The 142,021-nt window shown below is 38.1% G+C and overlaps 2 protein-coding genes across 2 annotated transcripts; one reads left to right on the forward strand and one right to left on the reverse strand.

The window, feature by feature from the left end:
- Positions 1-7,735: 7,735 nt before the first annotated feature.
- Positions 7,736-84,677, reverse strand: LOC140229265 (uncharacterized). The gene is made up of 4 exons (XM_072309575.1): positions 84,425-84,677; positions 76,349-76,444; positions 63,867-63,973; positions 7,736-7,934 (listed from the first exon to the last, which is right to left on the reverse strand). The coding sequence occupies exons 1-4, from the start codon at positions 84,551-84,553 to the stop codon at positions 7,736-7,738; spliced, it is 531 nt and encodes a 176-aa protein (XP_072165676.1). The 5' UTR covers positions 84,554-84,677.
- Positions 84,678-109,745: 25,068 nt separating this feature from the next.
- On the forward strand, positions 109,746-135,146 carry LOC140229279 (REST corepressor 1-like). The gene is made up of 12 exons (XM_072309557.1): positions 109,746-110,014; positions 110,121-110,177; positions 120,182-120,265; positions 123,343-123,557; positions 125,531-125,661; positions 127,139-127,208; positions 128,815-128,921; positions 130,731-130,932; positions 131,474-131,606; positions 133,008-133,174; positions 133,620-133,789; positions 134,978-135,146. The coding sequence occupies exons 1-12, from the start codon at positions 109,882-109,884 to the stop codon at positions 135,144-135,146; spliced, it is 1,638 nt and encodes a 545-aa protein (XP_072165658.1). The 5' UTR covers positions 109,746-109,881.
- The last annotated feature ends 6,875 nt before the right edge of the window (positions 135,147-142,021 follow it).

Here is a 142,021-nt window from a genome sequence, read left to right on the forward strand (position 1 = left end):
CTCGTAAGGGCGACTACTGGAGCGCGAAATTCTCGCGGCAGGCAGATGATTGGTGCAGCTGTTTTTACTGTTGTCCATACCTTCAACCATCCCTCCCCCATCCCCTCCCCTGCCATCAAAGTCTCTTTTCCCCTATTTTCTGCTCAAGATGTTTGACTATGTCACAGAAGAGAGTTCACAAGTTGCTACAAAACATTGTTTTTCTTGCAACATGAGAGAACACATGGAATTATATTGAGCATGTACGTTTATGTGTTCCACGAGCCACAATCCCACACACATGAAACATAAGACCAATTAAATGTGTACATATCATCCTACCATTTAAACACACTGTCATGTAACTCAAATATCTGTGCATTCTATGAAATCCCCCCCCCCCCATTTAATGTGCCCATCTTTAAAGAATAAATGTCACAACAGAACATTTTGTAATTGCACTCAAGGTAGTACCAGGGGGCTTTCAAAGGCGGAGAGCCAACACAAGTATTTAAATGGCTCAAATGTATGTCACTAGTCATGCTATAAAAAAAAAAAAATAAGAGCATTTACAAAAGTTTCATTTGGTTTTGTTTCATTATCTAAACTTTGGGATATGTCTTCTGTTATCAAATGCTTCCACAAACCTACCTGGCAACTTATTTGTAGCCACAGATTTACAGTTGGAAATGCCATTTCACTTTTTCATAATCCTTGGTGAAAATGTACTGAGGCTTTACAGATTTCATTTAGTTCTACCGGAATGCAGTCTTTTCATCACTTCCATTTGCAGGAGGAAATGGAGGAAGGAAAGATGATAGATGACACAAATTTTACACAGCTTGTTGAGTTCATGCACACTCATTTGTGTGTGTGTGTGAGTGTGTGTGTTATTTGTTTTATACACCCTGAACCTCCGACTCTTACTTCGCACACAATCACTACGATTTCCTTTAAGCCTCATCCCCGCCGCATCATTGATTGATGCTGCCTAAGTCTTGCCGCACCGGTTTTCCTCCAGTCACTGCTAAACCCGCCTTTGCATCATCAAGCTCTCCTCTGATGAAATCAGAAAGTGATACAACTGAACCCGACTGCAAATCAAGAGAACCAAAATCCTCCTCCAACCCATCCCATTCCCATCCCATGCCATCCCATCCACCCATCCCCTTTCAATGAGGCAGTGAAAATCCGGACTGGAGGACCCCCTAGCTAGAAGAATCCCATCCCCCTCTCCTTCTAAAGCCTGCATGTTGCAACCTGCCAGCCACATCAATGTTTTATTGCGGAGGAACGACTTAAATCCATGCAGAAAAGAAACAGCTCCACCAGTGCTATAACTAAGAAACTCGGGGTGCACAAGACAAACTCCCCTCGCCTACACCAAATTGGCACCGTGTCTTCAATTTCGCTAGCTGGAGTGTACGTCTCCCTCAAAATAATTCCTTCCATCCCCACCCCCCCCCCCCACCCCAGTCTCCCTAGCTTTTAAAAGTAAATCTCTGGCAATCAATTTGTAGGGTTCCACACCAATAAAATGGCAAATAGATGTGTTCGGCTGGTGTTCCACATGATAAATTGCCTTCAAATAAGAACGGAATTCGTTGTGGCATGTTAGATGCCGAGGATGGGGGAAAGATATATCAAAGGATTCCTATTTTAGAACATCCTGCATTGATATCGACCTTGGTGCACATTCATAAGGGTTATTCCTGAGATCAAATTCATGTGCCTACTTGGAGTGTGAGTCACTGAATTGATGCATCATAAAGAATTCCGGAGATGAGATCCTGCCCAGTGTTTCAAATGGTCTTATTGATATCATGTACACTGTATAATGCAGCAACTCTTGAAAACCAACACAAGATGCGAACATGATTCTGCAAAGAAACAATCAACATTTTACCTCTTTCTTCTTTTTTTTTTTTTTTTGCCCAAGATACGATGAAGCCTTTTCAAATTACTTAGTAAAGCTCTAGCTGAAAGAAATGTTCTAAAGTATCTCCACTTTTTCTAACAATTCCTAATACACATGTTCCTGTGAATTCACTAGTATTGACTCTAGATACAATGAGTCTACTCACAAAACAAGTGAACTCTAGTCTTGTTAATATGAAATAAATATGAGATGAAAGCTGCTAAAAACATGGAAAATATAAAGAAAATATGGGATGTTTTTACTCATAACTTCAAAAATATTCCTTGTTATGTAACTTGAGGGGTATTACTGGACAGGTTTTATTTTGATCTATCTGATGATGGAATAACTTTACAATTCAAATTCATGAAAGTCTTCCGTCGAGTTATCTCTATTGCAACTGATTGACAAATTGCCCTTCATCAATGCAAATAAGCACTGAATTGATCAGTGTTGTAGTGGTGGCCATGACAAAAGAAATCAAAACTTGACAGAAAAATTTCATGAATTTTGAATAATTACGCAGTACCCGCTGCAATAAGGGTAAGAACCATCACTGGTTGTCGGACACAAGCATGCTATAAGGGTTAAAACCGACACAGGCTGTCGGGCGCAAGTACGGTGGTGTAGTGGATAAGACACCTGTCCAGAGATAAGGAGGTCATAGGTTTGAATCCTGCTCGAGTTATGTATGCCCATGATTTCCTTTGTCCTGGCTACTGCTAAAACACTGATCAATTCAAAGCTTATTTATGGCAATGTAGGGGAATTCGTCAGTCAGTTTGTCAATGTTTAAAAATGGTACTTAACACCTTTTGCCATCAAACTATTCATATTTTGTTTGTTGCATATTGTTATAGTAGTCTTCTCTTTAGAGGATCTCTCACAATCCTCTCCTGTCTTTTTTACACATAAGCGCGCGCACACACACACACACACACGCACGCACACACACACAGTCCAAATACATGTACCAAGAAATACGCATGCAAATATCACTGTGTCACTCTGTCTAGCCTTTATCTCGCAGCTGCTTGCATATTTCCCCATGTGTAATTGTGCTGTTGCCAACTACATGTATGTACATGTATGCTTTATAATGCACATCTCCTACATTGACTTCAACTAGCCAGACAGATGCACACCAAGGCACAGAAAGAAATAAATGTTAGATGTAAGCGATGTTATGTGCAAATCTGCCTCCAATTCACAGGTCTGTATTTTTTTTCCCTTCTCTATTTCTTTGAAGAGGATTATGAAGGCAGCATGCTCTCAATGGCAAAACACACATGTACTATATGTAAGAAGAATAGATATGGATCAAACTCAACACATTTCTCATTGAGTCAATAGTGAGGTCAAGCTTTGACAAAGGTACATAGTTATGGTAACTTGGTAAGATTGTATCACTTGCCAGTTGCAACTACATTGCACAAGATGGCCGACACCATCTTAAACTTGTGGCCTTGATGGTGTTAACATGTGAGATAATAACAACTGCTGGTGCTTTTAGCATGACAGGAAACTGAACCTAAAACCCAAACCCAAAGGAACATTTCAGCGTCACATGGCTGGAAAAGAGGGAAGACTTTGGGTGAAAAACTCGACATTGCAGCTTGTTGTCAGCTGCCATGAAACTTGGCTGAAATGTCAGAGAATAAGCTGGAAAAAAAAAAAGAGGCTCTAACACTTCAAAGTCTCCGGCCGAAAAACATCTCGGCGGCACAACCCTGGCCAGGGTGATACGTCATAGCTTGTTGGTGTCTCTAACGCTTTTCGGAGCTTCGGGCCGCGCGACCGCTCCCTCTCGCGCAGAGGACCCGCTCAAATTTCCACTCGATATCCCCAAATGGGTATGATATCGCCATCATCAATCTGTTCCCTTCGATCTGTAGATGACTGTGTCATATTTAGCCTAGGCTTACTTCAACCAGAATGTCACCCAATAGTATTCCAGCACCTTGCTTTTCCTCCTTTCCTCTCTCTCTCACTCTCTCTCTCTCTCTCTCTGTCTGTCTTTCTGTCTTTTTCTTTTACACATACATACACACAAACATGCACACACACACTCACACACACACACTCTACCGATACGCTTTGACTTCTGACATTTCCTTTGAGAAACCTGACAATTGCATCTGAGGCCTGATATCTACATTTTTTTTTTTTTTTGAACGGATGAGGCAGATAGAGAAAGGAGGGCAACTTTTGGATGAGTGGAAACGGTAACCATAGTGACATTAGATTACATCCCCAATGATGTTAAAAAAAAAGGAGAATTGCCTGGAAGATAGTGCTTTCTTTAAAAATAACAACATGTTCACCCCAGTTTGATTCATTTAACAGAGCAGAAAGTGTGTCAATTCAGAGTTTCTGAAATTGTCACCTTTTGATGAAGTTGGGGTGGAAGAAAAGGAAATTGGAATAAATCAAATGGAATAATCATCTGAGGCACGAGCATTGAAGCGAACGTTTGCATGAAGGGAAACACTTGAATATTGCCAATGGGAAGATGACAATGCTGATCCATTTGAAGGAAATTCTTCAGAAAAAAAAAGACATGGTGATAGTCGAGATGGCAGCAGTAACCATAAGTCATTTCAATACTATTTCATTAAGAAAGTAAAAAAATCAGGTCTTTTTAATGCCTTCGATATATTCAGAAGCACCCTTGGAATACTGTTTTATGTCAACTGCTCATTCTGGTGCATTACATGACCTTTGCCATGATTTGTCAAATCTGGCCTATACATGATCACAAAGAAAATGTAACAACCAAATTTGTTTATGTACTATTACAAATCAATTTACATCATTAAATAAATAAACATGAGAACTAATATTACACATTATACAGACACATTTACCCCAATAAACTGCTGAAATCAGAACATTTCGACAATCAAATACAAATACACACTTTCCATTGTTGATATTGTTCCAAAAGGAAACCATTTTTCCCCTTCAATACAAATGGCGTTCAAATATATCAAGAAGTAGCTTCTAGAGCTCATTAATATCATTCAAGAAAAAAAAACAGCTTTGTTTTAATTAAACCCAGTGATTACACTATTGAAGGAAAAAAAAAATCAATGTAATGATCAATTGATTCCATGACATATTGGCCTAATTCTCTACAGATTCCAATTAAGTCCTCACTTGGTCAGAAGCAATTTAGAAGGATAAAACCACGCTCTATATGAAAAACAAATCAAAACAAGACAAAACTTTAGCATCGTCCCATAAGATCTCTCCCCAAGAGAAACTGAGAGATGTCTACATATTGTAACCGAATGCTGGTTCCATGAGCGTAATGCAAAGAGAGAAGTCATAGGAAACAACACTATAAAATAACCATCTAGATATGTCTCATGGAATGGTTCAGTAAATGTCACAACACACATAGATCTTTCTTTTTTTGGGAGGGGGTGTATACTGGATGAAAAGCAACAAAGATCAGAGAAAATGACCACTGTGTTGTGCCAATTCAAAAACTTCATCAAACATCCGCATAGTGCAATATCAGTGTCATTATATGACAACTTTGAAAAGAAACAATGATGTAAAAAAGATAAAACTACTTGAACACAACTTCAACAGATACCGACAGACAATGGGAAATCACACATCCGTGGATTGTGTGAACCAGCCATAGCTTTCCTCAGAGAGAAACAACATACATTGTAAAACACTATAATGTACCACCTACATGGATGAGTCCTCATCTGTGATTCATTAGACTGAGAGAAAAATAATGCTACCAACTAAATCTTAAACATTCAGGAAGAACTTTTGAAACAGCACCAATTACATCGTGCTTTCAACTGCTGTTAATGAGGTGAATATGAAAAGTCCTTAACTGCTATTTTTTTCTGTCTAAAGAATAATCAAGTAGATATCCCCCATAAAATAAAGATTACACAATAAAAACATTTTTTTCTAAAAGTAGACAGGCAGTAATAAATACGGTAAAATTCTACTTCACATAATGGTCATAAAAGTCAGGACCCCCCCGGCCAGAACTGTTTCCTGAAACCCAAAGCCCGCTGTCTGTTAATGTCAGTGCTACTTCACTTCCTTCCTGGCAAGCCGACCAGACTCGGCATATGATGCTCTCCGTGGAAATCCTTAGCACTTTCTCAGTTTTGAATGATCTCCTCCAGTTTCCTCTTCTTCTTCATCTTTTTTTTTTCACTCACTCTCTCCCTCAATCTATCTGTCTATCTTGTCTTCTTCCTCCCTCCATTTTCTCTCCTTTTTCCCATGTACATTTTTCTCTATTTTTTGTATTTCTTCATTCCGTTACTACTTTTTAAACTTACTCCAGCCCCACTGCACCTCACTCAAGACAAAAAACTAGCTCAGCAAGCATACACACACACGCACACACACACACACACACAATACTCATATATACAATATGTATGTATGTATAAATGTACGTATGTATGTGTATATGTGTGTATACTTGTTTATACATGAATGCATGTATAAAACTGAAATTCATTCGCACATCTATGTTCATGATTCCAAATCAACAAATCCCTTTCTTCATTTCTTTTTTCCCCCCTTTCTTAATCCTTACTTCCAAACATCGCTATCTCCTTTAGATGTGAAATTCATGTCATGCATTTAAAAGCATGTAGACAAAAGGCGTAGAGTTGAATCCATTCAGTATGTCTGCTCTATGTCCTCTCCCCCCCCCCCCCAAAAAAAAAAAAATAAATAAATAAATAAATAAATAAATAAACATATAAATAAATTGCTCAGATCCTTCAACAGATCTAGGGACTGAAACACCTCGGGGAGGGGGGAGGGGGAGGGGGGGGGAGGGGGAGGGTTGATTGATATGTGTAATTCCAAGCCACCACTGGCTGATAGTGATAAGTGCTGCTGTTATAGCCCCAGGACTGAAAACAAAAAAGAAATGGCTGGTCTTAGGTTCTACATAAATCTTTTCCACCCTTTCTTCTTCAGTCATCGTTCTTCCTCCCCCCCCCCCCATCCATCTATTCATCCGTCTTTCATTCATTGTCAATTTCCACATCCTTTCATTCTTCCTGTCTTCAAACTCCACTGACATGTGATCATTAGCATATTTACCTTCCCAGGAGTTTCATCACTCGCAGAGAATCTGAACATAAATCGGAAGATCGTATCTTTGATATTAACGTATCATCTGGGTGTATTATCTCCTGGATACACACACACACAAACACACACACACACACACACACACACACAAAACCCTCTTTCAAAAGGTCATGAGTGCAATGGTGATCATCTCATCTCACAGGCTGTTTTCCTTTTCTTTTCTTTTTTTTCTTTTTTTTGGGGGGGTGCAAAATCTTCATGCTTACTTGCCAAAATTTGATTCATATTCCACCAAGTGGCTTACATCTACCAAAAATTGATAAAAGGTGAGATTAAATTCTTGAGGCTAAGCTTTCAACTCTGTGTTAGATGTGGAAATGCCGTACGGCCTTTTTTCTACTACATAAACTTTATAACACAACTGTAGATTGGATTTCACACCCGTGATTTAGTCATTACCACATCCAAAGTAAGTAACATGGTTTAAACTCTGAAGAAGTGATCTCTCTTTCTCTTCATTTTCGTAAGCGGTCCAAATTTGTAACATGGTCTTTATCTGGATGCATGCCTTGGTTCAAATACAAACATTTTTGATTACCTTCAACCCTTCCAACCTGTGAAGTCGCCTCCAGCAGGGAGATTAGATGAAAGTAGAAATAATCAGAGGATGAATAAAATGCAAGCTTCCCCCCCCCCCCGACCCTTTAAAAAAGAGGAAGAAGAAAAAGAAAGAGGAAGGAAACCCTAGATCCAGTTTTCTGGAGGCGTCTTACCGATGAAGAAATTTGATCCTGCCTGCAGGTACCCATCCGGCACAATAAAGGGCTGATCGGTCGGCGAGTCGATCACCGGTTCACCGCCCAGCGTGTCGCACGAGTCAAAGCCCACCTGAGATACACGGTAGGGCTGGATGTGCAGTGCCTCCAGATTTCCGACGAGAAATCTGTCAAGGAAGAAAGGGAAAGGGAGGGGGAGAAGAGGGAGGTATTAATCAACTGGTACACAAAATTGAATTGAATTGAACTGTGTTTACTCTTATCACAAAGGAACTCTTTGCTTGACTTTGTCTGGCACAAATATTTTTTCCCCATCTTTACTAACCCTGTATGATGCAACCACATACACTCTTGTAGCTAGAAGTTGCAAAGGTATAGACCAATACACACATACATACATACATACACAAACACATGCACATACTTTTTTTTTAAATACCCGCAACAACAACAACAAAATTCTCTGTGAGAAATGCCAATATCACTCTGCAGAGTCAAAATTCCCAGCAATATGCACACTGCCCAAGTATACAGCACACACATAATATTTTCCTATATTTCACTAAACAATTTCCTTTGAAATAGTACTAACTGGCAAATTATTATGGTGACATTTATTTTCTGAATCCTCCAAGCCTATGTATGCATTTTGGGGGATCCTATTGCTTCTAGGAATTACTTGGATGATAGTATCATCCTCTGCCTAACTCAAGATGTATTTATCTTATCAAACAGGGTTTTATATCACACATGTACACTGTATTGTTTGCTTATCACTTGATGACTTATAATCCGAGTACTTTGTTGTTTACATCATACTGCTGCTGAAATAAATGCAGAGAAATTAATCTGCAAACAAAAAACACACATCAATATGTATATGATATATTTACGTTATATTCATACATACATTCAAGTACATTATATGTATGCATATTTGCACATGTTCACATGTGGGAGCATGTGTGTGTGTGTGTGTGTGTGTGTAAACATATCTGATGTTCACCAAACATTATTTTGATGGAAGCTTAGACGAATCTGACACATTCAATTAGTTTGATTCCAAGAAAGAATTCCTTTGACTGCACATCTCCTTGTTGCACAAACAAGGACTATAAAATGCTCACATCAAATTCACTTTCCTACACTCCAAAGAAGAAATACAGTGAGAGAGGGGGAGGGGGGGGGGGGGAGAAAACAAACTTTAAAAGAATAACCTCAAAGGAGGAACACATGAGGCAGACCAAAAAAACAAAAACAAACAAAAACAAAATATACACACACACACAAAATGAATGGTGATGGAACATTTAGACTTTCCATTGCCCGGCCTGTGGCTCCTTGTTTATCCATGGATCCAATTTACACTTCGAATGACACATCCATTTGAGCCACTAAATTCAATCTTCCGCTCGAGCACGGCTCACTTTATAGTCAAGTGCGTCCAAAGACATTCACCACTGACGTGAAAAGGCTTTCATGAACCACATTTTTGCCTCCTTTATCATGACTGAATTGCGTCAATCTGGACAAAAGTAAGAGCTGTGAGCACGGTGTGCACAGACCAGACGTCCTTCATCAGTAGTACTTTAAGCCCCTCAAAGAGGCACCGACGTTCTACAACCATCAGCGCTTTCACGGAGAAGAGCCGCTTAACTCATTCGCTGCCAGTTCCGTGGCATACCCGCATTGACATGTATGGTAAAATGCGCATTGAAATCAACTCAAATGATTATTGGTGGGTTTCAACATCCTGCATTTAACCGAATGATACCAGAGAAAACACAGCAGTCATTCATTGTTAAACGCGTCTTCATGACTGGAACACTTCCATTCAACTGAATAATAGCAGAAAGTCATATTCATGATCCTGGGCGAAATGATCAAATTAATATTTCTATATAAACATGATGTTTAAGGTGAGATGATTGCAGATACGGAATAGATAGTATAGTTTTGGAATTTCTGCTTATATTACAAAATGCAACACCATTTTATTAGACATGGGCTCACTGGTGCCCTGGGATATTGTGCAATAAATGGTTACCCTCCTCAATACCATAGATTGTTGCAATTTTGATAAATTTCTACTTTCTAAAATGGAACACCTTTTTATTATACACGTGCTTACTAGTGCCAAAGGATACTGTGCTGTAGATCTCTATTTATATAACCAATAAGTACAAACATCAGACTGCGAAAAGCTATGAAAATATGAGTGAGACAGAATCCATTTTTTCACAATGTTGGTTTGACTCCTACAGAATGCAAATAGTAAGCACCCCATCACACATTGAAACACCTCTGTATCGCATCAAACCCTGCGGCAGTAGCTCTATATCGGACTTGAAAGACAGGGTCTCTCATTTCCAATGCAAGTCATGTCTGTTCCATGGGTAATAACGGCAACAGGTGGATGGCTAACCAAGGATGCAAGTAAATTGAGTTTGGTGCATTTTCCTTGTTGTTTTTTTTTTTTCTTTTCTTCCTCATTTCCACTTTTGTGGAGCTTTTTTCTTTTTCGCCCCCTTCCAATTGTCTTCTTCCCCACTAGGGTGAGCCCATGCTGGATATAATGAATTAGTAAGATTGTAAAGTTAAAAAAAGCATAAGAGTGACTGGAATACACTTCCTTCATCACAATTTACCAGGACTGAGATCAGGGATGATTTATCTGGAAAAACAGTGACTACAGAGAGACAGGATATTGTCACTATCTATATACATAGCCATCTGGGTGCAGAAATCTAAATCTGCTATAAAGTTTCCTGGGGATGTTTCATAAAGCTGTTCTTAAAGTTATAAACGGCTCAAGAACGACTAGTGATCAGTTCTTGTGCTGAATTATTAGTCTAGCACATCCGAACTGATCACTAGTCGTTCATAAGTCGTTCATAACTTTAAGAACCGCTTTATGAAACACCCCCCTGGAGGTAATATAGACAAAAGTGAAGAAAATCAAACAAAATAAACTGATATAACGACTCTTGATTTGAATGATTGTATCTGAGTGAATCACCGTTACGCTCCATCTTTTGCACACAGTAGAAAATTTGATTCCTCCTTCCCTATCTTTGCAAAGTACGATCGATCTCTCACAAATTGTTTGAATGGCAAATGTTAATCCCTCTTGGCTGCTAGAACACAACTTTGATAGGATAGGGAGATGGATTACCATTGGCAGGAAATGTAGGCCGTAAAATTTGGAAGGAAGCTGAAATTGCAGAGAAAAAAACTCATCTTAATGTCATTTGGTGGGAGTTAGACATGCTTTCAACGACATGGATCTAAACAAGCTCTGCAAAGGAGTCCAGGAATATTTGGGCCTCATTTCAAATCGCCCTGGATATGAAGGAGTTAAAGAACAATTTAGGAAGATTTGAACAACAATCATTCCAATAATTGTAGAACTGACATATATATATTATTTGTTCCAAGTATCATCTTTTAGTTACCCTCTATCTCTTCTACAACTGACTCTTTTGTTCCAGTGCATTATGAATTCCAAATTGCAGCACAAGAAGGTATGGAATTTCTAGATTTTGAATAAGAACATAACAATTTCAACAAGTTGAATTGATCCTGATATGAAATTTTGACCAGTCCTTTAACACTTGCAGGAAGTTCACTCACAAAAACCTCATTCTCCATCTCTCAATATCTATTTTTCTTTGAGCTTAGGGATATTGATCAAAACCCTCAGGTGATAGTATCTACATCTACATCATTTAATCATCAATTTGTCATTCTCACAATATTGTTTGAATGTAGGCAACAGAGATATTAAATTATAACATAGTGACATACATTGTAATCAAGTGATTGGCTGAGAGTGATATCATGACTAGTCTTTTACTTTTACTAAAGGCCAAAATTTAGTTTTCTCACAAGATGCTAGTATACTAATGGTCAATGCTAACAACCCCTCGTCACTGCTCAGCTGCACTACCTGTGTATTTTAAATGCATTGCAATATTATTTATTTTGATTGTGTGGTTTGGTTAGCTTGGAGCTGGTACTGGCTTGGGCATCTTGCAAAAATGGCCACAGTGTAACTGCACAGACTCAATCTTGGTAATTTTACATTAATTTCAATTGAATGAAAAGGATCCGTGTCGCCAGTCTATAAAACAAATAATGCACGTTTCCTGGTCAGGGATATAAAATTATCCATCCTCTGTAACTTTGAAATGGTACAAAGTTACTATCAGGTAAGTGATGCTTACTAATGCCCTGTATAATGTGCATTTAATATTTTTATGCCATCAGAACAAACGATTCGCTGGAATTGGTTGAATACGCTAAATTTGTACAACATCAACAAAAAAAGACTGAAGACACACTTTTTTATTTGAGACAGAAAGATTAACTTTCATCTTCTAATATGTGTTGCCAATTGAGGGATCTGCTATGTTTAACAGTGAGGTGTCATACCTCATTACAATGGTAACAAACGTAAGTGACAAATCACTCAAGGCAAAACAGATTTCCAAGCCAGGCACTGCCTCAGATCAACGTCATCTTCTTAGAAATAAAGAAAGATGAAGGAAGAACAAGATCAATGCGGTGAATTACAGGAAAATTTTGATTCCATTTAGTTCTTTACTTCTGGTGGTTAATCAGAGAAGAAACTGCAAGGTAAACTATCAGCTTGGTTGAATTAATTTTTGTTTCTCCTTCCTAATGCAACATATTAGCATATATATCATAACCTGGCTTTGAATATACATTGTATAAAGGTAGCATACAATGTACAGAACTTTTTAACTTATCCTTACTGATGGGGGAAACCTCAAATCCCTAAAACAAAAGACAACCTGAAACAACACTTTGTTGTGTCGTGCTACTTGTAAACCAAACACGTGGAGCGCAACCGGTGATCAACCTCTTTAAAAAATAGCAGTATGAAAAATTAATATAGCCTGCCGCTGAGACAACATGATGTCAAATCTAATAAGACAGCCTGTAGCCAGACGACCATTTACATTGTACATTGGAAGGAGGTAGAACTGCGGAATTAACTCTGGCCTCATAGCCAGGAAATTGCTTTGCTCCGGACAGAACTCGGTTGCCCGAACTAAAGCTCTATCGCGGCTCATAAGGGGTTTTAAATTTGCTCCCACTAGCATAGCCATCGATCACTCAGATGAGAGTAGCTCCCAACCCATGAAGCTGCCAATGAGTGAAAAGAGACAGAGAGAGATGCTAAACAGAAAGATAATATCTCTGGAAATAAATGGACATCTATATTCTAATTGAATAAGTGTTTGGCCCTACCCGGCCCAGCCAAATGAGGCTGCGCTCCATACATGAAACTTTTAATACCCATTTGTCTTGTCCTCTTGTTCTGTCATAGCTTTGACAGAATTTTTTAGTGAACAGAATGACAGTAAAACTGCAGATACTGGCAAATTGTAATCATTTTGTGTGTGTGTGTGTGTGTGTGTGTGTTGTTGTTGTTGTTGTTGTTGTTGTTGTTGTTGTTGTTGTTGTTGGAGTGGTTTTTTGTGGGGGGGGTTTTTTTGTTTCTTTGTTGTTGTGGGGTTTGTTTTTGTTTTTGTTTTTGTTTTTTTTTGGGGGGGGTTCATTAGGTAATGTTCTGTCTCACAAATGGACTTGAACCAAGCATGGCCTTACTGACCAAAATACATAAAATACAGTAAGAACTGCATTGTTGCAGACATTTAAAAAGGCAAGATAAAGCAATAGCTACACTTTGTCTAAGATTTGGTTGCATCTACATACATTTAGAACCATGGAACAGACTAAAATAGGATGATATCATTGAGAAATATACATGCAGAGGTGAACATTGGGGCACCATTTTTCTACAACACTTTAAAATCTTTTCAGGTAAACTTTATAAGACTCTCCCATTGAAGGTACAACATTCACAAAGTAATCTATCAAAGCAAGGTCTGTTTGTCTGTTTGTTTGTTTGTCTCTTGCTCCACAAGAGATATCATGCCAGTAGATTTAATTACATTTTCTACTGAATTCTTTTGGTGCCATAGGACATCTCTTTAGAAAAGAAAAATGCAGTTAAGTAACATTTGCATTGGGCAAATATGTCGTATTACCAGAAGTAATATGCCTGATTGACGGCTCTACCACGAACACCAATATTAAATCAAATCACAATAATGATAATAAAGGGCATTTATAATACAAAGCTACTATAATTAACATTTCTGCTAAAGATGCTGAGGATACGGATTACGAGGAAAACGAATGTCCCCTATGCCCCATCCCCTCCTCGGTTTTGCTTCTGTTCTTTTCCTCAATTCTCAAGTTAGTCTTTCTTTGAAAAATGCTTACCCAGTTGCTATTTTTCCTGAGTATAACTACATTTAACCAATCTTCATTTCCAAGCCATTTGTCTCCACCTATTTTTATGTGGAAAATTTACCCTATTCAGACCGGCAGACAGGCAAAATATGCACACAATTATTGACTCAGATGCGGCCGCATCCGTACATGAGCGTAGCTACGATAACAGAGACACGGAGCCTTAGGGGACGCCCTCCCGCCGATCATTATCCCGCTGGATCCCCTCATAATGTTGCGCCATGTAAGAATGATGGAGCCATTAATGCGGCTAAGCCTGCCATCCAGCACAGCCACATAGCTTGCAGTCATGTTCTCCTTTTTCTCTTTTTTTTTTCTCTTCTCCCATTTTTTTTCAAACCCCCAGTTTTTTTTTTCTCTTGACAAGGATGGGGAGGAAATTAGCAGTCTTACCCCCATGTTGCGCCATCCATTCTCCATAATCCCCCGATCACATTTAATTGTTTCGCCGTACTCCCGTTCGCTCTGTGAACGACTTTTCCCGGATTCTTCCAAGGGTCCATTTCATGAAGTCATCACATAAAAGTCTTTGCGTAAATCTCAGAATGGCCAAAGTCGCTTATATGTAGCTATATGAGACTTTCAAATCCGTTTCATGAAGTCTCTCATACGTGTGTCTTTATGGGCGAAAAGTCTCTCATCAGACTTTCATGAAATGGAGCACAGGTTCTGTTGCCACACGTACTGTAAATATTGTTTCTTGTCTGAACAGGTGTGACACAACATGTCACTACGTACATCAAGTCAGAGAATCTTCCATCATTACCTGGCATTTTGATTCTTCACTTTTCTTTCTTCATCCTGCCCATATCTTTATGTGTATCATGGCAATTACAGCCTCTCCCCCCCCCCCCCCCCCCCGACAATTACCCCCTGGCTAAATACTGGTTTTAGTGATAAGGTTACAGTAAAAATTAGGGTTAGGTTTTGGTCTAGGGTTAGAGTTTGGGTTAGGGTTAGGATTAGGTTCAGGATTAGCATTAGGGTTAGGGTCAGGGGAAGGGTCTGGGATAATTGTCCAGGGGGTACCTGCCCTAAAACCATCTTTATGAGCAATATCCCCATGAAAATCTGGTTTCAAGACTGATACATATGGATCGCAAGCACCTTTAATATCCTCTTGCCAACCTTCAAATTGCACACATGGGAACTGATGGCCATATATACTGTATACGCCATATTATATTAAGCAATAAATTTTCACGAATTGTGACTTCCCGACGATTTCGCGAGTGGTTAAATTCGCAAACGTGCAGCACACTACTGAATGGAGAAATGTATACGTGCACGTAACATTCATATCAGGATCAGAGTCAATATTTTCATGTGTCTTTAATTTTGCGAATAGCATCCGACTCGTGAAATTCGCGAAAATAAAAACCTCCCGAAATATTTGACAAATACAGTAGTGTACCTCACTATAATGCTAAGACAAGTGAGACAGACAACATTCAATGTATATGCATCACTGTTGATGTACAGTGGCATTGTGGTTAGGCAAAAGCTTTTATATAGCTGGGTTCACATTTGGGATGCAGTGAGCCTCCTTAATATAAAGACAACTTGTTGTTATCTACCAAATCCTTCTTGACCAAAGTCTATATAGATGGATACCTGGCTATGGCGGTATAATTATGACAGTAAGAACCTTGGATAAAACCTGCTAGCCCTGGAAGAGGTTGATATTCTGCCATATATTGCATGTCTGAGGCAATTACTTACAGCTTAAATAAAGTTCAGAACTTAGCACACATGTGAAGTTCATGTGACTCGCACAACAAAAAATTGCATCTTTCCAGGAGCCCTTCCCCCCCCCCCCCATTTGCACTGAACCATTATCATAACTATCCCCTTCCAAGTGCTTAAACAAAACAAAAAAAGACATCCTCGCTTTGAGAAATATATTATCCTCATCATGCCAAAGTAGAAGCAATTTGTTCCAATGTTTCACGCAGGGAGAGAGAGAGACACGTGTCTTGCATATCCTCGCTACTGATACAGCAGTTTAGAGGAAAATTAGGAGAGATTAGAACCAGTGTAAAGTTCACATTTCCATTTGACATGAGAGCAGGTTGTCACGAAAGAAGCTTGGGATATTCTCTTTTTTTTTTCCCCTTCTTTTTTTTTTTTTTTTACTCTAGATGACTGATAATCACGTTCCTTGCCATCCGATAATGAAATTTCGAAGATACCATTACCCTCTTCGACCGAATTAAGCGTTTCTGCTGGCGAGGGTGCCAGCAGGCTCGAATGGGGTCAGCATTTGGCGGGCAGATTTGGGGAAATTTTCTGGCAATTCGGGTTCGGCTGCCTCTCACAAACTTTCTCAAAATATGTTAGGATATCCAAAGAGCAGACAAAGAACAGCACAGAAAGCAAGCTACAAGCAAATTGTCAAGATGGTTATAGATGGTGCATCGTGCATCTATGTCACAATGTCTGAAAAATGCAGAATATGCGCAATGCTCACATCCATGTGTCTATGTTTGACACACATTTACAAGCATCAGACCGTCTAAATTACGGCACATGCAGTACATTTTTCGTTATTTGTATTTGGGGGGAATTGTGAATTTTGACTAGTATTTGCGAAAGTAATAACTTGCAAAAAAACATTGCCCTGCATTTCACACAAATGCATTGTATTTACTGTAGAACAGGGCAGAAATCACTCATTTTTCTTTTGCAAAGTAATAATATTTTTTTCTAATTCTGTAATTGTGGCTTTCAATCACGCTCACAAAACTTGTCTTACCATGTCCCAATTCATGATACATACTCACAAAATGTATGGCATGCAGTGTCTTTGAACGATATGTGCAATAAATTCTGACTAAGGACAAAATGGAATAGAGATAAACTGATTTGTTCCTTTAATTGAAACCATGAATGTGAGAAACTTAAATAATAATTTTTTGCATTTATAAGTTGTTGTTGCTGTTGTTTTGTTTTTTTCTTTGTTTTTTTTTTTTTGGGGGGGGGAGTTTATTGATTTCAATCACAACTTCATACAAGTAAAATCATGATGCTACCATGGTTTTTCAATCCATTGAAGTTTGATCTTTTTCACTCTTGGCATAAACCTAGAATGTCTTCAGAGTGAAGTCCAGGTATGAATCATCAGAAGAGTCTACAGATGACAAAGTGACAACTGTTTGACGCCTTTTCTCTCTCTCTCTTTCCAATAATGGATTCTTCAACTGCCAGATGTTCCGATGTGTACACGCAAATATTTATCCTCGACAGTCTGTGAATGCAGTTGGACTAGCATCTGTTACCGCTCGCTTTCTAGGTCTGCGTCTGCATTCACCTGGACAGGATGCAAACATCAGGCACTTTTACGGGAAATTTCATCCAGATATTATGTTGCTTTGTTTAAAGGTGGAAAAATAAGAGAAGTAAATCGGCAAAAATTTGAGCAAAAAATTGGATACGTGAAAAATGTAATGAATTGTAAAAATTCAGAGAGTAAGAAAACTGTGTGTAATGCAGGTGTTCAACAGTTCTCCTTTTGTTTTTGTACAAAAACACAAAATTTGACAAATTTTTCATTTTTCTTAGATATTTTGGCACAGGCATTAACTCATCCGTTAAGGAGGACATAGAAAAACGTATTACTCTAAAGTATATACACCAAATACAGGTCAATACCGATACAGTACTACAACTGTGCCACAAGTAATACAGTACAAGTTTGTTATTTCATTGATCTTTATATGAGATATAATAATAATAATAATAATAATAATAATGTACATTTATATAGTGCTTATTACAGTAGTTTCTAAGCGCTTAACATTTAAATCTTAAATTAATACATGTATAAGGATTATGAAAAGCATAATAAATTATATAACATTACATTACATAATATTACATTAAATTACATTATATTATATTACATTACATAACATTATAATAAATATCACTCTTGTACACTAGAGCAACTTTCTGCATCAAGTAAAACCTACTTTAAAAAATAATAATAATAATAATAACTAAAACAAAAATTAATGTGGTTGTCATTGTTGTCTTGTCTGTTTGTCTTTCTGTCTCCCTCAGTTCCTGTCTGTTTGTCTGTCTGTCTGTCTGTCTGTCCGTCTGTCTGTCTGTCTGTCTGTCTGTCTCAAGGTGTCGCAAGATGTACTGGACTGGAGGAAGATTGACGCCCTCCTCACAACCGCTAGGAGTGAGAACGTTTTGGCGCATCAAATATTCATTCTTTCTGTCCCCAGACTAGGCGCCACTGATAGATCATTCCTGGGGGTGGCAAGATCTGGTATCTCAACTGGCATATCTCATAGAATCTCCTAACTCAATTTAGAATATCAAAAATACTGCTTTGAGTTTTAAAACAGAACAATTATCAGTGTAATTCAAACAGTATTTCTATACTACTTGGCCTCAGCATTTTGTAAAAATGTTGCCAAAAAAATGTTAGAATTTGTTGTTTTGTTTTTTTTTTTGTGTGTGATTTTGAGACACAAGGTCTTGTCACCCCAGGGAGGACACACTTCTGACCGATTGCACGGTACATGGCATACAGTACAGTGTGGATGTTCATTTGACCATCCATTTCTCTGTCGGTCAGTTAGCCTGTCTAAACTCCCCCACGCCTATCCTTGTCTCCATCTTCATCTCTTTCCCTTGCATATTTGATGCTGAGAGCACAGAGCGACTGTGAGCGGTTACACACGGTTAAAAATTCGTCATTTGAATGATGATTCCAGTGAAAAATAATTCTAATGACGAATTTTTAGCATGTGTGGAAGCAAATTAGAATCACGAATGCTAATCACAATCACGAATTCAAATTCTAGTCCGGAGGTGAATTCCAGTGAAGTTTCACTCAAATTACTGTGCAAAAATTGCATGTGTAATGCTTGACCTCCAAAACATATTTTGAGGGGCGGAGCTGAGCCAGCTAGTATGAAAGCGCGCGCTATAGAACCTCCTTGTTTTGATTGGCAAGTCACCAAGGATTATGTAACGCTTTCGCTCGAGAATTCGAATTCTAATCACAGTTTTCGAGCGAGCGCGTGTAAGGCCCAATAGTTCTAAAGACGAATTGCAATCATCATTACAATGATGATTCAAGTTACGAATTTTCTCTTGTGTGTAACCGATCAGTGTAAAGGCACTGCATATCACAACAAACTGAAAAAAATTGATAAACCACTTTTATGAAAATAGTTACTAAGGCAACAAGATTTGGAATTCAGTATTTAAAGTAACCATGATAATATATCAGTTGATAGTGCAGAACTTACGTAAATATATTCTTCTATGTTGCAACAGCTCCTGATGTGCTTGACAATGGTTAACAGTTAAGTGAAGAAGAAAAAAAAATGTTTTATTCCTTGATTTAAAGGGATCATTTACTTTTGGTTGAGACCTAACTTCAAATTTCTAACATTTTGGGGTGAGATAACAAGAAACCTCTACTGAAATATGAAAGAGCATGTAATTCCAAGAGCAAATTCAACATTTATTTGGTGAAAATTGGTTTTCAAATGGCTGAGATATCCAAAGCAGAGCGATTGTAATGAAGGTGGGACCCTCCTTTTATCATGATCACTTTGTTTTAAGATGTCTCAGCCATTCCATTGCCGATTTCCATCATATAAAATTTGAATTCCTCTTAGAATGATTATGCTCTATAATATTTTATAAGTGGTTTCTTGGTATCTGGCAGAGAGTTAAAAGCCTAATCCTCATCCCCACCAATACTACACCATCCCTTTAAATAGTGCTACGGTTGGGGATTTCCTGACTTCTAATGGTAAGTTATTTCACACTTTGGGTGCTGCACAGACAAATGCTATTTTTGTTTCACATGTTGGGATTTGTACAAGAAGATTGATAGCAATGTTCACTTGTTATGCGCATGTAAAGAAAATGGACAGTACTGACTGACAAAAAAAAGAGTGAAAAGATGCACAAATAATGATAATCTCTGCGATTTTTTTGCCAGAATTTCCTTTCTTTGCTGTCCTGTAACGCTATCAAGAATCACTGAGCCTACCCTGGGTGCAGAAAAATCATGAGAATATGACAACATTACTTGAGTTCCCTTGCTTTCTTGCAGTACAGTACAGGAAACGCAAGATGCAACATGTGGGGATATATTGAAGAAAGACAATGAAATGCATAAAGGAATGCAGAGACAACAACAAAAAGAAAAAAAAAGAATAAAGAGGGAGTGAGTTGGAGAAAGTATATTTGTCTGAACTGATCACTCACTTTGCGTCTAATGAGCATTGCCTCCACCACCGATCCATATTTCATGAATTGGGGGGATTTTTTTTTTTAACGGCCACAACGGGAGATTGCCCCGCGGCATGATGGGACGCAAATCTACACAGCAGGCACAGCAACATGCGATCTCTCCCTCACGCCTCCACGCGGTCGACTGATCAGCGGCAGATGGTGGATTGTCTTCTCGCAGCCGTAATGACTGATCGGGATGGACTTTCTGTCACAAGTTTCAAAGAAAGTTCCACTGTCGGACTTTCTTTTGACGCATGAATATTCTACTTTCATGCATAAAAGAAAGAAAGGATGATGAACTCCAAGTTGTATCATGCAGAGAATAAAAAAGAAAGATGCTGTCCATTACTGTATACAGTATAAAGTCGCTTTAGAATACAATGGATTCTGCGCTTGGTTTTATGTCCAATGCGCTGTCAAGCAAACGCATTTCTTCGTTCAATCAAACGCATCTCTTGGATTCCGTGAGAATCCTTTTCTTCCCGCAAAGTGCAGCAACTGCCCTCTCTGGGGCACCCCCTAAAGGATTTTATCCCACCTTGTCAACATTCTCTGGGGTTTACATTTTGAGCATGAACACACAAATACAAGGCGCATGGCTCCTGACAGTAAGGCTTCACTTTCAGTGTTTCATTTGCTACCTATACTTTGTACTCCGAACACTCACTTTCAAATGCATGTGTACTGATCACCTGTCAGAAAATTGATGAGATCTCGAGAGTTTCACAAGATTTTGAGATGAATTGCATGTCAGTGACCTCTACTTTCAAGAAAATGTCAAAAATGTTTATCAATAAACAATGACTTGAAAATCAAAGGGAGATAATTGCAGAATGTGTAATTATACAATATTTGTTTCATTATACAATATTTTGATGTATTCAGAATATGTATATTGCTTTTAGCATATGTTTTGTTACACTTATATTCTTTATTGAAAATATAAGATTTTTAATAAATGAATGAAATATGAAAATGAAAACTCTTACAACAGGTTGAGTTTAAACATTGATGAAAATAATGGTGTAACCAATGATGTGGCTACCTTGTACTAAAGACCTCACATTACATTCTCAATATTGACAGTGTGTTGTTGATGATGATGAATACTGCACCAGAATAAGATGAAATATGCATCATGGTAAGCAAAAATCCAGTCAGATGAAATGTTGCTGACATGGTTGTTGCAACTGTTATCATTGGGGTACTTATAAAAGCATTTTTGTGCAAGGCATCTCTGAATTTGCTGGTCATGACATCATTCACTGTACAAGTTATCATACTGGATGAATACTTGTGGGAGGGAGCATCCAAGGTGCAATTATAATTAATGACTCTCTTAGTTGAGCAGGCAAAACAAATTTGTCACAGAGATATAAAAAGAAAAGCATAAAAAGTCCTCGTAGGGTAATCATGGTTATCTAATGAGAATTCTTAATCAAACCTATTCTGGAAAATTGTTTGTTTGTTGTTGTTGTTTTGTTTTGGTTTGGTTTTTATTGGTTTTTTTTTTTTTTTTTTTTTTTTGGGGGGGGGGTTTCAAAGCACATACGCTATACCATTTATGCCTTCCCTCCCATACCCAATCTGTTCCCCCTGCCACCTTCACCTTTCCATGATACTTATTATCTTAATTTGTTTCAGTTTATTGTCGTTGCAGTTTTGCTGCAGACAAAAGCCCTTGATAACTCGCTAGTTTTTAGGGTTTCAAAATCCAAAGCTTACAGGAGCACAATCAAGTTAGCAATTGATGTGTAGTGGTTCATTTAGCAGCTAATATCTACAGCATCATCCACTGTAATTCTGTCCAACCCAACAATGATAACAACCTCCATTAGGGCAGAAGGCCAGAAATGCATTGTTGGCAAATGAGCGGCTATTTTGCATGAGGCCTGAGAGATGAGATATCAAAATGCGAGTAACTAGGTTAAGTATGTGTTGTTTGGGGTCATCATTGAGGTCAAGTATGTATACTTTTGGCTTGCAATGCAGTTTGTGGGCTTGTGTTCCTGTGGGTTGTTCTAATTCTCTTGCCTCAAACACATGCAACTTGTTTTGAGTTGGTTTTCAATTTCAATTTCAATTTCAATTTCAATGTTTTATTTCATTTTTCGACAAAAACATACAAACATCACTTTTTTGGTAACAGAAAATAAAAATTGTTTTATCGTTTTGTCTCCCTGAATTTACAGGCTTCCTACATATTTCTCTCATCAATGCACAAAATAAAAAGATACCACTTGATGGTTGGTAAGTTGCCTCAATGAGTGAGCAGCAACTGTTTTTTTTTTTAAACACTATTGCCTTGGTCATTCGACTAAGTGCATAATGTGAACATCATTTTTTTTTTTGTATTCTATACACAAGATGCAATGAGTTTCAAACTTTCTACGAAGGTATGGTATGTTAATGACTCTGCAATAGTGTCATTACGCTACTGCACTTCCTAGGAGAAAAAAAAAAACACATATATCTTCATAGCAAATTCAAGGAAACTCCTGGTCTATATCTTCTCAATGTATATGACAAATGTATATTTTTTGTTTTTCAGCAGCTATGTCATAATCACATGACAATCAAATTTGCTCTGAGGTCTGCCAATGATAATGTCATGTTCATGTAGCTGTTAGTTACAGCGTATGAATGATCCCACTATAGATTGGAGCATGTACATCACTGCTGATCTGTCGCCTTGACTTCCCTGATTTTTACTGAATTCTAGTTCTCTTTTTCTTTTTTCTTCTGTCTTCCAGGCTGATTTCTCCTTTAAGAAGAGATAACACCCAAACTCGGGTTGATGTATGTGGATCAGGAGCACATTTGAAGGATAAAGTGTCTGTGATGAATGAGCGCCCTACTTCTTTCTCTGGTCAGTGTTCGGACGCAAGAAAGGCACACCATCTTAAACAAATATGTTGTACCCACACTAATGCTCAGTCTTTGCAACAACAACAACAACAACAAAAACTTTAATGTATAGGTATTTAAACTTTTAAACTTTGGAAAACTTTTCTAGATCAGACAGATTTGCTGTGTAAAACAATTAGACAGAAGGCACAGTCAAAACTTCACATACAGTGTAGCAAACGAGACAACAGATTCTCCTCTTTTTAACAATTCTTCTTCATTATCATGGAGCCAGCATCTCCTAAAACTCCATCTCATCTGCACAGACTGTCTGGCCTCCCATTGGGAGCGTTGTGTCAGAACAAATTGATATGAGGCACAACTGTAGAGAGAACCATCTTGACCCATCTCTGCACTCTCCAAAAATGGAGGTACCCGTTCCCATGGCTCTACTTACACCACAAAGGTCTCCGCAGCCTGTGAAATATTCAAGTAGCTGCACAAAATGAGGTCCAGAAGTCAAACGGAGGGTCACAGATGTATGCTTCAATTGAATTGATTGACCTCCTCCCACTACACACACACACACACACACACACACACACACACACACACACACACACACACACACAAACACATAAACACACAAGCACAAACACATAGACACACAATCATTTTCTCTTGCATTTGTTCTTTCTGCCAATCAAGAAATAAATTACCACCAACATGAAGATGTTTTTAAATGTAATGGACAAGATTCAGAAATGTCAGATAATCATCAAGAAATTCGTAATTGGCTTAAATGCTTGTGATGCACCCAGAGTAATGATGCTGCGCCTCGGTGCAGCCAATATAAGCTGTCTTGTTCAAAGGACCATGACCATGTACAGTCAAACCTGTCTATAGCAGCCACCCAAGGGAGATGGAAAGAGTGGCCGTTACAGACAGGTGGCCACTATAGACATGTTCTCCAACACTTCATGTGTATCACGTACATGTACATGTGTGAGTATATGTATTCATGTGTTTGAGTATTGACTAATAACGGTATATTTGCCATGCATGACCTGCAAGGCTACAAAGCAGAAAAAAACATGCCTAACCCTTTCTGTGCCAATAAGTCAAATGTGTGCAAATTTCAGACACAAACCAATGGACATGAAATAAACAAGGCACAAAAAGTGTCAGTCATTGGCTCAGTTGTGGCTCTGTATGGGTCTGTGGCTGCTCTATACAGTTCCAACTATACTGCGGGGTACAAAATTAGTGGATGCTGACTGCTCCAGACAGGTAGCGGTATATGCAAGGTTTTCAGCAATTAATGGGGGGGGGGGGTTAAATTGGTTGCATATAGCAGGTGGTTGCTACAGGCAGGTGGCCACTAAGGCAGGTTTGACAATATAAACATTTTCACATGCAAGATACACACATATATTTCCAAACTGAAAGGTTTTGTCCATTTTATATTGTTTGCATAAGGACAATTTTCCATGTCAAGACAAGAATCATTGTGTTCTCACACATTATCCCAAACAAGATAAAAATGATTTTCACTCCACATCTCTTCTCTTTTTAGCTCTGATCTAACTGTTTAGTACATTGTTTGCACAATTTTAGGTATCTAATGTACCTTTTAATACACATTTAGTATCCCTCCCTGTATAATCACTTGTCAATTCTGTACACAACAACCTGCCTTCAATAATGAGCAGCAGTCTAGCCCACTTTCTGATTCCCGTCCGGGACAGCGTACGCAATCATGCATTCTAATCTATCTTCATGATCTGTCTCCTTGGCCCTAACAAAATACAGAAAGAAATAAAGACAGTAAAAGAAGGAAGGTAGGCAATCAACTCTCCATCGCCCCAATCTTTTCATGAACGTTACCCCGCCCGGTCCGAGCCATCTTCCATCCTCGCATCCTTGGAGTAACCACAAATCTTGGATAAGCACCACTCACGATTTTCCTCCCCGCAAAAGCCTACGCACACTTGACGAAAATTGCACATGAAGGGAACGGTAGGGCGAGAATCCACTCTCTGCCGTTCCGCATATCTTACATTGAGTTTTTTTTTTTCTGTTGCTGTTGTTGTTGTCGTCATTGTTTTCATTGTTCCTCTATATTGATTCCTCTCCCATGTTGTGCGTCCAAAGTGATGTGGATGGACACGAGTAAACTTTCTAACAATTTGCTTTCTGGCAAACTCTCAGTTTTGTAAGGGGAAAGAAAGGGGGTTCTCTTCAATTCAATTCTCCCTGCCGCATATACAGTGCAACTGTGAAAACTTAAGCAGCAGTGGCACTATTCAATTTCCGTAACCATGGAGCACTACATCTCCATCTATGAACTACCAGTTGTCGAGCTTTTCTTAGTAATTGTTACATGTTGGGAAAAGCAAAATGAAGTATGAAGTCATAAGCTCTGAAAAACGCATTTCAACTGTGAAGTGTCAATGTTTTATTCATGATAAAAAGAGAAAAATCAGATTTGATTGCTGCATATTCTTATATATACATTCTCTCTGCTTGTGCCTGCTGCACAATAACTCCACACTAGCAGAAGTAGACAAATTGACATGAAAGTGTGACCCCACTTGGTCTCAGCAAGTGAACGCTCTGACCGCTACTGACAAAATGTTTATATATATGTGCAATAGGAAGAATTCAAATGTGATGATTCATTGTTAGCTTCCATAATCGGTCGTAATATGAATGTCATGATTTTAGCAATTGTCTGCTGGAAAAGAAAAGAAAAACCATTTCACTGTCTTTGACAAACATGGATCTTGGACGCGTGGATGCCAAATCAGATTAACTACACCATGTTCAACCAGTACTGTTCGTCAACTGGCAAATCAGTTGGGGTGCTTGCTTTAAACTGCGATTGACACATATTTCTTGAAACTTACTGTCCATGAAATAGACATTTCATGATCCTTCTGATCCAACTTTGCTATACCTTGGCCTTCTTGTTGAAACAAGACATTGCTGGCACACTTGAGCAGGCTGCCTCCTTTAACACTGTCAAGTTTTGTTGTTTGGTGTTTTTTTTTTTTTTTGTGGGGGAGGGGGTTAACTGAGTGGTAATGAAAAAAAAAATGGCAAGTTACAGCTTTGTGCCTGGGACACAAAAGGTTAAAGATAATACCTGCAAACACACATGAACAAACAAACATGCACACACACACAAACAAATACAAACATGGCGTGTCAGCCTGCGGGAGACAGAAACACAGTTTCTGAGATTTTGTCGATAATGATTCCTGTACAAACACTGTGGGTAATCAAGACAGGCACACAATAAACACAGGACTGTCATCATTGGCAAAATTCAAGTTCTTTACTGAGCAAATAGAATACACCCTGAGTCAGATGGTCTCTATCTACATACAGCATCAGGGCTGAAAGGAAGTGAGAGAGAGAGAAGAATATAAAGATATATTCTCTCCTACATCTGCAATCACTCACATCTGTTTTATAGGCAATTTGCTGATGAGACAAATCCGGGAGCTAAATGATCTTGGCATTCTGACAGAAATTCTGCGGAGCTCTCTGGATGATTTAAGCTTTCATACTGCACAAATGTGACTCGATCAGAGAGAATGATCTAGCCAGCAGTAAATGCATTCTTATGAACAGCTATGGTTTCCCGAAGATATACATGCACATTCAGAATAAGCAACCATTTTGCATGACAAGTCAAAATGTCATCTTCATTGTTCTGCATTAGAAACAGAAGTGAGGTGTTGAGTAGAGTGGGAAAGGGGGGGGGGAGATTGCCATTGCATCAAATTACTATTACCAGACAGTTAAAGAACAAAGACACTAGTTAAAACCTTTTTAAAACTTGTTACGCTTGACAACTTTTGAAAGTATCTGCTGAGCTATAGGCAATTATTCACAGTTTCTGGAGGGGTTTTACCATAAAGAGGTCTTCCGCGCCTACTTTGAGACAGCTACTCTCTTGCAAATACTACGCAATTAGTAGGTAGGGACATTGATGATTGTCGCTATGATACAAGGCATAGTTATACCAAGTAACGTGCTGTTGCTAAAAGGAAAAGAATGCACCGTAACTCTTGTCTGATTGTTTGTTTAGGAAGATTGGTAAGATACACCTGCAAGGTTTTGGTTATCTTTGCTCGTCAGATAACTCAATGTTTGAAATACATTGTATATACTTCAAAGATGCATAAACACTGTTCATGATTTTTTTTTTTTTTTTTTAGATATAGCCAGCTCACTGCACTGAAAGAGGTACCTTTTGGTTTTCAGCAACAACAAAAAAATTAGAAAAAAATGAAACAACGCAGTTATTTTTTTCCCAAAATTTTCTAATAACAATATAAAGATATCAGCACAGGGTCATATTAATGCAACAAATACAGAAAATATTAAGAAAGCTATCATTGTAAGTGCATGCATTAACTGGAGCTGATTTGATTTGATTTAATTTGATTTGATTTGATTTCTGAATTTCTTTTTCATACATAAATGAAATACAAAGTCAACTGAACGACCTAATTGAGCACAGTATTACTCGAATCTGACAATTAAAACAAATAAATGATTCATTCAAAATATCCAACTTTTTTTTCTAACACAATGCAAAATGAAAACAAGCATCATTTCATGCAAATATTTATGCAAACATAGGATCCCGTTTATCTAAACAACAACTCTTGATGTACAGATATTCAGGAGACCATCATCATAAGCAAATGCTTGACGAGGACAATGGCCTCAGAAATGATAGTCTAAACAATACGTCATTGTAAGAATATAATATACAAGTCACCACTCACTGAGTGGCGATAAAGAGAGAGGGAGGGAAGAATGAGGGGGAGAAAAGGAAAAGAAAAAAAAAGTGTGCGGCTGTGCATTGTGCAAAATGTGAATTTGGTGAGAAGAATATGCTCACAATATTGAAAAAAAAAAGCTATGCCACATCAATTATCTTCCATTCTACCTCTCTCTCTTCCTCCTCCTCCTCTCCCCATCTCTCACTTATTTTCTCTCTCTCTCTCTCCCTCTCTTTCTCAATCGCTCTGTCATCTTATACCCAGATTGAGATTTCGGTGGCACCAGACCCATTAACTCAAATTCATATATTGCAGCTACACTCACAATAGCCATATATATATATATATATATATATATATATATATATATATATATATATATATATATATATATGTTTATTCGGAATCCAGCAGAAAACTGTAACACAGACATAATGACAGCTTCTATAATTCTCTGTCTGCCTGTTTCTATCTCCCCCCCCCCCTCTCTCTCTCTATCTATCTATCTATCTATCTATCTATCTATCTATCTATCTATCTATCTATCTCTCTTTCTCTCACTATCTGTTTCTACCACATCCATCTACTTGCTTGTAGCTGGCTATTTGCTTGGTTATATTCACACTCTCGCCTTTTTTCTCCTCTTTCATTTACACCTCCTTGTGATGACTATACCAAATGTTGCAATAAGGACTCGAGACAAGCCGCTCTATCTGTATCTTCTATTCTTGTTGCTGCCCACTGACAGGTGGTAGCAACGCATTTGGATGCTGAGTTATGCCAATTCCACGCAAACATTGTTTAGAGGTGATATTCAATGTCAACTGGGAGCCTTTGAATGTTTCTACTGATAAATGGTGCTATAATAAATGCTGTTTCATCATCATCATCAACATGCCATCTGATATACAGTATATCCACCTTAAAGGTCCAGTTTACCTTTGGGAGCAGTGATTTCAAAAATGTTCAAGATATCACATTTGATGCATATATGTAGGTCTGTTGCATCACAAAACATCCTACCATATAAAATTTTTGCAATAAAGCCTAAAATATAAGGAGATATCAGTGTTTTTCTCAATAAACCGTAACTGTAGACGGTTTAGTCTGGAAACATTCTTATTATAACTATTGTTCACATTTTGTGTATTTAACAAACTTAACATCGATCACAGGGATTCAAATTTTTACAGTGGTTGTTTCTGTCCCTAACTCATATTTTAGAACTATTTTGAAGCACTAATGCTAGGTTTTTGTTTCATCTGCAAATGGTAAATTGTGCCTTTAAATGACAATGAGTTTTATACAGAGGGAGAAAAAAAAATCTCCAAACTTTGTGCTCCAAAGATAACAAAAAACCAAACAAAAAGATTATGTGGTCCTTCTTGAAGAGTAATTAATTGAATTTCTGAAATCAATGCTGCCTAATCATCGTCATGTATGAATGTTCATGCACATTTGACACATGAGTCATCAATGAAACCTACAGTTAGTTGGCGCTTTGCCAAACTCCTTCAATGCATCACCAGTGAGAGCTTCTATATTCCTGATGTATGCGTACATACTACACTAAGGAAGGAGCATTTGGGGATCTCAGGATCAAAGGTAAATCCACAAAATATTTCCTTTTCCTGAACATGCTGCTGAAAAGATATCCTCGAGTTATGAGAAGCTGAAGAATAATTAGGAGGGGGAAAATAAGAATCCATCAGTTTCTTTTCCAAACAATGGCTCCTTGTGAAACTCAACTCATACCTTGTAGAGTTTAAACTGATTACAAAGTGGGGAAAATCCATCATATCATGCCTCTATGTACAATTTCATCATGCCTTTTTCCCAAAGTTTTCTCCGAAGAATTATTTCTGCTTTTGACAGAGAAACTTATATTGCCTTTTTTCACATGAATAGAAATAGTGGCAGAATCCATCATGCTCTGCCCTACATATGATGCACCACGCGCTACCCCGGGGTATCGTAGTAACCCGGGGTACCACGTTGTGTAGCGCCATCTCACGTTCACTCGAGTACAACCGCAGAGTTACTGCGTTACGTATGCGCACTGTACTGACCCGTGGTACGGTGCGATACTCAGTATAGTGCTTCATGCACTGACTACACGCACTATTATAGTAGCCCGCTAGCTGTGCCAAAGTTACGATCTCGTAGACGTAGTTTCGATCCCGTAATTTTGTAAGCTTTGTGCACTTTGTGCCGAACAAAATATGCATAAAAGACAATAAACATTTGATTATTTAATGTTCTTTTTTATTATTCAATTGGATTGTTTTTTCTCCAATATACATGAAATCATTATGACTGTTGAACATAGATAGCATCAGTACACAAGATAGCTATTTCATGGGGAATCAATATAAATAATAATACAGGGTGTACAAGTATCATAACAGCATGAAACAATATCAATGATACACTGTAAAATAGTTACTCATAACGTTAACAAGGGATTAATTGAGAAAACTACAGGATGAAGAGGGTTTTTTTTACAAGAACAATGGCCATAATTGAATGTTGAAGAATTAATCACACACAAAAAAATTAATTTCCCACTTTTTGGTAACCCAGGGTACAGCCCTAAAAAAAAAATAAATAATTCAACAAAATGGCCGATTTTTTTCTGGTACCCCAGGGTACCATTTATGTCATCATATGTCCGATTTCACAGCACCATTTTTTTTTCTTCTACATAGAATACTAATTCTATTTGTCTCAAAGAACTACATAGGAATTATATTGCTGTATTCTTTTGACAAAATCAACAGGACCATTCACATATGGAGCAATTACTGCCATATTTTACACAGTAATTCTTAACACGAATGCCAACACATCCTGAAATACTTCCCAAAATACCATGGTATTTAGGGTGGAAATTCATAGTTCGCACAAATTACGCATGCAACATTTGAGTGTGGATCCCAACAAGGAAATACCACCCTTCGTATGACCTTGTATTTTTCACATGACCCAACATACTGCCTGTCTTCTCCCAGTAGGAGATATGAGTATGCACTGTGCATACTCAGCTGCCCCAGAGAGGTGTACATTCTGAGTAAAAATACCATGGTATTTCATAAACGAAAATGGTACCAAATGAAATACCGCAATATCTACTGTAAAGGGGAAATTTTCCCGGTGTGGATATTTTCAGGCATTTTGTGCGACCAGAAACCTGCGCAAAAATTAAAACACACAAATATTTTTGTGCGTCATATGTTCCACTAATAAATGTCTCGATTTCGCAGACTTTAAACTTCGCGATCTTCATCTCACCCAGCCGAGCGCGAAAAATTACTCGCACGAAAATAACCACTTTTACAGTATCACCATGGTATTTCACCAATGAGAGCAGCGACAATGAATTACCGTAGTGTCTATTACTACAGTGAACGTGAACACATCTCTTGTGGGATTGGAATGGGTGATGCCTGTGCCTAATTTCCTCATGCCCTATCTTGTCCATGAGGCTAACGATGCCTGTGCCTAATTTCCTCATGCCCTATCTTGTCCATGAGGCTAACGCCGAAGGATTACTTGTTTGCACCTCATCGCAAAGGTGGCATTTGTCAGTTTGATTTAATGTCCAAGACTCTGTGCCATAGCAGTGAACATAATTCTCCACAAAGAGCAACCATGGCATTTTGATAAGAGTGAGCACATTAAAACACAGCAGGTGATGGAAAATGTTTCTTCCGAGCACGCTTTTAGGTTAGAATCCTCGCTGACTCAAATTACTTGCATTAGCACCCTGCTGCTTCAATATGAATTACACGGTCGGTCATCGGGAGTATCCATTTGCAGGGTATTCATGAGCCTTTCAAGATGGCATGAAAATTGGCAACAAAAAAAAAGACAGAAATTGCAAAGCACTAAGATGAACTTTTCAAGGTGCAGGAAAAAAAATCTTGAAATCTTCTACTATAAAAACAAATCCTAGGGTTGCATATTTCTGGGTCTTTGGTGGTTTATTGAATGCATCTCTCTTTCTTATCTTTTTTACTTTTATACCAAAATGCATTTCATTTCAATAAACTCCACTGTACTTCCCATTCCCAGAAGAAAACATGCGAAAAAGACTATCGGTTAAAAAAAAAAGAAAAAAAAAAAGAAGTGTTTGAGTGCAGCTGTGTATACTAAAGTGATAGCGGACACGTGACTCTCGATTCATTTTCACACACAGGTACAGATGCAAACATACATACATAATATCACATACACACAAAAAAAACATATTCTCACACACAGCAGTAATACATTATGTAAGAGCAAAAATCACATTTTTGGAGAAAAATACGGAGGGCCTGGAAGCGAGGCTAAAGTTGAAATGACCACGTCCTTGCCACTTATTCATCGCTTTTTCATACGGAAATTTCTAATAAAAGAGAATGATCACATACTTCATTAAATCCTCGCTTAGCATAATCAGTTCTATGAGATTTGCAAACGTCCTCTACAATCGATCAATTCGAGAAATACCCCCAGAACAGACATGCCGATGTCACCGGATCAATTGATCAGAGTTGATTGGTCGGATGAACCGGCCAATATTCTCCCCATTTAGCCTTAACTAGAATCACATGTCATTTATGCTGCTCTGCAAATATATACAAGGATGCACTCATTTAGCTGATAAGAAAGAAAAAGAGAGACAGACAGAGAGAGAGAGAAAAAAAAAAAGAATATTCAGTAGAGTCAATACTGCAAATGACTATTGGTATGTCCATTCCAGATATGGCATGGCATGTTAGAACACATATAGTGACATTAGTAGGGGTAGATTTTGGTCGCTATAGCCACTAGGCTTTGCTAGTACTGGTAAATGAGATTGAGGTTTCTCCTCTAGTATTTACCCCCGATAGCAGGTTTTTGAGTACGTATATAAAACAAACATATAAAAAACTATGAAGGAAAGGGAGGCTTGGGGAAAAAAAAAAAGATAGATGTACGAGGAGTTATCTAATTTGAAATATTCAAATGACTCGGAGGGGGATTGTGATTGACAATTGATACAAGCAGCTTTATGGAGAAGTGTAATTGCTCTAAAGCTTTATGAGGATAGGGGTAACTGATGTTAATCATTCTTTATATGAAGTGGATACAGTAATCTTATTTGTGCTTGCAAGGGGAGTGGATAAAATGAAAGAAAAACAGCACATTACCTACACAGAAAGAGGGAAAATCATCCTAGGTTTGTTTAAAAAAAAAAAATATATGATGCTCTTGCAAACCTTTAGGTGACTGCAGAGATGTTTCCACAATTTCATATCCAGCAATCTTCTAGGTGTTAGTAATACCACCAGAACATGACATCTAAAAACCCTTTGCTATTGTCATAGATTCTCACACAAAAAAGACGAGAAATACCACTAAGCAAGGACTCTTCTTGGAGACATTGAAAAAAAAAAAATCTTCTTGGGAAATGCAGACGGGAATCTTTTGCCTATAATCAGCAGCTGGAGGTATGGAAATTCACAAAAAGACATGCATTAATGGTAACATGGAGCAATCAGATAATTGGAAAAGACAAGGGGTCTAAAACCTCCTACCCCCCCCCCCAACCATTTCAATTTTCCTCTCCCCCCAAGAGACTTCAAAACGTTGTGTCAGAAATAGATATACATCAGAAAATCTGCAAATCAACATCTTTTCCACAAATTCATGCCCTCAGGAAAGTGACATTTCAGCATACTTATGCAGAGGGATTTTTTTTTTTTTAAATATGTACAAAAATGATCCTTTTTTGCCTAAGAAGGAAAAACAAAAGAAACCTGAGGAAGACAATGTATAATATAAGCAAACCTTTTATAATTTTTTTTTTTTGGGGGGGGGAGACAAATATTGTAACAGACAGCTGCACTCATAGAATTGAAACATTGTTTGAAGATAACATAAAAATGCATCCATGTGTTATCCAAATACTCCTTGTACCCATGTTAGCAGTTTTCGAATACTCGTCCTTGCTTGTCACATTTTATTCAGTTCATATCTTTTTTGACAGTCCAGAAATCTTGCTCTATTCGTGTACATGTTATTTACTGCTAAACCCATCATTCAACGAGAAATTTAAGACCGTTTTATCTCTCAATACACATTTTCATTACAGCAGCTTTTTACTGGGGCTTTTAAAGTTCAACTGGGCTTCCGTGTGGTTGGCTCGACCACTTTGCATCGCCGTTACATCAGTCTCCTTATGCATTCATTCGAGTTCACTGTCTGATGCTGATATATCGCATTTCCTGCAAAATCGACATCAGTCAATTTCATTTGCTGTAATGAAAAATGGCATGGCAATACGAGACTGCCACTGCTCCTTATTATTTTGCTGATAGCCGGAATTCCTGGGCACCGGAATGGCAAAATGGTGTCCTAAACTTGTCAGATACATAATTAATTTGGCAGCTGTAAAGAATGTAAGTTGACAGCATTTCGTTTCTAATTCTTTTTTGGCGGGGTGGGGGTAGAAGATACAGATTTGAATTGAACTAATACTGCTGCAAAGTCCAGTATCTCCTGGAATGAAATATGAGAAGGGTTCTAACAAATGTACATGGGACAATAAAACAGGTCCCATCTGATTTATTTTTCAGGGGTGGTTGTTGTCCACTTTTAATCTTCATTCAACTATGTGTATACAATGTATTTCCCACAATTGTGTGTCTGTATCTGCATGTGTGCAGGCATGTGTGTGCATGAATCCCAATTTCATTCTCTTTCTATACTTATCCCATCAAGGACGGGCCGATTTTGCTACAACACGCATTTTCCATAGACACTTGCCCGAGTATACTCGGGACTCATCCTCAACGGGTTAACTGCTATTTAACATGTGTGACTGCAAATTGTACATCTAGCTCAATCCTAAATACAAAGTACACACAGCTTGATGTATGAGGTTTGCTTTGTAGCCTTCACATTGAAAAACAGAAACAAGGATAAAGACAGAAACATGAAAAATTTAACATCAAAGCAATAACATCAAAGCCAGACACATCAGCTGGGTAATAAGACCACTTCATGCTGCTCACAATAACATCGCTCTGTTTGCAATTCATTCCCTCAATGGGCTGATGCGATGGCATCCGCACATCTGGGAGAAAAGACGGCTCCGGCACGCGGTAATCAATCCGTTTTATTTCTTTTCTCTCTCATCCTCTCCCTCTCTCTCTCATTCCGTCTTTCTGTCTTTCTGTCTTCATCTGTCTTGTCTCTTTCTGATCCCTCTGATTTCTGAACGTCACGCACACTGCTGCTGTCACCATCATTGTATCCAGATGACCCGACCACCGGTACGCTTGCACTTTTCCTTTTTTAAAGGGGAACAACTGCGCCGAATCCTGAGCGGTGGCCTATCACTTTACGCCCCCCTTCCGTCAGAGCCCGGTGCCGGTGAATAGCTTCCCTCGGCCCCCCATTCACAGTCAGAGTTGCACGAGTTGCAACATCCATGGCAGACACTGTCACTGGCTTTGCCTATCACTGAAAGCACACACAACACAACACAGGCAAACATGCAAATAGACACACCTTATACTCACACACATACAGCAAAGAGAGAGAGACACACACAAACGGAATTGATAAAAAGAAAAAGCGGAGAAACTGTCAACCGAACTGTTCCATCAAATCGCGCATCCATATATCAAGAAAGACACTGAATGGAAGGATGGACAAGAGTATCAAATGGTACAGACACCAAGATAAATCTCGAGAACAAAAGATTTTAAACAAAACCTGTGCTTGCTTCTTTTCCAAGTGAATTATTTCAACAAGAACCCTGCTGTTATGTACATCTGGCAGCATTTCTACAGTTTATGAAACAAAGGACTACTTTTTGTAAAAAGCTCATGTGTGATTTTGTAATTTTGCATTGCCCAGGCCAGCTAAAATACTGTGTGATCCCCTGAAAAATGTAGGTGCCTTGGGTGTCAGCTTTACCTGGTGATGCTATCAGAAAGTTAATCTAGCCATCCAAGTCGATGCTGCCAGTTGTGAGGAAAGGTTCACTGTTATTCTGCTTTGTCATATGTTTCAGACTAGTCATATTCACTCACCCACGGCTAATGCTTAAGTTGTAGGTAGAGCATTGACTGTTAATGCCTCCTTTATGCCAAGTTTTGCCAATATTATGATGACTTGTACTCCTGACATAAAACACTATCATCACTTATATCAACAAAGCAAACTAGGCGCAAGATTTTCTAATCAAATGCTACTAGGACATTTATATTCACCTCTTTTCTATGATACTGGAAGAGGATAGATGAAAACAAATTTGCTGCAGGTGAGTAAAGCACAAACAAATCACAATGACAAATATGGTGAGAAAGAGTTGGTTTATTTTTCATATAAAAGGCAACAGAAAGAAAGAAGGAGAGAAAGTAAGTTACAAATGGCAGGGAAGATATTTAGCGCTGGCAACACGGCAGAGCTTTGATTATCCCTCCTCTCCAGTCGTAATCAACACAAAATGAACACAGACTGGATGTGACACCATGTTTGAGGCTACTGACCACAACATGCATCCATCCCAATTTAGAGCCCCCTCGTGGGCGGGCGAGAGTGCATCTATCCCTTGCACAGCGTCCGCACTGTGTACGCTAAAAGCCGGGTCGATGATGCCTTTGTTTGCCGGGGATGCAATTTTGCACCATCAATACCACATCCGGCATCTATACTGCCATGCAAATCCCACACCTCGGAAAAGACAGAACATGTGTATATGGTTGTCAGGCGGCTGGCTGTAGGATATAGTCTCACCTTTCAGTGAAAAAAAAGAAAATCTAAATTATGCGACTTCACAGTTGCTGACCATTTTTTTGTACCATCAGCATTCACCATTGCTTCCTTAGCTGTGGTCAAATGAAGAAAACTTGCAAACCAAAAGCCAACACAGGCAAAACAAACACTGTTGACCATAATTATCATCTCATCTAAAAATGTAATCTCAGAGAGTTAGAAGAAGACAGAAACAACACAATTTCATTTGTCAGGAGACAAATAATCTGTACAGATCCTGCAGCACACTTTTCTTTGTTGTTCTTCTTCTTCTTCTTCTTTTTTGATCACATAGCTCCTTTTCTTTAGAAAACACTCACTTGCTTCCACAAACAATGCATTAGGAGTAAAATTTGGCGGACCGATATTTCAGGCCTATGCACATTCCGAAGTGAGAATGAGCGTAAACTCTGCCAAAGGACAAGTCGGTACCATTACCAGAACTCTGGAACATTTCTTCCTGTCTCACTAATTACCTACCCTACAGAAAATGCCCCTCCCTGTGCATCTCCTTGTGCGTTTTTTTTTTTTTTTCGGTGTCTGCCGCACTGTCTTCGGACTACAAAACTACCCCTTCTGGCTCTAATTTCCTGCTCAAGGTCTATTGTGCGCATGTTGGCATGGCAACCACCTCATGATATTGCAGGAGAACCGATGGAAGGGGTTTGAGAGCTGGGAAGAGCTCACAGCGATCCACAGTGTGTTTTTAACACCTCTGTGCTGCAGTCTTGGTAGAGTTCCTAGCAATTTAATGTGTCATGCATGTAATTAACTACAGTCAGTTTGGTGCCATATTGCAGTTAGCAATAAAATTGGCCAAACTTGCAAGAGGTATCTTAACTCATTCCATGATAAGCAATGCTCATTACTGCAAATCCTTAATAATCTGACTATCTTGTATTACATTTCATTGTTTTATCTAATGTATTGCGCTTCCTCAATTTCTAAAAATGAAAGGTGGACTAATTCTGTCATCCGAGAGAGAAGTGTGTATACAAACAATATGAAAAATCACACATATCTGACATTAAAATGGCATTAAATATTGGACTTTTGCTTGTACATTCACTTTTCTACTTTCATTCCTTTTCCTGAAACTAGTCCACATGATGTGAAAATTTCAAGAAAGAGGCCACAAGTAAAGAGTGACAGACTGACAAACTTTTCAAACAACCTGTCTCAAGTTACTTCTAAATTGTTTGTTTGTTTGTTTTTTATTTAAAAAATAAATACAGATCACTTAAATACATGGAAAGCAATTGCTGATGGAACATCGTTTCAGTTTCCATGTATGTATAGCACTGGCTGTGACAAGACAAAAGAAACTGCCATATCCTCTAGCCATTTGTTCTAATTCAAGTCCCATTTTCTTTAAACTGTTGACAATCAAAAACTCCATGTATATAAAAAGCATGCCAAGAGACACTAAATACAACTGTAATCAAAAAAATGCAATACTTCAAAACTTCCATGGTGGCCTGAAGCAATTTCAATTCTATCCAGAGATACAGCTCCTGCATTTAGAATGAAAATGCATCTAGTGTTTTCAATCGGTGGATGATTTATAAGAAGCAAGAGATATATTTCAGCAAAGGGGATGCATAAGCCAAGAAAATGTCTGCTTCTGCATGGAATGTAACTGTCCAAGCAAAAACAAATTAAATTTAGCTCCTAAACATCTGAATCATTTAAACAAAGTACTGCTTTAACAAATAGAAAAACATTAATATCAAGGAAAAAAAATGATTATCTGACAAATCCTCACGTGAGAGACGGAACACAAAATATAAATCACTGCTTACTTCATCATCCTACCGGAAAAAACAAAAAAACAAAAAACGAGACAGCCTTGATCCTGCACTGCAGAACACTTAAACGCTTCTTCGGTTAATAAAATTTGCCATCTTCACCGGCATCCTTGGTGCTTTATATTCTTCCCCGTTCATTTCGTAGAGAGCTAACATGTTGTGCATGTCTAATATATGACTCAGGGCAGAGAGCGGAGCCCCCTGACGCGGAATAATCTCTTAAACAACCCACACTCCACCAGCTCAGACTAATGGATATGGAGCTATTAGCTTTCTAAAAACAACGATATGTTTCCATCAAAATTTGAACTGCAAATACACTAAGTGCCCTACCTTGTGATACAGACATAGGGGGGGCAGTTGTGTGTAACATCTCCACCCAGAACCATCAGTATTTGTTTCCTGTATTACGCCTGTTTGTCTTTTAATGGCTTGCTCATGCAAATATTTGATTAAGCTGATATTTTATCTGAAATGCAGTTTGTTTATGGGTATTTTGGAAAGTAATCAGGTAATCAAGTACAACCAGCTTCAGTGATCAAAAGGATGAACATTAACACACTATAGTGCAAGAGATGTAATTGTGAATGCTTTTAAGAATGTAATTTATCTGTGTCAGTGGGTTTTTACCACATACAAATTTTTAAATGCGTCAAAAGCTTCCCCCGTTAAGAAAATGGTATGTTTGCATGTTTGTTTGTTTATTTGTTTGTTTGTTTGGTTGGTTGGTATACAAATGACGCACAGGTCTGAGTGCCTCAGTCGGAATTGTGTGCATAAGGTAACTATGGAATATAGAATTAAAGTGCACTCTAAACATGAAGTACGGTAAAATCAGGAGGGTGTTTGCAAGGGTTTAAATTTCATGAATTTTACGAATTGCTCTTGGACCGCGAATTCAACAGAACGTGGAAATATCACCATGTATACACTCACTATAGCTTTATGCTAGAGTGACACACGGCCAGATTTCGTACCAGGTCCATCAGGAAATAAAACCGTATCGTCCCGGTTCAAGCCGTAGAGATCCGCATTGACCAGCATCGTCATCCATGTCAATTCGTGATGGATTCCAGGGGCTATGATACGGCGGTAAAAAATTTTTGGTCATGTTCAAAATTTTCTCATGGACTTCAACTCACGGATTTCAATTCCATATGGATATCCGAATTGACCCAGTTCGAACTGCATTGACTCGCATCAACCCGTTGCAACCCACAGTGTAAAACCGTATGGACCCTTGTCGTATACCGCATTGCCTTCATGCAATGGATGATGACAAGGTTTACATCCGGGTTGGTACGGGTCAAAGCGAGTTGACAAGGGTCGATAGGGGTCGAAAAGGATTCAGTTAAGGATTTTAAAGTGGATTTTTATATGGTTCGATACGGGTCAATACAAGTCTCTACGGCTCGAACCGGGACGAAACGGTTTTAATTCCTTATGGACCTGGTTCAAAATCCGGCCGTGTGTGACTGTAGCTTAAATTGCCTTCCATTCTGGGACTAATCTGGCTCATTTTCATCCGGATCAAATCCGTTTTGTGACCCGGCCGTGTATGACTCTAGCATAAGTGTCAAATCACAAAAAATAACATCTTGCGAAAACATCTGTGACTGCCTCATTTGCAAAATCATTTGTACACAGGAATAACAGCTTTACAGCACAGTACCCAATTCATGCTAAAAATTGCATTCAAAGTGCAAATTCATGTTTTTGCTATCTTCAGCTGATGTGGACATACTTTATATTATGCCTGCATGTCAATTTCTGATTTTTTTTTTTATTACTGTCACTACTCAAGCAATATCTGTCAGAGGGGGATATCTTATACACCAAGGCTGCCCTGCAACTTAAATCTCTCTGGAATACAAGACTTTCAGGATGGCAAACTACATGCCTTGGCATAAACTGGCTGCAATGCGGTATCTAGTTTCATTAGCTCTGGATGGCTTGTTGATGTGTACATTGTGCAATGGCTGGCCTGCCTTGTAACTGCAGTTACCATGGCAGCAGACAGGAAACAACCAATCAGTTCATAGCATTTCAATAGTTGCTACATCTACAATCTACTGCAATTTAAACTGCACAAAATATTTGCAAAACAAGGACCCAGTAAGATGCACGTGGAGTCATAAAATGAGTAAGTTTTCTTGCATTCCAATCGAGGGAGGGGTAGGAAATATAGTCCTTGACTTTATTTGTACCTTTCAGTGGAATATGCACCATTATCTCTATGAGCAACAACGACAACAATAAGAAAACAAGCATACACCACATCAGGGCATGATGGAGTATTACCAGCTCTAATCGCAAATGGTCGCTCGCAGCCTTGAAGACGCAAGTGCCTTCATCTCACAGCTTTCAGAGTGCTCTGACCTCCTGAATCATTCTAAGTTTCTCTAGCGAAGACACTACAGAAAGAAAAAACAAGAAAACCACACTTGAGTAACAACGTGAGAGATGGAACAATGAAAAATGGATGCAGCATTGCGAAAAGTCAATGTCTAGTCCCCTGTATCTGACACCGCCGACAGCCGAGAGATTATAGCCAGTGGCTACGTCTGCTGTTCTGACAAGTGAATGGGCGATAACACGATTTTGAGATGATTGCGGCCAGCAAAACATGTGTCGCCTTGGAGTAACCCTGTTGAGGGCACGCCATATCTGTCGTTCACACCATGCTGTATTACATTATCTCACATTTCTTCGACCTCATCTTTGTTTCACAATCGTTAGGTCGATCAACTTTAGCCGTCTTCATCATCTCTACTTGATTACAATCTGTTTTTGCCAGGAGCGCAAACGCAGGAGTTCTGTCTGTCTGCGGCCGAAAAAAACAAGCCTGCCGAAATTGTTTCCGCCTCTTAATCATCAGACGATTGTCAAAGTCGTCGCATTGTCAGGTGGAAAGATGTTGATCATGTTTGTGTGACAGCTAGCAACTTGATGCTTTTAAAGTCAACAAGACCCTGAAGCCAAACCACTCTCTTGTCAAAATTTCAGCGCCAACAGGTTTCTTGCCAGGTCAGTCCTCTACTTCATGACAAAGCAATGAATTTCACACAATATCACATGGGTAGCGGCAAATTGATCATGTACATTTCATGGACATTAAGCTGCAGAAAATAGTGTGTAATGCTGCTGATCTCACAAACCACGCAGCAAAGACATGCACGTTCTTCACACAGTGACTACAACCACATAAGTACACAACAGTAGCAGCTGCAGGTGGTTTATTGAAAAGTAGGGTTCACTTTCACTCAAGCATTAGTCATACATGTAAGTACATAGTAACATAAACAAGCACCGCATCCTGTACAAGCACCATATCCTGTACAAGCATGTATACCACTATGTGACAACACAGACCAGTTTAATTATTCATATAGTAAAATATAAATCCTGTACGATTGTATAAAAAATATATATATATACCCCTATGTGACAAGAGAGTCCTAAAAAGATATTCTAACAGGAAATGGCCCATAACAAATGCTTTCATTCCTTCTTTCCTTTCACACTGCACTTCTCAGCCAGAAGGCTGCGATGTCAGCCAAGAAATGAATGAAAAATATATGTATTTGATCAAACTGGGCCATGAAAGAAATTCATATGAGCCAAAGTGGGCCTCTGGTTAAAAAATGTTGAGAACCATGGCTTGAACTCACACAATTAAAACACCAAGATCAAAGAAAATGCTCCCCAAATTCTTCCCAGTACGCACAACGACTTTGCAAGAGCTATGCCTGTTTATCTCTGCAAAATTGTTGGACACAAATTCACACTCATGCACAAACCATTATATTGATATGATGATGCATAGTTTGCATTCACAGTCAACCTGCATCATCCCTTGAGAACTAGAAAGGTCTTACATTCTACAAAGCTTCCCTGCGCCTTTCTGCTTCCCAACTGACCAGAATTTCTGTCACCAAAAAAACAGCCTGTTCCTTTTCTGCTGCAAGATTGACCAATTACATATTTCTATCAGATATATATATATAATGAATACAGTGTACATATATCTGTTTAGATATAAATATGATTAAAGCAATATCATAACAGGTAAATACAACTTCAACTGCACACAATGAGGACAAGGATAGAAATGGTACAAGTGGGAAACAGTAAAGGGTACAGAGTACACAAATCATTTAGATAAAGATTGATGGTATCACAGCAATTACAATCTTTTACAATGTACAGCAATCAACCTTGTCGGCACCCTCTGCTCAGGAGGATAAAAAACCAGCCAAATTTAATTTTCTAAGTGACCATTTATTCTGTCCACCTTGCACAGAAACCAAACAGAAATCGTCTCACCCTACCCAGATTTTCTCGATACCTACCAACAACAAATAAATGGCTGATTTTACGGCTAACGACGGTCAACAACAGACAACTGACCAACCTATACCGTCTTGACTTTTTTACAAATCTAATTGCACTGATGTTACACTGCTGAAATCTATGGCCTCTAGTGCACATTACAAATCAAGCAGTGTTGAGTAACGTACTGGACTGTGCGCAGGGAGAGGGAGTCTAAAACATAGAATGGTAATTGAACTGCTGGACAGAGTGTGGCTACACAGTAGGTGGAAGAGCACAGCAAGGATAGGGGCACATTGTGAGAAAATTTGCCCACAAAATAGTATAAAGTCTTCTGATTAGGAGTTGTTCTTTCAAGAACATGAAGACACAGATAAACAGATAAACTACGTTGTAGCCCATTAAGGATAGGTTGACATTGCTTAAACATGCTTTTCTCATAGACACCTGCCCGAGTATACTAGGGACGAGTTTTCAATGGGTATCCACTATTAAGGTTTGACTGTATCCCCAAACAAAGTTAACGCTCCTCAATATTCTTGGCTATGAACAACTGTCAAATGTATTTTTTTTGCATACATGCATGAGACCCCAAGTATGCCTCATATCAATTTTTGGTGTTTTATCTGGGGGTGGGGTAGGGGGGCTTTCAAGTATGTGCGCGCAGGCATAAACACCAATATGAAAGTGTGCCACATTTAAAAGATAAACAATTAACAGTAGAAAGAAGAAACAAATCACAGCAAATTTAATTCAAAATGCCACCATCTTTTCCATTCATAAGACTTTGTGGCATTTATTGCAATTTTGGTCTTTTGAAAACAGGCCAAGAGAAAAATGAGCATGGACATTTCTGGCACAATCCACTGGCCGCAACTGCAAACAAATGCACCCATATTCGGCAAGCCGTCGTCACTCAGCACAGACTGTTAAAAGCTATCAAGACTGCACTCTGGGTATGGATCCCCCTTCCCGCGTCCTCGTGGTCACTTATCTTGACTGCAGGCAATGCACACGAGGACTGTCCCGGACTTGCGGCGGGACACGCACGTCATCATGAGTAAGTGCATTAGGACACGGCCCACTTCTAAACTGATTAAAGCCTCGTCAATCCTTAATTGGCATTTGCGGCCTAATAGGATCTGAGATTACCGCCGATCGTTTGTGGTGGCACCGCTCCATCTAAACAATGGGAAAACAGGATAATCTCGGAGGAAATGGTGCTGTGATACCCATTCACTAAATTGTTCCAAAAAAATAAAGCAGTAAATCTACTAAATCTCAGAAATACAAATTTTCCCTTTAAAACGGATGTCATATACAAATACCAAATCTCTTTAACCCATTGAAGACTAGTCTTGAGTACACTCGGTCAAGTGTCAATGGGAAATACGTATTATAGCAAAATCAGCCCATCCTCAATGGGGTTAATGACCAACACTGCATTCTCAACCTAATCTATGACTAATTATCATATCAAAAAAGTTTATCAGTGATAGGGTGTGACGACTTTGTACTACTTCTGGTTACTGTCACGCATCATTTACCCATACTAGTTGTTTGACGAATCCCAGGCATGTTTTTCTTTATTATGTCTGTGGCAACTATTTACCTCTATTTCAGGAAAAAGCAATATCTCCCGGCATGCTTATTAGCTCTGAGTCTTTGACAATTTGATATTGATTTGACCCAAAGCAAGACACAAACCCTGTCCACCATAGAATTTCCCTGCATACCTCTTTTATTCTCTCTCTCTTTTATCCACCCGAAAGTATGCACAGGCATATTACACAGTCTGCCTTTCATTTGCTTGGCCTCACCTACATGTAGTTCAAATTACTTACTCTAACCAAAATGTTTCTGCTTGATTTAAGAATTTGGTTTTAAAATTCATCTAAGAGGAACTCTTAAAGAGAAACCACATAGCATTGCTGGGGTGACAAGACCGTGTATCTGAAATTTTGGCAAGAATCACTTTTTTGGATAAATTATCAGATAATCAGTTAAGAGATATCCTGTTCAAATCCTAGCTGTTCTACCCCAAAAATGAAGCCACCATGACATGTCAAAGGAAAGGTGATCCCATTTGTTACAGTGCTTTGGCTGTCATGTTTTTCAGCTTCCTGGACATATGACATTTTTGAGATGCGAGGTTTTGTCACCGGCCAACAGCGATATGTGTATTGTCTATCAGAAATGTCTCATGCATCATGTCCATAGATGCTTTTATTCCATTTGTCTCATTCTTTTAGTTGATTTGACAACAGAGCAGGAGACGCAGAGTGATGTGCAGGCAATTTTCTTGAAAGACGATTTTGCCGGACGAGCAAATTTGGCGCATAAACATGTTATGGTTGGTGTACGCGTGACGAGAATTCCAGGAGACGTGCCGGCAAAACTGCCCAACTAGGGCATGAGAAACCTGGATATAACAGCCCCTCTGTGCCGTACAATGTGACAGCAGTGCTGTGGAATCTTTAAAGCACCATTATGGAAATGGAAATAGATCACCGGAAAAAGATTTGTCGTGGAGAAATGCAGATTATATAGCAGACGACCTTATGAGATGAATCCCAATTTTGACTGAAGGCACCCTAAAAACTTTGATAGATTGATGACAATTCCACAGAATTTGGATGAATGTATGCCATTCTGTAATGACCTTCTGAATGCTAGCAAAGTATTGAATATGACTGTTTTAGGTTATCTGATTGAGTAGCCATGTAAGCCATGTGACCCCAATATTGCTTGAGTGATATACATATCATAATTTGTCAAGAAGGTATCACTGACTTATACTTATCTCTTCAGGTAGATCTCTACAATATAACGTGGCCTGATTTTTCCCAACTGCATGATGGAGTATTAAGCCTTTTACTAAGTAGAATACTTAACATCCTGCACTTTACTCAAATTGGCAAATACTACATGTTTTAATATCTTTCTGGCTTCTCGAATCTGTATTCCCGAAAGCAAAAAAAAAAAAAAAAATGAATCACAAGCCCCCTACCCCCCCCCCCCCAAAAAAAAAGAGGAAATGACACATGTTACTATTCAATGTAGAACCTGGAATTTTTCCCCCTTTTTTCATAGATGAGATGCACTGCTTGTCTCAATGCCTCATCTGGCTATATTATTAGGAACCGCACTGATTGATGGGGGTCGGATTTGATCAGTGAGGGGGGCAGAATAAGGGGGATGGTCTCCACGGCTCGGGAGAAATACGAGCCCCGCTCGCTGGAAGGCGAGCACGGGCGCGCGATTCAATGTCACATCGGGCAATCATCATTTTCGGCATGAAAATAAGGGGATGCTGCTACTGGAATGCAACCCACGTAACTCACTTGCAGGGAGCTGAAGTGATTAAATTCACAAGGATGGCACTTTTCCCCTCCATTTCCTCCGTTACAAAGAGCAATGCTGGTTTGTGATAAGAGGGCTTGTCATACAGGAGTGTGATAAGTAGCTATGCTCAAGCATGCTGAAGCATACTATAATAAATGTACATTAATAATGACACTCAAAATAATAGGAATGATGATAATTCTTTTTAGTAATTTTATAACGATGATAAAAGAACAGCACTTGATATCCCTTACAAAAATGACCCATGATGATAACATTAACAATAATATCAAAAGTATTTCAAGTACAATGATAATATTATCACCAATTATAATGCCAATACAGACTTTGGTAACTTAAACATTGTAATATAATGGATCATCTCAGTTTGTTGGCTTTATTTTGGGTTTACCTTGGTCAGTGTTTTTACTCACAGTTATTCTCTCATCATGCCCTGTCTCCATGGAAGGTGAGGATACCATAATGGTCTAGTTTGGGTTTGGTTTGATTCAGTTTTGTTTGGGCTATTCCATTTACTGTAAAACAAGAAATGTTTGCGGCATAGAATTTTTTATGATTTGAAGCCAACGGCCATTTTTCGTGGCATGAAATTTTCGCAAATTGCCACTGGCATTCAATGTATATTGTTCAGGCATTCATGTGCATTTTAATTTTGTGAATCTTGGCTCCTTGCGAAATTGCATACATGCAAAAATTTGTGGTTTGCAGTATTCAACAATTTCACAGGCAGATATTTATGCCAAACAACTCGGCAGTTTGCACAATCTAATCATGATATTCAAGAAGAGCAGAGAGTGAAGCACAGTGCCATAGCAGTATAACTTTGTTGTGATTTACAGTTACACCTTGTAGATGATGAGGAAGGGTCCAGTTGCAAGTATTTTTTGCAAATTGGGACTTTGCAAGACAAATATGTGAGTAGCTGAATTTGCAATCAAGAAGCACAGTGACAAAAGTGAAATTAAGCATTATCCCTATTTGGGAGAAAAGTATGGGGTGTTTTCCAAACGTGAAGACAAATATAGCACATGCGCGGTAATGGAATCAATATTTTCTGCTTGTTGATTTCATGGATATCAGCTGACTGGTAAAATTTGTGAATAAACCATGTATACAGGACCCAAATATGAATAAAATGCCTTCAGTGTTCAAATAGAGAATAAGAAAAATGAGGCAAAAAAACCTCATAATAAATAAGGGTCAGTCACTTAATCATACAATTGACGTCTAAAAAGTCTTTTATCTGTTACAAAGGTAACAACTTTTTGAACGGCTATCGGACCGATGACACTATAATGTTGCCAATTGCACTGAGAAAAAAAAAAATCACTTGTTAGAATATATCTTAAAAAATGAAATTGATACACTCCTGATCACACAATTACTGGTGCCAGATGAAGCAATTTTTCTGACTTTCTTACCACTAACTACCAGAGAGATACCAACATGGTGGGCATCTAATGCATATTACCCATGAAGTTCACAAGATTTCATAACACCAGAGAGAAGCAAGAGTGGCCATGTACCCTCCTTCTTCTAACTTGATGTTAAGAATGCATCAAGACAAGTGAAAATCTACCCCCAAAAAAATAGATATATCTATAGTTACTCTCCAATTGAAAGACAAAGTGAAATAAAAATCTGAATCTGAGACAGGTGTGGTTTGGCATAAATTCAAACACTACGAAAACTCCAACACTTCCAAAGTGAAGTGATCTCGTCAAAGTTTGAAATGTCACTGCGATCCAATTTTTAAGTCATGCATAAACACAAGGAGAGAGAGAAGTTGTGGTGTTTCTCATGTAAAGGCACCCTATTTGCCATACCCCCAACCAACTTCACACCCCGGTAGGCCCTTCATTTACTCCTATCTCTATTCACAGCCATGCCCAAAACCTGAAGTCACTTAGTAATCCCCATTTCAGGTCAACATTTTTCCCCTCCTTTGGCCCCACCACCCCCCCCCCCTCCTTCACAGACAGCAAGGGTGTCAATATTTCTTTTCTCACGATTTTGCATCATCCTCTCGTATTTTTGAGACTGCAGCTTACGCACCACTTCAAGTGATCTTATAAAGGAACGTGTGCCCAGTTTGAAAAAAGTGCGCGGCAAGTGAGAACAAACAACCATGACTGTAAATGGAGAAACCCCCCCAAAACAAAAGCAACAAAAACAGACCAAAAAAAAGATAAAACAAGCAAGCACACACGCACACACACACACACACACACACACACACACACACACACACACGAGACATGAAAACTCGTCACATTGAGGACGAGTTAGGTGATACGCTTGTGGTCATCAGATGACAGTCATCTGTGATCGACAAAGAAAAGAATGTGATATAGGCACCTTGAAGTTATATTGAGCGTGCATGCGAAACCGTTTCGTAACCACTCGGCCACGGGTCATCCACGGAAATGGTAAGACAAAAAAAAAACAACAACAATGTATAGATATAAAAGGGGGAAAGTCAATGCCCACTCAACTAACGTGGCCGTGTGAACATCTATTGCATTGCTAGACGGAAAAGCGGCCTTGTAACGACTGAGGTCGCTATGCCATTTCTGGCAACTTGGGAAAAATACGTCCCGCAGACATAAAACCTATAATCGGCTGGTTTTGATACCTTGCCTTTAATCACAATTTTCAGTGTAATGACGTCATCAAATTACAAAACAATGACATGGTCTTGAAAGACAATTGTTCAAAGTACAACACCTCAGTCGTCGTCATTACATACTATGATCGGTTTGACAAAGTCAACCTGCAAAATTTGCTGCAGTCGAAGCAATGTGGTCTCCAACACACAAAAAAGAGGGATATGGCGTGTGTGTGTGTCTCTGTGTGTGTATAGGTGCGTTTATATACGAACGTGATTTCTACATGAACGAATATGTAATACAAAACTGAAGAAAAAAAAAAACAGTAAAGTAGCTAAGTATTTTGTTTCGTGATCTTGTGGGATTCGAACCCGCAACCTCACGTCTCTGAGACGTCGCCTTTAACCACTCGGCCACACGTCTCGACGGGAAAATATGGGGAACGTTATGGACTTGAAAGACATTTGTTCAATGTATAACACATTCATCGTACGTTGTCAGTTTGCTATTGACATGACGATCTATCACACGAATATGAGGCAGGCACTAGTACCTGTATGAAATTATTATAGGCATGGTTATCAAATTGCCTTAAAATTTCCTTATAATTGCCTTATTTTTACACACAGTTATGCTATCCCTTTAAACTCGTCACAGTTTAATTAGAATCATTAACATCATACATTAGTACCATATTCAGTTCCATAGCTGATTACGTTTGCTAATCAATTAAGATTAATTGTCTAGAATGTGTCATATGGCCAACCTGTATACACACGTATATACACACACACACAATGTTAAATGTATGTATCAAACATCTGTAACACAACTTTGAACTAACTGTAGGAATTATCGCTGCACTTATCATCCATACTTTTTATCACTATCTGAAACTCCACAAAAACCACTAATTGACAAATAATCATCAATACAGAAGACTGAATACCTTTTTTACAATGTATAGCTTGTTACATGTATAAATCAGCACAAAGTAACCACGACTACATTGTGTTACTAAATTGATATGAAGAAATTTCATTTAGTTACAATATACTCTATCAGTTTGAAAAGCCCAGCCTCCAAAACTATGATTTTGCAGCAATCGAAGTAATGCAGTCTCCAACGCAAAACAAAGGTATACTGTGTGAGTGTGTGCGTACAGGTGTGTTTACATGGAAACGTAATTTCTACATGGACGAAGGTGTAGTACTCCATTGAAGAAAAAAAAAAAGTAAAAAAAAAAATATTATTTTCTTTCGTGCTCTTGTGAGGATCGAACCCGTACGTGTGCAACCTCACGTTTCTAAGACGACGCCTCTACCCACTCGGCCATACGTCTCGACGAGAAAATTAGAGGAACGTAAACTTATGTACGTTAAAGATGAATCAGGAATCGTTTGGTCCTCATTCCATTCTCATTTTCAGTTTTAAATTGCAAAATTGTCAACCTCATGAGGAGATTTCAAAGAATAAAATGCATGATTACTGCAGCTTATTGTCACAGCTACAACATACTAAAGTTTCAGAGGAAATGAAGCAAAATCAGCTGAGATAAAGGTGCTTAAACGTTGTCAAGTCAATGCATGGTTTCTAAAAAAATCACCTCCCATAGACATAACACGTAAACTTGTCCGATTTTGCGTCTTTACCTTTAAACACAATTTAAAGCATGATGACGTCATCAAATTTCAAAACTATGACATGGACATGAAAGGCAAATGTTCAAAGTACAACATATCTGAATTTGGGATAATATTGAGCTTAAACAAAAGAGATACGAGCAAATGAATGTCAGAAACAGTACCTTAAAAAAATTAATTCCACTTTTTTGATTTCAGATAATGATATGATGACGTCATAATGTATTCATGGAGATATTGATACTTGAAACGTTATTTCCAATTCATATGTTTTTGTAATATGCAATAAAAACATAGGGTAACCAGACGTTTTAAAGAGCTATGGCGAAATAAACAAAGACATGTTTTTCGCTATATTTGCACATAGACGCGCACACGAAATTTCAACTTTGACGCCAACGCATTCCTTTGTTATAGGTCAAAATTGATCGGAAATCAAGGGATATTGTTGCTTAATGTATCAGGAATCCAAATCTGTCAAAAAATGTGCATTTTGATTTTGCTTACGCGCACTACGCGCGAAAATGTGCGGACGGACGCGAACGCGCGAAACGCTTAAAATTGTCTGAAACTTCGAGATTTCCCATTGGTAAGTTGTTTTGAGCCTTTTAAAAGTTTGACGCGCGCGTACGCGCGCGTAATAATGTCCTAGGTAATTAGCATTAAAATGTAAGATAGAGCGTGACCTGAACTTAATGTCCACCGAAAATGATACAGAAATGACCTTTAGTTATGAAGTTATGATCGATCATGTAACATGGTCCGAAAATCACAAAATGGCGCCTAGATGACGTCATAGATATGTTACTGTCATGAAAACCTTATTGTGGCTAGATTTTGTCATGAGACATGTTCCCTGAAAATGTCATGTTATTTCGTAATGTCATTCTTGAGATATTGATGACACAAAATTGTCCAGAAAGAAAGAAGAATAAAAAGAAATAAAGAGAGATTTTGACAATCACAATAGGTGATACGCTGATAGCGTATCACCTAAAAAGAAGATGAAGAGGAGTATATGTCCCAGCTGTGCATCTGATCCTCAGCAAACATTTACCCGGCAAAGATTAAAGGGTGTGTACAGTTCTGGTCGAGGTGTAGATTTAGCTTTTAACATTTTGCGAGATATTCAGAAACCACTCTATGAGATGTAAGGGGGAATGCAGTTCTAAGGGGTATCAAAAGTTTATTCGATGAAAATCGGTTTTGAAATGGCTGAGATATCCAAAAACAAGGTGAAACAAAAAGATCCTAATAAAGTTGTGGCATGTCGCCTTTTATTATTAGCACTTTTTTGGATATCTCAGTCATTTGAAAACCAATTTTCATCAAATAAACGTTGAATTCTTCTTAAAATCACATGCTCTTTCATATTTCATAAGAGGCTTTTCATTATCTCACTTAGGAATGTTCAAAACATGAATCCCTATCTCAACCAGTACTGTACAGTCCCTTTAAGCAGACTTGTTCCCAATCTGTGCCCAGCTGTCCTAGTTCTGACTCACTTCAGACGATGACAGCAAAACCGAGGAGGATGAAGGGTGGGAGTGGGGTGGGGCTGGGGAGAAGCAGCTTCTGGCTCAACGAAAATGATAAAACCCACACAATGGTAGTGACCATGGCCCCCTCCCTTCCTCACCCGCCCCCTATTCCTGCCCTGTTTCACCCAAGGACAAATGAAAAAAAAATGAACATTTCTTGATGCAGAGTGCAAAAGTGAAGGAGACTTGCGAGAATATGTTGTTTTTTTTTAATTCTGTCTTTTTCCTCTCGGATCAATTTTTCAGCAGTTACAGAAGGTATTTAGTGCAACAGAGAGACTTTTGGGGGTGGGAAGGGGTTTTGAATCCTCATTACAGCATCTTTGAATCATGATAGAAGACCACTGCATCAGTAGGGTGTTCCAGCACCATTGCATTTCACTTTTTAAGTGCTCCTCATAGGTTATGTACAAATCCCTTCCTTCACTTCTCAGTTGAGACAAAGAAAAAAAAATAGATACAAGAATGAAAGAAGGAAAAAAAGACAGATAACAAGAAAGAGTGAGAGAGTATATACAATGTATGTATGTGTCTGCCTTACTATTACAAAGGAAGGCCTATAAGTTACCCTACCTTGCCAGACAACTCAAGCTTAGACCTTACTTCCAACATGACAAGTGCTAATCGAGTTTCTCGATACTATACAAAAGGTCCCCCCCCCCCAACATATTCTCTCACCCTTCTAAAATGTTTGAGTGCATATGAGTGAGAAGAGATGGGGGGACATTATCCCCTGATGAACATTTCACAGCTTCTGATAGGGACTATTTTTCTTCGGGAACTGTGGAACAAATTTCACGCTGCGCTGGACGAACCGCGAGCACAAACAGGCATGGCTATTGCCTTGAGATGCGAAGGTCATTTGTCATGGAGGGGAGAGATGACGTGCCGCTGTATGGCATTGAGCGATGTTTTTTAATCTACATAGGTTGGGCCTGTTTTTTTGGCTTTTGTTCGTAGGTGCATGTGAGATACATGCAGATAGCCAACAGCGTACGCAGGAAGCACTTTCATTAGCAACTTCTTCAAGGCTGCATATCATTTTCTTATTGATGGCCACAATGAATTCTTTTTTTTTTTTTTTTGCTCTTATGAATTCACAGAAACATATTTTCGCTGACAGTGAAGGATAGTCTTGATGCATTTTTAGCTTCTCTGTAAGTCCTGCTTTAGTAAAAAATAATGGAAATTGTCTAGTTTGTGAAAAAGGGTTTTCTGTCATATAGCTTTTGCCCACAACTGACAGGCTCGAGGTATTGTTTTGATGATTCTTACTGTACGCCTTTGCTCAAGACCCAATGCAGTTTCTTACTCATATGCTCATATTTCATGTTAAAGGACAAGTTCACCTTCATAAACGTAAGGATTGAGAGAATGTAGCAATATTAGTAGAACACATCATTAAAAGTTTGAGGAAAATCGGACAATCCGTTCAAAAGTTATGAATTTTTGAAGTTCTTGTGCAGTCACCGCTGGATGAGAAGACTACTGCAGTGTATGATGTCACATGCGTACAACAATATCAGGGAAATATAAAGAGAATTTCACAAAATTTAATCTTTTGAAAAAAGTACACATTCCCGTGAATCGTTACTGACATATGTTATGGGTAATATTATTCCCATTGCCTTTAGAAAGAGGCAAGTCAAGTGCTCTTTTATTATGCGAAAAAAGTGAAAATATGTTGAATTTTCTTTTCATTTTCTTTATACGGTTGTACTCATATGACATCACGAGCCTTAGTAGTCTCCTCATCCAGCGGTTCCAACACAAAAGTTTTAAAAATTCATAACTTTTGCATCGATTGTCCAATTTTCCTCAAACTTTCACTGATGTGTTCTACTAATATTGCTGAATTCTCTTAATCCTTATGTTAATGAAGGTGAACTTGTCCTTTAAGCTCGACCACTTTTCTTCAAATTTTGTGAGAATATAGAGTAACACGTCATACATCACGCAGTAATATTTGAACCAAATGCAGTATCTAGAGGCATTAATAGCAGCTTCACTCTTAGACATCGACCCTTAATAGATTACAAATGCTCAGTAAGTTACATTCTCAATAACCTGTAACTTTTGGCTAAATCCAACCCTTAAACCTACACCTAAGCTAAAACCTACACCATAAACTCTAAACTCTAACCCTAATCCTAAATCTAAACCATAAACTTTCTTCCAAAGTAAGAGCATAGGGATACATAACTGCATGAGTGTCCTTTGCTTTTGCTGTACATGGCTTTAGACACACAAAGGATACATACACTGTAGCTCTTCATAAAACACACATGATCAACGAAACACATTGAACTGGCTCGCTTATTTCGCTGTAGAGAGCATGCGCATCCAAGTGTTGCTGAAGTGGAAATCCTTTAAATGGAAAACAAATTCAAAAGTAGAAAAAAATCTTCTTCTTCTTCTTCTTCTTCTTCTTCGATGTAGAGCTCACTGCCTCCCCATAACGCGGCACAATGTTTTGCTATGTTTATGTATTATCCGCTGCTAACACAGCATAGATACGCCATAACCTGGCAAAACAAGCATATTTGAGTTTTTCATGTACACCCGCTGAAAACAGCTAATTATTCTTAATATTGTCACGAGCATTCTGCTTACAAGCTGCATGGCTGCACCCTGTAAAAACCTCTTTTAGTTGTTATAATCATGCAATCATGCCGACTGCAAACGCAGTCCTCGATAATTGTGTTAGACCCGACAGTTACACAGAGTCTGTTCATTTCCATTTACCACCGACTGAATCCCCTGATTTGTATTCAACACCTCGATTCTACCGCATGGAAATTGTAAAATCACCCGTGATGTATTAAATGTCAAAAAGAAAAGAAAAGAAAAAAAAAATAGAAATGAAAATGTCGAGGGCGAATATGTTTTCCCCCTTTTTTTCGATTTGTATGTTTACACCGCTTTCACCATGTGAAAAGTGCGCAAAAATGCAAAAATGTAAAAAAAAAAGTGCAAAAAATTATTGCCTTCTGTGTCACTCTTAGCTCGTCATGAGAAATCATCATGCTGACTGTAAGCACAGTCATCAATTGTTTTGACTTGTATGTACACATCATAACATGTATCAATGTGAATAGCTTGCAAGCATGATGTAAACAAAGCAATTTTTTTGAAAAGCCATAACGTTTTCTTCTTTTTTTCGGTGTAGAGCTTATTGCTCACCATATTACGCCGCACAGTACTTTGCGACGTTTATATACCATCCGCTGTCACCACAGCATGTACGCCATAACCTGGCCAAATAAAGATATCTGAGTTAATCATGCATATATACCCACTGAAAACAACAATTAGTTTTCAATATCATGGTTACGAACTTCCTGCTAACAAGCTGACTGCAACAATGTTGTAAAACCTCCTTTAGTTGTCATGACAATGTAATCATGCCGACTGCAAATGCAGTCATCACTGTTATACTTCATTTGATTTGCATTTAACACCTCGACTTTACCCCATGGAAATTGTGAACCACACGTGGTGTATTAAAATGCAAAAAAAAAAAAAAAAATGAAAATGTCGAGGGCGAATGTACCCCCTCTTTTAAAATAATCTGCATGTAAACACTATATTCACTGTGTGAATAGTGTGCAAGAGTGATGTAAATAAAGTACCATTTTGAAAAGTCAAAAAAAAAAGTCTTCTTCTTCTTCTTCTTCTTCTTCTTCTTCTTCTTCTTCTTCTTCTTCTTCTTCTTCTTCTTCTTCTTCTTCTTCTTCTTCTTCTTCTTCTTCTTCTTCTTCTTTTTGGCTGAAGTACCCAAAAAGTAATGAACATGAGGTGAAGTCCTACCCTCTCTCTGTATCACACATGCAACCAGGGCCCTAATTGTCTAGAAAAATTTGTTCAAAGTTGCAAATAAGCACAAAAGCCATCCGTACATCTCGAATGCTAAATTCCAGATTGGCTGTAAGAAGAGATTCATATGGATCTGAATTAGGATTTATGGCTTACGGATCATAATGCAATGGGCCACAGGCCATTTCTTGCAAGGTCTATAATATGCATCCTCTTTTCTTGCAAGATCTACAAAATATCTCATTTACTTCTACAATTAAAAAAAAAAACTACAACAGCAGTTACCAGGCACTGATATCTGCTCCCTCTCCCTTGATGCTAAGATTATATCTTGATCATTCCTACCTCAAAAATTCTTCTTTGGAAATGCAGACCCTTGTTCTACTAAAGCAGAATAAAAGACTATTTAAAAAACACCAAAATATATATCTCGTCATCTTACACATATTATTATATACCTCATCGAACAGTTCTGGGCATGAGATTTGAAGAAAACTATATTTCCTGTCATAATTTCATGAATTACTCAGCTTGATGATGTCACCTCATTGGATCAAGAAACACCAGCCATTTCAAAAGTTGGATAATTAGTATTGTAGCATTATTCCACTGTTTCTTCAATTTTTAGTAGAGTTTAATATTTCCTCTATAGTTATGTATTTCTGAATTTTACTTTTGACATTATATTGTATATATCCTTTGTATTTCTGTGTATCTATGCTATACATGTACCTGTGTCTTGTACGTAGGTATGCATTCCATGTATATGTACTGATGTGTTCTTCTTGTATGTACAAATGCAAACAAGGCAAGTCTCTAGAAATGGACAATAAAATCAAATTGAATTGAATTGATATACATTTGATATCACTACCATATCTCCAGCGGTAACTCTTTAATGCCTTGTTTGTTTGTTTGCTATTTTGTATGTTTGCTTGTTAAATAGTTTGTGTGCATCTTTGATTGCTTGTATGGGGTTTGTATGGGGTACCAAACTTCCATAAATTATGGCAAGAATCGCTGACTCTTCTGAAACTCTTGTCAACTGAAAGAAATTTGATGAAAAACAGAATGATTCATTTGAAAAAAACAAAGAGCATAAAATCATACATTAAACAAACACACCAGACTGCTCTCAATTTTGTATTTCTCATGCAGTAACAGACTGCAGGAAAACTTTCCTGTTCCTGTTCCTATTCTTTCCTGTCTAGTATAAAAGAGGATATTGCAGTGTGAGAGGCAAGCAAGGGGAGTTTGAAAGGATGCATAGTTATATTGTAACACTGGCAGGATTGCAAAACGACGGCAGAACAGTGTTATCCCTGGAGTGCCATCAGAAAGTACATGCATTGTGTTCGGGGCGAAACTCAACTCCAGATGCGTGGCGGGAACTGCCACTTCATGCATTAAAACATTAGTGCTGTAACACGATTTTGTATAATCGTTTGCTGCCTCTGCGAGAACACAGCCTGGGCACATGACCGTGCATAAAATTATGTGTATCACAAAAACAGAGGATACGAAGAACAGCCAGCGGGACGGCCAGTGAGGGGAAGGGAAGGGGGGAAGGGAGAAAGCAGAAATCAAACATTGCACTCCGTCACGCTACCGTCACGCGGCTTGTATTCCACTGAGACAGCTGAGCAAATGAAGAGATGTAAATTCATTACTTTGAATTGCAAAGGCGCGAATTTGGCAACTTTGCTGTTTATAGTTCAAGCCTGTGGAGAAATCAAGCGCACAATTGTGTTGACCCAACACCGGCGGACCCACTTTCGTGCGATACAGTTCCTCCGTTTGCGCGGCATTAGGTGAGGTGAATCAATGCGCAAACTCCGGGAAGGGTTGGCAGCAACTTCCTTTTGAGGAGTAGAGTGATTGTAACACCTAATCACTAAAATGAGAACGCACCAAACTTCCTGGGGACCTTCTGGGGTTGGGTACCAATGGATCAAATCAATCCCAGTGCTTTGGCTGCCTCGAGCACATGATGTACGATTCATTCTTTCCTAATATCTATTTTCACACTTCTTCGAAAAACAGCACGGTTTGATTGTTTGTTTGTTTGTTTTTTGTCTTGTATAAAGTGGAAAATGCAAAATGATCACTAAGCTGCAGTTGAAGTCTGTCGAGTCACAAATTTCATAGTATAATTTTTCGAAACTTGAATGCAGTAATGGCACACACACACACACACACACATCAACATTTCATGAATGCTTTTTCAACAGCTAGATGTATCACCGGTGCAGATCAAAAGTTTAGGTACTTGTCCTTCAAAATATCAATGAAAACAAAAGTAGTTTTAAGAAAAGGGTGATTTCAAAATTTCACAGGGCTCACAGAGAATATAAAAACCGAATGATCAGTCATGGACACTGAATCTGCTGCCTTTGGAGAACAATGGCCCAATGTCAGAAAGGTATTTTACTTCAAATTCATGATTTCAATTTAGTCCATGGACCTAAACATGCATGAAATATAGTAGGCACAATTGACACATTTTGCCTTGATGTCAGCATGCATTAACTAATGGATGTCTTTCAACATGATCAGTCACAGCCATCTACACCATCAAAATTTCCACATAGAATATTAATCCTTCTACTTAAAAAAAAAAGAAGTTATATTCTGGTCTGTTTCTTATCTTATACAAAAACTAATCTCAATTTAAAAAAAAATAAGACATGATACACTAAAAAAAGGGGGGGGGGGGAAATGAAGGCTGTCAAAGTCTTAAAAAAGAGGAGTAAAAAAATTAACTCCCTGTACCTGTTATGCCAGACAGATATTCAGTGACACCTCCAGGGTTTGCTCGGGAGATATCTCCGCTTCTGATTGCCATCGATTAGCAGTCTTGTCTTTCGCCTCTATTGATTCATCACGGGCTGGCTAGGAGGTCTGAGCCGTACTCAGAACCAATTACAAAATAACACAAAACAGGACAAAATGGAACACACATCCACCCACCCACACACACCCACACACCCACACGCATGCACACAAACACATACAGATGCACACTCGCTAACATTTTATACTGCAACGGGCAACCGTAATCATCAATCATCATGGAAAAAATTGAGCGAACATGCTAACCTATTTGGCTTCATATACCAGCAGGTAAGGAGCATGTTGATCACATCTAGAAGCGAATCTCTTCCATTCTCCCACACTCACAAAGAAAGGCACATTTATCATAAAGTTGTCTTTTCAGTTGCAAATTTCACACTTTCAAGAATGAAACATCCCATTGATAAACTTACAATCAGGTAATATCTACACACAAACCTGTAAGTCATTGTTTGTTGGCTTTATTAAAGTAAATGTAGCTAAAAATGATGGCCCAGATGCAAAAAGTACGGTATGTCAGTTTTGTACATGTGCACATGAAATACAGACTTGTCAATGTTACGATACACTGTATGCCTCTGATAATCTGGAGAATTCTCAGCAAATCTGAAAAACGCCAAAGCAGGAACCTCCAGCATATATTTCAAAAGTGTTTCTATTGTCTCAGTATTAGTATTCTACTCACATACACACACAAATAATATTCATAGAAAAACAAATCTCTAGAAAAAAATCAAAAAGTTTAAATGGTTCTACCCTGCTCTGCAACTACAAACAGAAAAATTAAACGTAGTCAAATTGCTAAGAATAAAGTGAATCCATCAGTTTTCAAATTGGTGAAACCATGTGGGATTTATGCTTTTTCTATATATCCTGGTTATATCTAGGGGAGCAATTTAGTATTTTGATCGATTATGAGATACTGTGGATATACCATGAAAATCTGAAAGGCAAACAAAAAGAAGTGCATTTGGGTATTCAGTTGAAGTTTGGATAGTACTTTGCTCACACACTTACTGTATATCATATACTAGAAAAGCACTCGGAGAGCGCAGACCTCCACCAAGCAGCTCATTTCCACCCATACACGCATGCTGAAAATTGCCCGATTTCCCAATGATAAAGAAGCCCTTGTGTTTACTAATACCCTCGTCAGCTTTTTGCTGCATGGCGTCTCGAGGCAGAGCATTCCTTCTGGTGTGCGTATGTAAATTTCAAATACGCGCAGCTTGAACTCCCCAACTATTTGCCAAAAGACAAAAATCCTTCAAATATTAACAAAAATTCCAGGGTCAATACCAAAATTTAATTGTCTGTCCTTACATATCATTATCAACTTTTCCTGTAAGTTCCATCAAAATCCCTTCACAACTTCTCAAGCTATTTTGCAAACAAATAAACAAACAAACAAACCAATGCCAACACAAACAGAACCTTGGTAGAGGTAAAAAAAAAAAAAAAGAATGGTGAACACTAGCAGGTACTGTCTGGTAAGGGGAGAATACTAAGTACTGCCACATGGAAATTATGATTTGATGTAATTAATGATATTCATGGCAAACGTGCAGAGCTCCTTAGGGTCATTGGCAGCACAAATCAGCAATACAGTGCATACTTCTGTTAAAGGCATATGAAAGCAGTCAGACTGCTGTGCTGTATTCATCCAATTACTCCACAAGCTTGTCTGCTAAATCAAAGATTTTGAGATTACTCTCCTCTTTCTACTTATCGTCATCTCTTCCCTGGCTAAAACTCGCCGAGCCCCAAGGGAAAACCATTTATCTCCTCTTCTGCTGGCAAAAAGGTGGCTAGGTTCCATTCTCATAGAAAAAAATAAAAAACAAAACAAAATGAAGGTGGGAAATGCTGGAACGAAACAGCATCTTGCTAAAATTAGAAGCCATAATGGAATCGTCTTTCAAACCAACACGACAGATCCTTTCAAACTGCTCAGCAGCAGTTTGGCATCGTGATTATTCTCATGCACATTAAAAGCAAAACGTCATAACTGCTGTCAATTTTTTTCATTGCTTCCTCCTCAACGATTCCTCCAAGTAATGATGAAATTATGACTATCATCTGCTTTCATGCTTGAGGTTTTTATGCTCACAGGATCTTTGCCAAAGAAAAAATATGGGGGAGGGGGAGCCATTCTATAACAACAAATAAATCAGTATGTTTTCTTACAGATCGGCAGCCAGTAAACCTGCTTGGGATATTCTGGAGACTCTGTTACACATACGTGTAGCTACAATTTGGAGGGGGAAAAATTACTGTAAAACTAAATATTTTTGTGGCATGGAATTTTCGCAAATTGGAGCCGACGGCCTGTTTCGCGGCATGAACTTTTCGCGAGTTACCTCCAACATTCAATGCGTGTAGTGTAGACAAGAACTTTCACATGCATTTTAATTTTGTGAATCTTGGCTCTCGCGAAAGTAAAATGCATGTGAAAGTAAAATGCATGGAAACATTCCTCGTTTCACAGTAGGAGTACTTGCATGGCACTATTCTACGACTTATGCAACATATGACATGACAGCTAGGACTCTTGGCACATGAGGTTTTGGTACTATTCTAACTGCTGCCCCACTCCTTAGATAAGTATAATGTCAATAGTCAATGTGGTGTCTAGTGAGAACTGTGATTGAAATCTTAGATCAAACAAACAAACAAACAAACACAAAAAAGAAAGGTTTTCAGTCTTTGTGTGTGAAGACCACTCACAGCGTGGCTTGCTTATTGCTTCCAAGACAGCTTCACTGTGCTTTAATATCTCCTCTAATCAAAAAAAAAAAAAATCTAAAACAGACAAACAGAAAAGTATGAATGCAGAAGGATTGGTCTTTATTCTCTTCCAGTAGAGCCCTGAATGAAAATATCTCCACCTGAGTCCAAATTGGAACAAATGGGTCGGCAAATGGAACAAGCATTTGCAATCAATATCAAGCCATGCAGTGAAGACAAAAAAAAAAAAAGATCCCTCGAAATATTCACAGAAAATGACTTCTCTTCTCCAGCAGCAAATCAACATTATATATATACATAAACATACATGTATATGTGTGTGTATGCGTGAGTGTGTCTGTGTGTGTTTAAGTGCGTATGTGTGCAAACTATGAAGTTTTCTGTCACAACATGTACTGAAGCTGTAAAATGCTTTACATGTTCCCACAAGCGTGTAGCCAAGAAGAGGAGGATGGAGTATTTTAATTGATATGAATTCTAATAAATGAAATAAAGTGAAAGAATATTTGTGTTTAGAAATCATATGATGATGAGAGTTTGGAAAGTAGCATGTGTCATGTCTCTGAAGTTGGTAAAATGCAAGCTTCCTCATAATGAATGAAATACTACCGTTTTTCAAACATGTCATCTTAAAATACATATTGTTATTACTTTCACATCTACTAAAGATAGCAGTTCTAGTTTGGATATATGGAATCTCACATTAGGCACTGTGTATGAAAGATTTCAAGTTGAAAACTAATTAATCAAAACAGCCATTCAAAAAAAGTAAGCAAAAAAAATCAAAACGTACCTCTGCAAACTTTTTATTGACACTAGGAAAGGCAGTAAGAATCATGGTTTTTAAGAACTTTAAGAAATTAAAGTCAAACCTGGAAACTTGAAATCTGTCAAAATTATCTCTATCATATATAAATCCATTTTCAACTCAACTCAAAATTCTTATTCCCTTGACATCAGCTAACACGCCAAACCTGAAGGAGGCCAAAGCATGCAACATGTTTATTTTTATTTTTCAATACAGGAAGTAATAACACGGGCAAGAACAGATCTTCCTAAAATGCCAGGTTAGATATATATAAGTTTGATACACATCCAACAATGAACAAAGCTCATTTAAACATGTTGCAGATTTCCAATCATTCTCAAGAAGAGATAATGTGTTGAAACTAACATCTTACAAACCCTCTGGATGACAAAGTCTTATACCACTTTGACTAAGTCACTTGGGGATCACACAAGAGATTCACCAGGAAATCAAACATGGAACCCCCCCCCCCCCCCACAAAAAAAGAAAAAAATTCAAGTCTATAGCAAATGAGCTCCCAATCGAATATCTCTCATCCGCTCTTCTACAGTGGAAGTACATGTTATGGTACAAGCATAAAATGTCCCGCAAGGCATTGCTGGCATACTGGCCTTCGCTTTTCACTGGGGAGTTTACCCACAATGCCTCTCACACTACAGTGTCACCCAGGAGTTCCCAGGGACACTCCAGAGTCTACCAGGGATATTTCGAGGGTAAAATCTCTGAAAAGTCACCAGACATTTTACCCACGGCTTTACTGCGAAGATCTTTCACACCACGAGATGTCCATGTTCACTCAGGTGCACCCGGGTGAAATTAGCTAAGCGTGAAAGGGGTGTTAGACCAAATGCAATATTCAACACCATGCATGTCTCAAATGTTCAACTTAAGTAGACGGTTGGGACATTTGCACAGCTTGTAACCTTAAAGTTTCACTAGATTAATCCTTGTACAGCAAACAGCTTAATGTGCCCTTGACATTACACACTTCTACATGGCATGGACATCACATACTGCTATGCATACAAGATACATGTCGTCAGCTTAGAACCAGAAGGACACAATCGCATGCTAATATTTCAGCATAAATATCAACAATCAATTTCCAAGACATAAAAAGTTTACTTGATCAAAAGTGGGTAGATTTATAAGCACTGTTCCAAATATCAAGTAAAATAGTGCCCTTATGGTTTCAATTTATAACATTTCAATGAAAATGAAAATTATTTAAAATTGACACCATAATGTAGAGGAGATCAAGCTCGATAATGTGATACCAATAACTCAACATCCCCCCAGCCCCACCTCCCCCCCCCCCCCCCCCAAAAAAAAAAAATGTGATAGTGCCCTTCTGGTTCTCAGTCATGATGTTACGTGTTGTTCGATGCATGTTGTTTCTTGTTAATATGTCTACTTATCCACTAATTTCTTTGTTTTGAGATTTTTTTTTTTTTGTTTCTTTCTTGCTTTATTGTTGTATCTGACGCAATCAAAAAGATTCAAACTAGTAAGTACCTGATCTTGACCCCTTCCTGGATCTGGACTGGCCTGAGCTGGATGTCCACCATTTGGTCTTCGGTGTCATTGATCCCAAAGCATTGGAACGCTGTGTGACAGTTATCCTTGGAGGGTGGGGGTGAGAGAGAGAGAGTGAGAAAGATAGGATGAAGATGGTGAAAAAGACCATACTGTAAAACACAATATTTTCGAAGCATGAAATTTTCACGAATTGGAGGCGACGGCCTTCTCTGCCGCATGAAATTTTTGCGAGTTGCCTCTAACATTCAATGCATATAGTGTAGACAAGAACTTTCACATGCATTTTAATTTCACGAATCTCAGCTCTCGCGAAATTCACAAAATTAAACTGCACGCAATCATTCCTCATATTACAGTATTTGAGTCATCCATAATGGTAGAAAACTTAAAAGTGTTAGTCTCAAAAAAAAAAAGAATGATAATAATAAATCGAACTCCATGCACTCAATTATGCATTCATGATCCACTGGAATTATGTTTAAAAAAAAATATTAAAAAACTGACTGCAAGAGTAGTTCTCTTTTGACAGACAGACAGACAGACCTCCCAATATTCAGAGATTTGCGGCACAGTCAACACAATTGCAAATTACATTTTTTGTAGGAAAAGCAAACAAACACAAAATGTTTGGAGGATTTCTTTCAGAACAGACTCTCTGATTTCCAACCAAAATGTAGTTGTTGGTATTGACTGAATAACCTGAAATGGAATTCATGCAAATGAAAGAGCTATTTGTAAAAAAAAAAATGGATCCATTTAAGCATCTGTAAATCCTCGTGGACCAACCTACAGACACTCACACAGAGAATGCAAGGCAACAATTTACTTGTGGCGGATTTGTCTAAAATCACTTCTTTCCCACACCAATCACTGTAAAGCTCTATGCACAAGGAGTCATAGAACTCGGAAGGGTTTTACCGAAAAAAACAAAAACAAAAAACAAAACAAAGGATAGAATGGGGATGTGGTACATTGGGCTTGCAATCTATCTTGAATTATATCTTTGAGTCGGTGTCAACATGGAGATGGATCATTCTCACCTTGCGGCATGGCGGCAATCTATTAACTCTCAAGCTCGCTTATTAGTCAACGACAAAGTAAATGCCATCAATCATACTGTGTGCCTCTAAGTACGTGTACGTCCGCCACTGCGGGGCTTCGGGTCCGCCAACAAGTCGGACAAGCTTAATCTGCACCTTGAGCTTGAGAATGTCAAGTATATGCTCCTGATGCAAATCTTCATCCACTCAACAAGCATTCAACCCCCCATCCACTCCCCCCATCCCCCCCCCCCTTCCCGGCGGACATGTTTCCACTTGTGACATGTAGACCCAAATTCTCTGACAGCACAGTGAATACATTGTAACAGTACCACTGCATCAACAACAGCAACAAAAAAAAAAAAAGATTATGCTACACTTTTGGGGTTTGTATGCATATTAGGTGTAACTGTCCAATTATGCATTTTATCATTTCAATATCAAATGTGCAATGAATGAAAATCAAAATATCTTGCAGAGGCAAGGATATCAAGTCATAAATACAGAGAAAGAAACTGTAGAACTCTTTACAGATTATACGCCTAAAAGGCATTTCAAATGTATGAGGATGTCATTAGGGACATTCTGATTTATTTGCACTGTAATAAGGGGGGATCATAAGATGTTTGTCACATACAGAAATTCTCTTCATGAATTTCATCAAATTCTCAACTTTTCCAATCATTTCCGTACAAAGTTGTATTAGTATATTTCTTTAGGCCACTGTGAAGTTACAATCAAAGCTTTGGAGGATAATGTAGCAATATTCTACTTTAAATAGTGCATAAGTTGGAATATAAAGCTTATCACAATGAAGCAAGCATTAAGTTCCATCTGCTATGCTGGAGACATTGGGAGGATGAAAATACTACTACAAAAAAAAAGAAATTGAAAAGAAAAAAGAAAACATTTAATTCACATGCACAGCACTACCTAGGGAATAGCAGGTGATGAAAATAATTACCACTATTGCTGAATACATTTTCAATGCCAGATGAATTGTTTGGTACTAGACAACGGCATGGCAAGAGGAAGAGTTTCGTCGACAAACTTGAAGCAACAGTTTGTTTGTGCAATCGCCCCTCGGTGTAAAAGCATCTTGGGAATACGATGAGAGGAAGCCCATAGAGCCCTAGAGCAGTGCAGTGACAACTTGAAGCCCCCCTAACAAGGGCTAATCAAAATCTCTCGCGGGACTCTTGTTTTCCCAGAGCAGTTAAGCAAAATAAGCCTCACGAGGAGAACTGGTTGCGGAGGAGCCTCCTTGCGTCGTAATTACGGACGGTGGTGATTTAGAGCCAACAGCCACTTAAACAAAAAAAAAAAGAAGAAGAAAGAAATACGTCTTCACATCATGCCTCTGGTTTACATCTCTCAGTGCCTAACCCACGCAATACCAACACTTTGAGAGGACACTCAGTCTAATCTCACGGGTTTTTACAAATTCAAATGGTTGGATGCTCATTTATTCAAGTGCAAGTAGGCACAGTCCATTGAACATCGTACACCTCCTTCCTAACTTTAATAGATCAATGTAAGTTCTAGGGAATCTTGGTGCGGTGTATTACAGCAGGTTAGTGATTTTTTTCTTTTTTCTTTTTTTTTTTGGGGGGGGGGGTGTCAGTTTGTACCTTAACTATCAAAGACAGATTTTCTGGTATTCTTCACAAACATTTAATGGGGTTTTCACCCCACTTTGTTTGCATGTGTGTAGGAGCATCTTTGCATGAAATGGGTTCAGGAAACAAACCCTTTGACATTTGCATGACAGCAGATATTGGTGATATGCAATGCAATATATTCAATGGCCATGTGGTAAAAGTTATATGATGCAACAACATGAAGGAGGGCTAGAAGAATTTCCATGAACTGAAAGTAGACAGTACCGTACTTCTTAAGTAGATATTTTACAAATTTGAGTGGGGTTAAGGCAAGGGGAGATGCAGAAGGTCTCCATTAAAAAAATATGCTCATTTATGCTAACAATTCAAGACAGTGAGAAAAAGACATTATAAGATTCATATTTTTGAGATTCATGATTAGGTTCAAAGGCTGTTGCCAACATTACCGTGAATGCATGCTAAAAAACCAGAAAAGCACTCATAGAGCGCAGACCTCTGCGGACCTCTGCAGACCTCTGCCACGCAGCTCATTTCCACCAATCATTATACATGCAAGCTAAAAATCACACAATTTCCCAATACAAGAGCCTTTTATTTATGTCATCACCTTCCAGCTACACGGCACCTCGCCAAAGCAGAGTGCGCACTTAAGTGTGTATTATATATGCAAACCTCAAATACATGCAGCTTGAACTCCTACGTTCATTGACCCATTTGCAAAATGACAAAAAAATCCTTCAAAGATCCATAAAAATTCCCGGATCACTACCAAAATTGAATCATCTCTTCCTGTGTCATTATCAACGTTTCCTGCAAGTTTCGTTCAAATACGTTCACAAATTTTTAAGTTATTTTGCAAACAGAAAGGCTAACGCCGATGATCACTTTCGTCCTTCCTTGATAGGGGTAAAAATACCCTTAGTGTAATAGAAGCATGTTATTATTCATACATCACAGTGAAATGCTTTACTCCATAGCTTTGTGTAAACTAATCTTAGAAACTAATCACAATTGAGATGCTCTATCACAGTACGACCTCTCCTATCCAGACATGTCGGGACCAGCGCTCATCCGGATAAGGAATTTGGCCAGATATGGGAGATTCGATCAATGTTCAATATACGCAGCCGCCTATCCAATGGTAATTATGTAACCTATTGTAGGTAGCATACACTGCGGTGATTTGGGGGTAGTGAATGTCTGAATGCATGTTATTTAGATGAAATTAGATGTGAATGTATAATGTTAAAATCATGTTGGGTATCGGCTGTAATTTATATGAGTTTGTGTAGGAATTCATTTGAGTTTGAAATCCCCCTTTTTCCCGTAATTATTATTCTTTTTTTTTATTTATGTTTTATTGAAAAAAAATATACAGAATCACACTATTTACAACAATTAACTCGATTAGAATATATAAGATTGAAAGAAAAAAAAAACACATTGAGATGGCATCCGGATAATAGAGAGATCTGGATAAAGGGAGGCTGGATAGGAGAGGTCGGACTGTATTCTGAAAGGACAAAAAATCTCGACATCTTGTGTTCATGTTAAGGAGACTGAAACACATAAAGTAATACCAAAGAATATTTGTGCACAGTCAACATAAAATCATGTGCCTTCATATGGCACAGAATAAAAATGCATGTAGTCTGTGAGCCTACAGTATCACTTTCATCTCGGACAAAACAAAAAAGTAGGCTATGATTGATGTGCCTCTGTATGCCCAATGGATTCAGGCCAAATCAATTGAAGACGGTGAGTTGCTGAGAATCCACCGTGTGTTAGATTTGCCTCAGGATCTCTTTCTTTTGCGCATTCTTCGCTGGTTAAAATCTGTTTTTGTGCCGTTACCTGTGTCCTCTTGGCCCAAGGGAGGTAACAAAGTGGGGTGGGGCGGTAAATTTGTACTCAATAACATGATACACTTGGGAAGCTAACAGGGATTTTTATAAAAAATGTATAAGTGAATAAGTACATACTTGTATAAAAGGTGGGGGTATACAAAAGCAGGGATGGCACAAACGATATTTGAGATGAAATGGATTCTGGACGATGGCGCATGAATCAACGAGCAGGGAAAGACATCACAATTACACTCATTACCATTAATCTACTCTCCAGGCCACAAGAATTCATGTATAACTTCAATTGTTTCTGACAGTTCCTCCACTCCCCATCTGACGATGTCATCTATGATGCCATCTTTGCGGGGGGGGGGGGGGGGGGAGGAGGAGGAGGAAGGGGCCTGCAAAGATATAAAGAGCTTCAAAGTGTTTCCAAAGATAACAAGAAAATTTCACTTGAGAGGTGTAAGACTGCAGTGACGTTCGGATAACATTTTTCCCTCACACACATGCAGTACCAGTGGTTGCTTTTCCGCTTCTGCATTCTAAAAAGCATCATCATCCAAATGATGCTTTAACACTGTCTGATGAGTAACAGCACCAACATCTCTTCACAGCGCCTACAATTGTATGAATTATGCTGTCACGATTGTGTAATATCATGTGTAGCATGCCCCGTCCCTCATGTTCTTGGTGTGTAAATGGTGGAATGCAGAGGTGCATGCAGGTTTGAGGTACCAATTCATCTTGAAGTTATTGCAGGGGAAAAAAAAATAATTCTCATAAATTTTTACCAAATTGTTTGAAATCATGAAGTCACTTGAATACATTTAAGATTTTTTTGTTCAAGTGGTGACATCTGTAGCTATAACTTGATCATTTCCACTCCCATGAGCATCTTTGCTAGATAGCATGATTGCTTTTTAAGAGTCCACTATCATTCACTATCATCTCGTATTTCAGATGTCCCCGTGTTGTCAGTTCACATGACAGTTAAACTGACTAGCTAATCAACACATTAGAAACTAACAAAAATGGATCATATTCAGAGTTTGTGAACTCAAGCTTTATTCAATTGCAAGCATAACTTTTATGCCAATAATTGGGGGACATGCTTGTGATGGGGTACAAGTCACTTTTACGTTGTACAGCACAGCACGAGTAAATTATCTAGATCACTTTCGGCAATGTAGTTACTTCTTGCGATGCTGTCAAAAGCAGTGACCTGTGGAGCTACCTTGTAGTCTCAGAGCTACAAATTTTCAAGGGACATCTCAGTGTCGTCTGCATTTAATATGACTTCATTCTTGCTGTTCCTCGGGGGGGGGGGGGGGGGGGGGGTAGTTGCATGCAATGGTGTGGCTGCACAGTCTCTATCCCCCAGGCTGGTACAGTAGTCCGTGCATAACTTGCCCGAAATTTAGTGGGATCGGTGACTGCATCATGTTATTCATAGGATGCGCTGAGCATGCATGAACATAAATTGTCACTTTTTTCTCTTCCATTTCAAATGTGATTCCACATCTAGGTCCCCCTGTTTCTTTGGCATTTACAACAAAGTGGACATAGGCAAAACACACACCCCTACTGTTCAGTACAGTTGTTCATACATACTGAGCTTTGGTGTGTGTGTGTGGGGGGGGGGGGGGATGACGTTGCAAGCTTTAAGCTGATTGCATTTTTTTTATCCCAGTGATGCTGCCAATATGAATTGATAGAAAATACATATAAATGTATTTATTCGTTCTGTACAAGAATTATCAATCATGATGAATGAGCTCTACACAAAACATCACAAATCAAACAATCTTTCATTGTTTGATACTATCCCAAGACTCAAAGCGGGGTAATCTTCAGGGAACTATTAGAACCATCACACAGCTTTCTGGTGCCAAGAAATCTATGCAGTGTAATCAGTGTGTAACAGTCATGATTAGCACAGACACTTGATCGATGGCTTCTACAGGAAAGGCTGATCCCTGACAGTAATTATCTTGCTTTGACAACCAATGCATTATTTCATGGAAGCCTGGAACTGTATAGCCACTTCAGTCTCTTAAAAAGAATAACATAAATTGCATGTTCTGAGGTGTACATTAAGAGGAGACTTTATACTTCTCTTCTGTTATTAAGAATATGAATTAAAAGGAGAAGAAGAAGAAGAAGAAGAAGAAGAGGGACAAACCCAGCCCAGTGTTGATTTACAGTACCTAGGTACACTGTACATCCTCTTTACTTAATGCAAAAACATGTAATCCGAGATATCATTTGGTGGATGGTCTGTTGACACAATTGCAAATTACTATTGAACTATACAACACTCTATCCCTTTTATTTCTGCCATGGTATCTTTTATGTCCACTGAAGTTGCTATAAAGGGAAATAATCACATGAATTCTTGGAAAACACCAATCAGTACTTACATTTTGTAAACCAACTCTGTCTTTATACCTTAGTCACCTTGATATCAGGATCTCTAAAGATCAGACATTAATGAGTGTGCAGTAAATAGCACTGTCACAAAACTACAATCAAAATCAGTTGACAGTCCTACAGTTCTAACAGTTACATGATAATTAGATGAGTCTCTCTGGGGACTCATCCATAACTCCTGGGCAGGCAATATTGTACATGTATTTTCCTCCTAAAGGCCGTATCTCACCAATGGAGACGTCTCCGCGACGTCGCCAACTTATCAGTCGCAGCAGTCGCAGAGACATAAAAAATGGCTTGCGGTCTCACCATGGAGACATCTCTGACACGAGTAATGGCAGGTGTCAAAAAGTTTCAAATATGATGGAGCCGTTGCAGGATCACCTGACTTGATCCAGGCAGGATGTTACCACGCAGATGGGTCACATGGTTTCTAAAAGTAGGTCAAACAGCATCAAATAGAGTCGTGGAGACGTCTCCGTGACCTCTCACCAGTTTTTCTGGTCTCCAGCATGTTTCGGCGATGTCTCTGAGATGTCTCAGAGACATCACGGAGACATTGCGGAGACGTCTCAGCAGTCGTGGATATAATTAGTTTCCGCGACGTCTCCGCAACTGATGGAGACGTCTTGGAGACGTTGCGCAGACTTTGCAGAGACTGGAAAAAGTCTCCCAAAATATCGAACATGTTTAAATTTCTTGCGACTCCTCAGAGACTCTGTAATTTTCAGGAGACGTCTCAGAGACCTCTCGGCAACTAGCAAAATCTGGAGTAGCGAACTAGTCGCAAAGTAGTTTCAAGCCCGGTGAGATACCCCCTTTAGTAACTGCTTAAATGGCATGTTTTGTGCAGTTTATCAGCTCCAAAACCTCTAAATTTCCCTCTAGGAGCAATTCAGCTGAGATCTACAAATACTTTCAGATGAAGATACTGACACTATTGATGTACTTGTTTACAACTCTCGGTAGCTGGAGATACTCAGCTCTTTACAACCACAACATTTGATTTTCTCTCTCTGTACCCCGTTACCTGCGTCATTTGAGACATTACAAGGCCCTGTGGCTAGATGACATGTTATTGGTTGTTGATAGCGGTCCCCTGAAACCAATAACAGGTGGTTTGTTGTAAAAGAATGTTGATCACATGTGTGATGAAACATGAAACCTTGCGGTCAGATGTTGCAGCCGCTTGACGTAAAGACTGCCAGCGAAATAACCAAGCTTCCCTTCAAATGTGACATGAAGACTACTTTTGGTTCTCTCAGAGGTAAAAAAAAAGAATATTCAATAATGATGAATAACAAAAGCATGAAAAAGTTTGATTGAAATACATGTAACAACAGACCTTTTGACTATTTCTATTTGTGCACAAATTGTAAAAATTATGAGAGATATCACTGTACTTCACTGACTATCTCAAGCAAGACCAATGAGTAATTTGCTTCTTTAGTCTTTATGCATAACACAGTTCTGAGTTCTTAATCTCAATCTTTACCTCACTCCAAAAAATCCCACTAAAAAAAAAAATAAATAAATAAAAATCCCTCAAGGATTTAATAGCAGCCCACATAATCCATCTAAAAAGATTGAAATGGAATCTCCATAGATCTGTAAGCTGGCTTTTAAAAACAAAATGGAAATCACTGTGCCGTCAGCATTTCACAATCTCGAAGTTTAATCCAGATGTAAGCCTCTCACAAACACCTCCCACTGCAACCACAGTGTGGCGACTGCAGCATGCACACACCCACCTGGATAATAATAATAATGACAATAATTACCGTTCTTCTATAGGTACCATGGAATTGTGTCACAGACCTATTAGTATGTGCATACAAAATGTTTGTATTGTGCCTGAAATTTTCATTCCCCCACTTTCTATTTCGAATAAACTATAAAATGTACCAACTGGTGGCAGTTAAGAGTGGGTGAAATCTATCTCATGTTTTCAATTTTGATTTTGATTTAATCGCAACAAAATTTTTCTCCTTTCAACAAAATATTATAAAACAATTACATCATTTCTGTGACAAATGAACAAATTACAAATAGATATAGATTCATTAGTATGTTATTTAGTATAGAGTCATTTTTAAAGCAGAAAGAAAATACATGTAAGGAAATTATGAGGGGAAAGAAACTGTAGGGGAAAAAAATAACCATAATCATCTATGCATAGTTCAATCTGCTATGTTGCATGGGAGGTCAATGTAAGCCGAGCTTGATAAAGTGAGACCATCCAAAACAGAAGGAAGCACATACTTTGAGTAAAGATTGTTATACTCTTACTAAAGTAATATTGGTAAAGAGAAGTATATGAAATTAAGAAAGGGTGCAGACAAAAAGTGTGAAGAATGGTGGTACACTGGCCCTATGACATGATAATACAAACTCTGAGATTGGGGGTTTTATGGAACAAATTAATCAACGAACATAAAGAATAATAATCAAACAAGTATTCAGCGTCAATACTTTAACACTGATAAATGAAACCAAGCAAGTTAATTCAATCAGTATGTACATTGATTCAAGAGCATATTTTTCTTTAATTTTCCTATTCAATGAAATTGAAAATTCTAAAATCAGACTTTACCTACATATTTCCTGTATCTTTACTAAGGTGTCTTACTGTGTTATAAATGGGCTAAAACCATTTGAGACCCCCTACAACAAAAGGATCTGAAAGTCAGGGCAGGTTGATTTTCTAAAAATGACATGGCATTATTCCTCTACTCTTCTGCTTTAATTTCATATGTAACATGACTCATAAAGGTACGCGGTTGCAGAGATATTGATGATTTTTTATGAGAGCATGTCGAGTGGTCTGGGGAAATCAGCGTTTCAAGAAAACCACCTTCAAAGTTTTCCTTCCGATGCAATCGTGATCAAGGGGAGGTAAGACAGTTTTCACCTCTTGACAATAGAAGGTACGCTCCTAGCAACCTCTGCAATGTTCATTCAAGCTTAGCACCAGCGGTCTAATCACGACCAATCAGTAACCAGGATGCCATGCACTGACCAATGAGATTACTTCCTCGTTACTAGGGACAGAGTCTATCTGCAGCACTAAATCCAAATCTTCGACACGTTTCTGTTCTGAAAGTCTTAAAATCTGAAAGTCTGAAAGTCTTAAATCATAGCTCAGAAAAATGCTAATTTTTTGCCTTTCCTTTGATTATTTAGCTTCGAAATTTCAGCAGATGACAGACGAAACCTTAGGCTACAAAATTGTGTCAGAACAAAAATTTGATGGTTTTGCCGGATTTTGATAATCTGACTTCAAACTCGATTTTCTCGGCTCACCCGTCAGCGACTTTTGGATCTTTTTATTGTGGCGGGTCACATTTAAATAAAATTAAGCAGATGAATTGTGTTAGAAAGCATCATCAAAGATCAATCATGCAATCCTCCTGATAGAAAAGTCCATTTTTTGCTTTGTCTTGCGGCTTGATTAATGTAGTTGCATAAAAAACAAACACATGTTCACATGTTTTATCAATTATAAATAATCCCTGGTGACTGTGTGCAAATGAGAATGTCAGCTACATTAGATTAATGTATGAATGATGACTGTACTTCATCTCATGGCAACGTACACTCACAGACTTCAGAAAAAAAAAATAATAATATACACAACGTATGCTTAATGTGTGTATTTATGTATGTATCAATCTATTGTATATACTTTACACATGCATAAAATTTATACATTAATGCTATCATATCTAAAACAACAAAGAGATGCAGTCATAAAAATATGAGTAGGTAGAAAAGAAAATTATGAACCCACTTGTGTCTGGTCCCTGGTTTATTTTAGCTCATTATGCATAGATGATTTTTTTTTCTTTTCTCTTTTTTTTTTTTTTTTTTTTTGCTATCATATAATGTTGAAAGAAATGCCATCAGATTTCCAAAAATTACTTTCCTTTTATGTATATATGCAAACAATACTATCTGCAGATTGCTGACATGATATGGTGAGTAATCTGGCATTTAATAGCATTTGGCTCCTTGTCAGTGGCAGACAAAATGTAATTAATGGATTGAAATCAGAGATGAAAAGACAAGAGCCACTTTGCTATTTTCTATGTTTATAGAGCTGCTTGACATTATACCCATATCCATGGAGATTACAAATTGTGCTTTAAACTTTATAACGTATGCCCCCCCCCCAAAAAAAAAAAAAAAAATACAATGGGACCCTCTGCAATGATAACTTTAAAAATAGTGAATCAATCCAAATACAATTTCAGGGTATGAAACTATAACTTATAACCCATGTCTTGCAGAAAACCCCTTCCAATTTGCTTCAGTTGTCAAAGAGAAATGAGGATTTTTGTAGAGCATGTCAAGAATCCCTTCTCTCAAAGTTCTGTCCATTGTGTTCACACATAAATATATGCAGTTCCAAGAGCACCCAAGTGCTAAACTTGGAAGAATCACATCCCCAACATGCTTCACAACGATTCACATTTCTATGACCACTTAACCAAATTGAATGGGGTTTTCTGCAAAATATAGTTATTAAGGATGATATATCTTTAGACCCTGAAATAGCATTCAGACAGTTTAATCATATTGGAAGTTATCAATGCAAAAATCCGATTGTATTTTTTTTCTTTTCTTTTTTTTTTTCTTTTTTTTTTTGGGGGGGGGGGTGACATACTGTACTGTGCTTTGTTCAACGAATGGCACAGATGTCTGAAAATGACTGTCAATGAACAGGGATTACCTAATCCCTATCGTGTCACCATGGCCCTCCTGTTGGACTGAGGCACATTGCTACACCTGGGTGGGTTTGCTAATGTTACAACTACAAGTGTAGGTCAAGTCTGATGAATGACTGAATGATAAGAGAGAGTGGAAAGTGAAATGATATAACCTTAATGATGCATTAAAGGTCCCGTTTACCTTTGGGAACAGTGATTTTAAAAATGTTCAAGATACCACATTTGATTCGTATGTGTAGGTCTGTTGTATCACAAAACATCCTACCATATAAAATTTTGAGATTAAAGCCTGAAATACAATGAGATCTCAGTATTTTTCTCATTGAACCATAACTGTAGATGATTTAGTCTGGCAATGTTTTTATTGTAATTAACTATTGTTCAAATTTTGTGTATTTAACAATACTTAACATCGATTTTACCAATGATTCAAATTTTTACAGTGGTTGTTTCTATCCCAAACTCACATTTTGGAACTATTTTAAAGCACTAATACTGGGTTTTTGTTCAATCTGCAAATGGTAAAACACGCCTTTAATGGTGCATTTAGGGAATATATCACTTATTTAATTCGATTATCAACAATTCTGGCATCAAATATTACCAGCTGGTTCACAGGCAAATTTATACCTTTGAACTGTTTTTAACCCCTTGAGGATGAGTCCCGAGTATAATCGGGCAGGTGTCTATGGGAAATGTGTATTGTACCAAATCAGCTTGTCCTCAACAGGTTAACTCTAGTGGCTCAGGAGCAAGAAGTCCAAAACCTGGCCGTCTCAACCTTACCTTGGCCTCGTATCCCCAAACGACATCCACGACCGCACCCGTCATGTTGGACTGCCAGAGAACGTCACCGCTTTGTACTGTGTCACTGCAGTCACTCTGCATTTCGAGTAGAAAAAAGGGGGGATAATCAAGAGATTACCATGCAGAAAGGAACAGAATAAAGGTGACAAAAAATACCATCAATGGCAGATTACACTCTCAGTGGGACCATTTACAATTTTCACATTTTTTTCTTTACCAAACATTGTATCCATTTATAATGTGAACTCTAAAACATATATTTCCTCACAGATCTGAATATATGTTGAATATTTTGTGAGATTTTTATATTCATGAATTTCACAAGTCAGGTGCTATTCACAAATTCAAAGACACACAAAAATTTATTGACTCTGATCCTTGCATGAATGTGACGATACATGCACGCATATATTTCTCCACTGAGTATTGTACTCCATGATTGCAAATTTAACCACTCACAAAATCGTCAAGAAGTCCTGATAATCGAAAATTTAGAAAATTTAGAAAAGTATATGACGTATACTGTACATTCAAATTACTCATGAACCACATACATCGTAATATGATGAGTTGTATGCAAAAGTTGTAATGGTTACATGCACATTTATACCAAAAATAAATTTTTGCTAATAACTGTAAAAACTCGATTGCAGTGGTGTCGTCCCCTCTGTCAATAAATGACAAGTATATTAATTTTGCGCTAAGTTGAAAGGTTGTATCAAACATAATCGTTCTATATCCAATTACAGTACTGGGCATGGAACCTCTCTTCATGTTTATTGCACTATGCACTGTATTAAAGTGAGAATATCTCTGGGAGGTTAAACCAGGTTATTTTTTTTTTCCAATAAGAGACCACTTTGGGTAAGATTATTTGCTCCACAACATGCAAGAATCCTTCAAATAGGCGAGTCCATCTTGAAAGGAAACCCTTTGCTGAAAGACTAGCCAATATTGATCTGTCAGTCATAATTGAGCTGAAACAGATCCTGACAATATAATACAGTACTGTACGTTCCAGTAATTGCTCTGTCTTGATGTTCTTTTCTTTTTCTTGGAAGAGGGTCAGGGAAGGCAGACATCTAACTGATGTTCTGATAGTTCTCAAGATACAGTAATATAGAAATCTAGTTGCATTCATGAAACTTTTGTGAACTTTGTGAGGAGCCAAGATTTGCGAAAGCAAAACACACATTAAAGTATTTGCCTACACAATGCATGGATGCAAGTGGCAATTCACAAAAGTTACATGTTGCGAAAATTGTCATTGGCTCAATTTAGCCCAGTTTCATGCCCCAAATATTTATAGTTTTACAGTATGTTTAAGGAGTACAGAAGGAATACATTCACCATTTCTACTATGTATTCTGTACATATAAAAAGAATTTTGTGGCCTTTATATCAGGCTAAAAAACAATTGCCGTCAACATATTAAAGGTTGTTTGTTTGTTTTTTCCTCTCTCAAATATGAAAATATCAAAAAGAATCAGAAACATAGAACAATATCAGTATCCAGGTGCCATGTTTATTAAATTTGTAAGATGTGTCTTCAGATTCTTGTAACAGGAGTTGAAAAAGATACAGATTTTCAGATGGATAAAGATGCGGGCAAGTCCAAGATAATGTCCCCTCAGATGCTCAAAATTCATCTTGATTTTATCAAAAAGTTATTGATATCATCTTGTAGCCAAAGAGTTAAATCATATGTTTCCAGCAAAGAAAATATTGAATTATGCAAATTTATGCAAGAAATATGGCCTTGATTTGCATAAATCAAAAACAAACCTTACGTATGGGACAAATTATAAATATTCATCTAAAATCAGTTGAATTTGTCCTTGACCTAGTTCCTTTATGGACATGACCCCTGTATGAGTTAGTATAATCTGCAATTGGTAAGACAAGGTCAGCACATTAATTATGCAAATTATGCACTTTCCCAGAACATAGTGTCCCATACGTAAGGATTTGAGTATGTTTTTTTAAGTTTTTTCTGAAGATTTGTAACATTGACCAATCATACTTTAGGAAGTTCTAATTTATTCATTTCAACTCCAGATTAGCAAAACTAAATGAGGAAATTTAATTAGTCCTTCATCTTATAACTAATTAAAGTTTGCTTACGTATGGGACAAATGCCTTACGTATGGGACATTACATGCAAAGTGAATGGGAAAACCGCCTTTTGACATGGATGCTATATGTCCTTACATTTGTTTGGTTAATGGTTATCTTTGCACCTACTCTGAAGAATATGTCTATATATCTGCCTCTCCTACTCAGATGACCTCAGGGAGAGTGTAAGAACAGCATTATTGAGTCATTCTATGATTAAGAAAGGAAAATAAAGAATATTCATTTATACTTGTAATTTCTTATTTTCATTACAGGCTGTGCAGCTGGTCTTGAATTAACATTCCCCGTTAACATTTTGATATTGGACATTTTCTTAATTCAGTTATCATTTTCAACTTTACCTCTCTACAAAATGACTTTGTCCAAGAATGGGATTCTCTGAGTGTCATTTTAGGTGCAGTACACTGTTCAGCATGTACCACAGGTTGTACAGCCTCAAAAGCGAAATCAAAACAATTGTGCTTATGGCGCGCATCAATGACAACATTATAGGTCTTACTGAAAAGAAAAATCACTTAAGGTGTGAGCAGGTAACTTTGTCATTACTTGAGTTGATAGCAAAGGAAAAACCCTATGAGAGTACACTTGTACTTTTTATTTTGATATGATTGTTAATATTTCAACTGTTCACCCTCAGAATATGTCATGACTTATCAAGGTCATGAACATGATTTCTGAAAATCCTGTAAAATGAAGACTATAGTTTACATTTGCTATAAACCACAATATCAATACTGGTTCTGTGGTTGGAGTGCTAAAAACACAAATTACACAAACAAATAGGAAATTCAATTTTCTTTTCTATTTTGTGTTTGAAGAGACAGATGTGCTCTGAGACACCTTCATCAACTCATACTTACTTTGTACCCCACATCTACACAATTATCAACATACACTGCAATCTGGTAGTGTATGATCAAATGAGGTTATTAGAATTTATTCAAAATTGTAATTTGCAGATCAGTGAGTTACTTAAGTGTTTCAAATCTAGATTTGAATGTGCAAATGATAATCTTTCCTGTATCACTACACAAGCATGTATGTATGTACAAAGTAGCACAAATTTTGTCGTCTTTGGTTTCATAGACACGAAGCCAAGCAATTTGAAAAAAAAAAACAGAAACAGCATTGGTACATACATTCTTCTATCTCCTTAAAATCTAAAACTTTCATTAAAATTTGATTGATATTGCAGTTCAGCTAAAATTCACATGGCAAAACATGATGATTACAGAGCAAAATGAAGTACTCTTGTTGTTGTGTTTTGTGCTGCATTTCAAACAATTATAAAGCTTTATAAAAACTTAGACAACTTGCAAGGTAAGCCTAGAGCTACTGAAAGTACCCACTTCAAACTGTATCTGCAAATACATTGTACATGACATTTGATTCTAAAGTTGAAATTATCAAGACTACAAATTAGTTATTGTACATGTACATGTATGCTATATCAAGGTCACAAGCTAGAATTTGCTCATTTTTTTTTTCATTTGATGAAAAAATATTGACTAGAGTAATTACAAATGGGCTAGAAATAGAGTGTCAGTATACTATATCTGCATGTGTAGACATCATGAGGACAGTGTTAATGCATGACGGAATCCAAACTAAGACATTTAATTGTAAATTGATAATTACTTTTATTTGTTTTATTTTAGCTTTTGCTGGGTACCTGAACCGGGAAAGTACCCACTTAGAAGTCTATTTCATTTGTTACATGTTGTAGCATGATTTGTGGAACTAAATATGACACTATGGGGAAATTTAAAGTCATTCCCATGAATGCATTTGTGCACTAAAGACAAATGTCCCATACGTAAGTTGAGCCATGTCCCATACGTAAGGTGTACTTTCGTTAATTAAACCAACTTCATGAAAATATGCTTTATTCTTTTGCAGTGAAACTTTGCTGAAAGATACTTCAGTATTGTACCTTTCTTCACTTCCAAACAGAACTTGATCAGTAAGGTACTTTCAGAGAATTTTCAGTTCAAACTTTATTTTGAAAAATCCAGTTTTTCTCTGGTCCCATACGTAAGTTGGCATATTTTTCTTAATAAAATAATCAACCCAAGGTCAAATGACACCAAACTTAAACACAATATTCTTCTCAAGGATACCAGTCCTCCTGATGATAAACAATAAAATCCAAGTGCTCCTTCATTACTTTTCAGAGGTTTGAAATCTCTGAATGTCCCATACGTAAGGTGCGCGATATCTTGGACTTGCCCATGCATCTCTGGATGTGGCAACTGCCAGAATCTTATCAACTGCTTCATGTTGACCACAAGTACATGATGATTGAGTTTGAGGTCATTTCTTCACATAGTCAGATACCTCCTGGGTATGTTTAAAAGTTCAGCAATCAGATATGTTCTAAGAAAGGGTTTGTCTGCTTTGTGATTTACAGTTACTTAAGAGCAATTTGATGATTAAATTGATTATCAGCTGTCAGTTGTGAAACCAGTGAAGAAAAAGCTATTGATGCAAAAGTTGTGGGGGAGGAATTCGTCCAACCACTGGCGAAAGAGATACGCAATTGATGTTTGGTACAAATACATTGTACACCTGACATCAATGTAGAGGTACATGTACTGTACGTAAACTTCACACATGAAAGTGCTCTTTCTAATGTAGTCTGCCTGCTTGCTACAAGATGTATGCTTGCTCTTCAATAACGAACACAGAGTGTACACACATTGCAGCCATCCAGCTCTTCTTCCCCGTTCGGGATCCCCCCGAAACCGAAATGGATATATCTCCTCCTACGTGGCTCCCTTCCATCAACCGGCGGATCAATAAATACTCCAGTCATATTCATTCATTTTGCATGGCTCTGTGAGCAGGGCCGAGAGCATTAATGCGCAAACGCGATGCGTGTGTTTGAAGTTCGGAAGTGGGAAACGGCAGGATGCAAGACGGAGAATGGAGTGAGAGAGGGAGGGAGAGAATTGGAAAGGCGTGCGGGAGAAAAAGAAAAAAATGGATAGGAAGCTCTGACTCTGGGAAGGAGATACACGTCGTACATTGAAAGGCAGAGAGATCTGTGTAAGGATGCCTATCTGACAAGACACCAAGGACACGCTGGATACAGGAAACAAGAATAATCCACATTTTTTTTTCTGTCTGTTTCTCGTTTGACCTTTATAGTACAACTGTTATCTGAAGTACATGTACATGTAGTATACAACAATCTTTATTCAAATCTTCTGTGCCTAGTTTATAAATACGACACATATCAATGCACACTGCTCACAAGCCACGATATTCTGTGTAAATCGTCGTAGGAAGCACCTTGTTTTTTCCACAGAATTTTGCCTCAAGTTTGCAGCTGTGCTAAGACATACCTAATGATGTTTATACTTGCCTATGCAGGACACCAAAAATATGATATTACCATTCAAGAAATGCATATTTTTCTTCATATATCTTACATTTGAAAATCACAGAAAATCTGTATCCTCAATCTACATTTCATATTGCCATTTTCCGATGGGTCACCGATTGTACACAGAATTTATCCACCACCATGTGTTAGCTTCACTTTTTACATCCTGGTACAACAGGCATTTAGGTATGAATGAAAAAAAAAAACAACAACAACAACAAACAAACAAAAATACTATGTAAACATGTGTATGTGTGTGCAGTAATCAGCCTACAACCATACATGTATATTGCTCTTCTTGGTGTAAAAATGGTAAATGATCTCTCTTAAAGTATTAGAGAATTACATTTAAAAAAAAATAATATCTAAATATCAGAATATTTTCAGTCATATCATTTACAATGTACACCCATCCTTCTCAACCTTTTTTCAACCCGAGGCCTGCTTTGGCTCCAACAAGATTTTTTGGTGGCCCATAGTAGATTTTTTGGCCAATATCGCGGCCCATCGGTTGAGAAGCACTGATTTACAGCATTTACTGTCTGATTGACATGAAACACAGTGTATATGATTCGGATCTACGAAACAAGTTACAAGTACAAGATCTGTGCAAACTGTGCAAAGGGGAAATAATGTGAACAATGGCATATCAAATCAATCCATTGTGTCTAGCTCACTTCATGCCTTTCAGAATCTCCTGCAGGTATGACTGCCTAAACCTATTCTTTTTAAAAGATAACTGAGTAAAAACTGGAGGAAAGTTATGGCATGCTTATTTGGCATTGTAGGTCTTTGGAAATAAATTTTGAGACAAACTACATATCATCGGGAAATGTCTTAAAGCAACTTTATCAGGTTTTCAGAGTGATGGGTTACATATTTAGAGACTACACGTTTGTATTCTAATGACATTCGCTGATTGTCTAGAGCCCCCCTTCTTAACCGGTGGTCCACGAAGCTCTCTCAGATGGGCCACAATGTCAGGCATAAATGGAATTAAAAAAAAAAAAAAAAAATATACTTAATCTTACTGGGCCAAGGTGCTACATAACTTTATTTTACCTCTTGCCCGTTCAGGCAAGCAGATCTTCAAATTTTCCTGCAAAATGCTTGACTTGCCCATTTATTAATTTTACTTGCCCCAAAAGAAAGCCCAAAATATGAGGAAATAATACAGATAATTATGTGTCAGTCAAGGGATTAATAAAAACGCACAATCATTTGAATAAACAGCTCACATGGATTCGCATGCTTAACACAATGGAGTGACAAACTTGGTCCGCTCAAGGCAAGTGTTGCTGTTGCATTGCATTGGGACTTCTTCATATTAATGTTGGAAAGCTAGTGTGTTGCATCACCAAACAGCCATTATCTTTGGGCTTCTGTATGGCTGACTTTGTGGTTGGGTGGGATATTAAAAAAAAGTGAAAAAAGGTGGCTTCAAAACTCTTTGCTTACCCAATTCGGGCAAGCATTTGTTATCACTGTTCAAAAACACCTGCCCAAATTTGATTTTCACATGCCCCGGGCAATCTAGCAGGTGCTTATACATGTAAATGTACATAGCACCCTGTAGGCTTTTAAAAATTTGTATGAGGCAAAGTGGGCCTTGGGTTAAAATGAGTTGAGAAGCTGGCCTAGAGGATAATTCTAATGAAAGTTTACTGGCAAGAGCACACAAAACTCAAAAGTGACATTGATTTATTTTAATGCATATTGTTATAATATTTGCCTCTCAAGATTTATTACAACAACAAAGTAAAGATTATATGTCTGAAATTAGTCAGCTTGGCCAGGCTTTTCATTTCTAAATGAGGACACAGTTATAAGTCATTGATGAATTCGGCCCTGCTGAGTGCTGACGATGGAAACGTCATTCATTCATTCATCTCCACATGCACCTGTGCATGGTAGTGCCTATATAGAGCACATGACATGGTAATCAGTGATACCGCTAGTGACTGTGAATTCTTCCCAAGCTGTTATTTGTTTTGTTTTAGTCTTGTTCTTATATTATAAGGTCTATCGCAAGGGGGAAAAAAATCTGCATACATGAATAGTATTACAGCTCATTGAATGCAAATGTAAAGCAAAGAGTGATGAGAATTTCATTACAGTAAACAAGGAATGTTTGCATGCATTTCAGTTTCGTGAAATTCGCAAGAGCCAAGATTCGCAAAATCAAAATACATGTGAAAGTTATACACTATAGACTTTCTATGCATTGAATGCCAGTGACAGTGACAATATGCGAAAATTTCATGATTCGAAAAAGGCCGTCGGCTCCAATTCACAAAAATTTCTGACTAATCTTGCTTTACAAAAATCTACCCTCTGCCTGGGCCTGAGGTATTCAATCAAGCCACCACTGGAAACAATAAATGTCCCCAGAGTTGGATGCAATCAAGCAATCAGAGCTGCTGTTGTCGTCTGATCAAGAAAGTGTCAGTTAGCCTGGTAATGAATGTGTTCTGATACAATATGTACAGTACTATTAGATAGTAAAGGCTCTACGAGAATAGCACACTTACCCAACCAGCGGAACCTATCTGCCCCACCGCCGCCAGAGTTTCGGCGTGACGAGCAAGTACCAACACGATCACCACGCTGAATAGGACGGCGGCTTCTTTACTCGCGTAACACCTCATAATCGATCCCATTTCAAGGAAAATGTGACAGTTCCTTAAAGTAAATGTTTGAGAATAAATTGGACACTTCAGCAAAACTCTGCACTACATACGTGGGATTTTCACTACGTTTCCGAGGGCACCACGTCGTGCTCACATGAAGATCCCATACTCAATTTGAATCCAAGCGGTCGACTTTGAATAGCTAGATTGCCTCCTTACCGTTGAGCCTACACACTTGCAAGCCAACGAATGTGTCAGCGACTGCGTGCGAAGCCATGTCCGCGAGCTGACGCGGAGCTCAGATGTTTTTCTCGTGTGTAACAGCTTGGCTATTCCAATCAGAGGACGAACCCCTTTCAATTATCAAATGCCTGGTTTTAAGGAGAAACATCCCTGAAATAGATCTACTTTTGTTTTCATTCTATTGAAGAATCAACATTTAAATAGTATTTTGTACAATATTGGACTATCTTGAGAATGAATTCTGGAAGAATATTCTTCTTTGCAGATACTATTACAAGCAAGATTTATTAAATGCAGGGAGGATTTGGCATACAGATAATAGCCAGATCACCTGTTGCCGTGGAAGTATGACGCTGAGCTGAGCACTCCGCCCTGTGTCAATTCTCAGCTCATCACGTATACAGTAATGGGAATCTGAGCAGTTATAAAATACACGGAACAAAAATTAATAATTTGTTTTGTTTTCGTGTCGGCTTTTGTTGTTGTTGTTTTTTTGTAGCTTTTCGGGGTGGGGCTTTTCCCAGCAAAACACAATTTCTATCACGTGGTGCAAAATGACTGCGAACGGTAAGGCATAATAGTACACTATAACATAAGGATACTCAAAAGTCCAGTAAGACTATTTTGTATCAGCTGATTATTTTATTTGTTTGTTTCTTTTGTAAGAAAAGTGAACTGATATAGCTTGGATTTGAAAAAACAGAAAAGAAAAAGTTGTCTAGCATGAACTGTGTATTACAGATTTTGTATTCCTCGAGCATCACAGTCAGTATAGTAAAGTGTAGTATATATAGTATGGTATAGTATAGTACATGTATAGTATAATAGTTTAGTATAGTTTAGTATAGCATAACATGTAGGCACCTTGGGCACTCTACAGAGTGGAATTGGTGCAATTATTATTATTATTATCATCATCATCATCATCATCATCATCATCATCATCATCATTATTATTATAGTATAGTAATAGCACCAGTAGTCATCATCCTCGCAGTCTTTACCATCAAAATCGTAGTCGTTTCAGTACGTATTCCTATCATAATTACAATTACAACGCCTACAATAAGAAGAATGGGGATAAATTACATTTCATTACAGTGAACTTTGGAATATACTTCTCGACTCCATACAACTTTTGCATTTCCTTTTCTCTTCTTCAATTTGGTTTATCCTTTCTTATTTCCTCTATCTTATCACCCCCAATTCTTCTTTTGTACATGTATTCTGTATTGCATTCATTTTCTCTTCTCTTTTCTTCTTTCTTCTCCTGTACTTTTGTTCTCTTACCTTTCTGTTTTTCTATATTTCGGTACTACTAGTATCTGTTTTTTCTTATATTACTCTCTACATTTTCATTCCTCTTGTGGTTCTTTTCCTTTTCTCTTCTCCTTTATAACTTATTTCGTACTCTCTGTGTGTTGTCTTTACCTTCCATGGGTGACACGACATTTGTTCCTGCAACAGTTACTCCGGGTCTTATTTTCTCCAAGGACTTAGGGTTAGGGTCGTGATAACGTTTTAGGTTTGTTTTAATGCGAGGACTAGGATTAGGGTTGGGATTATGTTTGTGGGTAGAATTGATATTAGGCTTTATAGATAGCGTGCTGATATTTCATGGGAGCAATAATTGTCGCAGGAGCAAATGTCATGGAACTCCTTCTATGCGCCTAGTTTCTCTCTTCTTGTCTCTCCTCACGAACCTGCCATTAATATTTCGGGGTCATCCCACAAGACCGACACCCATGAGTCATACAGCCCACGAGTTCGACACTATATAGGCAAATAAAGCCCATGAGACCGGCACTAGGTAAAAACAGCCCACGAGTTCGACAGATACAACACGGGGTTTAATGTGTCGGTCTCGTGGGCCTTGTTTGCTTAGTGTCAAACTCATGGGCTGTATGACTCGTGGGCTGTATACTGTAACTCGTGGGCTGTATGACTCGTGGGTGTCAGTCTCGTGACGTGCACCCATTACCCCCCCCCCCGCTATTTCCGCTTGTCCTTCACTCTTAGTCTATTTTCAATAGAACAAAGTTGTATGTACTTCATATTCAAATAAATCAGGTAAGTATATAGATGTTAAATTGCTTGTTTTGTGAAACAATATCAGAGAAAAGCCATGTAACATAAGAGGGCACGCTCAAAAATGTATTTCATGATAATTATGTGTAGATATTGCATCTTTTGTTAGGATTATCTGTGCTTTTCTTCTCTCTCGTTTGCATAACATGATGGTAGCTCTAATATCTTCCCCACGTTATACGATTAGATATATTACCTACTATAGTTTCATCTACTGGTATACCTCCTTGATCCTGTCCACGCGACGTTCCATATAGTGAGGAGAGGATGACGATATAGTAACGAACGGACACATGATAATGATAAATATATCAATATGAACTGACAAATGCATATACGTTTGTGTATCACTTTTGTTGATGATGGAAATAGAACTGAATTGATTTGATTAAATTGAATCTGATTTAATTGAATTCAATTGAATTTAATTCAATTTGATTTTATTTGACTTGATTGGATTGGATTTAATTTGATTTAATTCAAGTTAATTTGATTTAATCTGAGACGAAGGAAAAAGGGAAATCGACGTGAGGATGTTGGAGGAGAAAATTAGTTTATGTAAAATAAAATGGTCATTTTGTTGACAATCATGCAATAGGAACGCAGAATGGTAAAAAGAGACTCGATCTTATCTCTCTTTAAGGCGCTCAAAAAGATTAGCATAAAACGTAAAAGATAAACATTAGTACAAGTTTGTTTTTAAGAGAAGACCCTCGACCACATCTGTATATGGCGAAGTAATAATGAAAATAAATTGGTAACTGGGAAAGAACAAACCAAAAGTCATTGATATGTGTGTGTGTGTGTGTGTGTTTGTTGTTTTTTGTGGGGTTTTTTTTTTTGGGGGGGGATTGTTTGTTTGTTTGTTTTGGTTTGGTTTTTGTTGTTGTTGGGTATTTGTTTGTTTGTTTGTTCGTTTCTTTTTTACTGATCTCTCGTCCTGCGAAGCAGGAGGACGTCCATGAGTCATGTTGGACGGCCAAGCAGTTCCCTTCGTCGTAAGTGGACAATGCTGAAGAACACAGAGGGCGCACTATCGGACATCTCGTGCCGCTAGTTTGTACAAACAGGGAGGTAATGTTGTCACACCTCCCTGGTACAAACGACTTCGGCGAATTGCAGCTAATAAGCTAGTTCCGTGTTGCAGATGTGTTCTGAAGACAACTGGCAAGTATTGTTATACTATACAACATTTTTATTTTTAAGTAATGCGTCTGAAATATGTTTTTGTTCAATTACTTTTTTGTTTTGTTTATTTTTGTGTTTGTGTTTGCTTTTAATCATTGATTAACCTTTTATAAAATTTATTTTCATTGGGCATGTGGAGAGCGGCTATCATTTGAAGCAATTTTACTCTGTGTGACAGCCTCTGCTATAAATTTTAGTTGTTATTTCATTACAAGATAAAATACAGCTATATTTTTATCGCAGCAATTATCGCAGGAACAAAATTGGATGACATTGGATGAATTCCATGACATTTAATGTCATGGAACCATAAACACTATCGGGAGGGTAAAAAATTTATAGGTATATAGACAGAGGGTGACTGAAGGGTGACGAAAAGGAGGGAAAGGACGTGTGGGAAAGCTATAAACTTTAAATAGGCAATTAATAATATTCATAGGGTATAAGTGAAGAGCAATATTGAGTGTGTGTGTGTGTGTGTGCGTGCGTGTGCACGTGTGTGTGTTTGTGTGTGTGTGTGTGTGTGTGTGGGGAGAAGTATACCCCAAAATAAAAGATTGGCAAAAAACAAAAGATACCCGCACATTTTACCTTTTTTTTTGGGGGGGGGGGAGGGGTGGGAGTAGGGGTGGGCAGGGGTTGGTATACAGAATATTCCGTTTGATACGAAAACTGCGTTTAAATGTACAATTCATTGCTAGTATTTCACTCTTGGATCTGGACGTATTCACTTTCGCTGGTCTGGTCGAGCTATTTGTTGCATTTCTGTCAATCATGCAGGTAAGTGAGATTATTGCTGTCATTTTTTTTTTTCGATAGTTTTGATGAGGGACATGTATAATGTATTTTGACTCTGACTGAATTAAAATTAATGTTTTGTGTTCATGGTAAATAAAGATCCTTAGTATGTTATACCCTGTCGGTGAAATTTATTTCCAGTTAAATTTACGAGGACAAGACAGATTTTGTAACTTGTCAAACTTAATTTAAGCCTGCATAGAAGATTAGAAGAAACCAATATCATGAGATGGGATTGAAACGTAAGCTGACGACAAGCATCCCAATACCAGTTTTGTGCTTTAACAATCGCAAACATTTCTTTGCTGAGGGGTTTGTTTGTTGTTGTTGTTGTTGTTTTTTGTGAGGAATATACGATAGCATCTGAATATACTCTTCCCTTCTGCTTTCTTGTATAGTAGCTCAATGCGCACATAACTGGTAAATTTCATTTCTAATTCGACATGACAGTGAACTATGTGCAGCAAAAGATGTTCAAGACAGTGCCTCAAGCTAAATGCAACATCTTTATTAATTTCAGTCATTGTTGAATGGAGAACGGTAGACCGTGTCGTTGTTTCTTTTTCGTTCATACTTTTCTTCACAAAAGTATATATATATGGGGTTTATATACATAGATACTACCTAGAATAACTTGTAGCATGAGTGATGACACATTCCTCAAACACCATAGAAGTTTGATAGAAGGCATAAAATCTTGGCAAAAGCTAAGAAAACGATCCTCAGTCACTAACCATCGTATTTATGGGCTCTTTATAACTCATGTGGCCACTGGCCTATATGTCAAATAATATTCTGTTCCTTGAGACAACTTGAAACCTTGACGGCAGGCATAGATAGACATTACCTGTCCTAAATTCTTGAAATAGGTCTGCTGTGTCATTGAGCTCAACGCGTTTCTCTTGCTTCTAGGTGTTTTTAAAGGTGAATAGTATGTAATTGTTCTGCGCATGTCGGCACGAGGATACTCATGAATAGAAGACTTCTGTATCTCAGATATCTTTAACCACCACCTGTCGTTGCAGGCGTCGTCGTCGTTATCGTCGACAGAAGCAGCACGGCCTCGAAGACGCTGCTCGTGCGGGTGCTGCGCCTGCATATTCGCCGTGGTCGCCATCTTCATCGTCTGTATCCCTTTCATGCTCCTCATTGCACTCGTTGGTCTCATCCTCGTCATCGTGTGCTGCCCGCGTGAGTTTGTGCCTGACCAACTAGTAGATGGAAAGCTTGGAGGAGTCATTTTATAACTCTCTTCATTTCGATTATTTTTGTTGTTTTTAATATCATCATCGTCATCATCGTGGACGTCGTTATTGTCATCAGTTATCAGTAGAGTAAATCATGAGCAAACGATATCAATAACTTAACTCCACTTTCGACTTTAACCATCTAGTGGTATAAGAATAGACGGTGGTGTTGGTGGTAGTAGTAGTAAGTAGTAGTAGTAATACTTAAATAGTAATTGTTATTGTTGATGTTCTAGTAGTACCCAACTAGTAGTTATATTTATTGCTGTTGTGAATATTTTGATTTGTTAAAAACAAAAAGTAGGGGATATTCCATAAAAACGCTAACTCCTCCAATCTGTAGTAAAAGAAAAAATAAAATAAAATACAGATTGATACATCGTAGACTACATGATAGCGAGCATGGGCATAGCATTAATACTTACCAAAAGAAATGACGTATCAGATTACAATTCATTAAGAATGATGACAAAATAAAATAAAACTTCAAGATTTCCTGTCAAAAGTCGTAAACTAGATATAGTGACGAGGAGTTTATGCTTGTATAGGAAAAAAAATTCACACGGATAATAGTGGTCTTCCTAGCATCTGCTATAACAGTATAGATAATGGTATAGATAATGGCAACAGTATAGATAATGTGTGTTTCATGTTTCTCTGTACACATTCCGTTTTCCTTTCTTCTTCTAGGTCTGCATACCCCCACGTAGCTGCTGAGTCAGGTCCAGGCGAGAAGCCAGTTATTAACTCCCGAATGTTTTATTATAACCATGGCTAACATAACAAATTTTGTTTTCAATTCCTTGAATAGTGATGAATTTTATGACACAGTAAGGCATTCTGAATCTGACCATGCAAATATTACTTCCAGTTTGTATGAAGATTATATATCCAATAAATACAATACCTCAGCACAAGAATTTGAATATAATTTCGACTCAAATGATCCAGTTCAGAGTCCATCATGTGTTTATTTGACTGAAAATCAATATAAGAATCGTATTATGAATACAGTCAATGAAACATTGTTGTTAACTCACTTTAACATACGCAGTATCAACAGAAACTTTGACAAGTTGCGTTTACTCCTAGAAAACCCAGACTATCAAAAATCTTGCTCCATCATAGGGCTAACAGAAACATGGTTGAACTCTAATATAAGTCATTTGTTTTCTTTACCCGGATTCGAATTTGTATTTAGAAATAGAAACAACAAAGTCGGTGGTCAGTGGCGTAACTACGGGGGGGGGGGGGGCATGGGGGGGCACGTGCCCCCCCCCCCCCCCAATCCGCTGGTAAAAAAAAAAAGAAGAAAAAAAGAAGAAAAAAAGAAAAAAATACCAAAATAGTAATTCAAGGGTTGGTAAACTACTTTTGAAATCGACATGGAAGGATGATCAAGAAAAAAGATATTTTTCTAAGATTTCTTTTAACCATCGATATAAAGAGGTATTATAGTGAAACATTGTTCAAAAAGCCCGGAGACGACAAAAGATTGTGATTCAGTGTGATTCCTGGTTGGCATTTTGAATACAAGCAGGATGTGCGCAGTGTGCTCAGAACATCGGAATGGCAAAAAGAGTCGCTGCAATGTTGCGCAATGTGATGTTTGATAGGTTGTACACATTTGCTATCAAAGCTTGATCATTGATTTTGCAGTGTTGCTTTACATACTAGTCTATCAAATGCCTTGCATTGCCAATAATAAGACTTGGCCTTGGCTATTTCCTAACTTTTCTATCTATACGAAACACACACACTCACAAACACAAACAAATCAGGGGATGCTCTATATATAAAGTGCAGATTTTGGACATCCTTCTCCCGCTTGGTCACTTCGACGCCCCCTCGCTGGTCATACCTCCCCCAATCATGAACATAAACCGACACCCTTGACTACCAGTGGCGGATCCAGGGGGCGCAAAGCACCGGGCGCCCCCTCCCTCCAAAGCGAAAAAATATATATATGTAGCTACAAACGACAGTTTTTGGACTGTAAAATGTCAAAATTTTCAAGCTCGCTCGCTTCGCTCGCTCGCATTTAATCGCTATGCAATTCTCCTGATGTTACTGTCAGTAATTGCCAGCAGTTGTGCCCGGTGCGCCCAGGCCCTCTCCTTAATTTCCAAAGCGAAAAATATAGCTAAAAACGGCAGTTTTGGGACTGTAAAATGTCAAAATTTTCAAGCTCGCTCGCTCCGCTCGCTCGCATTTAATCGCTATGCAATTCTCCTAATGTTGCTGTCAGTAATTGCCAGCAGTTGCGCCCGGTGCGCCCCCTCCCCTTAATTTCCAAAGCGAAAAAATATAGCTAAAAACGGCAGTTTTGGGACTGTAAAATATCAAAATTTTCAAGCTCGCTCGCTTCGCTCGCTCGCATTTAATCGTTATGCAATTCTCCTGATGTTGCTGTCAGTAATTGCCCGCAGTTGCGCCCGGTGCGCCCCCTCTCCTTAATTTCCAAAGCGAAAAAAAAATATAGCTACAAACGGCAGTTTTGGGACTGTAAATGTCAAAATTTTCAAGCTCGCTCGCTCCGCTCGCTCGCATTTAATCGCTATGCAATTCTCCTGATGTTGCTGTCAGTAATTGCCAGCAGTTGCGCCCGGTGCGCCCCCTCCCCTTAATTTCCAAAGCGAAAAAATATAGCTAAAAACGGCAGTTTTGGGACTATAAGATGTCAAAATTTTCAAGCTCGCTCGCTTCGCTCGCTCGCATTTAAACGTTATGCAATTCTCCTGATGTTGCTGTCAGTAATTGCCAGCAGTTGCGCCCGGTGCGCCCCCTCTCCTTAATTTCCAAAGCGAAAAAAATATAGCTACAAATGGCAGTTTGGGGACTGTAAAATGTCAAAATTTTCAAGCACGCTCGCTTCGCTCGCTCGCATTTAATCGCTATGCAGTTCTCCTGATGTTGCTGTCAGTAATTGCCAGCAGTTGCGCCCGGTGCGCCCCCTCTCCTTAATTTCCAAAGCGAAAAAATATAGCTACAAATGGCAGTTTTGGGACTGTAAAATGTCAAAATTTTCAAGCTCGCTCGCTCCGCTCGCTCGCATTTAATGGCTATGCAGTTCTCCTGATGTTGCTGTCAGTAATTGCCAGCAGTTGCGCCCGGTGCGCCCCCTCCCCTTAATTTCCAAAGCGAAAAAATATACCTAAAAACGGCAGTTTTGGGAACATAAATGTAAAATTTTCAAGCTCGCTCGCTTCGCTCGCTCGCATTTAACCGTTATATGCCATATATAGCTACAAACGGCAGTTTGGGGACTGTAAAGTGTCAAAATTTTCAAGCTCGCTCGCATTTAATCGTTATGCCATTCTCGTGATGTTACTGCCAGCAACTGCCAGCAGTTGCGCCCGGTGCAACCCCCTTAATTTCCAAAGCAAATATATATATATATATATATATATATATATATATATATATTTGTATATATGTACATACATATATTATTATATATAGCTACAAACGGCAGTTTGGGGACTGTAAAATGTCAAAACTTTCAAGCTCGCTCGCTCCGCTCGCTCGCATTTAATTGTTACGTTATGCAATTCTGATGTTGCTGCCATGAGGTGCCCCCCCAATGTCTTGACCCACGGTACGCCACTGTCGGTGGTGGAGTTGGTTTGTACATCTCGAAAAAAATTAAATATATTATACATGAGGAGATCAGTGTTATGAACGATAAACTCGAATCCCTTTTTATTGAATTGATAAATCCACATGGAAAAAACATTGTGATTGGCGTAATTTACAGACCCCCTCGGTCGAATTTGAATGATTTTCTGACATATATGCAGGATTTAGTACAAAATCCCATTATACTTAACAAAGATACATTCTTAATGGGCGATTTTAACATTGATCTCATGAAATGTAATTCCCAAAACAACCCACAAGAATTTATAGAAACATTAATGTCTGCTTCGTTTTTACCATTAATTTCCAAGCCTACCCGAGTCGCCAGTCAATCGGCTACCCTCATAGACAACATTTTTTCTAACGTTCTTCCACTTCCTGAGTCTGGTATCGTCCTCTCAGACACCACTGACCATTATCCTATATTTGCCCAGGTTCCAATTAAACTGACTAAACAAAATAACTATCACAAACGACGTAAGATTACTGCAGATAAGCTTACAAGTCTCCAAAACAGCCTCAAAGAAATCGACTGGTCCTTTGTATACAACACCACCGATGTCAATTTGTCTTATGACTACTTCATATCTACTATTACCTCTGAAATCGATAACCATATTCCGCAGCGTAACATAAAAGATAGATATAAGCAAATTCCAAAACTCCCGTGGATAACCCAGTCCATATTAAGATCTATAAATAGAAAAAATAATTTATTTTATAAATACAGATGCAATCCTACTGAAAAAAAAAAAGAAAAAATATGTTTCATATAAAAACACACTCACCACATTATTACGTACGCGGAAGAAAAACTTTTATGTAAATCAGATAAATAAATATAAAAATGATATTAAAAACACATGGAAAATATTAAAAGATGCTATGAATACACCTAACAATTCATCCAATATTACTGAAGTTCGATGGGGCGATGCCTCCAGCAACACTCCCGCTGGCATGGCTGAAATTTTTAATGACTTCTTCTCTTCAATTGGACAAAATCTTTCTCAAATATTCCTCTTTCTAGTAAAACTTTTACTGATTTTTTAGATACACCTAACTCCAAAACTATATTTTTTTGACCCTACATATAAAGAAGAAATAGTAAGGATTTTTGCCAATTTGAAAGAAGGAAAAAGTCCTGGCCACGACGGAATTGATAACCACCTGATAAAAAACATAATTCCTCAAATAGTGGATCCCTTAGTACATATTATCAATTCATCGCTTACAACTGGCCATGTGCCAAATAGCATGAAAATTGCGAAAGTAATTCCTATTTTCAAGAAAGGGGAGAAGGATGATGTCAACAATTATAGACCTATATCTTTATTATCTTCTATCTCCAAGATTCTTGAAAAAATAGTTTACATCCGGACAGTACGTTTTCTTAAAACCTGTGACATATTTTCAAATGTTCAATTTGGATTCAGGGAAAACCACAGCACAACACACGCATTACTCGCCCTCATCGACAAAGTCACACACGCACTTGACACATTTTCACACACGATAGGTATCTTCTTGGACTTCTCCAAGGCCTTTGACACGATTAACCATGGAATACTTCTCGCAAAATTATCCCATTATGGCATACGTGGAAAGGCCTTGGAGTGGTTCACGAGTTACCTATCAAATAGATCCCAATTTGTACATGTCAATGGTTTTGATTCTCAAAATAAAACGATAACATGTGGTGTCCCACAAGGGAGCTTACTAGGCCCGTTGTTATTCATTATTTATATCAATGATTTTCATAGATCCTCGGAGAAACTATCATTCATATTATTCGCGGATGACTCTAACCTTTTCTTTTCCCATCCCGACCCAAATATCTTAGCAAGAACAGTAAACGAAGAACTGAAAAAGGTTATACAATGGATATACGCAAATAAATTGTCACTTAATATTCAAAAAACAAAATTTATGCTTTTTAGTAACTCTTTAGATAGCCTCTCGGGCAATATATCATTTGATACTACTCCCCTAGAAGAAGTTTCTACTTTTAAATTTCTTGGTGTTTGCGTTGATAACAAGCTTTCATGGAGGAATCATATTGATAGCATATGTAAAACTATTTCACGAAACATTGGCGTAATGAACAGATTAAAATATTATCTTCCTTCATGTGCATTATTAACTCTTTACTCTAGTTTGATACTACCGTATCTAAACTACGGGATTCTTGCTTGGGGTAATACATGTCAGATATTACTTGATAAACTTTTTTTATTGCAAAAGAAAGCACTCAGAACTGTTTTTAAACTAACTACACGAGAACATACAGATCCTTTGTTTTTTTACCATAAAATACTAAAAATAAAAGATTTGTATGTGTTTCAACTTGGTCAGTTCATGTTCAATTATAACAGCAACTTTTTACCCAAAATATTTCACGACTCTTTTCATCGAAACAGTCATGTACATAACTATCCTACGCGACGATCCAACGAATTCCATCTTCCATTCATGAGAACCGTACATGCCCAAAATACATTTCTGTATACCGGACCCAGACTTTGGAATAATCTAGATAATAGCTTAAAAGACTCACCCTCATTCCTCACATTTAAATACAAATTCAGAAAACATTTGTTATCTACTTATAATTCTAGATAATCTGAATTAATTGTTTTAATTTATGCTTGAGGTTTCACCTGTCCTGATGTCGCAGCACTTGGCGTGTTCTGTATGCAGACCTCTCTTCTCTCTTTATTCTTCTTTCCTCTTCCTTCCTGTCTTTGTTCCTCGTAGACTTGTATTGTCACCGTCTTCTCTCTTCTCGGTACTGTCTCGCGTCGTATATGTGTGTGGGTAACTGAATGTCTGTACGAGTGTGTCGTCCTTCTTATATTTTCCCGGTACACCAGTTCAATGAACACCGTCTGGGCATTAGCATTGAAACTTATTTCCTATTATTGTCGAAGCCAGCGTATAGCTATATTTTTACAAACGACTTAAGTAATCTATATTTAATATAAATGCTGTAAGAAAATAATAAAACAAACTTGAACAATATATTGCTTACTCATCAATTATCTAGGGATCCACGTCCTACAAGCTTTGCTTTTTTGTGGATCGCTATTTTCCAAAATTGAAGTTATTTTCTGAAAGCTCGCGAAGTATACATGTATACGCATCGTTCCTTCTGATTATTGTACATATGTTGATGTATATAATTTATTTCGTATATTACATGAACCTTTTGTAAAAGTGTAGACAATATCATTTTATGATATGTATACTTTGCATTACGTTTTGTTTTTTCTTTGATTGGAAATAAACTATGATTGAACTTGAACTTGAATGGCATGGAATCAAAATAGCAAACAAACTAATAGACAAGCAAAAGTTATGAAACTGTTTTGATGTAAATTACTTCGTTTCTCCTTCCCTTCTTTCCCTTCACTTTCTTTCGTTCACTATCAATTCTTCTTCGCTCCTCCCATAAACAGTGAGAGTGTTTTGTCCTTTCTGCGCACCCACCATCGATCGGTGTCAAGAGGGGGCAACCACGGGCACCAAAAAGGTTCTGTGCAGTGTGATTTCGGCCATCGAAAAGGGGACCGGATTTGCGGACCAGCTGGATGACGACGTGGAGGGGGGTCAAGGGTCAGAGTCGAAGACCCTTCTCCAAGGGGAGGAGGCCAAATAATTGAATAAGACCTTTTCCTCTCTAAAATTGAGTGGATGCTGTCATAAACGCACAACTTACTCTCCTGTTGATTTTTCGGGGTCATCAACTAGACCGAAACCCACGTGACGAGTCATACAGCCCACGAGTTCGACACTAGGTAAAAACAGCCCACGAGTTCGACAGACACAACACTGTGCAGCTCCACTGCTTAATGTGTCGGTCTCGTGGGCCTTGTTAGCTTAGTGTCGAACTAATGGGCTGTATGACTCTTGAGCTGTATAACTATAACCCATGGGTTGTATGACTTGTGAGCTGTATGACTCGTGGGCTGTATGACATCGTGGGTGTCGGTTCGTGACGTGCACCCAATTTGTGTCCTAAAGTAACAGAAGGTACATGTATTATGTTATCCGGTGATGATGTAACAATTTATATCATACACTTTTTCCTGAGATAGGCTATCGCCAACAACTCACGTCTTACACTCCCGTTGATTAGCGCACTAAAGTAACAGAATGTATGTTTTCGGTTGATGATCATGTAACACCTTATATATGCCACTCTTTTCCCGAAATATAGGTCATCTCCGATAAAAAAAAAGAGAAAAAATAATGATGGGCCAGAAACACTTTTCTTCTTGATTTAACGTCATAAAAGGGATTTAGTGATGAATTGTTGTTTCTACTTGTGAGGCAATGACATCATCATCCTCAACTTAATTTCATACTGCAGACGTAAAGAGTGGATGTCACTTATACCACTGTTTCGCGAAAAATTAAAATGTTTGATACTCTCATCTTACGTAACTTTCTTACACTAGCTCTCAGATTTGGTGACACCGCGATGCCGTTCAGCTTCTTTTAGATTTCAGTCTGTTTGACGAGCAATAAATAATGCACTTTTAGCCGTAGAGACGAAGAGACAATTACAAATGTACACACATTCTATCCAAGCCTACATTCCTGAAGGTTGATGAAAGGGAAAGTCAAGACCGACTAATAGTTGGTCTTAATAAGAGAGGACAGAATTTTGTAACACAAAAGGGAAAGCTTTATTAAATATATAAGTTTCGTTAATTTTGACAATTGTTTTGTTGAACAGTCAGTATGAATATGCAATTTAATGAGTGAGTTGATGATGTCATCGCTTCACAACTTGCAATCTTTGGACACAAAATTTTGAAATTTGCAGGCTTTTTTTTGTTGTTGTTGTTGTTAAAACGCAATTATATCCCATGCGATGTCGAATCCTAATATATCTAACTTATCATTATTTCAAAGTTGTTTAACCAGGAGTAACATGTTTTACACATTTACGGAAGGGAACTTTAATTTTCATCTTTTGTTTGTTTGTTCGTTTTGTACACGATCAATGGAAGATTATGAGGAGATGACATTATCAGCTCACCAGCTCATCAGCATTTATTTGCATCAACTGTTCAAGAACTGTTCGAAAATTTACAAACGTTAACAATTTCGCAACTTCCCTATTATCATTACTGTATTCGTTTTGTATCAAATTTTCACAATTGCGCTTATAAGATTTGACACTTTCTTTTCAGACTAACAGTAAACAGGTCCGGAATTCATGTTTTAAGTCATAGTCATTTCAAATCCGAGAAGATGTAAGTTTTTACCTACAGGCTGAACCATTTTAACACGCTGATACTGGACTCTTAGCTAAAGTCGGTATATGGACGGGGTTGCTATCGAGACAAAGAGACAGTCCTTTTTTTTCAACCATGTCTCGAGATACGTAATCAAGAGACCGAGGTCGGTGAGGTTTGCATCCTCGTACGATCAATCATGATCATGTGTCGCGTTTGGACTGTTTTGAGGGGCGAGAAAAAGAAGCGTTAACAAGTTTGACGAGTGGCCCTGTAAGTAGCCCGGTGCCCGTATATATACCAGCAGCATATTATAGGCCTATATACCGGGGGAGGAAGGAAGATGTGAGATCTCCGTTGTTTTGTGACTCATCAGATCTCTCAATGCATGGTGATACATTCCTTGCTTTTACCAAAGCCCAAACATAATTATTTCATATTGATGATTTGATAATAACAGAGATTATGATTAATAACACAGTGACAATGACACAGTGACACAGTGAAGTATCGACGTTATACCGAAAATGAAGATGATAACAATAACATTGTCAGAACGAGTGGTTTTATTTTACCAAAGGTATAGCCCCGATATTCAGTGTAAACATCGTTATACAAAATGACTGCCATTGATTTCTGAACATTAGAAAGAAAAGAATGATATATGACAACTGATATCTGATATCCGACATTCTACTGTATTCTATTTTTTGTTGTGTCCATTAATACAAATCAGAGACTTTATTCTCAGTCGAGTTTATTTATCATAAACATTACGCAGGAATGTATAGTCTTAATCGCAAGAGTTGGAGCTATCACATTTTTCGAAGGCGTTTATAGGATATTCTTCTATGCCGTTACCATACGACCAACTCTGCATCATTTCTTAGCTTTTATGCGCATGGTAGCAAGATGGTTTTATCTATCGGCAAGGTAAATATGCATGCAGCTACAAAAATACAATGTAATATATCAATTGGTGCTATATACAGTGTAACTTATAATGCGAGGACTGACGCGGTCACCAGTCAGCTGGAAGCTATATCACTCCCATGTTGCTAAAACTATTGTCCAATTTGCGATATGATATTATCATGTAAACCTCTGCAGTTATTGTGACGCATCGATATATAGTTATTCATTGTAAAAAGCACATGGGTTCTGCAAAGTGAAGCTTGATTATTAATCCAGATTTATCTACTGAGAGAAAAAATTGGTGGAATTGACTCGTTTATTAATTATCTTTAAGACAAGTCTGTAAGTTGAGTACTTATATTAGGGTCATGTTATAACCTTTGATTAAATTCACCATTGAGAAAGAAGATAGAATAGGGACTGACTTCATGTCAATATACATACATTACACAAAATTACTAAGCTGAATTTTAGGTGTGTCAAGTATAGATCTGTGTCAGTCAACGTCATGATTTTGGGGCGAAATTTAACTATTCTTTCCAAAATTGATCTGTAACCATCATGCTCCCTTTGTTAATAAGAGTATACAACTTCTTTTGTATTTGAATGGATTTCACCGTTTCCGACAGAAAAGTGTAGGCTATTAACATAATGATAGCAAATCTCCCTTTGTTATCTGCTTTTTGAACTTCCTTGCAGGTATAGAATAAATTGTATGCGATTGTTTTAACATGCAATTCTTAAATAAGTGGATCACACCTCTCTCGTATGTGCTTTGCCTCTGTGTTATAATTTATCATATTTTTGTTATGCTGAATCAAATGTGTTTTGTGTTTACCATGTACATGTGCAATGTCTGAAATGCCGAATAAAATAATGATAATAATACTAATAACACCTATGGAACATTACCATTGTCGTATTATCAAGTAGTATAGCGTGTAAATATATATATATATATATATATATATATATATATATATATATATATATATATCCATAGAGACCTATTCAATTTGCGTGTTTTGTTTTTTATGCTTGTGTCTATTTCAGCCATGTAAGGGGAGGGGGTATAGGGCTTCAGTATGCCAAACAATAGTTGATTTATGCACTGACATACACCTAACTCATTGCATAACTCACTGAATCGTCTTTTCTCCTTATATTGGGAGCCCGCAGTTATGACCGACATAAAGTTGTAGTGTTTTAAAACCGAAATAGGTCTATACGTAAAATAACTATGTTTACAATCATAATGTATGTATCTTCAAAAACTTTGACTACATTCCTAATTTGCATGATATGCTATGGAATTCCAAAGTCAATCTTTAAGTAAAGAATAGTAAGAACTCCGTCTGAGAAAAACAAAGAGTTAACAAAGTATAAAAAAAGTCAAAAGCAGAAGTCAGACCAAAGTTTGTGGTCGTTATGAATCAATGAAAAGAAGATAAATCAAGGAAGCAAAATCCATGATAATGTTTGCTTGCTATAGAGTTATATTTGTATACTGGTATCACAATTTTTCGACCAGCTCAGTAGAATATCCCTGAGAATATTTTGACGCCCTCTACGCACATGATTTTGTAAGTTCAATTGAGTTCGAGCAGTGTCCAGTGAATCCAAGGTGAATCCCAAACGCTATAGTATTTGCCTCTACAATGGACATTATGTGTTGTTGTGTGTTGTCCTGTGTTTGTCTGTGTGTATCTGCAGCACATTCTCATGAGTTTGAGACGTGGTTACTAAACGTAGGCAAAAGATGGTATCTTATTAGGTATCTAGTCTTTTAGCCTTTTCCTGATTATCCATTACAGACACTATTATGGGTAAACATAACGGAAGGGAAAAAAAAACAGAATGCTAAAGCATTATGTGAATACATTTGTGAATATTTTCATCTTGTTTTATTTCATTTCATTTATTCATTTTCATTTTCAACAAAGAATATAAGGTAAAGTGTACAAAACATCAAACACATAATATTGTGAAGCCTACAGATGCATATTTACTAAATTATGTCGAAAATGTTGAAAATTGAGGCGACGCTATAGAAATTTGTGAATATGTACAATAATACATATGCCGACATACATAGATACACACACATAGACACACACACACACATTTAAATACACATGTTTGCGTACACAGTGTATTGAAATAATGTATACATGTGTCACGAAAATGACAGACAATGTGAATGAAGGAAAGCGTTTGATAATGAGGAAAAGAACAAAGGAAGCCATGGAAAGCAACACGAAATGCATCTGTAAGCATAATAAGACTGGCGTCAAACTCGTAAAAGGCAATTAATGTGGAACGGCTGCCCTTATGAGCAGAGATCATATCCCCTCGGTATTTGCCAAAGAGTAAGATGTCCACGGTCTTTGGGCTTCGACACACTGACGGTATTCAGGCAGTCAGCGTGACATAAATTACTAACCGGTGCGGAGGGACCATCTTTCTGGGCACTGCGTCTAGTCTTCGTCCGGTCAGAGCTGTTATACTGCCCTCTATGTTGTGAAGTTGTAGCATTGCTACATCTTGCAACTGGTCCTTCGCTTCACTTCCACCATGAGTGGCGGCGGCGCGGCGCCAGAACTGGGTGCCAAGACGTTCACTTGTCAGATTCATAACACAGTCACTTGACGTAGAGAAAGACCATTCAATCAAAGTGAAAAGATAGAAGAGATTAACAAAAAACAAAAAAGGAAAGTGATTGAATACTATGTTGACATGCATTGACACAATCGTTAGCGTTATAAACAAAATCATTGTATGTACTGATTGGCGGTAACGTATACTTATTTCTATACTATTTCGCGGATGTTAGAAATTCAGTGTTCAAAATAACTACCATTCATTAAATGGTATAGCAAAGACATAAATGAACCATTTTAATTTGACAAAAAAAAAGCCAAAAACGTTTTGTAAGACAATATTGGTATTCAATAGGATTGTTCTGAAGTACATATTATGGGAGCATATCAATATATCCAGAACAATGCCTGACTGAAAAAAAAAACAAAAACATTGCAACCATGGAAAAGGAAATTGCTTTGATCCACCAATTTCGTAGAAAAAAAAAATATACCTTTACACAATTAAAAAAAAAATCGTCTTGTCTTTCATACTCATGTATTTTCGTTTATTTTTTATTTTTTGTATTTCTGGATTTTATTGATCAGAACAAAAACATTTTCCTTTTTCATAAATCATAATGACATATATACCTTTTTGACATCACAAAACAAACATTTTAATAGCATTCAATGATAGTAAATTACCAGGCGTCTGATCCTTTTTTGGACTATACTCTCTAACACACGTTAACACCAATAACTCGACGGCATCTGAGCAAGGAAAAGTGTAGAGAAAGGGGTAAGGGCAGTTAACTTTCTAGAGAGATACAATGTGTTCTAATTTCCTCCACTTTGCCTCATGTAAATCAAATTCATTTTTGCTTTTAGCCATTTCTTCTTCAATCAAACGGTATTTTTTTTACATATTGCACAAAATGTTGCCTTTGAGGACATAAACTTTGATACTTACGGCTTAAAATAAATTGTTTGCCTGATAACATTATGAAATTATACGATAAAACAAAATCGTTCCTCGGATGTGTAACACCATGTAACACCTTTTGACATGAAAACAATTGCAAGGAATCAATATTTTCCTTTTTCCCTCGTTAAACAATGATTCCCAGAATACTGACACCTTCCGGCAATCAAGAAATAAAATGTTTTATTGTTTCCAGTTCACTTTTACAAAAGGAACATCTTGAGTCATCTTTTTTCCCTATTCGAACAAGCCACGAATTAACGGGAATATTCAATATCTTATATTGCGTTATTCTTAATTTTGTATCAATTGTCAAGCTGGCAGGCAATTTGAAAAAAGATTGAACATCTTCAAATCCAATGCAATACATAACATCAAAACGATCGAAAATACTAGATTTTTCAGGGTTATTCAAATGCACATGTAACTGCTTTGTTGTTACGTTATGTAACTTATTCCAACCACCTACCCTTAATCCAAATTAAAGGAAAAATACTAAGGGGTTTAATAAGGGGGTGATAATCTTGACGAAGAAAAAAAAAAAGCTTCCATTCACTTGGCATCTTCTTGAAGCAATCAAGAAGAGTGAAATACTGAGTAAACTGCAAACCTTTACATTGACTTTAAACAGCACATTTTCAAACCTCCCTCCTCATAATCTTTTACTAAAACATCGCGCCTTATTCTATCTAGGCCTCTCCAAATAAATTCATAAATAACTTTATTCACGTCGTGTATAAAAGAATCTTGGTTTATTTTTTAACGTCCGCCATGTTTATATGCTTTTTCTTTTAATTCTCTGCTTGCTTTTGTTTATTCATTTGTTGCTTTTTTTCACGGCCTTCTCAGTGTTATTTTTGGTTTTCGTTTACATACGTCAGTCATTAGTACAATGTGTAAAGATTTATCAATGCGTGTTGCATACAAGGAATCTTTAATCACCGTATTGACATCAACTGTTACTAAACATATATCCTGAGCAGAGATTTTTTAACTAAAGGGCAGCATAATTTGATCTGCTTTCTTCACTTTATGTCAATGTATATATCTGTACTCGATTTTGCAAAACTCATGATTCAATGCGATAAATTAATAATTTTGACTTTCACAAAGCCATCCCATGCACCTCACTTCCACGTAAATTTTAATATGAGAAAGAGAATTTTCAAATTAGATGACTGTTTGTGACATGCAAGCATGTCTCAGATGAAACCGTATAGTTCTGGTGTGAATTTACCCATGAGAAAGCACCAATAGCCCAGTGTTATAGGCCTCAGTTCTCCGTCTCAATGTGGAGCTACAAGCTCCATGATGTTAAAGGTATTGTTTACCATTGGGAGCAGTGATTTAAAAAATGTTCGAGTTATCAAATTTGAAGCATAATTATGTGTAGGTCAGTTGTGTCACAAAACCTCCTTTGACCATGCAAAAATTTTGCAATAAAGCCTAAAATATAAGGAGGTATCACTATTTTTCTCACTAAAAAACATAACTGTAGACAGTTCAGTCTGAAGAAACAATTCTGTTATAACTATGGTCACGTTTTGTATATTTAACAATACTTGAAATTGATTATAATGATTGACGTTTTTACATTGCCTCGGTTGTTTCCATTCCTAACTCACATTTTAGAAATATTTCGAAGCGCTAAAGCTGGGTTCTTGTTTCATCTGCAATGGTAAATAATGCCTTTAACTTCAATTGGCAGGTTTGTCTCATCACTCTGCCCGGTAGGTGTATGCAATCACCCACAAGGCTGAGGCAGCTGCCATTCAGGGTCATCTATATACAAGAGATTTCGGATGGTCAGCGCTCATTTTCATAAAACGATAGCTTATTATAACAGGATGTCCAGATGGTATGGTGACTGGCCAAAAGTATTTCCCTTATGTAATTCATTGAAAGTACAGCCAGACAGAATCGAATACAAGTTATGTTATTCCGATCACTACTATGATTGGGTAAAAGTGAACCTTTTTTGTCACCCTTTGCCTTAACACGTCTCAACATAGCTGTACGACGGATCTCACAATGAATCATGCAAGAAAGTGATCAAACTTATGTTGTGCTGTTTCATTCCTTTGCTAATGTGGCTTCTAATGGTGGTGATCGTTTGAGTATACACTCTGTCAGTGGCAAAGCTAATAAGTGCCAACTTTGTCACACGAAACACGTTACTATAATTATTATATACGAGACCAAAGTTCCGCGTGTATTTATGAAAAACATGTGCTATTCAAAATTAGGTACAAGGCGATCACGTCATTGCCACATAATAGTTATGTATTATCCGCTTCCGTTCACAGTAATTTAAGAGAAAGCCTGTAATCTGTATCATGAAAATAATAAACCCTATAGGCTTAAATCACAAAATTATTGTTATATTGTAATCTAACATCTAAACGTGATTGGAGGGAAAGCAGTTGGAGTCGCTATAATCGACTGAAATGTGTGTTTTTTAATGCTCTTGTGTATACACTGCAAAAAGTCCGGTGTTGAATAGTGAACACCGAGCTGGTGTTAAATTTTCAGTGCTCATTTATGGTGTTAAATTAACACCTACGGGTGTTATTTCCGAATTTTATACTGTTTTTTGAAGAGTTTCTTAGTAACTGCACTTCTTGTTGATTTTTAATTCAAACAAGACGATCAAGAATTTTACATTAAAATACTAGATTTTTGAAAAAATTTGAAAATAAATTTACACCAAAGTAACACCAGCTGGTGTGGTCCCTTATTGAAGCTGGACGGGTGTTAAACCATTGATATTAACACCAGCAAATATCAAATCAACACCATGTGGTGTCATTTTTTAATTAACACCAGTGCAGTGTCAAAATAACACCAGGTACAGTGTCAAATAATACACCACGAAGTGTCAGGTGAACACTGTCTTTACAACACCATCACAGTGCATTTTTAACACCTGTGGGTGTGGTCCTTTATTGAAGTTTGATCGGTGTTAGATTTAACACCCGTGGTGTTAAATCTAACACCGATGTTTTTACAGTGTACCAAAAACCAATATTGGAGAGATGCGATATCTCATCGGTTAAAATATCCTTAACGCGTAATTCTGAAAGGTATATGGGTATGCGGACTGTGATAACTTTTAACTGTATGGACATGAAAGAAATTAATTTCAGATATATGACTATATAGTTTAAACGCAGTAGTGTTGCACTATTAATACCTCAATGGTTCTGCAGAAACTCAGTATACGAGCTCGCCCGATGATATTCATATCAAATAATTTACCCGAAATGGAGCAGGGTAAGAGGGAGAGAAAAAGAGAGAGAGAGAGAGAAGGGGGGGGGGGGGGAGTGCTGGGGATATTCAGCGAAGGAGAGATAGAAAGAAGGGCAAAAAAAGAAAAGAAAAGAAGACAACAAACTTGCCTGCACTCACGCAACGCATATACAACTCAGTTGCGACTGAGAAACTAAAGACGGATGTAAAAAAAAAAACAAAAAAAAAAACACACACACACACACCAGTGATTCTAATTCATCACGAAGAAAGAGTATATTGGAGGGGGAATAAGGAATAGAATGCAAAAGAAAAAGAAAGAAAAAAAAACTGTGAACGCAAAGCGTTTGCATTATACCTTGATATTTACAGTTTCATCATGGTGGAGCGAAAGGCATGAATTAATTGCATTACAATGGAATGAAAGAAAAGTGAGGGTAAAATAAGATTTCTGATTTATGAAATATGATTTAGTCTATATAACATGTATTAATTAATTATACAGGCGAACATTATTTACCTTGCCCATACAAGGGGGATTTCTAATCTAAAGCATTTCTGTTTTGATTCGTGTATCGCTTCCCATCGCATCACTTGTAAAACTCTTCCTTTCTTAAACAATGCAATCTCAATGTCTCCGTCACTTATCTATACTAATCAATACCCTTTCACTACTTCTTTTAATCTATTAACAAACATATGACATACATACATACATACATACACACAAACAAGCAAGCAAGCAAATAAAAACCACAATCAGATTCATAATTTCCTTAGCGCAGCTTGGTCAGGAAGTGTCTATAATATCATACTGTGTTGTCCAAACTTGGCAAAACCGATCTAGATTTTAATAATTCAGTTAGGCTCTCTACATTGCTTGAATTGTACTTATCCCCTCGCGGATGGTTCCTTCAGGGAAGTGTTTTCCAACTCCCTGGTTCCCAATTGAATAATGTCCTCCCTCCTTTTTTTGTGAACATTCCTCCTTTCCGGAATTCATAGATAAGATGAAATTAAACAACAACAACAAAACTTACGGGGGTCAGAGAGAATGTAATTGATCATTCCCGAGTCCGACATATCAAATTTAATGAAAGTAGCTCCAATTGTTCGTGTTTGGATACAAAATCTGTTTGAAAGAAACCAGTGTTTGTTTGATTGTTTCAAATTGAGGCAAAACTAAGTTGCCGACCCCCATCGCGAATGATCTGCCATATGAATGGTGATCATAGAAGGGATTAAATGTTTAAAATCATTATTTTGAAAACAATGTAGGCTTACTAGCTAAATCATCTTGTGAACACATGTTGTAGGCCCTATTAGTGCATTCGATCCTTGCTCCGCAAACAAGTCAAGATATAAACATACTTGTTTAACATTTTGATAATCACTGTTTCTCAAAGCCATGTTGCATGCGTTATGTTCCAAATTAAGACAACTGAAATTGGTTATGATCCATTCTTTCGCATGCGATGCGACTCATGTTGTGTCCACTACGATCAACAAAATCAATTCGTTGGCCTACTCTTTTTATACAACTCCACAATATTTGGTCATGATTTTGTCCACTTAACGTTAGTGCATGGGTAATTGTAATGAGATCAACATTAAAACACTATGCAAAGGCCTGAAGGGCAAAATATGCCGTGGACGCGGACTACTGTATCACCTATGTAGTTATGCCAGTCTATGTACTACTATCCAGTACCTGTATAGGCTAAGGTGAGTATCTAGTATGATATTGTACTACTTGTACTGCTAAGTATCTAGTCTATGGACTACCCACCAGACCACCTAAAGATAATATGCCGTTATATAGGCGTATGATGTTTGATCGATATTTTTGTCGCAGACCCTTTGTACTGACGTGGTAAGTCTAGCTAACCCTAACCCTCCCTCACGCGAACAGGTTTACGAGTCCCCCCCCCCCCCCCCCCACCCCTTTCCCCGGCCCTCCTCATGCCACTAGGATCTCGACGACGTTGCAAAAAGTGTCGCACCAATATCTGTTCTCATTTCATATTTTCTCTTCATGGAGCCCCACCCCAGGGATGCTGTTAGTCTTGAACGTAATCGCAATGTAGGTCATTGCAATGAACTTTGGATGACTCCGTCCCACCCTCTCATCCTAGGCAAGCCAACCAATGCATATTGAAATGGCCACGCTGAGGCGACCCCTCCACTTGCATTGCGTTGGTTGTTCGAGATTATTGTTTCCTTGACCATAAAGGTTTTGGTTATCTACGACCGTCCACCACAAACCGCAAATGAATAGAATACGGGGGTGCCCACACTCTGCAATCCTCGGGTGTGAGAGAACGAAACGAAACTTTTTCTGATTCTGTATCATTACAATACCAAATTGGGATTCGGGGTATGGATTAGCTCAGCCTTTACATGCTAGTGTTGTCAACGCATACATTTTAATGTTTGTTCCACTGAAAAACTGATTTGATTATTTTACATGGTATGGGCACACGCTATGTATTTTATCATTGACAAGGCAACTTCACGATGTTGTTAACCACCTAATGTTCGTCCGCCACGTTAATTTGTAAAATTCATAAGATATATCAGTGGTAATTTTCCACCATGAGGTTGAACAAGGAATAAGTTTGACTACTTATAGCACGGAAAATTCATGTTTGCGTCAATAAAATGTGATTTATGTTCGAAATTGAAAGAGCGGAGTGATATTTGACTGTGTTAGTGGGGTAAGCTAGCCCTGCCTTTGCGGTGGTCTGTACACGAGTGCGTTTGTGTACACCAGCCCTTCGTCGTACTCGCATCACACACACACACTTGCACAACACACAAAAATTATCTTGCCTATTCTCATCATCAATACACGTTCACTACGGTACCGCGCCGCGTACCGCGTTCGGTTTGGTTATGATACGTGCACACACGCACACACAACTCTCTATGTTCTGCTTCAATGGTCTACACACGTATCAGTACTACACACGCGCACATATTCATGTGAAACGCACAAAACTACCGGTATACGGTGTATGTGTATTATGCCGTATGTGTGTGTAGACAAAGACAGCAGCCGTTCGGGACTGGATATCCACCGTTCCCGATCATCAAATTTCTGTCCACATATATCATTTTAGCGACAATTTTTCTCATAGTTGTGCGCCATAATACTTAGTCAACGGAATCCTGTCCCATAATGGTGGTGGTAGAGAGAAACAGCAATTCCGAACATAATCATCGTTCCAATGGATCCAATTCCGGGGGAGCCAACTCGAATGGACACCCATCTGAGGAGAGCGGGACAAGTAGCTCGGGGGAAGATGAAAATGGTAAGCTGCTTGATAAATAAAGATAAATCTGCAACAACTCCACTTTTGTGAATTTGTGATCAGGCTGTGATACTCGTATTAATTTCTGCTCCAATTTTCTTCACAGAACCTGGAATGCGTGTTGGAGCCGAGTATCAAGCGGTCATTCCCGACATTCAACCGGGTAAGTTCGACAGAATATTTTGATCGATCACAACCAAAACCGATTGCAGGATGAATTATGAGAATGCGACTACGTATTTCTTCATTTATATTACTTGAAGTGGTTAATACTATCAGTCTTTGTCTTCGGTGCAGTAATGAGCAATATGATGAGAATTAATAGTCATGTGTTATCAACTTTGGAGAAATCGTAATATGCTGAATTTAATAGCTCTATACATGGTTTAATTTGCAAAAACCCCCGTGTGTGTGTCTCGGCGAAGATTAAATACAAGGCGAATGGTAAAAGCTTACTAGTACCCGGCGTATCGGGGGACGGACTCCTATATATTTGTTATCGCAAAGTAAAATTTAGATATTTTGCATTTATTAATTAATATTCTACATCAAATGCCTGGGCATCATATTGAAACACTGGCATGTTTTGATCAGAGAAGAGAAATTGTGTTGATGTTTGTCCTCTGCGTGGCATGAGTTAAATTTCTTAATTGTTCATAGGTGATATCTATGCAAACCTACAAGCAGATTATTGCAATTATTTTAGCCTCTGCAGCATCCTTCCACATAGGCCCTGCTGGTAATTGTGAGTTGGACTAAATGTATGTGGCCAGCAAACTAGTTCAAATTCATAGCAGTGATCCTGAAAAATTGTTTTCATATATTATCGTTTGTAATATACATAGAGCACACATAACTAACACACACACACACACACACGTATGCAAAGTTGTCATTTATTACTTGTTTGGGCCGAGTGACAAACATATAGAAACTAGCTGCTAGTCATTTTAAGAGCAACTCAGAAGATCCACATTTTTTTTTTTTTTTTTTTTTTACATGCAGTGATCAGGGGCGGATCCAAAAATTTTGTAAAGGGGAGGTGCCTTTCCAAAATTAAAGGAGGGCGCATGCCCCCCCCTTTTTTGTCCTTTTATTTCTTTTAACAAAAAATAAAGAGTGGGCGCGTGCCCGGTGCGCCCCCCTCTGGATCCACCACTGGTGATAGTTCCACTACCTCGGTACCGGTAGTTGTGAAATAAAATCTAACACCTATGAGAATTAAAGGATGCTGTGAATTATTGCTGTAAATAACCATTTAATCACCAATAAAAAATATAAAGGTAGGCTGTAGGCATACAGGACCACTTCATAGGTCCCTATTCATCTCATATGATTTTTTTTTTCTTGATTAGAAAAATTTCTCAGTGTATATCACTATATTTGTTACATTATCTAATGAGGACATTACCGTAAAAGTTGAAAATTTCACAAGAATAATTTTATATGTCGTGCTGGGAAGATTAATTTTGCGTGGTTTTTAATTCTGTCGAATCATAAGATAAAATAGTGGTACATACATTGTATTAAAAAAAATAAGAAAAACATATATTTGCATGCTTTTATGTTCACACTACTTTCTGTTTATGGTGATGCACAAATATTTCCACTTTACAGTGGCAGGACCTACTAAGCAAATAAATGAATAAATAAATAAATTCAAAAGGCAAAGGTATTAAAAAAAAAAGAAAGAAAATTACACAAATGAGCACATGTTATACACACTTTTCCAAAGTTATAAACAAGCAGGTATTTGAAGAGTTTACAAGCCCAGTGATCAATTAACCCTTAGTGTGCCAGGGACTATAGGCAGTGTGTACAATGCTGTCGGGTTTTCTGTGCCAAATCGGCAATCAAAGCACACAAAGGCATAATTTACCACAGATGAAACAAAAACCCAGCAGTAGTGCTTGAAAATAGTTCTAAAATGTGAGTTAGGGATAGAATCAACCAATGTAAAAATTTGAACCAGTATAATTGATGTTAAGTAAATTGTTTAATATACGAAATGTGAACAATAGCTATAATAAAAATGTTTCCAGACTAAACCGTCTACAGTTATGGTTTAATGAGAAAAATAGTGATATCTCTTCATATTTTAGGCTTCATCGCAAAACATTAAATATGGTAGGGTTTTTTGATACAACTGGCTTACACATGCATCAAAAGTGATATCTTGAAAATCTTTTTGAATCACTCCTCCCAAAGGTAAACAGGACTTTTAAGTAATTTTTGGCTGCGCTATTTCAAGCAAACAAGCATGGAATTAATATCAATGCAGCATTGATTTGTGCGCATGCACCTTGCAATGGTTGCCCCACGGAGTGGTCTGAAATTTTGCCATTTTCAAGACTTATTTGGATTTGTCTCTACTAGTATTATATGACACAACATTGTTTTACTGTAATTTGTATTGTTAAAATCATATTAATTGTGTAAATGGTATGTTTGAATGTGATGTTTTCTTTGTAGCTATTATGGTTATGATATTCTGTAAATATCTGTGTAATTTGACTTTTAGTCGCCCACTTAGATTTTTTGAATAAAGACCTTTTAATCAATCAATCAATCAATCAATCAATCAATCAATCAATCAATCAATCAATCACTCTGTCAAACCTTACTTGCAAGGATCAGATTCTTTATTTTTTTTTTTTATATGTTATTATTATTTGTTTTTATAGGTTCTGTGCAGGTGGCAAAATTGTATTACTACTTGTAGTCATCATAGGCAGATGAGAAACTGACAGAGAATTTGGTTTTTTCTCGTGTATTTGCCTTCAAATGTGTTTCAAAATACAAAAGCTAGAGATCTTTGTTCCACATTTAGTATGAGGATTAAAGGGACTGTACAGTTTTGGGCGATGTGAGGATTTAGCTTTTAACGTTTTGCGAGATATTCAGAAACCACTCTATGAGATGTCAAAGAGCATGCAATTCTAAGGGGAATCAAATGTTTATTAAATGATTAAAATTGGTTTTAAAATGGCTGAGATATCCAAAAACAAGGGGAAACAAAGAGATCCTAATAAAAGACGTGGACTGTCGCCTTTTATTATTTTCATTTTTTTTTTATATCTCAGCCATTTGAAAACCAATTTTCATCAAATAAACATTGAATCCTTTTCAAAATTACGTGCTCTTTCATATGTCATAAGAGGTTTCTCATTATCTCACTTAGGAATGTTATAAACTCGAATCCTCACCTCAACCAGTACTGTACAGTTCCTTTAAGTGATTGCAGCAATATACTTATAGAACACATCAGTGAGAGTTTGAGGAAAATCGGACAATCAGACAAGTTTCTGCTCAGTCACTGTACAGTGTAGGATGAAAATACTACAGCTTGTGATGTGTACGAAAAAAAAGCAACAAAAATGTGAATTGCTTTGTAATTTAAGTCACTGCAAGAGTAATGAAAAAAGCATCAATGTTCAAGAAGAATGTAAACAATAGGTTTTTCAAATTTATTTTTTGACATCAAAGGCATGAAAACCAGTTAGAATGGTTGTTTGTTGTTGTTGTTTTCATGTTGGTTTTTTTTAAGTTTAAGATATCACATTCTTTGTAAACTGTGGCCTTGTTAAGAAAAACACCTGCTGTTGCTGAAGATTTTTTTAAAAAATTCTTTTTATACTCAAGACATGATGATAGAGGAAGTACCAGTAAGCCAAACATTTCATAAACTTGGCTGTTCTTGTGCCCATTGTGTATTTAGCCATTGCCAAATTGTTATTCCTGCAGTTACTAGACACATAATACATTTAAATGGATGAACAACAGTGGTTGAATATGATCTATAGATAGGGAAGATGAGAGAAAGTGGGATGTGTGGGGAATTTCCTGCACAGAGGAAGCGTTCATGCATACAGTACAATCTGGTGAACTCGACAGGCATAGACAATGATAACGGCAAGTAGATGCGAACGTGGCAATTCTCCCCCGGAATTCTCCGTGCTAGTAATTTACAAACACAAATATGCCGCACCCTCCATGACAAGTTAAGCAAATCAATTTGGCACCACAGGAATTATAATGCTTTAATGATTACACTAAGAATTTTTGACTTTTCTCTAAAAAAAGTCTGACACTCAAAGTGGCACAGTACTACTACATGACAATATTATGACACAAAATGAATTTCTGCCATTATCTGAAACAGAATTGCTACCTTTTTTGTGAGTAGAGTAGTTACATCAACTCTTTGACACTCAACAAAATGAAATTTCATCTTGTGCTTAAATTGAAGCAAATTACTTGAATATGACATTTAACCTATCTTTTTGAGTTGTGATTGATCAGCTCTTTGCTCTCAGCAAAATGAAATGCACAGTGTTGCAATATTTGTATATTTGCAGCTTATTTTCTTCCTCTTAATCACACATTATATAGAAAGAATAAACTAGCAAACATATTTGTACTAGTGCATGTGTTTGTGTAGGGAGACAGGAAAGGACTAATGATTTTTAACTTGTTCAGTTAGTAGGCCTAGTGCTATAGACCTATTTGGTTTTGGTGCTGCTTTTTATGTTCATACAATATTTATATAATATTGGATGGCCTTGAGATTAATACAAGGAAATATTGGACGAGCTATGCACAAATATTGGACGAGTCGAAGACGAGTCCAATATTTTGCTTAGCGAGTCCAATATTTCCTTGTATTAATCGAAAATAGGACATCCAATATTATCATTATTATCCTACAGAGGATTTTAGCAAAGAATATTTTCACTTACCCTTTCTGTCTCCGAGTGCTGTATGGTCTCCTACTGTACTTGATCTTGACATGGGGTATGGTACCGGTACACTCTTCAGTGCAAGTTAATCTACTTCATTCCCTGATAAAACAGTGATCTATATGTATCCATGGTAGTCGTCATGTTACTGTTAGGCCGAGATCTATCAATAGCTAATTTAGACCAGAATTAGATGTTCTTGTATCCGAGATCTGAGACACAATTCACGTCACATCTACCGTAGATCGTGAAAGATTTACTTCAGTAGTACTGTAGTTCTATGGCCTAATGTACTTAGTAATAACACATTATGCATGTACAATGCAAGCGGCAGCGGCCGGCCGGCTACATATCGCGCGCGGGCTATCTAGCAGTAGCGCTGAGCTGATCAATCGTCGCCGGCCTGCACAAAAAAATGCAACTTGTTTTCATCAAACCTAAATTTAATTTCCTGGTATGAAAGTGATATTTTGAAAAATTGTATGCAAAACAATTTCAACTAATTGATATATGAAATTTGTTTGTATAAACACGGAATTTTAGAAAAAACGATATTTTAGTTAATTCGTGATTGACCAATCAGAGACGTTTTTACTTCATATTTCAGGTCATCTCGTATATATCTCAGCCAATCACGGTGCAGTTTATAAAAACTTTGGGGAATCCCCCTCTTGCTGTCCAATATTTTAAATATCGGTCGCCTCGGCAAAAAAATATTGGTCGAGTTCAACAAACTTTCTAAGTGGGTTGGAGGTTATGAGGTGCGTCGACAAAATAACACTTGTATTCGGGCTCCAAAAATCCTCTGTATGGATAATAATCAGCTATAACTGGGGGGCTTCAGTACTGGTATGCCTAACAATAGTTGATTTATGCACTGACAGAGCAGTGCACCTGATTCATTGCATAACGCATTGAATCATATTTTCAGATTTAGATTTTGCACCCCCTTCCCCCCTTATGGCCGGGGTCATCCCATGAGACCGACACCCACGAGTCATACAGCCCATGAGTTCGACATTGAAAACAGGTCCATGAGTCATACAGCCCATGAGTTCGACACTAGCAAGTAAAAACAGCCCACGAGTTCGAAAGATACAACACGGGGCTTAATGTGTCGGTCTCGTGGGCCTTGTTTGCTTACAATTGTAGTGTCGAACTCATGGGCTGTATGACTCGTAAGCAGTATAACTTGTGGGCTGTATAACTCATGGGCCTTATGACTCATGGGCTGTATGACTCATGGGTGTCGGTCTCGTGACGTGCACCCTTATGGCCGACATAAGTGACCGTGTTTTGAAACTTGAATCAGTCTTGATGGCTGTTAATCAGCATGCCTGAATGCACACACCCTATGTATGAACATGCAACAATGACTTTTGTGTTAATAGGTACAGTGGACATGTACGTAGGTTTGTGCAGGTGAATGGATATATCCCTACCTCTTGTCCCCATTGTTGATTATCATTGCTATAGGACCTATAGTTAGATGCAAGGAATCTCTTGCACCTAAAACCTACATCAGTGTAGATTGCTACTTTGTGCAGGTGTTGCTGTTGTTGTTTTTTTACCTCTTCTGCAAACTGTCATGATGTAAGTCACAGAAATCAGTTTTATTACAGGAGTACCTCAGTAGCCATCTTTGGCTTTGCACAACTGACATGATTGAAATGGGTTAAACATTTGAAGGGATGAATACTGTCAAACCTGTCTATAGTGGCCACCCAAAGGAAATGTCAGAAGTGGCCACTGTAAACAGGTGACCCCTATAGACAGGTGACCAGTATAGACAGGTCGGTGGCCATTTTGAATTTTAACACTTGTATTGTATCGGAAGACAAGCAGCTGGTGTGTAAAGATTGGCTGAAAGTGCATACACTGACATTGTTCGTCTCAGGGTGCGACAGTTTCGATCACTTAAATGAAAAATTTGGTATCTCAGAACCTTTTTGAAGATAAAATAAAGGTGTTACTAAATTGATGAAATATATTTAGGTATGAAATATTGTTAAATTCATGAAGTCTTTTCTTCTAGAATTTTTGTAAGTCTTCAAAATGATATTTCAAACTTGAGGAACTAGTTCATACTGGTTTGGCATGAATGGGGTTCATGAGTTAGTTTGAGGGGATCGATAATGTGGTAAGCTGATGTAAACAACAAACAATACCCAGACAAGTACAACCTCTATCCCATTGTCCATATTTAAAAGGATTTTAGTCACTATTTAGTTGGCAATTTGGTAAAATTCTGAGAGAACATGTTTTTAGGAGCTGTCTTCGCCTTTTTAGCATCTACTTAGGGTGGCATTAATGAAGCCTAGATCTAGTCAAGTTAGTGGTAAGACGTCATTTAACAGCAAAGAGCTGCGTTTGTCAATCATGTCTGTGTGATTGTGACTGAGCTAGGTGTCAGTAGAATTCACACCATGAACCTAAAAGCCATCATATTCATGGCTGATATAATGGTTCAGCTAATTTTTTTTTGTGTGGCTGCTATAAACAGTCAGATATTCACCATGGGATAGTACAAAATGAGTGGCCGCTGGTCGCATTAGCCAGGTGACCACTGTATAAAGGGTCTATGATACAGCAATTTCGTGTGGGGGATTGTTCAGTGGCTGCTATTGTATGAGCAGGTGGCCTCTATAGACAGGTGGCCACTAAGGTTACAGCTCGTTATTCTGAAGGTTCGTTATTCCGAAGGCTCTTTACTCCTAAGATTCGTTATTCCGAAGGTTCATTGTTCCGAATTTCATTTTCGGAGTAACCAATCTTTGGAATAGCGAACCTTCGGAATAACGACACAAATTTTCGGATTAACGAACCCTTTTTCATTTTCGGATTAACGAACCTCTAGGTATAGGGATATTGCGTGTTTCGGATTAACGACCCTTCGGAATAACGAACCTTCGGAATAGCGAACCTTCGGAATAACAAACAGCACCCGGCCACTAAGACGGGTTTGACTGTAATAGTTTTAGTATTGCCAAAAAGAGAGAGCCATCATGTGATTAAAATCAGTAGTTTTCAAGGAGCAGATCAGCAAAGCTACAAAGTATTGTAGAATGTAAGAGGACACTATTAATAATATTAATGAAAGCTATTATCCATCTTCTGTCTAAGTGTTATTGTGCAAGGCTTTCAGTCAACCTCTTAGAATAATCGTCATGGTCACAGAACCATGACATTGCTTCTATTTCATTCCTTTCTCTCCATTTTATGTGAAAACTGTTGAGCTAGAACATGCAACAATACTGTTTGGGCTAAATCCAGTGCAGGTTGTGAGACATACAGTATAGGTCAAGGAGATAGATCTAAACTTCACGGTGCATGCAATGTGAAGTCATCACATAACAATTGATGCACTTATGTAGCATTGACTTGAATTGAGTTGCTGTGGTTTACTGACTGAAAATAGCAGCCCAGATAGAGGCTGAAATACATTCAGGTTACGATAAAAACATAAAAATTACAATATTGAACCATTAACCAATAACCATTGGGCTATTTGCAATTTACAAACTGTACATGAAATCATATGCAACCAGTGAAATTATCTACCTTCCTTTTTTTTTCTTTCTACAACACTGCATTTGTTAGGCGAAAGATGATGAGGGTCAGTTAATAATTGTACTGTAGTGCTCATGAAAGACTTCACGTCCAAATTAATTACAGGCTCTACATTTTTGCAAACATACTATGCAGAGATGCGTTTACAACAGTTGCAGAGATTTCCTGTTGCATGCATAGGACTGCCATGTACAACATATTATGCAGCTCATGAATTTTGCTAGTTGACCAATATTCGTGAAATTGAGAACACATGACAATATTGCATCCCATATGTAAATTATGCATTGTTTATTTTGTATGCAATGTGAGAAATGGCTTATCTTTTCTCTTGAAAAGGGATGCATTGCCTAGAAAATTCCAACAAATTATGTCCCTAGAATGTTTTAATTATTTTCAGTTATGGGAGTATTATAATATATAAGTTGAAATGTAAAACAGTCATCTTAATTTGCAAGGGGTCTACAAAGATGATAGCGAAATATGACTTCAGCTGTTCTTATGTTAAAGGAAACCAAAACCCAAAGAGAAATATGGATTGAGTGAAAGCAGCAATTTAGTAGAACACATCAGTAAAAGTTTGAGGAAAATCGGACAATCGATGCAAAAATTATGAATTTTAAAGTTTTGGTGATGGAACCGCTGGATGAGGAGACTACTGGAGGTTTTGATGTCATGTGTGGACAATATAAAGAAAATATAAAGGGAACTCCACAAAAATTTACTTTTCATGAAAATTACACATTCCATCAACTTGATACTGACATACATGTATGTTAAGGGTAGTAATTATTCCCCCTGCTTTCTGAAAGCGGTTAGTCAAGTGCTCTTTCATTATGCTAGAAAAGTGAAAGCATGTTGAATTATCTTTATATTTTCCTTATAATTGTTGTCCACACATGATGTCATAATCTCAAGTACACGTGTAGTCTCATCATCCGGCGGTTCCAACACCAAAACTTAAAAAATTCATAACTTTTGCATCAATTGTCCAATATTCCTCAAACTTTCACTGATGTGTTCTACTAATGTTGCTTTATTCACTCAGTCCCCATTTCTCATTGGGTTTTGGTTTCCTTTAAGGTATTCACTTGTGATCTGTACAATTGTTGAGAGATCAAGTTCCAAAATGTGTTATTGAAAGCCCCACAATATGATGACACAATGTGATAAAAATAACCCCAAAGATGCAATCAGAGCCATGCAGCACCCCAAAATTGCAACTCTTGCAAGTTATTTACTCTATGAACTGTTAGTCATCATGAAAGCATTGTTTGTCTCCAGCAATGGTTTTTAATTAATTCTTCAGATTTTATGCTTGAAAACAAGTTTAGAAAAGGATTAAGCCATGACAGTCATTACAAACCATTTTGTAACTAATACCCCCCCCCCCCAAAAAAAAAAAGGTGTGGCAGTTACAAATGAAAGATGAAAGTTACATTTGTCAATTCAAATTTTCTACACCACCCCTTTACTAGATCTCTATGGAACAAAATTAATTCCACATATTATTGTAATTTCTGTGAAATACAATTGTATGTCAGTGTATTGTCATGCACTGAAATATGTTAATAACCACCAACATAAAATATATTGGTAATATGCATACATGTATACATACATACATACACACATACATGTATACATACACACTTAATGCATGTGTCATGTTTTGACATTGATGTGAATATCTATATGTCGCTTAACTGTGCAAGTTAATTCAAATGTGTGTACATGTATATCATGTATTGCTATGAACTTATATCATCATGAAGGACCTACAGCCATTGCATAAATGATTTGACCCTGTGTCATAAAACAAATCCACATCTTTTTTTGTACCCCTTCTGTCTTTTAGATGTTCCTGTGGGAAGACGTGGGGATAGCAGACCAGAGGCTCTCCTAGTATGGACGCCAAACGGAGATATTCCAGACCCGAAACGTGAGTGTCGTTGTGCTATTCTGGGATTTTGTCTCATGCTTAAATAGGGCGCAGACTTTATTACACCATGCATTCTGAATCACCTCTTTTGCTCTCACATTTTTCCTTTTTTTTTTTAATCTTTTTTTTTTAACCTCCTGAGAGACGTGTTTGGATGAAGTACTCATGCATTCACACAGGTTCTGCCTGAACACCTGGTTATCTGCACATTTTAGAATTGTTATGGTCCAGATCACAATACGGGTGTTAGAACTGAATTGCCATGTTCATATAAAGAGCAGGGAATAACTTTCCTGGCACCGCAAAGCAATGCTAATTGCCTCTGACACACTGCTTCAGTTTGCAAAATGTCACTGGTGTAGCAATTGTGCTGCGAGGAACTGTGCAAAATTTCATTTATAATGTGTGTCCATTATATCAAGGAGATCAAACACAAGAAGTGAAGTCATGCCCAATAGAGTGAAATTGTTCAGATTAACTCTTCTTTTGCTCAGAAAGAATGTTGTCCCATGTTTGCAGTCATATTCCTTGTACATTGTAAAATACTCTAAAATGTTAAATGATTTTTAATAGAATGATATCATAACAGTTGCTGAGGGTAGCATCCTATAATTAGGCCTACTGTGAAAGTAAAAAAAAAAGTAATTTGTAGATATATTAAATTACATGACATTGTGTACATCCATTCAAGGCCCAGTTAGTGTTAAGTAATAAGATTTTATTTTTTCCCTGTGCATTACTGTATGTGTATGTTCTTGATCTGATTGAGATTTTAAACTCATTCAATAGAAACAACAAAATCTTGCCAAAGACCGGGATGTCACACTTTAGAAATTACAATGATCATTTTTCTGTCACACAAGCAAAAACTCAGTTGAAAATGACATTTAAACATGAGCTAAGTATTTTTTTAAGTCATAAAAATATGGCTGTATGAGAATTTCAAAACATATAATTTACAACTTTAATGAAGGGTACGACTGTTGACAGAGGGTACAAAACTGTATTGTACATGTTAATGTGTGTTGTCTGGCCGATGCACATTTTGTACACAGTTTTGGTAGTGTTGTGAGCCCATCAGATGTAATAGATTATTACACCACAATATTTGTGGCAAAACAGTTACCTGTCAGTTATGAAAGTGTTTTAGTGAAATTTACAGTGATGGATTTGATATGTAGTACTGTATAAGCGGTTATTTTCGCGAAGGTTTAATTTTTGCGAATTTCGCGAATCACAGTTGGATCGCGAATTTAACAACACGCGAAAATGTCACCATGCACTAGGATAACAATGCATTAAGATAGCGTTGGAGTCAATTCGTGAAAACAATATCTTGCGAAAATGTCTGTGACCCTCTAATTCGCGAAAATAACAGCTTATACAGTATAAGATTACAAAAAGAGGATTCCCCCCCCCCATGCAAACTACACCATACAAAACTACAAATCTGTTTACATGTCAGTGTATGTACTGTACTACAGCTTCCAAAGCAGAGATGAGTAAATTAGTAATAATATCAATATTACATATCCATTTTGTTTATTGAAACTACTGTGTCAATTTTGTGTCTTTAAGTTTCTACAATTCTTCCTCCTCACAGGTGTTAATGCATGATTTACAGGATATTATGCTGTATCATACTTCAAAAAGGAAAATGCTATAAATGGTTTAGTAGCATTACCACATGTGGGCTTAAAAACAATTGAGCAAGAATGGCTTGAAATCAATCATGTACATTTCTAAATTCACATGAATCTTTCATTATGACCGTCATATGAACCCACAACTACCCTCCCCCCTCACAAAAAAAAAAAAAATGAAAGTCAGTACTGGTAATTCATTTATTGCAAATACTGCACATGTATGCTACTTGTATTTTTGCATCAATGTGTTTTATATTTGAAGCCAGTAATTTTGTCAGTCAGCTGATGATCACATAAGACGCTGTACTGATATTGCCTCTTTAGATGTGTAATACAGCATGTGACATCCCTGCCAGAGTTGTATTTTCCCCAGTGAGATTATATTCTCCCGAAGTGCACAGCAGTGAGGGAAATATTGTCTCGAGGGGACAGTGTACAACTCCCAAGGGACTGTCGAGTGTTAAAATATTACAACAGAAAAGGCAGTCCAAAGATTTGTTATTCCGAAGGTTCGTTAATCCGAAAATGTGGTAAGGTTTGTTATTCCGAAGGTTCATTAATCCGAAAATGAAATAATGTTTGTTATTCCGAAGGTTCGTCAATCCGAAAATGAATCAAAGCTCGTTACTCCGAAGGTTAGTTACGGACCCTATTTCATTTTCGGATTAACGAACCTTCAGAATAACGAACCCTATTTCATTTTCGGATAAACGAGCCTTTGGAATAGCGAACCCTATTTCATTTTCGGATTAACGATCCTTCGGAATAATGCCACAAATGTTCAGAGTAACGAACCCTTTTTCATTTTCGGAATAATGAACCTCTAGGTATAGGGAATTTGTGTGTTTCAGATTAACGAACCTTTGGAATAACGAACCTTCGGAATAACGAACGGCACCCGTATATTCCATGGTCTACATAAATTCACATCATTTCATTTTAGCCACATCAGCAGCCGCTCAAATTCTGGAATTATACATGTACTCTTGTATTTAATATCTGACGTGATGTCACTGTACAGACAATTTAACAGTTTTGATCCTTGCTGCATTAGTCTTGTGATTGCATTATGATCAATCACAGACCAGTATAAAGTGAGACCAAATGATATTACAAGCAATGTACATCATCTCCAATGTAGGAAATTCTGACTTTTCTTTTAAAAAGGCAACATTTTTTATAAATCCGTTTTTGTGTCTCTTGATCTTGAATTCAACCACTCTCAAAATTTTTCTTCAAGACCTGATTTGTGAAGTGTTATGCATTTGAATTATTTAGTACAATTGCACTGGTATATGATTTATAAAGTAATCAGTTTAAAAAAAAAACCAATACCAAACAAACAAACAAACAAACCTTGATGTTGCATTGACAGAGCTCTGAAAAAAAGAAAAAAATTAACAAATGTATTCATATTATATACCACACCAGTGGATGAGTACATCAATGTGGCGAAAGAGAAGTTTGGCTACAACACCGAGCAGGCCCTGGGCATGCTGTTCTGGCACAAGCACAGCGTGGAGAAATCCCTAGCTGACCTGCCCAACTTCACACCATTCCCGGACGAGTGGACGGTGGAGGACCGGGTCCTGTTTGAGCAGGCGTTCAGCTTCCATGGCAAGAGTTTCCACCGCATCCGCCAGATGGTGAGTGCAATTCTCGGACAAGGCTGATGCGCATTGCAAAATACTAGTACGATTCGAGAAAATGAAAACAAAATCTCTGTAAGCTATCATGCTTATGAAGCCTACATTGATTGAGTGGAAATGTCAACATTTTTAGTTTGACTTAACATCTACATCACTCACTTTGACATCAGTTTATGCATGAAAGCTAAATGTTAGGCTGATAGTGAAAAAAATGTAACTTTACACAGCTTGTATTATTGTTTGTTGTGTTGAATGTGTGCATGTTTTTATGGGGGGCCAGAGGCTATGTGTTTTACGAATAGTCAGTCTGTCCATCATACCTAGATTTTGTTATTGTGATTTAAGAAAACAGTTCAGTGGATTTCGGTAGTGTCTGGCCCAGGTATGCAACATGAGGTGTAGATAGGCTCAGTAGAGTTTGGCCAAATTATCTCAAATTTCAGATCTCACATTGGGCTAAAATTGCCATTTTTAGCCATAACTTCATCTAAGAATGCCCAGTAGTAACATAAGTTGTTAGGAAGGGTAGGAATAACAGGTTAGAAGTAAATTGAGGTTGTACTAGTTCAAGGGTCGATCACAATGCTTCAATGGTTCAAAATATAATTTTCTTGCTGAAATCTAGGAATGTAAATGGTAATATTATCAGACAAGGAACTATACCAATAAAATGCTAGTCGCTTAAAATGACTGGGTGAACGGTCCAAGGTCAAGGAAATTCCATTTCATGAATGAGTCCAGTGATAGTTGTATTTTAGGTAATGGATAGAAAAACATTGTGCAGAAAGGGTTAAAAGTTAATCTGTGGTCAGTGGTCAAGATTAATAATTTTCATCAAAATTGAAGTGAAGGGCAAGACATTTGTATGGCATGTGTAGTGATTATGTAAGAAGCAGAGGCATTCTGGGGGGTGTTTCATCAACGTTTGTCAGCGCTGACAACTTGAATCACCATAGTAACAGTCAGTGACCAGAGCATCTCAGCCAATCAAAAACAAGGATTTTGTTGAAATTGGTCAGCGCTGACAGTTGTCAGTGCTGACAAACATTGATGAAACACCCCCCAGGTCAACTACTTGGAACTTGATTTGTTTTAGTTTGTTGTATTTTGATATTACTTTGCTTACCAAGTCATGTATGAAACCTAGTTTATTATGGTATGATCCCAGAAAAATATTATGAGAAATGTATCTGTGAAGATGATCTGTCAAACTCATGCAGCTTCATGATTTGTGGGTATTTATGTCATGTGACCCTTGTCAGGGACACAGATCAAATAAGGGCATTATATGTGAAGATATTTAGAACATCTGTATGAATGTTACCTGCCCAGATGGTTCAAATCACAGTGGAGAGAGACAATAAGTGTAAGCTGTGCTTATAAATTTGATGTCATAGTTGATTCCCTGGGCATGACAGAATCTGTTATTATACAAATGACGCACAGGTCTGAGTGCGTCAGTCGGAATAGTGTGCATAAGGTAACTATGGAATGCTTAACCCACGAGGCGAAGCCGAGTGGGTTTAGGCTAAATTCCATAGTTACCGCATGCACACTATATTCTGACTGACGCACGAAAAGACATGTGCGTCATTTGATTTATAGAATGGGTAATTTTCTTGTCAAAAACCCAGTTTTCTATCGTGTCACCCGATGACAAAATTACTGGATGCATTTCCTTTTGGCATTCCGTAAAGGGCATGCATACCCGTACTTACCGATTTTACTGGATGCATGGCCAGCCATGCATAAGTTTTTACTGGATGCATGGCCAAGCTGAGTGCGCGAACGCTTGCTTTAGTGCGCGAACCTTTGTTACAAGTACGCGTACTCTTGCTAAGTGCGCGATAACATGTTTACCACTGTGACTCAGCGTGCGGCCAGTAAAAATGAACACATAGCTCTCGACCAATCAGATCGCAGGATTCTCGCTACCCATTCTATAAAATCTTAATACTGTACTCCTGCAGCTACCTGACAAATCCATCAGCAGCCTCGTGAAGTACTACTACCAGTGGAAGAAGACGAGGACACGAACCAGTCTCATGGACAAAAAGATTGGCAAGCCTACCACCAGTGAGACTGTGAAAAAAGATGGCAGGTTGGTTGTACTCCATGAATATTCATTTACCATGTCCAAAGTCACTTTCAAAGGACTTAAAGGGGAATTCCAGGCCAGTTATAAGCTTATGTCATAAAAGAAGAGTAAAATCCTATAAGTAAAATAGTGAAAAATTGATCAACAAATTGGATAAAAGTGAGGTAAATTATGAAATTGTGAAGTATCGCTAATTTCTGCCAAGTAATTCTCATACAGTTGATATGAATATGCAAATGTGTGAACTAATGATGTCGTCACCTCACAATTGTTCATTTATTGTGTACAAAATAATGATGAAAATCAAATTTTCCATCATTAAAGTGTAAACAATAATGTTATTCCTTGTTTAATAACTTCAAAATAGTGATCAGTCATGTATATCAGGAATTGATATTTGCATTTGAATGAAAAACTGGAAATTTAAAACATTTTATGTAAACTACATGGCAAGTCGTGAGGGGATGACATCATCGCTTCACTATTAGCATATTCATATTTACTATTCAAGAACTGTCTCAGGAAAAAAATTAACAAAACTAAAAAAATTCAGTTAACTTCTGTATTTTTCATCTGATTTTGATCAAATTTTCATCGTTGTGCAAAGAAAATGTTACTCCTTGCTTGGCAGACAAACTTTTAACTGCCCTGGAATTCCCCTTTAAATGTTTACTGGAAGGATGAGGTAAAGTCAAAACACAAGTTCTATCGTGGCCCACTCGCCACGGTGACTACTTGCTAAGCGTGCATTTGATTGAATAACATGGCATCTGTCACTTAATTCTCTTGAGAATTGAAGTTTATGCCAAAATGGTATGTCATGTGCGAGCACTTAACTGTGAAGATTCATTAATCTGCCGTAGCAAACCATACTCTGCCATTCAAGAATTTCCATTTTGTGACTTCTGAATTGCTTGTATAGCATCATAATGGACATCGTACACCAAGTTATTGTAGGAGATGCCTATGAGAAATTGAGTTTTGAAAAGCAAATCCCAGTCTAGCCAATAAAAGAACTGAAATTATCTAGTATAAATTGTTTATGGGTGATGTAGCATGCTAATGTGTACATTGTCAGATGAGTACTGATACTGACTGAACTTTCATCTTCTTCCTCAACACCCCCTCCCCCTCCCCTCCCCCTGCCCATCCCCCTACCCTCCCTCTCTGACTGAACTTTCCTATTCTTCCTCAATATCCCCTCCCCCTCCCCTCCCCCTCCGACTGAATTTTCCTCTTCGTCGTCAATATCCCCTCCCCCTCCCCTCCCCCTCCGACTGAACTTTCCTCTTCTTCCTCAATATCCCCTCCCCCTCCCCTTCCAACTGAATTTTCCTCTTCTTCCTCAATATCCCCTCCCCTCCCGCTCTCCCTCCCCCTCCCCTTCTCCATCCCCATCCCTCTCCCCTCCCCTCCCCCTTCGACTGAACTTTCTTCTTCCTCAATATGCCCTCCCCCTCACCCCCCCCCCCCCCCATAGTGGTGAAGAAGAGACACAGGAAGAGGAGCAAACAGAGAATATGGACACTGACAAGGCAGAGGGGACTAAGGTAAGACCAGCCGTTAGAGTGCTAAGCAGTCATTAAAGGGATGGTATAGCTTCGGTTGAGATGGAAATTTGGGTTTTACTCTTTGTGAGATAATTAGAAACCAATTATATGAAATATTAAAGAGCATTTCATTCTAAGAGGAATTCAAAGTTTATTTGATGAAAATCAGTTTTTGAAATGGCTGAGATATCCAAAAACAAAGCAAAACAAAGTGGTCCTAATAAAAGGTGGGTCCTACATTTTAGTAGGACCTCTTTGATTTAGGATATCTCAGTCATTTCAAAACCGATTCGATTGTTCTCAGAATTGTATGCTCTTTGATATTTCCTTAAAGTGGTTTTTAATTATCTCACAAAATTTTAAAACCTGAATCCCCATCTCATCCAAAACTATACCATCCCTTTAAACTGATTTAATCATGATTTGGTTCTTTCTCTTTATATAGCATTGTGCTAAGAGTACTGTCTGTCTCCTGTTTTGTGAGATTCAGCTATCGTTAGCTTCCTCCAGCAACTCCATGGCTGCCTGTGTGTTTGTGCTTTCTTTTCTTCCCATACTGGAAATCCAGTATTTTGGTTACCCATTTATCTCCCTGTTTTTTTTTTTTTTGTTTTTTTTTTGTTTTTTTTTGTTTTGTTTTGTTTTTTTTTTGGGGGGGGGTCTTTTTTTTCTTAATGGTCTTGCCCCCTGAAAGTGGAGGCGTGACTTAAAGATACATATGGCACTCATTTGTCATTCGCTATCTGTTGTTCATCTAAAATGTTTAAAGTCTGCCTACCAGAATCTGTTGAGATAAGTAACCTTTGTGAGTTGTGATCCTTACCTTGGTCTGATAGACACTTGGGTTCTCCATGTTATGATGCTGTCTGAGGTCATGAGGAAAGGTCAAGGGTCATTTATGGTCACATGTTACAGTTTTCCTGCAAAATTCTCTTATAACAAACTTCTGAATTGTGCCACATGGACAAGACATGATCAGGCAATTGCGTCCTTTTTCTACCATTGCAAATGCTGGCTTCAGTCTCAAGTTAGCTCCCCCCCCCCCCCCCCCCGACCACTCGTTTTCTCTGTTGACTTACTTTACACGCAAGCATGTCGTACCTGCACAACCTACACATTCACTTCATATTGCCACTGAACACTCATTTTGTTATGAGAAATGCACTTTGCAATATCCATCATACATGCAATATTACAGTCCAAGCCTTGCATTTGGGCATCGGCTCAGGATATGCTGGATCGTACACTCACTCGCGACCGACTCTGGATGGGTGCACTGACCCTCTAGGAGAAGCTGCCAATATATTTTATGAGTATTAAAACTTTCTACAAGTGTGACTTACTATTTTCAGGATTTAGAGATGTTGTTATGACATTGAGCAGAGGTATTGCATATTCTGCTCTCCAGGCACCTATAAAAGGGGACAAACTTTGTGGAAACATGCCCATTTCCGGGAACCGATTCTGCTCAATTTTAAGCCAACAAGGCTTAAGGTATCAGGGGACTATCATTTATTGGTACAAGCACCTGAGGTGGTTTCAGCGCATTATAGTGACTATTGTGCCTCTTTTTTTTTTTTTTTTTCATTTGATGTTTTCCATGAAGGATGGGACATTGGGGAAGAATGTCTGCGGGAATTGTGCAAGTTCTGTTACCCAGCTGCATACTACGCCCAAAGGACAATTGTGCAACGCGTGCTACAGCTACTGGAGGTATGTATTTTGATGGCATCTTTGTCATCCCTAAACTAGCAGTGAGTGGGGAAGGAGAAATTAAATATTATGCCACCTCTGTGTGAACAGTAATATAAATTTTGAGTGGGAAGAAAAATTCTGCCCATCTGGAGAAGCAAAGGAACTGTTCGGATTGTCTGACATCTGGTCACTTCTCTGGTGAGGACATGTATGAATAATGCTATAAATTTCATTGCATTTCGTCAGTATGTCTGAATTTGACAGTGTGTGCTTCCATCTGCTGTCATTCTTACCATCAAACTGCTTATCGATCATTTTACCCCCGCCAAACGAAGTTTGAAGGGGGTATATAGGAATCAGCGGACGGTCGGTCGGGCGGTCGGTCGGTCGGGCGGTCGGTCGGGCGGTCGGTCGGGCGGGCGGTCGGTCGGTGGTCGGTCGGGCGGTCGGTCCGTTGCAAATCTTGCGTCGCGAACTACTTCCTCAGTTTTCAACCGATTCCCATAAAACTTGGCACAGATGTGTGCCTTGGGTTGTAGATGTGCAAGACGTATTTTTTGACAGTACCCAAAAGTACGTTGCCATGGTAACGGCATATTATGGGCAAAAATGGGTACAAATCTTGCGTCGCGAACTCCTCCCACAGTTTTTGATCAATTTTTATGAAATTAGGTACAGATGTTCATCTGAATATGTTAATGTGCAAGACACATATTTCCGCAGTGGCAAAAAGTGCGTTGCCATGGTAACGGCATGTTATTGGTAAAATATAGGGCAAAATGCTTCATGGCAAAACTGCTTCATCAGTGTTCTTCCAATTCTCATGGAATTCATATTGAATGTTTGTCTTAGGATATAGGTCAGCATGACACATTTCTTGACAGTGACAAAAAGTATGTTGCCATGGTAACAGCTCACATATTATGAGCCAAAATGATGGAAAATTTTGTGTTGCAAACTACTTCCTCAGTTTTTGCCCAATTTCCATGAAACTTGGTACAGATGTGTGCCTTTGGTTGTAGATGTGCAAGACGCATTTTTCGACAGTACCCGAAAGTACGTTGCCATGGTAACGGCATATTAATGGCAGAAGATCAAGGAAAGATCTTGCGGATTTAACTACTTCCTCAGTTTTTTGACCAAAGCTTATCAAATGTTTTGACCAAAGCTTATGAAATGTTTGGCGGGGGTATAACCAGTCGCTGTAGCGACATTTCTAGTTTGAAAGGAAATTACTGTATATGCCGAATATTTCGCGAGGTTTTTATTTTCACGAATTTCGCGAGTCGGGTGCTATTCGCGAAATTAAAGACACGCGAAAATATCGACTCTATTCTTCGTTCAGTACAGGACTCCACGATCGCGAATTTAACCACTCGCGAAATCGTTGGGAATTCCCGATTCGCGAAAATTTACACTTGCGAAATATATGGCGTATACAGTATGCAGCCCCTCCGGTGAAGCAATATTTCGTTGCTCATGTGAAAGATGGAAAAGGAGAGAAAATTCACATACAGTATGGACTGGTGTGTGTGTGCATTCAAAATGTTCTTGCATAGGTTCATTTGACAGCTGTTCATGCTAAAATATGTTAAGAAATGATCAATGCTCATCTGGACATTAGAAGATGCATTGAATTTGTGAAACCAATATTGCCAGGATAATACTACCAAGTTTAAAATGATAATGGTACCAAGTTGCTCGCTAACATTTCCGCTGTGTGGGTCCTCAGATTAGACATAAACATCCAAGCCACAGTGTATGTGTATGACCACCAGTGGCATATTAGAACATACCTGAGTTAACTTTATGTATTTTTCATGGCAGGCGAACGGGTGTGATGCGCACACACGTTGGTCCGGTTAGGAATGAGATTCAGACGCACCACCGCCACCACCCCATGAGGATGAAGAAGAAGCCTCCCAAGGGGATGTACGTGGACAAGGAGGACCTGCTCGCCATGGCAACGGCCCAGGCAGATGCCATCTTCAAGGCCCTGGACACGGACATAGTCAACTTGAAGCGACAGGTGAGGAGATTATTTGCAAACTCACAAATGTTGAGATTTTGTTTGAAAAAAACAGAACCTATTACTCTTGAACAGTAAGGAGCACCTTAAGCCAATTAAGAATGACTCTATTATTATACATAGGTGTATATAATTTCTACTTCATTGTCATGTAAATGCAATGTTTCAACCAATTTCCATTTCTGATTTACCTAGTGGTGATAGAAGTATCACAAACACTGCATTTCACCTGTCGACAAAACGGCTAAATGTCTCTCTCCTTGATGAAAAAGAAAAGTGATCAGTATATAACCTTTGGTGACAAAAAGTTTTCATGTACATATATGTGTCACCGAGGCTTGTGTGACTTTAAATTAGATAGGGCCTATGTTTTTGTCATCAAAAAGAATTGTTGTAGCTCCTTGGAAATTATGCATGACAGAGCAGAATCTTCCTGGGAGTGTTTTTATATTGGAGCAGATAAATCATGAAAGGATAGCGTCAGCAATAGTCACAATCACCAATAATCTCTTCTCGTTTATGGCCTTCCATTTTTCGGCAGCTTCAAGGCAACAAGCAGATGTTGAGCCAGCAGAAAGAGAAGCTACTGGACATTGACACCCTGAGGCCCCAGGATCCGGCCCAGCGTAACAAGTCCAGCTGGACCAATGATGAGCAGCTGCTGGCAGTGCAAGGTAGGAAGCAGCAAACGCAAGAGGCGATGCCCTTTTCGTGCACAACAAGCTGGGTTGAACAGTTATGTGCCTGAACAATTCTTGTTGAACAGTGATCAATGAAGTAATGAACGTGCCAATTGTAGCACTCTACTGGGATTGTATGATACTCGTGGACAAAATGCACCGACAATGAATCATATATATATCTCTGCATCTTTCCTCGTTCTTACTCTGTGCCAAGTCTTCAGCTTACTTGCTTTGTTTCTATGTTCTCTTTAAAACCCCAAAGGAATTGAAGCATTTGCATTCTCCTACAGTGATGGAAGTGATGCTTGATAAATGCAGTCTGTCGTTTTGCTCTAAGTTTAGTGGTTTTGAGTCCATAGTTACATGCCGTCCCTGGGGTGACAAGACTTTGTGCTTCAAAAATTTCAGAATTTCAGACAATGAATCATATATATATATATATATATATATATATATATATATATATATATATATATATATATATATATATATATACATATATATATACATATATATATACATATCTGCGTCTTTCCTCGTTCTTACTCTGTGCCAAGTCTTCAGCTTACTTGCTTTGTTTCTATGTTCTCTTTAAAACCCCAAAGGAATTGAAGCATTTGCATTCTCCTACAGTAATGGAAGTGATGCTTGGTAAATGCAGTCTGTCGTTTTGCTCTAAGTTTAGTGGTTTTGAGTCCATAGTTACATGCCGTCCCTGGGGTGACAAGACTTTGTGCTTCAAAAATTTCAGAATTTCAGACAATGAATCATATATATATATATATATATATATATATATATATATATACATATATATATACATATCTGCGTCTTTCCTCGTTCTTACTCTGTGCCAAGTCTTCAGCTTACTTGCTTTGTTTCTATGTTCTCTTTAAAACCCCAAAGGAATTGAAGCATTTGCATTCTCCTACAGTAATGGAAGTGATGCTTGGTAAATGCAGTCTGTCGTTTTGCTCTAAGTTTAGTGGTTTTGAGTCCATAGTTACATGCCGTCCCTGGGGTGACAAGACTTTGTGCTTCAAAAATTTCAGAATTTCAAAACTATAAGGAGAGCAACAAAAAAAAAAAAAATAATTTTTGCAACGTCTTTGCATAATAACATCAATGGCAATGTCATATAATGTAGAGACGTTTGGCTGGATTACTTAATTATTCTAAAACTCAAATCAGTATTTTTGATATCCGTAATTGAGTGAGGAAGTTTTTGAATGTAAGCCAATTCAGATGTGAGATTTTGTTGTCTGAAGGACAATCTGTAACCTCACCCACCTCACCTACACTTGAAAAAACAACAACCCAAACTGCCTTTTTCATAGACACCTTCACTCGAGTGTACTTCTCTCACGTTCACCCTCTGCACGTCTCGTGCAGCCTTTCGCAAGTACGGGCAGGACTTCCAGGCAGTAGCCGATGTGATCGGCAACAAGAATGCAGCGCAGTGCCGCACCTTCCTGGTGACGTTCCGGCGGCGCTTCAACCTGGACCAGGTGCTGGAGGAGTATGAGGCCGAGAGGAAGGCCAGAGGGGAGCCCATGGAGGTAAGGAAAGAGGGTGGGGAAGGGGGCAGCGAGTGAGGATGGCGAGTGAGGATGTTGCTTATCATGATACATACAGGGAATGGTCACAAGTACAATGGATTAAGATTTCACACAAGGTGAAGGACGAGGTGCTATATTCAAAGAGGCTTGAATGCGTAATCTTGTTCCATTGCATGAGTAAATACAGTGCACTATTCGTTTTATGCAACACCTCTGCCGCCTCAGAGGTGTTGTGCACATAAATCATATAATGCTGTGTTGAAATTGTGAGAGCAAGCAGCAAGGTCTAAAGGACAGATATTATATCATACTACCCTTTGTCTTCTCTCAAATGATGGCAAATACCGATGAGTTGACATCAGCATTTTCTCAGTTGACTTCACATCTTTCCCCCCTGCCCATCTGCGTCTTCCAGTCTGACTCAAATTTATGTCCCACTCCACAGACGACAAGCAGCAGTTCTGCCACCTCGCCGGCCGTGTCTACCCCACTGGCCGTCCCCGTCATCTCAAGTGCCCCGCCCCCTCTGCTGAGGCCGACTGCCGCCCCAGCGCCTGCACCCACACAGACTCCGGCCTCCCAGAAACCTCCGCCTCTGCAGACTCAGCAGCCTAGGTAAAGTCAGAAGCAGAAGCCTGTGATTCTCACAGAGTTGGCCAACAATAGCTGTTATAAAATGATGGAGCAGATCCTAATTAAATGATTGATTGAAAGCGTGTGCATGATGTTAGATGGACACAGAATAACTCAGATGCTCAGTCCATGATATAAGGTTCTTTGGGTGCTTTAATGGTCGGCTTGTGGGAGTGCTTTTTTCATGCGATGGAGGGCCTTCGTTACTACTGTAAATGAGCAAATGTGACTAACCTGCTGTAGTGTGCATACATTACACACGATCACCTACATATTTTGCCAAGTATGTAATTTTTCTTATAACTTGTTACTAGCAAAGTATACTGACCAGTAATTAGCACTTTCACACCATGATGCGTGGTAGACGTACATAAACGTGCGCAATGACATTGTTCTTTTGCTTGCGAAAATGGCTGACATGCGGCGGAATGTCATCAAATAACAAAAATCAACTTCATCATTTCATAAAGCACTTTGAGCATTAGTATGATTACCCACACCAGGTACCTTTGAAACACTTCAAACACCCTTAGCCATTGCCTCGGGTGTGTTAGACTGGTCCAAAGGTACCTCGTGTGGCTAAGTCTTACTAATACCCTCACTGATGTGCAATATTTGTATACTGTCACCATTTAGTCCCCTTCCCCCTTCCCCCGTCACAAGAGCCTTCCAATGTCATCATAGGACATGAATGCTTCTTACAGGAGGATGTTTATCCCATTTACTGTGTGCTTGATTATGCTCAGCATGGTTAAAAGTTAAATCGATGAAGCATACTGTGCACCCTGAATATTTTGCAAGATATTTATTTCTGTGAAATTTGCGAGTTATGTGCTATTTGCCAATGTAAAGACACGCAAGAAATATTGACTCTGATCCTGATATGAATGTGACGTGCTCGCATACATTTCTCCATTTAGTACTGCACTCCAGAGCTCCACGATCGCAAATTTAACCGCTCGCGAAATCGTTGTGAAGTCCCGATTCGCAAAAAAAATAGACTTGCTAAATGTATGGCATATGGAGTAAGCAGTATCATTTTAGCTGTCATCTTGGCAGCTCATATGTTAAGCCCCTCGACAATGAAAACATATTATTTTCATTTGGTCCAGAAATCAGCATTATGTAACATTACAATCAGTTCTGGTACCCTTCTCCCATCTTCTTCAGGTTTCTGCATCCACGCAGCGCTCTCCACCAACCGCCGCCCCTCATCAGGCCCAACGTGCCCACTGCCTCGGGACCCCTGGCCCGCTCACGTCCCCCCATCATGGGCCCACTGTCGGGCCACCCGCCCCAGCTGGTTGGAGGTAACCAGCGTGAGCCGTCGCCCCAGTAACCACAGAGTTTCTGCCTGGCTGCAGTACCCTTGGCCCTATTTTATCAACAAAAATAGATTACTTGTATTATCCTTTTCCATATTTATATACATACATCTAGACAAAAGAGTATTCATGATAATATTATATCTGCAATCTAGATACTCAGATAAAGACGATCATATGATTTCGGAGTTTGCCCAAGTACAGGTTCACTGTTGAGAAAGGTTGGTTTCGTCAAGAACCAATTATTTGCAATTCTAATATTTCCTATGCTGCATTAGTAATATTGATGAGGCAAAAAAACCTGGAATATTTGTACCTAATTTTTCTCAAACTTTGTACAAGAGGAAAAACAACAACCCACGCGTCCATTTATCCCTGGCACAGTTTCCTAATGCATTGGGCAGTCCTGTATAGAGAGAGTGTCTGGCCAATTGCAACAATGGGCGCCATGTTGTTACTAAGCACAGAGGTCTTACCAAGCAAGAGTGCAGTCACGCGTGTGTGTTCACACACAAACGGGCATTGTTTTTGTATGGGGATTACCAATAACCACTGCATGGTGCATGTGGTGTTGGGTAACGACAGGGCAGCTGCTGATCACGGGACTAGCTATTGACCAATCAGAGTTTATTAAGCTGAAAACCAGATTGGCCAGACTCTCTCTATATACAGCACTGGTGTTGGGTAATTATCCATCAAAGGATGATGCACAAGCATGCACCAGGCAGAAGAAGGAAATAGATGTCAAACAATCAGGAGATGCAATGATTTTTGTATACTAGAAATATCTAAGATCTGTGTGAGGAAACCAACTTAAAAGGCCAAATTTATGCCCAGTTGGGATACACTTGAATGTGTTTTTACATGCTTTAAATGAGATAAGTGTATTTTGTAGAGATCATTCATAGTGATGAGGTACTACCAAAGTAGTTGTGTGTGCGGAAATAGCAAAATGAAGGTATACCTACAGTCTACATTAAGTTGATAGACCACATATAACTTTGAAACTTCATTTATGTGTTCAGAGCTGACTGTACTTGTCCAAACAAGTTACTGTAGTTATCTTTAGTCCATGGTATGGCCCTTTTCACTCTATTTTGTCAACTAAGTCTGAGTTCTGCTGATTTTTTTTTTTTTTTTTTTTTTTTTTTTTGGGGGGGGGGGTGGGGAGGGGTCTGTTTTATGAGGAGATTTGATTCTACCCAGAATAGATGTTGATGTGCACATCCACAGAGTTTTGAGACATCTGTTTCATTCAACACGTTTCCAGAAGAAATTTGCATTCACTTTGGGAAAAGCCCCTGCCCCGGGCAGGTCCCTGAAACGATAGAATCATTTGAATGACAAAAGTCTTAAACTGTGCAGAAAGGATGAGCAGTGCAGTCTGTCTGGATGATTGTGAAATACCTTTTCTTTTTCTTTTTTTCAGTGAAGGTAGTTGCAGTCTTAACCTGTTGCAGATGAGCTGATTTTGCCTTAACATACATTTCCCAACACACCTGGCTGAGCATTTGTGGGACTAGTCTTCAGTGGGCTATTCCAAGCAAGTAACATCACAAATAAGAGAAATGCTAGGAGCTTCTTTTTTTTTTTCAATCAAATTGAATCACTTTGTCTTACTATAGAATACTTTGTGATTGTCATGTTTGTCTTACAATAGAATACTTTGTGATTGTCATTGCCACCTCCTGACACGAATGGATGCACAGTTGCTTCTTTTCTGCACAGTCTGTGCGCACCATCTCCACGCTTGCTTGCCCGTTATTTGGGCTGTGACAAAATTAGGCAATCCAGGTCCCCATTTGCTCCAATTTGGACAGTGACATCCTGTATCGACAGAGTCTGGTAGTTTGGCATTTAATTGCACTTGGATGTGAAGGAGATGAATGCTGAAATGGTCTTCATCAGCTCGAGTGTTGAATTGAAACTTTATCTTCTGAAACCAGCCAGGTTTTGAACTCACAACCTCAAGACTGAGCAATATCACAAGCAGTCCCCCTATGCTCTCGCTGTATACTGTGGGCAAATTGTATTATCACCATGGAGGAGAGATTTTTACCCGCAATGTGCACTGTGTATTAGATAGAAACAAATCCACTCTTGTTTGATTCTTAACCAGCGCAACGTGGAGACTGTGTACTAGCAAGAACCAAGGCTAGACACATCAAACATTTTCAGGGGATTTTTTTTTTCTTTGTTTGGTTACACTTTGATATGCAGAGAAAAGGTTGTTCTTGGTTTATGTTCCAGCGACTGGTTTGAGTTGCTTGCAAAGGAGATGCAGTTCATAGGCAAAGATTTGAGCAGATGTAAATATGTGTGTTTTGAACGGAAATCATAGTTTCATATTTTTCTTTTCTTTTCCAGTCATTGGGCTGTACCATCTTGTTTCTTGTTTCTGTTTTTTTCCTTTTACATCAGTGTCCTTATTTGTACATAGTTATACTTTGCTACTTTAAATCTATGTAGGTTTTGTACATAGGATATTTTATATCTTTTGTGTGGGATTTGTGGAACAAACAGTTCTGACATTCATTGTGCTATTTCACAGTTGAACTTATCATCCAGGGGATATTATGTTCCTATGTTAAATGATTTACTCACATGTCATTTACTGTCATTGTATCAGGGCAGGACATAATTCACCCAGTTCCATACATTCAAATTTATGTGTGGGTAAACTAATCATTCTCAACCTCGGTGCAACATGTAATGCCAGTCTGAAAGATCTTGGAAATGCTTGAAATATGGCGAATGGGCAGGTCACTGCACTACGAGAAATGATGATGCAACACACAGATTCACACATTATTCTTTGAAGAATCAAATATGAGAAAGAAGGAATATATCTCAGTTAAAAGGAAAAGAGCAAATAAACGATGTCTTTCGAGACTACATGCATGTGTGCCACATGTAGCTGAAGAGCAACTTGTTTGTATAGCTTTCTAAGTATTTTTCAAGAGTTCTATTTGTACCAGCAAATTTTCACAAACTGTGTTGTGAGTAAGTGGAGTGCATGAAATTATTCCTATTATTTTTTTGTTTCATGTTGGTTATGCAGGCACTTCACTGGCATATTATGTTGTTCCACCGGTATAGCTGTTGGTTTATAGTACTACCTACTTGTTGGTTGAGCTGCCTTATCACAGAGGTGCATGTTACCAATGGGTTTTGCTTGCTGTGGAGAATTGATCGTCTTCATCCGTTTTCCACATGCTCTGCACATTTTAAAAATCAACATCGTTATGTTGTAATCTCTTTATGAAGGGACCTGCATTGGAAGACTTTGCCAGTTTTTGCCATGAAAAGAAGGAAAAGACAAGTGATTGTCAGCATTGTTATTTTCATAATCATCGTGTTTGTATCTTCTCCTTAAATTCATCTTGTAGGGTGTTCCTACTTCTCTTTTGAATCATCCTCGTACTATTTATTCAGGTGAGCATGACACGGAGATGCGCGGTGCCGTGAGATAAGAATTACGCCGAGACCCAGTTGCTGTCTCACGGAAGGAAATGTGTTCTGACGAACGTCTATGTAAAACTGTAGATCAGTGAACGGTAGTAATTTATTATTAAAGTAGATAGTTATAGTAGCAGAAAGAGTTTGTGATCACTGGACACTGACAAGTGTCTTCTCATTGAGTTCCTGTGCAGAATCCAGCATCACTTGTTTTAAATACCAATCCTTCTTGATTACTGTAAGAGTGATTCTGTCTGTGAAGACATGTGGCCGTCACAAGAAAGCCTTCATATCTGTGATCAAGCGGCTGTCAAGTCCCAATGTGTGAACAGATGTTGCTTCCTCTCAAAGCTTGCTCTCTTTTCAAACCATGGCTGCTCTCGATCTCTTTTCAAACCACGGCTGACCTCGATCTCTTTTCAAACCATGGCTGACCTCCAAAAAAACAGAAGATATATTTGAATTTGTCTTTTTTTGCTTGTCATGTAAGCATCCCGATGGGACCACAAATTACTGTAAAAGTAGAAAATTTTTGTGCCCGTAATTTCACACGTTCAGCCGGGTGAAATGAATTTTGCATGTTTTTTAATCTCGTAACAGACCATCAAGTGTGACTGAGTAAATAAGAATTTGGTTCACATGCATATTGTCCACGTGTTATGTCGCAAGGTATGGAGAGCAAACTTATAGGCTTTTGAATTAGATTCAACTCCTTGACACCAAAAAAAAAAAAAAGGAAAAAAAGGAAAAAAAAAAGGAAATGTGGCCCATAGGAAAATGGGAATTTATGTAGTGCACATTCCATCACATCTTGAGCTTATTGGTGCTCAAGAGGGGACTTTAATGCCATGGCATCTGTACGGAGTTACCATTGATCTCCGTAGGAAGTATCTGGATATCTCATTGGTCAATTGCTTTGAAGCCACCGTGCCGCCATCTTACCTCGCACATCGCTCATACACTTTGTACAAAGCTCACAACATCATGAGGTCTTGGTGACAATCTCTGCTAAAAAATGTGTGCATGCCAACATAGAATGTACGTGTTCACATGGTTGGGCATGGCTTCAATTGTTCGTACAGTATGAATGGACCAATGACAAAGACTCCAACCCCAAGCACCTTCTGATCTGGAGATTCTCCCGCCTGAAACCCCTAGCAAATGGGAGACTGCAACTTGATGTGCACGAAGCGCACAACATGAGCGCGAAGTTCCTTGTGGCTGAGGTCCAGGGCCCGCTTATACTAAGGGCCCTGGAAGCTCTAGGGCTCTAGATGCTTTCTCGTGCTATCTCAGGCTTATTTTTCAACATATGATGACACTAAGTAAGAAATCATTTCAAGCGGGAGACACAGAGCCAGGGCGGGAGAAATTAAATCTCAAGCGGATGAGTTAGAGTCTCTGCAATGAGATATCCAGATACTTCCTATAGAGATCATTAGGAGTTATGAATGTATCTCAACTGACTAACCACGGCCATAGAGGGCGCTTGACCAGCACACGTCAATCCAATTCACTCCTAACACGATTCCACAAGATCTTGCGAGTACAGCGTACTCTTTTTCAGTTCAACTTCACATAGAACACCTTGCACATTCGAAGGATGTATGTTTGCAAGTACAATGTAGTAGTTTTGCATAATTATATGAAATGTGATTTGCACAGTTCCTCTACGGAACTGATTTATCTCAGAAGTATCTCACAGCAGTGGCTGTGAGGATTTGTTCTTTTTCTTTTCTCCAGAGATGATGTAGGGTTAGAAGTTGTTGAGTTTCATTTTGTTCTCAAGTTTTTGTAATTAAATCACTATTGTTATTGAATTGTGTGTCTGAAATGTGTCAGTGTGGCACTCGTTTGTGCTGGTGTTATGTGTAATCAGTCGAGTGAAGTTGTATGGCTCTATCAGGTCGACTGTGTGGTACGAACAACGATGCATTTCAAGGATGAAAGTAGTGAAGTGACAACTGCCCCCTAAACACCACAAAAATTCCAACCACACCACAATGTCAACTACAGATACCAGTATTTCACCTGTTACAAATGTATCAGATGTGTCGGAGATCATGACGTCATTTTGATCAAAAATAGGGCACAGCTATTTTTATGACTCCACTTTTAACCAATCAGATGAGAGGAATCTATATATGAGGTATATAAAGCGTGTTGTTTAGTGGTGGGTGGTTTCACCGTACACCATGTATCCCTTCTTTGACGCAAGTGTGGTCCTGAAAAGTACCGACTCAATCACAATGTTTCGGTAAATGTTCTTACCATCTTTGGGTGAAAGTAAGGTCCTTTTCAGGAATACAATCGCATCAATGAAAAACATATATGGTGGATCATGAAACTATATACCACTAAACAGTCTACCACCATAGAAACCTTCAAAAAGTAAAAGTGACCGTGCATCACAAAACCAACGAAAAAGTCGCACGCACTGACTTTGTGTGAGAACTCACAATAGGTGAAACAGGTCAACCTAATCCATCATCTTGAGTTTTTCATATTTTCTGAAAGAGCAATTCTTTTTCTCAGTTTTTCTAAAGTTTGGGATCATAAGACGAACTGGAAATTGTGTTTTGAACGGTTTTTCTACAACACTTTTTTAAAGAATAGTGTGGTTAGGTGTGTCCGAGAGTCCCCTTTTCATTTCTTAAAAATATTTTACTCACTCTTTACTTTCAAATGTAATAACTTCTGAAAAGATAAGGCCACTGCTTTTAAAGTTAGTATTAGTCATGGGTAGAATGTGTTGATGGAGCAAGATCAATTTCAGCTTAATCTGATAACCTCTTCATTGCTGTTGCTATGAAGTTTTGCATCCTGGTTTTTTTTTCCCCCCAATTCATTGCACAGAGCACGGCTCAGTAAGATTAAGCGCTCGATGAATAGACCCTATACTTCAGAGCCTCTTCTCTCAGTAAACACTTTTTCAGAGAGTGTACTTTCTTTCCACTACTTACATGGTGAAGAAAAAAATCTGTTCGAATTGATTTGTACATCATTTTAAAGCGTCAAGTCTGCTCTTTCGGAATCTGCTCTTAAATAAAAATCCATGCCTGTCGATTTTTTGTTGGTTTTGTGATGCAGGGTCACAAATAGTATGTTGCTTGTCAAGATGGGAGGAGAACTGCCATGCAAGAGAAATGTGAGACGAGAGAAACGGCTACACCTTGTCATCAACAGGAATGATGAAGCCGTGTCGGAATGATTGTGCGGCAGAAACACAAAGGTGTGTTACGGTATTGCACAAGAAGCAAGTTAATTTCATGTTCATTCTCTCATGCAAACAATTTATATTAGTTGTATCTTAAGCGAGAGAGAATCTTTTTGAGATTTACCGACTAATTCGGTTCTGTGTCAATCTGTTTTGTTTGGTCAATTCCTCATTACAGATGCTTACGTAAACTCCAAATTAAACACCACTGCT

Source organism: Diadema setosum, chromosome 1 (genome assembly GCF_964275005.1).
Source record: "Diadema setosum chromosome 1, eeDiaSeto1, whole genome shotgun sequence".
Taxonomy (NCBI): Eukaryota; Metazoa; Echinodermata; class Echinoidea; order Diadematoida; family Diadematidae; genus Diadema; species Diadema setosum.

Excerpts from the sequence above, each read along its gene's own strand:
- LOC140229265 (XM_072309575.1), bottom strand. The coding sequence starts at position 84,553 with ATGGGATCGATTATGAGGTGTTACGCGAGTAAAGAAGCCGCCGTCCTA. Across the intron at positions 76,445-84,424 it reads AGATAGGTTCCGCTGGTTGG|AGTGACTGCAGTGACACAGT; the intron begins GTAAGTGTGCTA and ends CTCGAAATGCAG. Across the intron at positions 7,935-63,866 it reads CAGGAAGGGGTCAAGATCAG|ATTTCTCGTCGGAAATCTGG; the intron begins GTACTTACTAGT and ends CTTCCTTGACAG.
- LOC140229279 (XM_072309557.1), top strand. The coding sequence starts at position 109,882 with ATGGTGGTGGTAGAGAGAAACAGCAATTCCGAACATAATCATCGTTCC. Across the intron at positions 110,015-110,120 it reads CTCGGGGGAAGATGAAAATG|AACCTGGAATGCGTGTTGGA; the intron begins GTAAGCTGCTTG and ends TTTTCTTCACAG. Across the intron at positions 133,175-133,619 it reads CCAGAGGGGAGCCCATGGAG|ACGACAAGCAGCAGTTCTGC; the intron begins GTAAGGAAAGAG and ends CCCACTCCACAG.